The sequence below is a fragment of the Myotis daubentonii genome, chromosome X (genome assembly GCF_963259705.1).
Source record: "Myotis daubentonii chromosome X, mMyoDau2.1, whole genome shotgun sequence".
NCBI classification, from domain to species: Eukaryota; Metazoa; Chordata; class Mammalia; order Chiroptera; family Vespertilionidae; genus Myotis; species Myotis daubentonii.
In genome coordinates, this window is record NC_081861.1 from 92,576,176 (window position 1) to 92,708,125 (window position 131,950).

General features: G+C 42.2%; 1 protein-coding gene, 1 non-coding gene and 3 pseudogenes across 4 annotated transcripts; all 5 read right to left on the reverse strand.

The window, feature by feature from the left end:
• Positions 1-17,148: 17,148 nt before the first annotated feature.
• On the reverse strand, positions 17,149-18,122 carry LOC132224445 (protein FAM133B-like; annotated as a pseudogene).
• Positions 18,123-46,010: 27,888 nt separating this feature from the next.
• LOC132225474 (U2 spliceosomal RNA) lies at positions 46,011-46,153 on the reverse strand (annotated as a pseudogene).
• A 16,435-nt stretch (positions 46,154-62,588) lies between these two features.
• On the reverse strand, positions 62,589-112,633 carry YIPF6 (Yip1 domain family member 6). Of its 3 annotated transcripts, none has more exons than XM_059679592.1 (7): positions 112,322-112,619; positions 84,229-84,357; positions 83,167-83,245; positions 78,412-78,454; positions 70,305-70,430; positions 68,775-68,932; positions 62,589-66,653 (listed from the first exon to the last, which is right to left on the reverse strand). In XM_059679592.1, exons 1-7 carry the CDS (start codon positions 112,376-112,378, stop codon positions 66,538-66,540), a joined length of 708 nt encoding a protein of 235 aa, XP_059535575.1. In that variant the 5' UTR covers positions 112,379-112,619; the 3' UTR covers positions 62,589-66,537. The 3 variants fall into 3 exon arrangements, with proteins under 3 accessions (XP_059535575.1, XP_059535576.1, XP_059535577.1); XM_059679593.1 differs by having other exon boundaries at positions 112,288-112,423; XM_059679594.1 differs by lacking the exon at positions 84,229-84,357 and having other exon boundaries at positions 112,322-112,633.
• Positions 95,110-95,254, reverse strand: LOC132225305 (U4 spliceosomal RNA). The gene has a single exon (XR_009450835.1). It is a non-coding gene; the product is annotated as a U4 spliceosomal RNA (small nuclear RNA).
• Positions 112,634-116,452: 3,819 nt separating the features above from the next.
• LOC132223562 (thyroid hormone receptor-associated protein 3-like) lies at positions 116,453-121,173 on the reverse strand (annotated as a pseudogene).
• Between the last annotated feature and the right edge of the window lie 10,777 nt (positions 121,174-131,950).

Genomic DNA, 131,950 nt, shown 5'->3' on the forward strand with positions numbered 1-131,950 from the left:
GGAGCCAAGATAGTCTCTTCAATAAATGGTGTTGGGAAAATTGGACAGATATATGTAAGAAAATGAAACTAGACCACCAACTTACACCATACACAAAAATAAACTCAAAATGGATAAAGGACTTAAATGTACGACAGGAAACCATAAAAATTCTAGAAGAATCCAAAGGCAACAAAATCTCAGACATATGCCGAAGCAATTTCTTCACTGATACAGCTCCTAGGGCACTTGAAACTAAAGAAAAAATGAACAAATGGGACTACATCAAAATAAAAAGCTTCTGCACAGCAAAAGAAACCATCAACAAAACAACGAGAAAACCCACTGTGTGGGATAACATATTTGCCAATGACATATCTGATAAGGGCCTAATCTCCAAAATTTATAAGGAACTCATACAACTTAACAAAAGGAAGATAAACAATCCAATCAAAAAATGGGCAAAGGACCTAAATAGACACCTTTCAAAAGAGGACATTCAGAAAGCCAAGAGACATATGAAAACATGCTCAAAGTCACTAATCATCCGAGAGATGCAAATCAAAACAGCAATGAGGTACCATTTCACACCTGTCAGACTGGCTATCATCAACAAATCAACAAACGACAAGTGCTGGAGAGGATGTGGAGAAAAAGGAACACTTGTGCACTGCTGGTGGGAATGCAGACTGGTGCAGCCACTATGGAAGACAGTATGGAGTTTCCTTAAAAAACTGAAAATGGAACTCCCATTTGACCCTGTGATCCCACTTCTAGGAATATATCCCAAGAAACCGGAAACACCAATCAGAAAGGATATATGCACCCCTATGTTCATAGCAGCACAATTCACCATAGCTAAGATCTGGAAACAGCCTAAGTGCCCATCAGTAGATGAATGGATTAGAAAACTGTGGTACATCTACACGATGGAATACTATGCTGCTGTAAAAAGGAAGGAACTCGTACCATTTGCAACGTCATGGATGGAACTGGAGAGCATTATGCTAAGTGAAATAAGCCAGTCAATAAAGGAAAAATACCACATGATCTCACTCATTCATGGACAATAGAGACCATTATAAACTTTTGAACAATAATAGATACAGAGGCAGAGCTGCCTCAAACAGATTGTCAAACTGCAGCGGGAAGGCCGGGGAGGGTTGGGGGGCAGGAGGTAGGGGGGTAAGAGATCAACTAAAGGACTTGTATGCATGCATATAAGCATAACCAATGGACATAAGACACTGGGTGATAGGGGAGGCTAGGGGACTGTCTAGGGCGGGGGGATAAAATGGATACATATATAATACCCTTTGTAATACTTTAAGCAATAAAAATAAATAAATTAATTAATTAAAAAAAAACCCATAAGGCGAAACCTAAGATCTTACTGGGAAAGCAGGGGCAGGAAACCAAGAACATAACTGAACATACAAGAAATCCTAGTGTGTGTGTGTGTGTGTGTGTGTGTGTCTAAACTAAAAGAAAGCACACATTTTACATGTTGGTAATTACTAACAATGGGTTTGATACTACAGGCACACCTTGGAGATATTCTAGGTTCAGTTCCAGACCACCTCAATAAAGTGAGTACTGCAATAAAAAAAAAAAAAGAACACATTGGAAGAAATACACAGTAGATTAGGGGAAGATGAGGATTGGATCCGTGAATTAGAAGAAAGGGTAGAAAAAAATCACTCAATTAGAGAACCAGAAAGAAAAAATAATAATTAAATAACAGGAGGACAGCTTAAGGGAGCTGTGGGACAACATGAAATGTAACAATATTCACATAGTAGGTGTGCCAAAAGAGGCAGAAAGGGAGAAAGTAATAGAGGACTTGTTTGAAGAAATAATGGCAGAAAACTTCCCTAGCCTAGGAAAAAAGTCACACATGTTCAGGAGGCACAGAGAGTGCCATACAAGAAGAAGCCAAACAGCCCACACTCGGAAACATAATAAAAATGCCAAAAATTAGCCTTAGGACAGAAGATAGTGGCATGGGTAAATGCCTGTATTCGCTGCCTTCCACAACCACATCAAAATTACAACTAAATGTAGAACAACCATCATTCCGAACTGCTGGAAAGCTGGCTGAATGGAAGTTCTATACATAGAGAAGTAAATAAGAAAGCACACTGAGACTGGTAGGAGATGCGAAGGTGCAAAACAGGCTGGTCCGACACCCACGTGTGCCGCTTTTTTAATTGGGAGGGAGATTGTCTCTGCATAGAATGCCCAGAGGAACAAAGGGCCCCATCCCCACACCAGACCCCCATCCCGGGGTCCCAGAGTTGGGAAGAGAAGTCCCTACAGGCAGTAAGAACTACAAGCTATAAAAATCAGTGTGGATTGGGGCTCAGTGACACAGAGGCTGCTGGAGACCTAGCTTTTCCTCTTAAAAGCTGGGCACCACAAACTGAACTTACAAGGTCCCACTTGCTCTGAGCTCCAGCACCAGGACAAGGCTCTGGGGGACACAGACATGTAAGAGGAGGACTGAATGTCTGGCATCAGGGCAGGAACTCAGGGGCGGCTTTCTCCCAGAAAGAGGTGCTTGCAGGGATCATTGTCCCTATGTTGGGAACTCCATGGTGCAGGGCTGACTGGTAGCCATTTCTGTTTGCTCTGCCCAGGTGATTTCTTAAGACCCCACCTCATCCAATTTTCAACACCACCCAAGCTGTGTGCAGCAGCTTTTGCATATGAATGGCCTATTCTTACCCAGGGTAAAATCTCTCCAACAAGCTTTAACTGGATCAGGCAGCCCAAACCTACCAATAAAAGGCCCAAGACCTGGCAGCACCACCAGCTTGCCTTGCTTCATAGCTGGGCCTCATTTGAGCACTTCCAAGCCCAATAAAAGAGGAGGAATCTGCATATCTCTCTGTAGCAGGAGTGCTGGGTGGCCCCAGGCAGTGGCTGACTTTGCACCTCCCTGGAGACCCAAGAGCCAGTGTACCCAGTGGTCAGTGTCAGACCTTACCAGGTTACAACTCTATACATCCATAAGTGACACACTTAAGGGGCAGACTCAGTAAGCAACAAAGCCCCAGTGAAGCAAATCGTGCTCCATATAGGTGTCTCCTGCACAACAGCTCTCCCACTTTAGTCACAGATGGTCCTCACAGCCAGTTGGCCTAGAGGTCTATTCCTCCCAGTGACACCAACAGCAACCAAGTATCAACTACAACAAGACTGTGCTCACAGTACACAAAGGGGTGCACCTAGAGCTCCTAGCTCAAGTGACTAGGGAGACTGAGCTACTGGGCCCTATAGAATACCTACTACACAGGGCCACTCTATCAACTCAAGGAGACATAGCAGCTCTACCCAATACATAAAAACAAACACAGGGAAGCAGCCAAAATGCAGAAACAAGAAACATGTCACAAAGGAATAAATTGAAGAAAGCAAACTACTTGATATAGAGTTCAAAACCATAGTTATAAGGTTACTCAAGAATCTTCTAGAAGCCTCCAAAAAATGGAAAAAGACCAGTCAGAAATTAAGCATGCAATGACTGAAATAAAGAATAATATACAGGGATTCAACAGTACAGTAAAGGATTCTGAGAATCAAATCAACTATTTAAAATATGAGGAAACAAAAACAAACAAACACCCAAACAGAAGAGCAAAAAGTAAAAAGAATCCAAAATATAAAGACAGTGTAGGGAACCTCTGGGACAACGTCAAGCACACTAACATTCACATTATGAGGGTGGCATAAGAAGAGAGTGAGCAAAATATTGAAAACCTATTTGAAGAAATAATGACAGCAAACTTCTCCTACCTGGTGAAAAACATAGACTTACAAGTCCGGAAAGTATAGAGTCCCAAACGAGAGGAACCTAAAGAGGACCACACCAAGACACATCATAATTAAAATGCCAAGGGCTAAAGACAAAGAGAAAATCTTAAAAGCAGCAAGAGAAAAGCAGTTGTTAGTTACGAGGGAATGCCCATGCAACTCTCAGCTGATTTCTCAACAGAAGGTCTCAACTCCCAGCAGGTCAGAAAGGAGTGGCAAGAAATATTCAAAATGATGAATAGCAAGAACCTACAACCAAGATTACTCTACTTAGCAAAGCTATCATTTATAATTGAATGAAGGTCAGATAAAGAGCTTCATAGACAAGAAAAAGCTAAAGGAGTTCATCATCACCAAACCAGTATTATATGAAATGTTGAAGGGTATTCTTTAAGAAGAAAAAGAAGAAGAAAAAGAAAAAGATAAAAAATATGAACAACAAAATGGCAACTAATACATACCTATCAACAACTGAATTTAAAAATCAAAATAAATGAATAAGAAATTTAATGAACAGAATAAACTGGTGAATAAAATAGAATCAGAGGCATGGAAATTGAACAGACTGATGATTCTCAGAGGGAAGGGGGGTGGTGGTGGGAAGAGATTAAACAAAGATCTTATATGCATATTAGAGGCCCTGTGCAAGAAATTCATTCATGGGTAGGGCCCCTAGGCCTGGCCAGTGATCAGGGCCAATTGGGGCCTTCAGACTGCCAGCTGGGGCCTTCCTTTGTTCTGTGCCACCCCCTGGTGGACAGCGCACATCATAGTGTGCGAGCAAACTCCTATGGGGACAGTTTGCATATTAGGCTTTTATATATATAGATATACATTACCTATGGCACAGACAATAGTGTGGTGAAGGCCTGAGGTGGGAACTGTGTGTAGGGGGAATCTGGGGGTGGGGGGGAGGGACACCTACAATAATCTCAACAATAAAGATTTAAAAGACAATGTCATAGCCCTGACCAGGTAGCTCAATGTGTTAGAGCACTGTCCCAATATATCAGGAGTGAATGCATAAATAAGTGGAATAACAAATGATGTCTCTCCCTCTCTCCCTTCCTCTTTCTCTAAAATAAATAAAATTTAAAAATTTTTTAAAATTAAAGATGAAGAGAAAATCTTAAGGGCAGCAAGAGAAAAGCAAGCTGTCACCTACAAAAGAGCTCCCATAAGGCTGTCATCTGATTTCTCATAAGAAACTCTACAGGACAGAAGGGAATGCCATGAAGTACTCAAGGTAACGGAAAGCAAGGCTCTGAAACCAAGATTATTATAACCAGCAAGGCTATCATTCAAAATAGATGGTGAAATAAAGAGCTTTCCAGACCAAAAAAAAAAAAAAAAAAAAAAGGCTAAGGGAGTTCATCACCATGAAGCAAGCATTAAAAGAAATGCTAAAGGGACTGCTGTAATGAGAGGAAGAAATAGAGAGAGAAAACTAGGCATATAGAATTAAAGTAGCGATAAATAAGTACCTATCAATAATAACCTTAAATGTAAATGGATAAATGCTCCAATCAAAAGACATTGGGTAGCTGAATGAATACAAAAACATGACCCAACTATATGCGGTCTACAAGAGACCCACCTCAAAACAAAAGAGTCACACAGGATGAGAGTGAAGAGATGGAAAAGAATTTTTCCATGCAAATGGAAAACAAACAAAAAAAGCTGGGATAGCAATACTCATATCTGTCAAAATAGACTTCAAAATGAAGGAGGCCATCACAAAAGACAACAAAGGTCACTACATAATACTAAAGGGATTGATCCAACAAGAGGATATAACCCTGGTAAACATATATGCACACAATATAGGAGCACCTATATATATTGAAAAAAACTTCTAGAGGACTTTAAGGGAGAGATTTATAGCAATATAGTCATAGTAGGGGACTTTAACACACCACTGATTTTACTGGATAGATCATCCAGACAAAAATTTAACAAGGAAACAGTGACTCTAAAGGACACACTGGACCAGATAGATTTAATTGATATTTATAGAACATTTCACCTCAAAGCTGCAGAATATACATTCTTCTCAAGTGCACATGTGTAATTCACAAAATATAGACTACATGTTAGGATACAAAACAATTCTCTACAAGTTCAAGAAGATTGAAATCATATCAAGCATCTCAGATCACAGTGGAATGCAAGTAGAAATAACCTACGGTAAAAACACCCCAAAACATTCAAACACATGGAGGCTAAATAGCAAGTTATTAAACAATGAATGGCTTACCAATGAGACCAAGAAAGAAATAAAAAAAACTTCCTGGAAACAAATGAAAATGGACACCAATAATCCCAAATCTCTGGGACAGAGCAAAAGCAGTCCTGAGAGGGAAGTTCATAGCCCACTTCAAAAAAACAAGAAAAATTAATAATAAACTATTTAACCCTACGACTTAAAGAATTAGAAAGAGAGCAACAAGAAAAGACCATGTAACTAGAAGGAAGGAAATAATAAAGATTAGAGCAGAAATAAATAGCATAGAGCCATATACATATATCTACATTATAAAAGGCTAGGATCCATAACTTCCAAAATGACTGAACGGATGACCGAACACCAGGAAGTGCATGGAGCACCTCTAGGTCCCTCCCCACCACCCACCCACCCCCAGGATGCCATTGCTGGATGGCCAACAGGTAACCAAGGGGAACTGGGTTGGGTGGCACAGCGGAGCGGGACTGGGGACTGGTGAGCGGGCACAAGGCAAACATCCTGGTCCTTCTCCCAGCTGGCAGGCTCCAATCGGTCCTCAGTTTCTTCTGAAAGGAACGTGGTGCCTCCACTGCACAGCTTCCCAGGATGCAGACTCACCGCTATGAGAGGCTCCAGAGCAGAGACTTCAACAAAGACTTCAGCGCCTGCAGTGACCCTCAGTCTTCACTGCTTGGAGGTGGACAGAGAGCATCAGCTTTAAAGCACAAACACCCTGGGGGTGGGGGGAGTGGGGGGAAAACCTCCACCTCCTTACTCCACAGCTGCTTCTCTGTCTGCAAGAAACTGAGCATGCTCTCTTCCCTGTGGGATGGGCGGGGCCAGAGCCTGAGTTGAGTGGTTCTGTGATGGGGGAGGGGCCGAGCCAGGCGGCTGGGCCAGTGCAGGGATGGAGGGAGGGAGGGTGGGACAGGAGCAAGGGGCAGCCCCGGTTCCCTGCACCTCCTTTCACAGGCATAGCCCTTCCTGGTGTTATGACAAAAGGAGTTGTGTTTTTTCTAATTCTGTCCAGGTAAAGGAAACAAGTGTCTGTTGACTTCTGATCTTACTCTCCCAGCTGCCAGTTAAACCTTCTGGATTCTTCATATCCAACCTTCAAAGGATCCGAGGGGCAGGTTCAACCTTCGTTCCACAGTTGAGGAAACTGACCAATAAACACATGTGTCTCATGCCTCAGTGTCAACCCCTATGGAAATCTCCAGCTAATAACTCAGATTGTATATCTAAGGGTATATTTTCTTCTGTTTTCATGTTTAATTCAACCCCAGGAATCAAATAATACAATAAAGAATAAAATGAGTTCAGAGGGCTCAGCATTGTATTTCCAGGGCCCTTGGTCCCACACAAACTGCAGAGCACAGTTATCCTGAGATGAAAGAAAAGGAAAGAGAAATGTGAATGGTTTCCCAGCTCAATCACAGAGACATCGCATAGCCACATACTCAGGCCACGACATTAACTTAGGGGTGGAAAGGAAACAAAAGGAATAGAAGATGGAGCCATTTCAGATCAGATTCAAACCAAGTTAATGAGGCAGAAGAAACACTGGACGCCATGGAAAAATAAGATGAAATGGTCCAGTAGGGAGTGTCACACACCTCGCAGGGACAGCAACTGGGGCTCTGGACATGACAGGAGGAGGGAGGGGGCTGGGTGAGAGGAAGTGCATGGAAAGGCCTGGAAGTAGGAACAAGAGGGTGATATGTGGAAGGTGGGACCCACCAGGTGATGACAGGGGGCAAGCCTGCAGGAGATGGCCACATGCCCCCACCTCTGTTGAGGGGTGCATGCGTCTGTCCTGGGAGCTGCGGCTGATGGAGAGGGAGGCTATGGCTCTATATGGATTAGTTGCCAATGAGAGCCTCCCTGCAGCCACAGTACTTGGTGTTCTCAACACAGCAGGAGCATAGGATCATGTACACAACATCACAAAAGAAAAAGCATCCTATTCACAACTTATTCACAGACTTCTATTTCTGGTATCTATATTCCCAATGTGTCCACAAGTACATTTGGAAAAAGAAAAAAGATTTGTACGTGATATGACTGCATCTTTAGAAAACCCAAGTGATCACAAGCAGAGCACTTTTAACACCTACTGAGCCAAATACACTGATGAGCAAAAATAGACACAGATGCATGAACAGACTGTGGAACCTCAGAGGGAAGGTGGGGGAGGGTGGGTGGGAAGAGATCAACCAATGGCCTTATGTGCATATATGCATCACCCCTGAACACAGACAATGGGGTGGTGAGGGCCTGGGGAGGTAGTAGGCTGGAAAAGGTTAATCAGGGGAAAGGGGACCTATGTAAACCATTCAACAATAAAGATTTAATAAAAAGAGTAAAAAATAAAAGAAAAAAGTAAAAGAAAAGAAAATAAGAGCCAAGAATAACTGTACTGGCCAGGTGGCTCTGTTGGTTGGAGCTTCATCCTGTACATTGAAAGGTTGTGGGTTTGAACCTGTGTCAGGGTGTGTGCAGAAAGCCACTGAGCAAGTGGTGCTTGGAGGAGGGAGGGTCCTCAGACCTAAGCACAGTCCAGGCCTTGCCCATGATCCAAGGCCCGTCCTCTGCTGAGTGAGACTGGACCTCCCAGCTTCCTGTTGAGTCCCTGGTCTCTGAGTCATAGGGCCACTTCCCCATGTTCCCCAGAATGCACTCCTCAGTAACCATCTATACTAATAAAAGGGTAATATGCTAATTAGACCAGATGTCCCTCCAGACAAAGCCACGGTGGTGGGGGCTGAGGCAGAGGCAGTTAGGGGAGGTCCGCAGGGGAGGGCAATTAGGGGTGACCAGGCCAGCAGGAAGAGGTGGTTAGTGGTGATCAGGCAGGCAGGGGAGCAGTTAGGGGCATCAGTCAGGCAGGCAGAGTGGTTAGGGGTGATCAGGCAAGCAGTCAGGTGAGCGATTAGGAGCCAGCAGTCCCAGATTGCGAGGGGGATGTCCCAGATTGGAGAGGGTGCAGGTCGGGCTGTGGGACCCCCCCCCCCCACACCCATGCACGAATTTCATGCACCAGGCCTCTTAATATATATATATAAAGCCAAGAGCTGATTCTTTGAAAAGATAAACACGATTTATGAACCACTATCCAGACTCATCAAGAAACACGAGAGAGGACCCAAATAAATAAAATCAGAAATAAAAGCAGAGAAGTAACCACTGACAACACAGAAATACAAATGATTGTAAGAAAATACTATGAACAACTATATGCCCACAAGCTGGACAATGTGAATGAAATGGAAAATCCTAGAGCAATACAATCTCCAAAAGCTAAATCAGGAAGAATCAGAAAACACGAATAGATCAACAACAACTGATGAAATTATACATCAAATTATATTTCATATTCCCCATTATATAAAAGTGTAAAGTGAAAATGACTTATCATTTCAGATCAGGGTGTCCCAAAATTCACGCAAGAAGTAATTTTGATAGAAAACACAGGTTTATAATTAAAATTATAAATTTTTTGTTGATTTATAAAGTATACAGTATAGGGTTATGTATGGAATAGCAAACTGGAATATCTTGTTGCAATAGCGAGCACAATTAACTGTTATTGACTGAGCAGCCGCATTTTCAAAGCAGAATGGTCCGATGATGTCTCAAGCCCAAAATCCGCACCAAACAGTGACACGTTGTGGATGCATTTCTTTCTCAACAATCACTCGTGGATTTCTGAACCCCAAATGTGACAATTTTGTCGATTAACCAAGCCATCAAGATGAAAATGAGGCTCATCGCTGAACATGATTTTGTTCAAAAAATCAGCATCTACTTGTTGTTATTCCATAATCCATTCAATGAACTCTATTAGCTGTGCATGGTCAGTAGGCTTCAGTTCTTGAGTCGATTGAACTTTGTAAGCATGAAGATGCAAATCTTTCATGAGAATACGCTGTAGAGAGCTTCTCGAAATGTCCAATTCTTGACCATGGTGCCGAATTGATGTCCCTGGACTCTCAGCAACACTCTCACGAACTGCTTCGATGTGGCTGCTCAGGCAATAACAGTTAATGGTGCTCACTATCACGACATAATAATCCAGTTTGCAATTCCATACAGAACCTTATACTGTATACGTTATGAATCAATAAAAAATTTACAATTTTTAATTACAAACCTGTGTTGTCTATCAAAAGTACTTCTTGCATGAATTTTGGGACACCCTTTAATAAACAATTCAGCAGGAGATACGAAGCACAAAATCTTAGTAAAATGACACAGAAAGAGCAATAATTTAATTCTCACTTAAGTTTAACTTCTCATATTTTTATGAATATACAAAGACAAAGTTTTAAACATTGTATTTACTAAGATTCTGGCAAGAGCTTTATGTAACAAGACACAGCATACCAGGCCTGCCACTCAACTTGTATATGGTAAGTCTCAGCTTCAATATGAAGCAGTTACAAACAAAACCAACCAAAACAAACCAAACGTCTGCTTTTCACATGCTAAATATTTTGGCAAGAACACCATTAAATGCAGTAATGAATTTAAGATAGCAAGAATAAAAAGTTAATAAAAGCTAAACATTACACCCTAAATGAAAGGGCGAGGACTACGCCCTCCATCTTGCCCCAGGATAAGGGCTATGCCCTCCATCTTACCTTGGATCCTCCATTTTGGGGCAGCCATGTGCTCGGCAAGGCTTCTTCCCCAAAGCCCAAGCCTCTGCTAGCCACACCCAGGACTTCTTTAAACTAACCAATGACAATCAAGAGAAGTGTGCACCATAGATATGACCACATCCTGTGTACCAAGACACCAACTTGCGCCTGGCCAATCAGCAGGGCCCACAATCCTTTCTCCTCCCCTTACTCCAACCCCCTATAAAACCCCTCTTCCCACAGGGCTAGCTCTCTCTCTCTGCCACTTGGCTTGATGTTGTGTCGGTGAGTGTGGTCGGGAGCTGAGCTAGCTCGAATAAAGACTCTTTGCTTTTGCATCGGACTCAGCTGGCTCCCTGGTGGGCTTTTGGGCATCTTGAAATCTGGGCATAACATTTGGGGGCTCGCCGGGATCCCCAAGACCCTCGAGGGACCCCCGATCCAGAGAGTCTGACTGGCCACGGTAGGTGTCTGTGTGTTGTGTATTCTGTTCTGTGTGTTATATGTTCTGTCCTGTGTGAGCTCACTTCTGAAATTCTGTAGTGCCCGAAGGGGTCTAGGTGGATGCACTGCTGAAGGACCACGGGCGGGGAGAGTTGGAAGATGTTCCACTCCCCAGGAGGGATGCGTATACCCCTCACGAGGGATGTGTATTCCTCTCACGGATTTGAGATGAGGCGGGTCGCTCCCGCCAGTTTGGCATAAGGCCATCGTCTAGTTGCTTCCATGGAGTTGGAAGGCTGTATTTTCGGGCCCTTTTAGTTTTCTGTGTTTGTATGTTTTTTCTGTGGACTTACTGGACAGACGTTATGGGATGGACTCAGACTGATCCTTTGGGTATTGTGATTGATCATTTCAAGGAGATTGGGGGAGGCTTTAGAGCTCCCTCAGGAGTTGGAAAGTTGTTAAGAATTGAATGGATTGTTTAAACTCTGAATGAATGTCTGGTGAAAGTGTGCGAGTGTGAAGGGAGGGGGCCTGCCCTCTCCCCTCCTTTGTGTGGCTCCATGACTTCGGTCGGGCAGGCATCTGAGTGAGTATCTGTGAAAACAGGTCACCCCCTCCCCAAGTAAATGCGTCTGGGATATCTGTGTATGTGTAAAGAGAAAAGCTGGCTTAAAATGAAGGCGCGCATAGTCCGATTTTGGATAGAGTTTTGAGCTAGAGTCTCTTTGCAAATGTGTAGGATGGAGCCCAAGACTGATTATTTACCCAAAAGAAAAAAAAATGATGCTAGCTAGATTCTAGCAGAAGGATTTGCATTTCCATAATAAAGAACAGTTTTTAAATGCTAACGAAGGGTATTAAGGCTGGCTTCCCAAGGCAATTTCTAATAGAGGAAGGGCCTAGTCACTTCCCACCTGTAGCAAAATCTTAAAAGAAAGAATGTGGTCAATTTACATCTGAAAAGACCAGGTAGGCCAGAACCTGTTTTGCAAGGCTCAAATGTGGTTTTCCAGAGCCGCTTGAAAGTAAAAAGTAAAGTTTACTCTAATTTGCCTCATGAAAAATCTAGAGGACAAAATTAAATCTGTTGGTTGAGTATTGAGAAATGCTGAATATTTGACTTGCCAGCTAAAAGTTTAAGGTTCAGATTGAATTGGGAAAAATTGTATAATTGTGGTAACTAAATGCCTTTGCTTATTGGTCTGATTGAGAAGGGAGGATTGATTTTGTGACCTCAACTGAAGATTTTTGATGCAAGGACCAGTTTAAATTTAATTGATATTCTTTAAGATAATTATAAAAGGTATAAACAGCTAATAAGATTTCTGTTTGTCTACAATTACAGCCACATGACTTGCCGCTCCCCTGGGGGCCGCCATCTTGAAACAGCAAAGGCCCCTCCCTCTGATTTAGCAATGTCTCACTGAGGCAGGATGGAATTTCAGGGGTAAAGCTTTAAGACGGAGTTTTATGGGGCAGGAAGTGTGCTTGCCTCATGGATTTATTTAATATGTCAAAGTCTTTAAAAGAGACTAATAGCAGTAATCCAATTTCTAAAGTACAATTATTTCAGGTAGAAACTGTGGTTTAGATAACATGCCTAAGTTTAACCTAGGTTACCCAAGGACTCTAGATAATGTGTTTACCCAAAACTGTAATTTAGATTGCATGCTGTCTCTGCTTCTGTAAATTGCTTTTTTTGAAAACTAGGTTCCTCATTCTGAACCTTGGGGTGTGGTCAATATCTTTGTGATTTTTTTTGACTGCTTCTGTTCAGGGACTTGTTGTGATTCAAAGTTTTTAATGGGAAATGTTATCTGTCTTTATTGCTTAAATATATATATCTTTGTTGTTTAAAATTGTTTAGCTAGTAAAATTTAAAAATATTAATGTATTGCTAATTTGAGGCTATTTGTTCATGTAAATGTGGAAATCTGCGGAAGAAAAAAAAAACACCACACGCTTGATTTCTTTGAGGCTGAGTGCTCTGACCAATAGCAAAATGCCCTGAGCGGCCGCTGGGATCTTTCCCCAAGGGCGCTTGCTTTCTTTCAGAGGTGGAATCAGCCCGCCTAACTAGTAAACATCTCTTGTCTGTTTGTTTGCTGGGAACTTTGATTTGCTATGTGATATTCTGTGCTGGGTTGGGAATTTGGAATTCTGGGGTACATTTAAAAGGTATTTGTGGCTTTTCTAGTCTGATTGGGACATTTAAGGTTGGGGCTCACAGTTCCTCAGGGCAGAGATTTCATGGGCCCTTCCCCCTGCCTGTGCTGAATTAAATAATACAGGCCAGCCGAAACCGGTTTGGCTCAGTGGATAGAGCGTCGGCCTGTGGACTGAAGGGTCCCGGGTTCGATTCCAGTTGAGGGCATGTACCTGGGTTGCAGGCACATCCCCAGTGGGAAATGTGCAGGAGGCAGCTGATCGATGTTCCTCTCTCATTGATGTTTCTAACTCTCTATCTCTCTCCCTTCCTCTCTGTAAAAAATCAATAAAAATCAATATTTAAAAAATCAATATTTAAAAAAAAAAGAAAATAATACAGGCCAGTGTCATTTGGCTTGCTGGTTAAAGGAAGGCAACGGGCCCTAAAATCTGTAAAAATCGCTGGGAATAGAGCTGGTTAAATGTATTGAAAGGGTTTGATACCTGTTGCTGCTAGCAAAGGAGGGGCTGATATCCCTTTCTAGCACACTCCCTTGAAAGAAGCCTGGTTGCTGCTCTGCCACAAAGGGAACTGGTAGAAAGGCAAGAAAGCAGAGCCCTGTAACTAACAAACAGGGTTCACAAAAGGGCACTCTCTCTGGACCTAGAAGCCATCAGGACTTTGAAGTTCTCCAAGAGAGGAGGAATCTGACTCAGAGACTGGCCGAAACCTCGTTGGGTTGGGAGAACCGGAGGCTATGATAGGGTCCGACAACGGACCAGCCTTTATTCACAAGTAACGACCAGGGCTATTGGGGCAAATTGGAAATTCTTATAGGCCCCAGATCAGGGCAGATAGAAAGGAACCATGGAGACTGGCGGGGACTGGGTGGTTCTCCTACTGTATGCCCTTTACCGGGTAAGGAACTCCCCTTACACCCTGGGCTTTACTCCCTATGAAATCATGTTTGGCAGGCCACTGACTTTCTTGCTGAAATTGAAAATCAAGAACTCCAGAGGGCGCACGAGGACATTTGGCCGCGCCTCCGCGCCATCTATGAGACCAGCCCAACCCCCACTCCTCATCAGCACAGACCAGGAGATTGGGTCTACGTCAGAAGGCACCACCGGGAGACCCTCGAGCCACGTTGGAAGGGTCCCTACACTGTGGTGCTGACGACCCCCACCACTCTCAAGGTAGACGGCGTCACGACCTGGGTCCGTGATCCTGGAAGACTTCGTCACCAGATGGAGCGTCGATACCTTCGAGATCAATGCAACCGGCTCAAGCTCAAGCTATGGCATGCTTGACCTGCCTGATGCTGGTAACATTGCTAGCGATCACTCCTGCTACCGAGGGCCCCCACAATAATGCCTGCATCTTCATGGACATGGCTCCAAAGAGACAAGGACAATTTATAGGTAGGTCAAGAGTAGACTTTAGTAAGATTTGGCTGCCTGAAGCGGCCATGATGCCGATATTATGTTTCATTGTATTGATATGTTATATTGACCTTTAATTCTCTTGAAGTTTTAATGTATGTTGGCTATCCTGGAAGGGGACTGTGTGGGGTGAACCCCAAAAGTAAAGGGTGTCTAGCTGCCAAGAGGGCAGGTGCCCAACTGGGCAGGGAAGGGTGCCCATCAGGTTTTGGTCTCTGTTGAGAGACAGTTGACGGTTGGCAGCCTATATACTGTCTTGCATGCCTTCGTAACCATGCCCATGTCAGGGGTAGTACAAACCTCAACTGTAGAAAGCTGGGAAAGGCCTGTTTGGAATAGAAGGTCTGAGGCATGGTTATGCATAGAAAGAAGGTTTAATGCCAACAGTACTGTTTTGTTATAACTCCATGAAAAGGAATTGGCAAGAAAAATCAGAAAATCTTAGAGCAGATCAGTATGTTTTTCTCCTTATGTAATTCCTCCGAAATTTGGCAATGCTAAATAAGTCATGGCAATACATTTCTTTGCAAATATTCAATAAGACTGGTTCCTAATAGTGGTCTTATTAATGGAAAACTTTGACTGGAGTATCATGTTTTAAAGAGCCCTGTCTGAGCTCTAAAGACTTAAAGCCAGTAAAAATGCCACGAAGAAAGCCTGGTATCCTGCTTGGGAGCCCTGAAGATGGCTGGTGCTGGAGCGTCAGGCCCATGCCCTACCATCACTGGCGGTTGGTAAGAGTAGAAGGGGAGCAATAAAGATGCCTCTGCGTCCCTGCAGAACCCCCACACACTCTGGGCCACAACAAGTAGGAGGGCTACTGAGATGGGCCTTAAAGCCTGGAGTGTGGGCTCAGGTGGAGTTGCTACAGGTGAGGAATTCACCTAACTCAGCAGATACTGCAGGCAGGCTTGATGGCAGCTGGATGGCTTGGCTTCCTGGCCCTACGGGGCACATTAAGGTTCAACCATGAGATTCCAGCAAAGGTAGTCAGTTACCATTCTTGTTGTGTTTATGCAAACATCAGGCCAAATTGAATACAGTAGATAAATTAATCTTGATTTGGCTTTTTGATAGCAATGGAGGAATTTTAAGAAGAAAAATCCTATTCCAATAGAAGTTGTTAAAGCTATAATGGTTTCTTTCCCTTCCACTGGACCATTTGTTAAGCATATAGGGATAGTTCAGTTGATAGTTCTGAGTGCCCAGTACGGGCCTCTAGTAATGGTGGAATAGAAATGCAGTCCGTCTCATGATTGAGCCGGAAGTTCCAAGACAAAGGGGGGAATGAAAGTGCGAGGACTACGCCCTCCATCTTGCCCCAGGGTAAGGGCTATGCCCTCCATCTTACCTTGGATCCTCCATTTTTGGGCAGCCATGTGCTCAGCAAGGCTTCTTTCCTGAAGCCCAAGCCTCTGCTAGCCACACCCAGGACTTCTTTAAACTAACCAATGACAATCAAATGAAGTGCGCACCATAGATATGACCACATCCTGTGTACCAAGACACCGACTTGCGCCTGGCCAATCGACAGGGCCCACAGTCCTTTCTCCTCCCCTTACTCCAACCCCCTATAAAACCCCTCTTCCCACAGGGCTAGCTCTCTCTCTGCCACTTGGCTTGCTGTTGCGTCAGTGTGTGTGGTCGGGGAGCCGAGCTAGCTTGAATAAAGACTCTTTGCTTTTGCATCGGACTCGGCTGGCTCCCTGGTGGACTTTTGGGGATCTTAAAATCTGGGCATAACACTAAACAAAATTCATACAAAAAAAATAGCTATCACTGGTTAAATAAAAATTTCCTGACTGGTTAAAACTTAACAGTATAAAACATACAGTTTAGAATCTTTAGCTATTAAATTCAAAAAGTACCAGTGATTATTGGAAATGACTCCTTCCTAAAGCCAATGTGTAGTCAAAATTAATTCAAATATGACAACATATTCTAATGTTAAAAATCATTCAGTATTATTGAAGTGGAGGTAAACCCTAGAGCTTCTGGGGCTTTCTCATGATGCAAAAGGCTGTTGCTCTGGTTTACTCAAAGCAGCATATGACATACCCAGCTCTGACCTCCTCATGAAGCATGGTTACTATGTCTGTAATAATAGGATGTGTGAGGATAAAAGGCATGTTATTCTGCTAGCTAAAGAAATAGCAAACCACCCCCACCCTTAAAAGCTCCTTCCCCAAGTAAATAAAAGTATATAAGAGGAAAACTTAAAATACACTTATCTACAGAGTAAGAATTTTGAAATATCAATGTAATCCCTACTTCAAAAACATTAACTAAAGTTATCTGATCATTTCTGTTAGTATCTTAATGATGTATCCAGACTCAATTAATTTATCATTAGATACTTCTAGTCATAAATATTAACTTTATTCCCAAATATCAACTACTAGTACAACTGTAGTGTATTTATTATCTCCCAGAGTTATTAAACAATGGAAGAGAAAAAAGGCAGATGTTCAAGGAGCAGGCATCTGCTACAGCCCTTTCACACAGCGGCATCTGAGTGGCTACTGCACAATCCAGGAATAAGTCTAGAAACAACAAAGGTCATGCATTTTAGTAAATATGCCATTAATTTCACAGTTGAGATCTCCTCAGACATTGCACTTTCTTTAAAAGGGAATCCTGATTTTTCCTTTCACAGTGAATCAGGACTTGAACTAGCAGCCTTCTTTTTCTTTTTCTTACTGCGTCTTCTATGCTTCCTTTTCTTTTTTGTCTTTTCTGTTGCTTTTTCTCTGTCTTCACTGCTTTTATTCTTTTTTGCTTGTACCTCCTCAATATAATCTGACTCTGATAAAGACTCAGATGATAAATATCTTCAGGATACATCTTTGTCTTTTTGCTGAATCCTTTAATGTCCTCTTTTTTCTCACTTGCATCCTTTGACTTCTTTTTCTTTTTTAAACTATCTTTACTGTCTGATTCAGGCTCTGACATGGAGCTTTCAGTGCGTGAACAGTTCCTCTTTTTCCTTGTTTCCTATTATCATCTTCAAAATCTGAAGAACTGCTGGAAGAATCAGAACTTGATGAAGAAAAAGACAAACACCTACCAGATTTCTTCTTTTCTTTTTTCTTTCTCTGTCTTTTTTTTTTTTTACAAGCTCTCACTTCCACTTTATAATTTTTCCCTGTGTTTTTCTAGTTCTTTCTTCTAGTCCTCATTCACTTTTTTCTTCAAATTCAGCCAATGCCTTGAAGCCTTTCTTTTTCTTTTCTAATTGTTCTTTCACTTCTTCCCAGGTAGGTCTTGGTCGATTCAGATAATCTTAGATTGTTGGCCCTGAAGACTGGACTGGACCTTTTGATCTGGCCATTGCTATTGGATTCATATAGGCCATCTGGTTGTCCCGCTTCCCCATGGTGCTGGACTGAGTGCACAGTCAGATGCCAAGGGATACCAGGAGAGTGGAGTGGCTGAAGCAGGCCCATACCGGACCTTCTAATGACTCCTGAGGTGGGTCTCTAGTAGATAGCACAGGGAACAAGGCTAGTAGATCTCCCATGAAGGGGAGACACCAGTCAGGTTCACAGGAAGGTGGAGAGAATGGCCCCCATCCCAAAGCCACACCACTCAGTCATTGACACCTCCTGAGTCTGCCTAGATCTCTATACCCCTGCCCAGACAACTGACTCTACAGCAGAGCACAGGCTCCATAGGGTGGGGTGACAGGGTGTCCAGAAGGTGGGGCTGATGCCATAAGGAGGGGAGTGCTGCCACCCAAGAATGATAACATCTGTGGTATGGGAGAGAGACTTAGTGCAGGGGTTCTGGCGTCTGTCTCTTCAGCTCTCTCCCCAGAGCCACAAACCCCAGTCTGTCCTCACAGGACTCTATTCTGCTTTGCCCTCACTCTGCCAGAGCCCAGGGTGAGTGGATGCAAATTAGTTTTTGTGCTTTAGCCTTTTAAGAGGTATCCTGTATCTCTAGCAGACTCCTGTATCCTTAGCAGACAGAATCCTTGCTGATTTTCACAGCCAAATGATATATGGGTGCCTCTTCCAGGCTCTGATGCTCTGGGCTGGGGAGCCCAGCATGGGGTTGAGACCCCAGCTCCTCAGGGATAACATTTGCAGCTGACATATCCCTCTGGAATCTCATCTGCCACCCATGGGAGCAAGACCAGTCTTTTTTGTGTCTCTGCCCTTCCTACCAGTCTCAATGTGGCTTTTTCTGTAAATCCTTGGTTATAAGACTTCTGTTCAGCTGGTCTTCAGTTGGTTATTCAGGTTGATTGTTCTATGTTTTAGTTCTAATTCGTTTGATCCTGGGAGGAGGTGAATGTAACATCCATCTACTCTGCCAACATCTTGGATCCTCCCACTAATGAATATCTTTATCCCATTCATTTGAAGCAAGATATTATAAGCATCTCAACTTTCAGGGGAGGGAAATTAGGCTCTGCCTTTGAATGGAGAAGTAACAAAGAATTTGTGGTCATATTTCATAACTACCACAGTTCTTCTGTCCAAAAATTACTGATATTCCTCCTACATGCAAACTATACTCACCTTTCCCAAGAATCCTAACAGTCTTATCTAATTACAGAATCAGCTTTAAGTCCAGAATATCATCATTTATATCAGATTGAGGTATACTTGAGGCTCCCCAATTGTAGTTTCTTAAGTACAGTTCCTCTCAACTTGATGACCTGTGAACTAAAAATACAAATTATCTGCTCCTCAAATCCAACATAAAATGGTGAGAAAGCTCAGGATAACATCTACCTATATTTACTCCACACACACACACACACACACAAAAAAAAGAAACTGAAAGTGGGAGACACAACAGAGTCACTGCTTCATAAACAGTTTTGAAATTTACTTGGAAAACTATGTTCTTTAATTAAAACTCAGCCCTACTTCTACCTGAGAATAATTCTCCATGGCTCTTGGTCTTGTGCTCCACCCCGGCTCTTGGTTCCACCTTCCAGGTCATCGTTTCCTTTCCCATGAAAGATAATCTGTTTTCAACTGCATACATTTTCTCAGATTTATTCCTGCCAGTACAGTCTTTTCATTTTGTACTGTCTCTGTTCTCTCAGCCTAAGCTGAAAGTTTCTGAAAATACTTCTTAAGATTTTGTGAGGGTTTTGTGAATCTTATTGTTTACTGTATTGCACCAAATACCCCAATATATCTTTGAGCGAAGTCTTTCCTAACATCGGGCTTCTGCTGAAGCTCTTGAGGGAGGGTGCCCTTAAATTTCTTCGAAGTCTTATTGCTTTACTGAACAGCTCACTAAGACATTATATTGGATCTCTCTGAAGTCTTAACAAAATATTTTACAGTCATACCTTCTGCTGTATCTTTACACCATGCTTTCCTGAAGTACAGTGGATGTGATCTTTGCTCCAAAGCCATTTCTTAATTTTAGCATTATTTGCCATTTGGAGGATTAAAGAATCTTCAAAACTGGCACATTCAGACTTGTCTTTTATTAACAGTCCTTATTTTTAACTTACTTCTCTTCTTTTACTTCTACTACAAGCATCAAGTAGGAATCAGGCAGTATTTTCAACATTTTTGCTGGAAAGTTACCTTAGCTCAATCATTTATTTAACTGGCATACATTTTCTACTTTCCAAGTAATTTCAGGTGACAGTGTTGCTTAACTATCTGGCACTACCTAACAAGGGAACCCCTTCCTTCATTTTCCAATAACATATCTGTACTTCTATTTAAATTCTCCCTGGCAGTCTCCTCAAAGTGCAGACTTCTACTAGCAATATGTTCAAGAAATATTAGCCTTTCATGAACACTCTCCTCTAAGTCTTTCCAGTTTTTGCAAAACTGCCTGATTCTCTAACCACATTTTTGGATATTTGTTATGATGGCATCCAACTGTCAGCTAACAAAATCTTTATGACTAATCTATTACTGCACAATAAGTTACTCCAAAACCCAATGGCTTAAAATAAAAAAGCATTTATTATCTCATAATTTCTGTGGGTCAGGAATTTGGGAATGGCCTATCTGGTAACACTGGCTTATAGTCTTTCACATGGCTGTAGATAGGATATAAGCAAAGATTCAGTTATCTGAACGCTTGATTGACAATGGATGATCTTTTTGATCTGCAACTAACTTCCCTAAATATCTTAAATCAACAAATATAGATTTTAAAATCTTTGGAATTTTTTCATTTGCTAGTCGCCTCATCTGAAGACCATATGTTGCTTATTTTTTTCAGCATTTCTGAATGGATCCAGGTGGGGGCTCAAAAAAAGGGGACATGGCATGCCCTGGATAGTGTGACTCAGTTGGTTTGGCATTGTCCATTGCACCAGATGGTTGCTGATTCAATTCCTGGTCAGGGCACATGGCTGGATTGCAGGCTCCATCCCCAGTGGGGTGGCATGCAGGAGGCAGCTGATTGATGTTCCACATTCACATAGATGTTTCCCCCCTCCCTCCCTTTCCCTTCCTCTCTCTCTAAAAATCAATAAAGATATTTTGAAAAAAACGGGGTGGGGACATGGCAGAAAAGGGCAGGACCATATATTGGTCCAATAGGAACCCATTTCCTACAAAAAGTTACCAGCTGTTCACTTCTTAGACAACTGAGGATTTACATATCCTGGATATTTCAAATAAATGGAATCATAATATATTACTTTTTGCATCTAGCTTTTTTCATTTGCATGTTTTAAGGTTCATTCACATTATAGCATGTATCAGTACCTCATTCCTTTTTATGGCTGAATAATGTTACTGTTCATTTTACTTTGAGAGTCTTATTATATACTTACTAGAGGCCCATTGCACGAAGAGATTCATGAAATAGGCCTTCCTTCCCCTGGCTGCTGGCACCAGTTTTCCTCCAGCACCCGGAACCCAGGCCTTCGCTCCAGCTGCAGCGGAGAAGCGAAGCCTCTTCAGCCTTCAGTCTTCACTGCTCCACTGGAGCCTTCAGTCTTCGCTCCGAGCCTGCATATGCAAATTAACCTTCATTTTTGTTGGGTTAATTTGCATACTCTCCTGATTGGATGGTGAGTGTAGCAGAGGGACAGCCAATTTACATGTTTGTCTATTATTAGGTAAGATTCATGTATATCTCCATTTGTTTATCATTCATTCATACGCAAGCTATTACTCACACATTAATTTCATCCCCTTTTCTACCTAATGCTTTAATATATCTCCTCACCTCTCCCATTCTGGGGTTAGGGGTCTCAAACAGTGGAAAGAGCACAGGCTTCATAGTCACACGGACCTGGGGTCAAATTATGACTTTGTAAAAATTAAGAATTCTGGTAATCAATGAGATAACACTACATATGACTAGAATGGCTAAAATTATAAACAACAAGTTTATAAAATTAGAAATACCAAGGTTGGGCAGATGCCAGAAGAACCAAGATGGCAGCATAGGTGAATGCTGGTACTCACTGCCTCCCACAATCACATCAAAATTACAACTAAAATACAGTACAACCATCCTCCAGAACCACATGAAATCTGGCTGAATGGAAGTTCCTCAACTATAGAAATAAAGAAAGCACACTGAGACTGGTAGGAGAGGCAGAGGGGCTGAACTGGCTGGTTTGATACCCACGTGTGGCATTTTTTTTTAATTGGGAGGGATATCTCTGTTGCATAGGCCTCCTGTGAGAAGCAGGAGGTCCCGTCCCCACACAAGGTGTCCAACCCAGGGTTTCAGAGGTGGGAAGAAAAGTTCCTGAAACTTTGGGCTGTAAAAACCAGTGGGAACTGTGGCTGAGTGACTAGGAGGCTGTTGGAGCCCCAGGCAGTTTCTCTTAAAGGGCCGATGCACAAACTTAAATAGTCCTGCTTCCTCTAAGCTCCATTGTTGGGCAGCATAAGTGGGGAGACCAGAGATATACGGGAGGAACTGGATTATCTAGCATTAGGCAGCTTTTTCCCAGATGGGAGTGCTCGCAGGGGTCATTGTTTCTGTTCTGGGTACCTCCCCTGTTGCAGAACTGACTGGCAGCCATATCTGAATTTCCATCAGCATGGCCCACACTATTCATTCTGCCTTGGTGATTCCCTGAGACCCCACCACATACATTTTTCAGCCCTACCCAAGCTCTTTGCACTTGGATTTTCCATATGAATGGCCTGTCCTGGTTCAAGCTTCAGACTTTGCTAAAATCTCTCAAACAAGCAGAAGCTGCAGTCAGCATGCCCCAAACCTATCAATAAGAGGCCCAAGACCTGGTACTAGCAACCACCTGCCTTATTTCACAGCTCGGGCCTGCCTGGGCACCTCCAAGTCCAATACAAGTAGCAGCCATCTGCAGATCTCTCTGTAGCTCCTGCTGGGTGGCCCCAGGCAGTGTCTAACTTTGCACCTCCCAGGAGGCCTCAGGGCCAGTGCACCCAGTGGACACTTTACACCATACCAGATTACAATCCTACATATCCACAAGTGACATACTCAAGAGGTAGGGTCAGTGAGCACCAAAACCCACTGAAGCAAGTCTTGCTCTATAGGGGTGTTGCCTACATAGTAGCTCTTCCACTGTAGTTGCAAACTGGTCCTCACAGCCAATTTGCCTGGAAGCCAATTTTGCTCCCAGTAACACAACAACAATCAAGGCTGAACTACAACAAGACTGTGCACACAGACCACACATGGGTGTACCTAGAGTGCCCAGCTCAGGTGACAGGGGAGACTGAGCCACTGGGCCATACAGGACACCCACTATACAAGGCCATTCTACCAATTTCAGAAAACATAGCAGCTCCTTCTAATACATTTAAAAAAAAAAAACAACAACAACAGGGAAGCAGCCAAAATGCAGAGACAAAGAAAAATGTCACAAATGAGAGAAATGGAAGCAAGCAAACTACTACCAGTAAATACAGAGTTCAAAACAATGGTTATAAGGTTACTCAAGGATCTTAATGAGAACTTCAATGGGCTTAATGAGAGCTTCAAGGTACTTAGTAGACTTTCAAGAATCTTAGTGAGAATTTCAAATACATGAAAAAGGACCAGTCAGAACTTAAGCATACACTAACTGAAATAAAGAATAATTTACAGAGCTTTAACAGTACAGTAGAGGATGCCACAAATCAAATCAATGATTTGGAATATGAGAAAGCAAAAAAACACCCAATCAGAAGAGCAAAAAGAAAAAAAATAATGCAAAAATATGAAGATATAGTGTAAGGAGCCTATGGGACAACTTCAAGCATGCCAGAAGGAGAAGAGAGAGAGCAAGATATTAAAAACCTATTTGAAGAAATAATGACAGAAAATTTCTCCTACCTGGTAAAAGAAATAGAGTTACAAGTCCAGGAAGCACAGAGAGTCCCAAATGAGAGGAGCCGAAAGAAGACCACACCAAGACACATCATAATTAAAATGACAAGGGTTAAAGACAATGAGAGAATCTTAAAATCAGCAAGGGAAATGCAGTTAGTTACCTACAAGAGAGCACCCATACGACTGTCAGCTGATTTCTCAACAGAAACATTGTTGGCCAGAAGGGAGTGGCAAGAAATATTCAAAGTGATGAATAGAAAGGACCTACAGCCAAGATTACTTTATCTATCAAAGCTCTCATTTAGAATTAAAGGTCAGATAGAAAGCTTCACAGACAAGAAACCAATATTACACGAAATGTTGAAGGGTATTCTTTAAGAAGAGGAAGAAGAAGAAGGAGAAGAGATGGAGAAGAGGAGAAGGAGAAGGAGAAGGAGAAGGAGAAGGAGAAGGAGAAGGAGAAGGAGAAGGAGAAGGAGAAGGAGAAGGAGAAGGAGAAGGAGAAGGAGAAGGAGAAGGAGGAGATAAAAATGTGAACAATAAAATAGCAATAAATACATATCTATCAACAATTGAATCTAAAAATAAATGAACAAGAAATCTAATGAACAAAAACAATGAATAAAATAACATCAGTGGCATGGAAACATGGAACAGACATGAATCTCAGGGGGAAGTGGGGAGGGGGTGGGAAGAGTTTAACCAAAGATCTTTATATGCATTGCCTATGGACACAGACAATAGGGTAGTGAAGGCCTGAGATAGGGCTGGAACTGGGTGGAGGGGTCTATGAGGGGGAGGAACATCTGTAATACTCTCAACAATAAAGATTTCTTTTTAAAAAAAAAGATATACCAAGTTTGGGAAGGATGTGGAACAATGTAATGTATCTCTCAAATACTGCTGGTGGGATGTGAGGGCGATCTGGCTGCGACATCTGTCACCCCATTGATCGCCAGGGTTGGTTCGGCTGATCTGGCTGGCTAGGCGGGTGTCCCCCTCCTCCCTCACCGATCCATGTGCGTCCCTCCTGAAGCTGCGTGCTCGGTCGAGGAGGACGACCTTCCCCGCCCCCCGAGGAGAGGACCGGTCTTCGGTCAAGGGTATACGAGTGGCTGCGCTCCCCTGCTAGAACCTCCAAACAAGCTCTCAAATACTGCTGGTGGCAGTGTAAATTGATACAACCACTTGGGGAAACAATTAGGCAATTTTTTCTAAAATTCAATTTACACTTACCATGTAACTCAACAATTCTCTTCCTATGCATTTACCCAAGAGAAATGAAAGGAAAGCCCATAAAAAGATTTGAACAAGAAAGTTCATAGCTGCTTTATTCAAAATAGCCAAATGCTGGGAATAATTTTTTTTTTGAAAACAGGGAACTTTAGTATAAATAAGAGGTGCTGGGGACAGAAGGGCCCGAAGGGGCTTCCATAACTTAACACTTTTCAAAAGCACGAACACCAGCAGGGGAGACGGGGTTTGGGCCGGCAGGGGCAGGCCGCCCCTGCCCTGCCCAGACTGAGGAGCACACTGTGGAGCTGGGGCTTGTGGGCTGGGAGCTTCTCCCTCCCCCGCCCCAGGACCAGTCACATGCTGGGGACAGGATGAGGCTAACACTGATGTTTCAGTGGAAGGAAGGGGTCATTGTACTTGGCAGTGGGTGGGGACAAGGCTGAGGCCACATGAGCCACTACATCCCCCCAGGGTCTAGGCCAGTCTGGGGGGACTCTCTGACCCTCAGATTGTGCAGGGCGGGGGACCAGAGCAGTTCATCCGTCATGGTTAGTCTTGTTAAGAGGTTGATCCGTGAGGTCAGCGGAAGGGTGATGGCTGGGAGGCGAGGCGGGTCAGGGAACCCGGCATCCTGGGCCTCACACCACTGTGCCGCTCGGGGAGTTGCCTGGTTGGGAGGAGATGCCCGCCTTGCCCGGCCGGGCCCAGGTGCAGATGAGGCCCCCCTGGCAGGCGGTGATGTGGGAATAATTTTTGTTAGTCTGAATCCTCTGAGATGCAGGTGTCAAAATTGAGTTACATGTGCAAAAATGTATGAGGAAAAATCCTGTGAGAGAAAATGAGGTGGGAACTGAGGGAGAATGGGAGACCTATTGGACCATCATGCAGGTCTGATTCTGACTAAAGAAGCGAGGGAAGAAGACAAGTTAGGTCAGCGGTTCTCAACCTGTGGGTCACGACCCCTTTGAGAGTTGAACAACCCTTTCACAGGGGTCACCTAAGACCATCGGAAAACACATATATAATTACATATTGTTTTGTGATTAATCACTATGCTTTAATTATGTTCAATTTGTAACAATGAAGTTGGGGGTCACCACAACATGAGGAACTGTATTAAAGGGTCATGGCATTAGGAAGGTTGAGAACCATTGGGTTAGGTGGAAGCATCTTTGACTACAGTGCAGTTTTAAGAAAAGTTCAGTAAGGTTGTCTGGGAGTCATTAAACCAAAATCACCCAGCAGGGGAGTCCTGTCTTCCAGAAATGGGCCTGTTTTAGTATTACCATCACACATTCATTGCAGGGAAACCTTTGGGAAGTGTCGCTTTAGTGAAGAATTTTAGAGCACAGATGAAACACCCATTAACAGGAGAATAAAATGTGGGTTATTTATCAACAGACTAGTGGATTAGAAAACTGTGGTACATCTACACAATGGAATACTACACTGCTGTAAAAAAGAAGGAATTCTTACCATTTGCAACAGCATGGATGGAACTGAAGAGCATTATGCTAACCAAAATAAGCCAGTCAGAGAATGATAAATATCACATGATCTCACTCATTTGTGGAATATAATGAACAGAATAAACTGAGGAACAAAAATAGAACCAGAGACATAGAAGCATCAAACAGACTGTAAAACCTATGAGAGAAGGCAGGGGATGAGGGGTAAGAGATCAACCAAAGGACTTGTATGCATGCATATGAGCATAACCAATGGACACAGACAGTAGGGGGGGTAAGGGCTTGTGCTGGAGGGTGGGGGTGGCTGGGGAGAGGTCAATGGGGGGGAAATGAGACTTACCTAATACTTTAAACAATAAATACTTTAAATTAAAAAATGTGGGTTATTTATATTAATGCAATACTACTCAGCAATAAAAGGGAACACACTACAGATATGTGCAACAATAAGGACCAATCCACAAAACATGCCAAGTGAAAAATCAGACACAAAAGACCACATGAAATTCTACAATAGGAAAAACTAAAGTGGCAGAAAGCAGATCACTGATTGTCTGGGATCAGAGATGGGAGAAGATGAATTATAAAGGGACACAAAAGACCTTTTGGAAATGATGAAAATATTCAATATCCTATTACAATGATGATTATGTGACTGCATTTGTCAACTCAGCAGTCTGTATATTACTAAAATGAGTACTTTATTATATATAAATTAACTTTAAAATTTACTTAAGCAAAGAATTGTAATGGAAATTGCTTTGCTGCACTCAATATCCTGTCCCTCTTCTTCAGGAACAATACTCTTATTTGGGGGCCACAATTCACTGAGCTGAAACACTACATTCCTCAACCTCCCCTGCAGCTAGATATGCCCATGTGACTAAGCTCCTTAGCAAGCACAAATGCTATGTTGAACTTCTAAGGGGATAGCTTAAAGGGAGCTGACTGGTCTGGGAAAAAAACAACCTTTTGTCTTCCACTACTTCTAATTGCTACCTGGCATACAGATATAATGGATTGGACTCCAATAGCCATCTTAGAACATGAGGTAACTCTCAGGAAGGAAGTTCATAGTGAAGATGGTGGCACCAAGAAATTGGAGCTTAGGTGCCAGATGATGCCAGGGAATCACCATACCAGACCTTGACCTCTCACCTTTAGACAGTTATTTTTTTAATCCTCACTCAAGGATAGAGAGAGAGAGAGAGAGAGAGAGAGAGAGAGAGAGAGAGATCACTGTGTGAGAGAAACATCTATCGGTTGCCTCTAGTATGCACCCTGACTGGGGATTGAACCCACAAACTGGGTTAGAGATTCTGTTTTGTGGAACAGGGGGTCCTTGGGGGTGAGGAGATGGAGCCCAACATGCTGGGGCATCTGCATGCACGACTCTGGAGACCAGGTTCAGAGACACAGACCTAAGTTTATTGAGGAAGTACAGCCGTATATAAAGGGGTAAGCAGCCAATGCAATAGGGACACGCTTGCTATGTTATCCAATGGGCGTGAGGGTCGGGGCTAAGAGTAGGTGGCTCCTGGAGATTTTTCAGGTGGGCGTTGCCACTTCCTAGTGTGCCAAGGAAGTCTGTTCGCTGGCGTATACTCACAGAGTTGCTTCCTGAGATAGATCTCCTGAGCTCTTCCCACATCTCCCCCTTCCCTTTTTATAAGCGCCTGCTGGATGTGGATAATCATAGCTTGCTGTGCGTTTATTCTTTGGATCATGGAGTAAAAGCAATGAAACAAGCAAAATGTAAGGAGGCCTCCTGCTGCTAGGACGGCACATATGAATATGTTAGCAGGATTTAACCAGGAGGTTAGACGGCTGAGGGAATCACTTAAGAAACTAAACTCAATGGGTTTTACTCGGGTATTGTTGATTCTTAGGATTTCTCGCTGGAGCTGATAGGTGCTGTTTAGGAATGCCTGGCTGAATGGACCTTTAAGGAGATTTGCTAATTTTTTGCACTCCCAGGAGGCATTTCTCACTGGAATGGGCGTTACACAGATGGCACACATTAATAGGAATAATGTCCCTGCCGACGGATTGCCTTCCGGTGCCAGGCGTGTGGCTTGGTCCTGTAGATTCTTGATGTCTCCCCAGGTAATGTTGTGGGCCCGTCGGTGTCTTGGCCGTCTCCGCCGCCAGGGCTGGTTGTCCTCTATGCTCAGGTCCTCCATTTCCTCTACCGGGGGTGATGGTGATGGTGGTCTACCGTGCCAGGAGCCGGTCCATCCTTGCTGTTTCAAGGGACCTGGCATATATGGCATACGGTTCTTAATATGTTTGCTCACCTTCTTGGCGCTGTGTTTTAACCAAGGTCACCTCTCCGAGAAAGGTTGAATCCCCAAGTAGGGATTTTCCCCTGAAGTTAGGGAGGGAATAAAACCCCTCAACTAAGTGCCAGGCGGGTAATTAATCACTTTAACTACGAACAATCATGCTTAAGCTACATAATCTTTACTCCCTGGAATGGAGATAAGAAACGCCCTAACCTTTGTAATAGAGATTGACAGGATTAAAATGAACTGGTATAAATACAGATGTAACAAGACAGCAAGACACAGGGCTTGGAAGACAGGACCAAGAGAGACAGAGCCTAGGCACAGAACCTACACAGAACGTTCTCTAGAGACAGAAGAACTTCGCTGGAGAGAGCATGCCGGAGGATCCTGGAGAGGGACTGGCCTGGGAGCCTGGAGGCGGAGCCTGGCGAGAGAGCATGGCAAAAGATCCTGGACTGAACCTGACTGCGGAGATTGGCAGGAGAGCCTGACTGGAACCTGGTGACTGAACCTGACTGGAGTACCTGGACAGAACCTGGCTGGAGATCCTAAGCAGAACCTCTCTGGAGATCCAGACCAGAACTTGGCTGGAGATCCTGGCTAGAGATCCTGGCTAGGCTGCTGATCAACTGAACACTGTCTCCGTGTCCTTTCTTCTTCGCCGACTCCGTCCACACCTTTGGGGACCCCTGGACCTGCTGGGGTTGGACCCCGGCACTACGGCTCATCACTGGTGGTGCAGGGTTTGATGTTACGGGCAGGAATCCACGCGGGATTTTTCTCACCTTCTGGAAAAATACAAGCAAATCCTCTCCCTTGGGTTAAGAGTGAGTCAGGGCCCTTCCAAGCCCCGGTTAGTGGATCTCTCCACCGGACCAGAGGGAGAAGTGTTGGCATGTCTCTGAGACCTCCCCATTGTTTGAAAATGGGAGGAAGACCATCGGGGGCAAAATGAAAATAATTGAGGATTATGAGAGTCTGTAATAGTTGCTGTTGAGGTGTTAATCTTTGGTCTATATCTTTTCCCCCCTTTTTCTTTAGTAAGCTGGATTTTTAACTCTTTATTTTGTCTTTCTATTATGGCTTGCCCTTGTGTGTTGTATGGTATGCCAGTAACGTGCTTGATGTTATGTTTCGTGAGGAATTGCTGAAAAGCCTCGCTAGTGTAGCAGGGGCTGTTATCTGTTTTAATTTCCCAGGGGAAGCCTAATGTTTAAAATGCCCCATTAAGGGTTGCTATTGCATGGCGAGTCTTTTCACCTGTGTGAGCTTGAGCATACGTGGCCCCAGAGCAAGTGTCAATGATTACATGTACATATTTGAGCCTACTTAAGCTGAGAATATGGGTCACATATGCTTGCCATAAGGCATTGGGTTGGAGCCCCCTGGGGTTGACCCCTTGTGCCTGGAGGGGGCCTAAAGGCAATAGGGGGCTGCAGGTTTTGCATGCCCGTATGAGATGCTTGCAGCTAGAGAGGGTTAAATGAGGAAATAGCTTGTGCAAGCTAGCTGCCTCTATCTCTGGATTGTTTTTCCTCGTCTTCATGACTGGAGTATTGGTGATAATTCCTCTCTGTTGCAGGAATCTACATGGTCTTGGAGTTGTTTTCTGAAAATACACAAACGTATTCTCTACTAAAGGTTAATAAAGGAAACTTTACTTGGGGTTCTATTTATTTTTGCTTAAATGAATTTCCTTTGGCTTATTTTGATACCATGTATGATTTTTATGGGTGACTTGCTGTTAGCATTATAAATGAAAAAAATTTCTAAATGTAAATTAGTTACAGGATATTTTTCCTTACATGGTATTTTTCCACTATCCCCCCCTTTTTTATTTAATTATTAGAAGAATTTTTGGAAAATTTATAATGCAGTCTAGATAACTTTAAATTTTAATTTTTGTACAAAAATATGACTGCTTTAGGTTCATTGCATGTTAAGTAATTTTTCCATGAAATGAAAATTTTGGTTAATACTTCTTGAGCCAATTTTAAGTAATCTGAAAACTTGACTACTATTTTACTGTCAAATTTAATACTCTAATAACAGTCTTAGTTTACGCTGTAAATATTAGCGGATAGGATTATTTTGCATCCTTGAGAAGGCCCCGAGCACTCCTGTTGTTAGGCTGGATTTAGATATAGGGTAGCTGCTGTTAGCCAAGTCTCTGTTATCTGGATACTGATCTGGGCTGGGCATGGGAAATGGGAAGCAGCTATGGGGGTAGGAGACTTCCCTCAGAAGGGGCGAGTGTTTAAGCCCCTGCATAATTGGGGGGGGTGAGGATCTGTGCCCCACCTCTGTTGGCCCCCAAGTTCTCTTTTGAGGCCCCTCTGCAACTGTGCCTGTCTTAGGTCTGGCTAACTAGCCATCCTCCGGGGCCAAGCAGGGTGATATGAGGTTTAGTTCTGTCTCCTTGGTAGCCTATGTCCCTATGGCCTCCACGCCTAGTAACTGCCTTGGGATCCCCTAGCCTGCTGGCGGGGCCCCGGCATTGATCACATATCTTGGGGAACCCAGGTCCCAGGTTTTTTCTCCAGAGAGGGCCCAGCTCACGCCATTGGGCAAGAGAAAGATTTATGGTACTAGCCACTATGAGGCTTTAACCTTATCATATTGGAAGAGGGACCCCCTAGGCAAAAAGGCAAGAGGTCAATATAGAATGCTTATGTGCCTTCCCAGGGGGCCTTCCACACAGTGGAAGGGATTAAATCCTTTTATGTCCTTAAATTATTTTGCTGCCAAACATTTAAAGAATTAGTTTGTAAGCTTGTTTGGAATAAATGTATAATATGCTGTTGTAAAATATTAAAAACTATTAATGAGCTTTTGTTATTTTAAATTATATTAAAATTTTACTGCTGTATTTTAAGAAATATTAAACAAAATAACTGGCCTTGCCCCTTCCTAGAGGTAAAAACTCAAGATATATATTCATTAACTTTTACCTGATAAAGTTCTCCATGTGATTTCAAGCACTTTAAATTGGCTTTATTAAAAGATCCTTTAAGAAGAGAGAATAAACTTTTGAAAACATTTTAGGGCTCATGAAATGTCTCAAAGTCATTCCTTGGTTATAGTTTTGAAATCTAACTTGAAGGACCATTAAACATATATGTGTATATATGATTTAAAGATTACACATATTTTTTATAATTATTAAGAGATATCGATCAAATTAAAACTGATCTTTGTATAAGCTGGCAAGTTAAACATTCAGCATTTCTTTAGATTAATAAGAGCAGGTGCTTCCTTCCTTATGTAATTTTAAGTATATTGTATTAATCTAATTTAGTAATGGAAGGGTTAAAGAGAAGAAAACTGGACAGAGAAATTTGTTTTGCTTGCTAGTAGCTTGTGTCTTGAGTCCAGCATAGTTTAGATAAGTAAAAATTAACAAAGAATTCTCTCTCCCTGCTCTCCCTGCCAACGGCCCTTTTTTTTTTTTCTTCCTGCATTAACCATTTGGATATTGGGGATATTGTTGCAGATCCGGTGGCATTTGCTGCAGCTGTGGAGTTAACATTCACAGGAAAGAGTCCAGGGGTCTCCAGCCCTAAGGACTTCTTTGCTCTATCCTCCTGGCTACACATGGAGACAAACTTAAGTATAAAATTTTGTAATTATTGGGGCAAAAGTTAGAACAGCAAGAAAACTTTGAAGACAATTGAATTAGAGTCTAATATTCACAACTGTGTATTATAGTCTATTGAAACACATTTTTCCCCCTAAAAGTACTCTCATTTTTATATAAGAGCAAAATTAAGACCAATATGTTTATTGTATTAAGTCTAGTTACAATTTGGCCTGATTGTTTACATGAACAATAAGAATAGCCATTGATTATCTTAGGCTTTAAAAAATATGCTTTGCTGGAATCTCATGAGTGAGCTTTAATTAACCCCTCAGGGCAAAGAAGCTGAGCCACCTAGCTGACATGAGATTTGCCTATAATACCTGTAGACTTGCGTGAATTCCTCAAGTTCTTGAGAGGTCCAGAGATGTTTGGAGGTTCCCTTTTTGCCATCTCTCAGGAAAGCAACCTTCGTTCCTTACCTGGAAAGGCTGCCATGAACCACATAATCAAGCAAGGTACCAAGCTTTCTCCAAGGGGCCCTTATTGGCTTCTTAAGGCTTTCTGGTGACATCCAGAGCCAGGTGTGTCTCTTTCTTAGACATGACATTCTAGTCAAAGTCTTGGTTAATAAAACCACAATCAGAAACTGATCTTACTGAATTCATGCAAAGAAACATATTGCCATGACTCACTCATTAAGCATTGACAAATTCTGGAGTTATTAGGTAGGGAGAAAATATATAATTTACCAAATTGCTTTAAGAAAATAAGTTTCCTTATGTCTGAGAAACAAAAAGATTAAAAACCAGCAATACTCTCAGCAAAAGTTACAAAAACTATAATTATTTCCAGTTCATTCAGTCCCATAATCAATTTTTGTTTCTCCTGATTTTTTTGACAGTACTTCTATAAATCCAGATACTCTATAGCAGTGGTTCTCAACCTTCCTAATGCCACGACCCTTTAATACAGTTCCTCATGTTGTTGTGACCCCCAATTTCATTGTTACAAATTGAACATAATTAAAGCATAGTGATTAATCACAAAAACAATATGTAATTATATATGTGTTTTCTGATGGTCTTAGGCAACCCCTGTGAAAAGGTCATTCGACCCCCAAAGGGGTCGTGACCCACAGGTTGAGAACCACTGCTCTATAGAGTTCTAATAATTTTCATCCAGTTCAAAGGAGATGATCTGAAAATTTATTCTCAGAGATATGTAACTTAAAATAAGGTAGAGTTCTTTCCATGGATCCCCCAGAAGATGTAACATTCTTGCAAATGCATTATTTTTTAATTAATTCTTTATTGTTCAGATTATTACAGTTGTTCCTCTTTTTTTCCCCCATAGCTCCCCTCCACCCACTTCTCACCCCACACTCTGCCCTTACTCTCCCCCTCAATGTCCTCATCCATAGGTGTAAGATTTTTGTCCAGTCTCTTCCCGCACCTCCACACCCCTCCCCCCCCAAAATTGTCAGTCCACTCCCTTTCTATGCCCCTGATTCTATTATATTCACCAGTTTATTCTGTTCATCAGATTTTTTATTCACTTGATTTTTAGATTCACTTGTTGATAAATGTGTATTTGTTGTTCATAGTTTTTATCTTTACCTTTTTCTTCTTCTTCCTCTTCTTAAAGAATACCTTTCAGCATTTCATATAATCCTAGTTCTTATCTGTGAAGCTCTTTATCTGACCTTTAATTCTGAATGATAGCTTTGCTGAGTAAAGTAATCTTGGTTGTAGGTTCTTGCTATTCATCACTTTGAATATTTCTTGCCACTCCCTTCTCGCCTGCATAGTTTCTGCTGAGAAATCAGCTGACAGTCGTATGGGTAGGTAACTGACTGTTTCTCTCTTGCTGCTTTTAAGATTCTTTCTTTGGACTGGACAAAAATCATGCACCTATGGATGAGGACAGTGGGTGGGGAGTGAGGGAGGAGGGTGGGGTGGGAACTGGGTGAAGGGGAGTTATGGGGGGGAAACAGGAACAAATGTAATAATCTGAACAATAAAGATTTAATTTTTAAAAAAAGATTCTCTCTTGTCTTTTGCTCTTGGCATTTTAATTATGATGTGTCTTGGTGTGGTCCTCTTTGGATTCCTTTTGTTTGGGGTTCTCTGTGCTTCCTGGACTTGTAAGTCTATTTCTTTCACCAGGTAAGGGAAATTTTCTGTCATTATTTCTTCAAATTGGTTGTCAATATCTTGCTCTCTCTCTTCTTCTGGCACCCCCATAATTCGGATGTTGGTATGCTTGAAGTTGTCCCAGAGGCTCCTTACACTATCTTCATATTTTTGGATTCTTTCTTCATTTTGCTTTTCTGGTTGGGTGTTTTTTGCTTCTTCGTATTTCAAATCTTTGACTTGATTCTTGGGATCCTCTAGTCTGCTGTTGGATCTCTGTATATTATTCTTTATTTCAGTTAGTGTATACTTAATTTCTAGTTGGTCCTTTTTCATATCCTCAAGGGTCTCTCTAGATTTATCAGCGGTTTCTAGAAAATTCTTGAAAAACCTTATAACTGTGGTTTTTAACTCTATATCCAGTAGTTTGCTTTCATCCATTTCTGTCATTTCTGACCTGTTTCTTTGTCTCCGCATTTTGGCTGCTTCCCTATGTTGATAGAGTGGCTTTCTGTGCTATGTGTCCCATAGGGCCCAGTGGCTCAGCCTCCCCAATTACCTGAGGTGGACACCCATGGTGCACCCCTTTGTAGTCTGTGTGCACAGTCTTGTTGTAGTTAAGCCTTGATTGTTGTTGGTATCACTGGGAGGAATTGACCTCCAGGCCAATTAGCTGTGAGAATCAGCTGTGTCTATGGTGGGAGAACTTCTGTGCTGGAGACACCCTTATGGGAAAGACTTGCTTCAATGGGGCTTTGGTGCTCACTGAGTCTGCCCCCTGGATGTGTCCTTTATGGATCTGAGAGTTGTAATCTGGAAGGTCCCACTCTGACCACTGGGTACACTGGCTCTTGGATCTCTAAGGAGGTACTAATTTAGCCTCTTCATGAGGCTACCCAGCAGGAGCTATGGAGAGATCTGCAAATTCCTCTTCTTTGTTTGGGGTTTGGAGGTGCCCAGATGAGGCCCAGCTGTGAAGCAATGCAAGCAGCTGTGGGGCCTTGGACCTTCTTTTGGATGTTCTGGGTCTCTCTGAACCAGCTGTTGTTTGTTAGGTAATTTTAGATTGCAAAGGGCCAAGGCATTCATATGCAAAAGCCTCTACGCACAGCTTGGGTGGGGTGGGGGCTCAGGGACTCAACAGGGCAGAGCAAACAGCTATGGCTGATCCTCAGTCCTGCCCTAAGAGGCCCCGGGTCTCAGTGTCCTGGTAATCGCTGCAAGCACCTCTGAGAGAAAGCTGCCCTTGAGTTTTGCCGATGCCAGACAGTTTCTCCCCGTATGAGTCTGAGTCCCCAGAGAATTGCCCGGAATTGGAGTTCAGAGTAGTTAGGAGCTTATGACTCCCTCCCGATTCAAAAAGACAACCGCGTCTTCAGTTGCCAGCACTTTCTGTGAGCGCCTCCGTACCTCTGCACTTTACTTCCTCACCTCCTCTGAGGCTCAGTGTGCTTTTCTCTTTCTTTCTAGTTGTAGAATTTCCACTCAGCCAGCCTTTCTGTGGTTCTGGATGATGTCCGTTTTGTCTTTTAGTTCTATTTTTGAAGTGGTTGTGCGAGGCAGCAATTTCAGGTGTTTACCTATGCCGCCATCTTGGTTTTTCTTCTGCAAATGCATTATAACAAAACAGTGACTGTCACTAAATGACAAGAAGAAATTTAAAATGACATGGTTATGGATTTGATTATAATGCAATTGGCATGGGATTCCTGTCTTTCTGAAAAATACAATATTCCAGAATAACCATTAGAGTTAAAAATGAAAGTATATCAGAATATATAGACTCCTGGAGATTTTTACGTCTACTTTAATAATCCTATCTAATAAAGAGTTAATATGCTAATTGACCCTCACACTGTCGTAAAGACGGCGGCACCCACAGCCAATAAGAAGGGAATGTGCTAATTGACTGCCCTGTCCTCAAAGATGGCAGTGCCCACAGCCAATAAGGAGTAAATATGCTAATTTACTGCCCCACCCTCAAAGATGGAGGAGCAAACAGCCAATAAGGAGGGAATGTGCCGGGAGCCGGTCCATCCTTGCTGTTTCAATGGACCTGGCATATATAGCATACGGTTCTTAATATGTTTGCTCACCTTCTTGGCGTTGTGTTTTAACAAAGGTCACCTCTCTGAGAAAGGTTGAATCCCCAGGTAGGGATTTTCCCCTGAAGTTAGGGAGGGGATGAAACTCCTTAACTAAGTGCCAGGCGGGTAGTTAATCAATTTAACTACAAACAATCATGCTTAAGCTACATAATCTTTACTCCCTGGAATGGAGATAAGAAACGCCCTAACCTTTGTAATAGAAATTGACAGGATTAGAATCAACTGGTATACATACAGATGCAACAAGACAACAACAGACAGAATTCAGAACACAGAACCTACACAGAACGTTCTCTAGAGACAGAAGAACTTCGCTGGAGAGAACATGGCAAAAGATCCTGGACTGAACCTGACTACAGAAATTGGCAAGAGAACCTGACTAGAACCTGGTGACTGAGCCTGGCTGGAGAACCTGGACAGAACCTGGCTGGAGAACCTAGCGAGGGAACATGGCCACAGAACCTGGCTGGAGATCTGAAACAGAACCTCTCTGGAGATCCAGACCAGAACTTGGCTGGAGATCCTGGCTGGAGATCCTGGCTAGGCTGCTGATCAACTGAACACTGTCTCCATGCCCTTCCTTCTTCGCCGACTCCGTCTACGCCTTTGGGAACCCCTGGACCTGCTGGGGTTGGACCCCAGCAGGAATGTGCTAATTGACTGCCCCACCCTCAAATATGGCAGCACCCACAGCCAATAAGGAGGGAATATGCTAAGTGACTGCCACGCCCTCAAAGATGGCAGTGCCCACAGCCACAAGATGGTGATGCCCAGTTCCCTCAGCCCTGCCAGAGCAGCAGGCACATGGCAAGGCTCTATATACCTGCCTCCAGAGACTCCCAGTACCCTCAGCCCCCAGCCACCCAGGGCCAGCCCAAGGCACAGGCAAGCCTCGGATGGTGGCTGCCCAGCTGGCCAGGGCCAGCCCGAGGTGCAGACATTCCTCAGATGGTGGCTTTCCAGCCACCCAGGTCCACCAGAAGCTCAGGTAACCAGGGCCAGCCAAGGCTTGTGCTGCCGGCAGTGGCAGCAGCAGAGGTATGATGGGGTGTCGCCTTCCCCTGATTGCAAGGTCGCCTCCTGCCCCTGAGGGCTCCTGGACTGTGGGAGGAGGCAGGCTGGGCTGAGGGACAACCCCCTCCAGTGCATGAATTTTCATGCAGCAGGCCTCTAGTATCCATGTATCAATAGAATATAGTTATTATTATGAAATAGTATTAGACTATATATTCATTCAAAGTGATAAACAAAGGGGTATTAAAAACAAACATAGGCTAGCAAAACTTCAGTTCCCATGATTAAGAAGATGGCCTTTTTTATAAATTAATCAAGTCCCTGATTAATATAACATAATATATGAGCATTACAATAATTTATAGAACTTTTGCTTCATAGGCAAATAAAGGAAAGACTTTTCCCTTTTAACAGATTAGAAAAGGACTACACAAATTCTGTAATAGCTTACTTTAGATTAATTTATCTAATTAAATTTGTTATTCAGATTCCCTAAAATTTCTTTTAAGATTTCTCTTAACAACCCTTCTATAATTTTCACAAACCTTTCTACAACTTTCACATATCTTACAGATTCAGAAATAATTAGCTTTATAACTCAATTTATTCTTTCCCTTCAAAATGCATCTGCATACCTCATGCCTTCTATTACCAAAGCCATACAATTTCTTCCCAATTAGTTAGAATTCTTAACTCTTAGAAACCTTAATTTTTTTCTTTTTCTTTTTTATTATTATTATTATTATTTTGTCTACAGTTTTACATATGTCTCCTTTTTCCCCAATTGACACTCCCCCCCCAGTCATTCCTACCCCAGGCAAGCCCCCACTACCCTAGTGCCTGTGTCCATTGGTTATGCTAATATACATGCATACACGTCTTTTGATTGCTCTCTAACCTCCACCCCCTTCCCCTACCATTTATCTCTGGATCTATTCTTGTTCATCAAATTATGTTGGTCATTATATCTCACAAATGAGTGAGATCATGTGATATTTATCTTTCTCCAACTGGCTTATTTTGCTTAGTATAATGCTCTCCAGGTCGATCCATGCTGTTGCAAATGGTAAAAGTTCCTTTTTTTTTTTTTTTTATAGCGGCATAGTATTCCACTGTGTATATGTACTAGTTTTTTAATCGACTCATCTGCTGATGGGCACTTAGGCTGATTCCAAATCTTAGCTATGATAAATTGTGCTGCTATGAAAATAGGGGTGCATATATCCTTTCTGATTGGTGTTTCTGGTTTCTTGGGATATAGTCCTAGAAGTGGGATTACTGGGTCAAATGGGAGTTCCATTCTCAACTTTTTGAGGAAACTCCATACTGTTTTCCACAGTGGCTGCACCAGTCTGCAGTCCCACCAGCAGTGCAGGAGGGTTCCTTTTTCTCCACATCCTCACCAGCACTTGTTGTTTGTTGATATGTTGATGATAGCCATTCTGACAGCTGTGAGATGCTATCTCATTGTTGTTTTGATTTGCATCTCTTGGATGATTAGTGACTTTGAACATGTTTTCATGTCTCTTGGCCTTCTGTATAGCTTCTTTCGAAAAGTGTCTATTTAGATCCTTTGCCCATTTTTTTGAATGGTAGCTCGTATTTTTCTAAAAATATATCCATTTCATCTAGGTTGTCCATTTTTTTTGGAATAGATTTGTTCATAGTATTTGTTCATAATCGTTTATATTTCTGTGGGATCAGTTGTTACTTCACCTCTTTCATTTTTGATTTTGTTTATTTGGGTCCACTCTCTTTGCTTCTTCATGAGCTTGGCTAGAGGTTCACCAATCTTGTTTATCCTTTCAAAGAACCAGCTCTTGGTTTTGGTAATCTTTTTTATTGTTTTTTTTGGTCTCTATGTCATTTATGTCCCCTCTGATCTTTATTTCCTTCCTTCTGCTTACGCTGGACTTTTCTTGTTTCTCTCTTTCTAACTCCTTGAGTTGTAGGGTTAGATAATTCATTACCATTGTTTCTTGTTTTTCTTGAGGTAGGCCTGTAGAGCTACGAACTTACCTCTCAAGACTGCTTTCACTGTGTCCCATAGATTTTGGATTGTTATGTTTTCATTGTTGTTTGTTGCCATGATGCTTTTTTTTATTAGTTAAGGTATTACAAATGTGTCCTCATCCCCCCCATTAACCCCCAACCGCCCTCCAGCCCCCCCCCCCACCCCGCACACTCATGCTCCCATCCCACTGTTGTCCATGTCCATTGGTTTGGCTTATATACATGTATACAAGTCCTTCGGTTGATCTCATCCCCTTGCCCCCGCCCTCCCCTACTTTCCTTCTGGGGATTGATAGCCTAATCGCTGTTTCTCAGTCTTTGGGTCTGTCCCTTTTCATCAGTCTATGTTGTTCTCTATAATCCACAAATGAGTGAGATCATGTGGTATTTATCTTTCTCTGACTGGCTTATTTCACTTAGCATAATGCTCTCCAGTTCCATCCATGCTGTTGCAAAAGGCAAGAGTGACTTTTTTTTACCGCAGCATAGTATTCCATTGTGTATATGTACCACAGTTTTCTAATCCACTCATCGGCTGATGGGCACTTAGGCTGTTTCCAAATCTTAGCTATGGTGAATTGTGCTGCTATGAACATAGGGGTGCATATATCCTTTCTGATTGGCGTTTCTGGTTTCTTGGGATATATTCCTAGAAGTGGGATCACAGGGTCAAATGGGAGTTCCATTTTTAGTTTTCTGAGGTAGCGCCATACTGTTCTCCACAGTGGCTGCACCAGTCTGCAATTCCCACCAGCAGTGCAGAAGGGTTCCTTTTCCTCCACATCCTCTCCAACACTTGTTGTTTGTTGATTTGTTGATGATAGCTATTCTGACAGGTGTGAGATGATAACGCATTGTCGTTTTGATTTGCATCTCTCGTATAATTAGTGACTTTGAGCATGTTTTCATATGTCCTTCGGCCTTCTGTATGTCCTCTTTCGAAAAGTGTCTATCTAGGTCCGTTGCCCATATTTTTATTGGATTGTTTATCTTCCTTTTGTTAAGTTTCGTGAGATCCCTGTAAATGTTGGTAATTAAACCCTTATCGGTGGTATCATTGGCAAATATGTTCTCTCATGTAGTGGGTCTTCTTCTTGTTTTGTTGATGGTTTCCTTTGCTGTGCAAAAGCTTTTTATTTTGATGTAGTCCCATTTGTTTATTTTCTCTTTATTTTCCATTTCCCTAGGAGCATTATCAGAGAAGAAATTCCTTTGGCATATGTTTGTGATTTCGCTGCCTGTGGATTCATCTAGTATTTTTATGGTTTCCTGTCTTACGTTTAAGTCTTTTATCCATTTTGAGTTTATTTTTGTGTATGGTGTGAGTTGGTGGTCTAGTTTCATCTTTTTGCATGTATCTGTCCAATTTTCCCAACACCATTTATTGAAGAGACTCTCTTGACTCCATTGTATGCTCTTGCCTCCTTTGTCGAATATTAATTGGGCATAGTGGTTTGGGTCGATTTCTGGGGTCTCTATTCTATTCCATTGATCTATACATCTGTTCTTGTGCCAGTACCAAGCTGTTTTAAGAACAGTGGCTTTGTAATACATCTTGATATCTGGTATTGAGATCCCACCTACTTTGTTCTTTCTCAGGATTGCTGCAGCTATTCGGGGTCTTTTTTTATTCCAGATGAATTTTTGGAACGTTCGTTCTAGATTTGTGAAATATGCCGTTGGTAATTTAATGGGGATTGCATTGAATCTATAAATCGCTTTGGATAGTATGGACATTTTGACGATGTTGATTCTACCAATCCATGAACACGGTATATTCTTCCATCTGTTTATGTCTTCCTCTATCTCTTTTTTCAGTGTCCTGTAGTTTTTGGCATATAAGTCTTTTACCTCCTTAGTTAAGTTTATTCCTAGGTATTTTAATTTTTTTGGTGCAATGGTAGATGGGATTGCTTCTGTAGTTTCACTTTCTGTAAGTTCACTGCTGGTGTAAAGAAATGCCATGGATTTCTTAGCATTAATTTTGTATCCTGCTACATTGCCAAATTCATTTATTAAATCTAATAATTTTTTGATGGAGTCTTTAGGGTTCTGTATGTACAGTATCATGTCATCTGCAAATAAGGACAGTTTTACTTCTTCTTTTCCAATCGATGCCTTTTATTTTTTCTTCTTGTCTGATCACAATGGCTAGTACTTCCAGTACTATGTTGAACAGGAGTGGAGAGAGGGGGCATCCCTGTCTTGTTTCTGTTTTTAGGGGGAATGGTGTTAGTTTTTGCCCATTGAGTATGATGTTGGCTGTGGGTTTGTCATATATGGCTTTTATTATGTTGAGATATGATCCCTCAATTCCTATCTTGCTGAGAGTTTTTATCAAGAAAGGGTGTTGGATTTTGTCAAATGCTTTTTCCGCATCAATTGATATGACTATGTGGGTTTTTTTCTCTCAATTTGTTTATGTGATGTATCACATTTATTGATTTGTGGATATTGTACCATCCTTGCATCCCTGGGATAAATCCTACTTGGTCATGGTGTATGATCTTTTTGATGTACTGCTGGATCCAATTTGCTAGGATTTTGTTGAGGATTTTGGCATCTATGTTCATGAGGGATATTGGCCTATAATTCTCTTTCATTGAATTGTCTTTATCTGGTTTTGGGATTAGGGTGATGTTGGCTTCATAGAATGAGCTGGGAAGTGTTCCTTCCTCTTGGATCTTTTGACATAGTCTGAGGAGGATAGGTTTTAGGTCTTCCTTGAATGTTTGGTAAAACTCCCCTGTGAAGCTATCTGGCCCTCGGCTTTTGTTTGCTGTGCAGAAGCTTTTTATTTTGAGGTAGTCCCATTTGTTAATTTTCTCCCTAGGAGCTGTATCAGTGAAGAAATTGCTTCGGCATATGTCTGAGATTTTGTTGCCTTTGGATTCTTCTAGAATTTTTATGGTTTCCTGTCATACATTTAAGTCCTTTATCCATTTTGAATTTTTTTTGTGTGTGTATGGTGTAAGTTGGTAGTCTAGTTTCATTTTCTTGCATATATCTGTCCAGTTTTCCCAACACCATTTATTGAAGAGACCATCTTGGCTCCATTGTATGTTCTTGCCTCCTTTGTCAAATATTAATTGAGCATAAAAACTCCAAAGTTTTAAGTTACCAAAGACTTTACTATTTTTTTTCCTTTTACAGAGTGAGAGTGGCCCCCACTGCTGCTTCTGTAGCCTGCTGGAGGGCACTTCTGAAACTCCAGCCCTCCTAGGATTAAAACTTGGGTGGGGCAGGGGGGGTTAAGAAGGCTTTATTTCCCATATTTTTCTTTCTGGGTAGACTGTAACAACATGGAATCTTGCATATAAGGAGAGATCTTATTCTATTTCAAAACAGAAACAAAAAATTCCTAAAGTAAATAAATGCGTACTCTCAAAAGAAGGGGCTGGGACAATATAGCCTTAGAATCTTATCTCACACTAACCCAGCACAGCAAATGACCTTCAGTTTTGAGTGGCACAAACAGCAGAGGCAGAGGATTCCTTGTATTCATAAAATGGCAAAGAGTAAACTAAGTCCCCAGAAAATAAGAAAGCAAGCAAGGAACATCTGTAACCAAAGTTATATTACAGAAAGACAAGAACTCTCACTAGGTAAGCATTTCAGGCTACTGATGCTTTGAGAGGGAAAGCAAGGAGAGTCCCCCAAACTAAGAATTCTCAGCAGCTGCTGGGAATTTCCTGCAATCCCTGCCAAGGGTTCAGCCTGCCACAAGTAGCTGGGGGGCCCCAGAAAAGTGGGATGTGCCACTATCTTTAAACAAATTAAACCAAACAACACAGAGACACAAAACAACAATCAACAGACACTCTTATATACAACTAGAGGACCAGTGCATGGATTCGTGCACTGGTGGGGTCCTTCAGCGTGGCCTGCAAGGATCAGGCCGAAACCAGCTCTCTAACATCCCCCAAGGGGTCCCGGATTGCGAGAGGGTGTGGGCTGGGCCGAGGGATCCCACCTGTGCACAATTGGGGCCAGGGAAGGACCATGGGAGGGCTCCAGGGCATGTCTGGCTCATCTTGCCCAGTCCCAATCGGGGACCCCAGCAGCAAGCTAACCTACAGGTCGGAGCACCTGCCCCCCTGGTGGTCAGTGTGCAACATAGCGACTAGTCGAATGTTTGGACACTTAGCATATTAGGCTTTTATTATATACTAGTGGCCTGGTGCACAAAATTTGTGCACAGAGAGGGGGGTGTCCCTCAACCCAGCCTGCACCCTCTCCAATCTGGGACCCCTTGGGGGATGTCCCACAGGGATCGGGCCTAAACTGGTAGTCGGACATCCCTCTCACAATCCGGGACCACTGGCTCCTAACCGCTCACCTGCCTGCCTGCCTGATCGCCCCTAACTACTCTGCCTGCCAGCCTGCTCATCCCCAACTGCGCCCCTTGCCAGCCAAATCGCCTCCAACTGCCCTCCCCGCTGGCCTGTTCACCCCTAACTGCTCCCCCCTGCCAGTCTGCTTGGCCCCAACTTCCCCCTCACCTGCCAGCCTTATCACCCCCAACTGCCCCCCACTGCTGGCCTGCTCACCCCCAACTGCCCTCCCCGGCTGGCCTCATGGATCCCAACTGCCCTCCCCAGCTGGCCTCGTGGCCCCCAACTGCCCCCCCTGCTGGCCTGATCGCCCCCAACTGCCCCACCTTGCTGGCAAGCTTGCCCTAACTGCCCCCGCCACTGCTGGCCTGCTCACCCTCAACTGCCCTCCCCTCCTGGCCTGATCGCCCCTAACCGCCTCTGCCTTAGCCCCACCACCATGGATTTGTCTGGAAGGATATCCAGAAGGTCTCCCAGAAGGTCTCCCTGTCTAATTAGCATATTACCCTTTTATTAGTATAGACTAGAGGCCAGATGAACAAAATTCATGCAAGGGCCTTGGCGACAGGGGGCCTCTGCCGCCTCTGCCGCGGCCCCTGCCCACTGTGACTTTGTCCAGATAGAAGGATGTCTGGTCTAATCAGCATATTATGCTTTTATTATTATAGAGGATATTTACAAGTGTGCACAACAGACAGATAACCGTTTGTGGTTTACCAAGCACAGCCAGACAGAAATGCCTTGAGCCATGCTGGACCGTGTCTCAACCCTAAGCTAATCAGGCTCAGGTGTGGAGGCCAGGCAAGGACCGTGAGACGCCACTTGCAACCAGGAGCTGATTAGGCTCACACCAGATGGGGGGAGAGGGGAGGCAACAGACAACAGATGACCCTCGTTACAGAGTTATAGAATGCCCAATTCAACTTAGGTCTTAGTTGAAATGACAGGGATTGCTGAGCTGCAGCTGGGGCTCAAAACAGGAAAATTCCTGCCAGTGCTGCAAATAAAAGAGTACAAGCCTTAGCCCCAGGAACCTCCTCCCCCAGTTCAGGCAGCAAGCAAGATCCCCAGTACTCACCACAGAAGAGTCCCTGACTTGTCATCCCACCAGGGTCGCCAGAAAATGAAACTGGACAACCAATGGGTCCGGGCTGCCTGTCACTGCTTAAGCCAATTAAGCAGACATGGTTGAATCATATATGAGCGTTTATCCCAATAATGCCATTCTGCCTACTCTGAAAACTCAACATATTATCCATGTCTGTAGCTACCATTGCTGCCTGTAAGCTTCCCATTATTTTCTGGGTTTGATTTTTCCTTAATTCCTACCATGATATGTAATTGCTACTATAAAAATTATATTCTATTGAGAGCTAGTCTTAGGCATTTCTGAATCCTCAAAATCTAGCATAATGATCAACCAGCTTGAATATGTGAACATTTGATCATCCCTGCATCTACCACTCATTCTTCCCTTCCACCTCACAAGAGGGTTCTTGACTTTCTTTAAAGCTAAATCTACTGATCATATTCTGAATCACTGTCCTTTTCACCTCATTTGGAGAGTTGCTCCTTAAATAAACTCTTTTCCTTGACACCTATCTCTTTCTCATGAGCTCCTTCCTTTTTCATTCTTAAATATGCACATATCCACTGACCAAAAAGAGTGTTTTCTTTTCTTTCTTTCTTTTCTTTTTTTATTATTTTTTTTTTTGCATTAGGTTACAGCCCTTTTAACTTCTCTATGCTCTCATATTAAAGAGCAGTGGACCAGAAATGAATAAAACTCAGTTTTATCCTGGTTCCTTCCAATAAAGTTGGGTAAGTTACTTACCCTCTCTGGGCCTCAGGTTTTCATTGGTAAAATGAGCAATTATCTCAATAATTTCTTTCATCTCTGATGTACAGTGCCTGATAGAACTACAAATAAGGAACCAATACTCAGTGCCTCCATTTCTTAACAAATACTTTTGGAAAATTCTTTTTTACTACACTTGATCTTAGCCAAAAGGCCGAGAAGCAATGAGAAATTCTTTTTTAAATGGCCTTTATATCCAGTTACATACTGCTGCTATAATGCTGTATATCAAACGGCTGAAAGTTCAGTAGCTTAAAACAAGCATTTAATTATTTCTTGAGTCTGTAGGTTGGCAGTATAGGCTGGGTACAGCTGAGCAGTTCTAGGCTCATTTGTCTGACAGTCAAGTGGTGGTGGGCTAATCTAGGATGGCTCTGGCTGAGGTTACTAGGCTCCGTTCCTTGTCCAGCAGGCTAACTCAGGCTGTTCTCACAGAGATAGCTGAGAAATAAGAGACAAATGTAAACACAGAAAAGCTCAAGTTTCAATGTCAGAACTGGTACGTCATTACTTTTGCCATATTTTATTAGGCAAATCCAACCATAAGGCCCACCTAGAAAAAGGGGTGGGGGAATAGGTTCTGCCTTTTACTGAGAGGAACTCCAATCACATGGCAAGGAACAGGGTTTCAGAGAGTGGTAAAATATTGGGACCAATAATGCCTTATAGCCAAATACAGGTTCTCAATCCTTATTTTTCATGATACTCCCACACTCAGTATGTAATACATATTTACTATCCACTTTTAACTAATTCAACACATTTCCTGAACACCTACTTTGTGCAAGGCACACCACCTAGGCTTTCAGAGTATAGAAATTTCTGGAAGTGCATAGGCTTTGGATTTAAGACAGAGTTGTGTTCACATTCTAGCCCTGCCACTTATTGAATCCAAACTGCTTCCTCCTCTGTAAAAATGAGAGTAGCTACCCTAATAGGGATAGTGTAAGATGAAGAAAGCATGCAGAAATTCATGGCATATAATTTTTAGCTTCCTTCTTTCCTTCTCCTCATCTTTTCGGTTCCTTTTCATAGCACTGCCCTCTAGCAACTATGGTTTTCATCAAGATTGTTTGAAACATGCCGTGGTTGGTTTGGCTCAGTGGATGGAGCGTCAGCCTGTGGACTGAAAGGTTCCAGGTTCGAGTCCGGTCAGGGGCACATGCCTGGGTTGCAGGCTTGATCCCCAGTGTGGGGCATGCAGGAGGCGGCCAATCAATGATTCTCTCTCATCATTGATGTTTCTATCTCTCTCTTCCTCTCCATTCCTCTCTGAAATCAATAAAAATATATTTTAAAAAGGATTGTTTGAAACACAGTGTTCTCTCAATATATATCAGATCAGTAAAGCTCAAATTTAGATTTCTAGCTATAACTTCTACTACTCTCCCGACTCATATTTCCAGTTGTCTGTAGGATGTGACCACTTTTATAGCCAAAGTCAACTCCTGCACAACTGTGGGGAGCTGATATAGGGTTAAGCCTTGGACTGACCTGTTGGTAAAGTCACAAACAATTCCCAGCTTAGAGGGCACAGTCCTCTTAGCATAATTAGGTTTGACCTTATGAGGCTCTCTAGATCTTATCTGGGAAGCTAATGGGCTGAGGGAAGTGCAGGAAGTGACCAAAACAAGTGAAACTCACAAGAACTGTGTAACTATGGAAACCACTACCTTGTTTACCTCTGACTATAAAATAAAGGCTCAGCTTGCCTCAGGATCTTTTCTCTGTGGCCTCAGCCAGGCACAGGAAGGTCCACGGAGACTAAAGAGAGCTAGAGAGTTCTGAACGCTGTCTCCATGTAAAACATTCTTTGCCGACTCCATCCACACATTTGGGAAGCCCTGGACCTGATGGGGCTGGACCCCAGCATATGGCGCCTGGACAGGCCGAACAGGATTCCCCTAGGTAAGCCCTCCCCCATTGAGAACCCCCACACTCAGGATGGATAGGACTCCACCAGGGTTCTGCAGACCCCCCTACAGAGGATAAGTAGGGTAAGAAGGTGGATAGTACAGAACTTAGATTGAGAAGATATGCCATACTTAGTCTAAAGGAAAAAGACTCTGTACTGATCTTTTAACACATATGCTTGCTAGCAGAGGAGTTAAGGTTACTCCTAGTCAGATGGAACGTTTTATACAAGTGTGTCCATGCTTTTCTGAGGAAGGAAAGGTGCCAGAAAGGTAAATGTAGAGGCATGGGAGAAGGTAGGCCCAAGGAGCCTTATCCTTTTTTTATTATTATTGCTTAAAGTATTACAAAGGGTATTACATATGTGTTCTTTTTTTTCCCCCCACCCTTGACAGTCACCTAGCCTCCCCTATCCCCCAGTGTCTTATGTCCATTGGTTATGCTTATATGCATGCATACAAGTCCTTTGGTTGATCTCTTATCCCCCCCCCCCCCCCCGCTCCCCAACCCTCCCCGGCCTTCCCACTGCAGTTTGACAATCTGTTTGAGGCAGCTCTGCCTCTGTATCTATTATTGTTCAAAAGTTTATAATGGTCTCTATTATCCATGAATGAGTGAGATCATGTGGTATTTTTCCTTCATTGACTGGCTTATTTCACTTAGCATAATGCTCTCCAGTTCCATCCATGACGTTGCAAATGGTAAGAGTTCCTTCCTTTTTACAGGAGCATAGTATTCCATCGTGTAGGTGTACCACAGTTTTCAAATCCATTCATCTACTGATGGGCACTTTGGCTGTTTCCAGATCTTAGCTATGCTGCTATGAACATAGGGGTGCATATATCCTTTCTGATTGGTGTTTCTGGTTTCTTCGGATATATTCCTAGAAGTGGGATCACAGGGTCAAATGGGAGTTCCATTTGTAGGTTTTTGAGGAAACTCCATACTGTCTTCCATAGTGGCTGCACCAGTCTGCATTCCCACCAGCAGTGCACAAGTGTTCCTTTTTCTCCACATCCTCTCCAGCACTTGTCGTTTGTTGAATTGTTGATGATAGCCATTCTGACAGGTGTGAGATGGTACCTCATTGTTGTTTTGATTTGCATCTCTCGGATGATTAGTGACTTTGAGCATGTTTTCATATGTCTCTTGGCTTTCTGAATGTCCTTTTTTGAAAGCTGTCTATTTAGGTCCTTTGCCCATTTGTTGATTGGATTGTTTAACTTCCTTTTGTTAAGTTGTATGAGTTCCCTATAAATTTTGGAGATTAGGCCCTTATCAGATATGACATTGGCAAATATGTTTTCCCACACAGTGGGTATTCTCATTGTTTTGTTGATGGTTTCTTTTGCTGCGCAGAAGCTTTTTATTTTGATGTAATCCCATTTGTTCATTTTCTCTTTAGTTTCAAGTGCCCTAGGAGCTGTATCAGTGAAGAAATTGCTTCGGCATATGTCAGATTTTGTGGACTTTGGATTCTTATAGAATTTTTATGGTTTCCTGTCGTACATTTAAGTCCTTTATCCATTTTGAGTTTATTTTTGTGTATGGTGTAAGTTGGTGGTCTAGTTTCATTTTCTTGCATATATCTGTCCAATTTTCCCAACACCATTTATTGAAGAGACTATCTTGGCTCCATTGTATGTTCTTGCCTCCTTTGTCAAATACTGAGCCGAAACCAGTTTGGCTCAGTGGATGGAGCGTCCCAGGTTCGATTCCGGTCAAGGGCATGTACCTGGGTTGCAGGCATATCCCCAGTAGGAGGTGTGCAGGAGGCAGCTGATCGATGTTTCTCTCTCATCGATGTTTCTAATTCTCTATCTCTCTCCCTTCCTCTCTGTAAAAAATCAATAAAATATATTTTAAAAATATATATATTAATTGAGCATATTGGTTCGGGCCGATTTCTGGGCTCTCTATTCTATTCCATTGATCTATATGCCTGTTTCTGTGCCAGTACCAGGCAGTTTTGAGAACAGTGGCTCTGTAATACATCTTGATATCTGGTATTGAGATCCCACCTACTTTGTTCTTTTTCAGGATTGCTGCAGCTATTCGGGGTCTTTTTTTATTCCAGATGAATTTTTGGAGAGTTCGTTCTAGATCTCTGAAGTATGCCGTTGGTATTTAATGGGAAGTGCGTTGAATTTATAGATTGCTTTGGGTAGTATGGACAGTTTAATGATGTTGATTCTACCAATCCATGAACACGGTATGTTCTTCCATCTGTTTATGTCTTCCTCTATATCTTTTTTCAACGTCCTGTAGTTTTCTGAGTAGAGGTCTTTTACCTCCTTCGTTAAATTTATTCCTAGGTAGCTTAATTTTTTTGGTGCTATGGTAAATGGGATTGTTTTTATAATCTCTCTTTCTGAAAGTTCACTATTGGTGTATAGAAATGCCTCAGATTTCTTGGGGTTAATTTTGTATCCTACTACATTTCCAAATTCATGTATTAAGTCTAGTAGCTTTTTGATGGAGTCTCTAGGGTTTTGTATGTATAATATCATGTTGTCTGCAAATAAAGACACTTTTACTTCCTCTTTTCCAATTTGGATGCCTTTTATTTCTTCTACTTGCCGAATTGCAATGGCTAACACTTCCAATACTATGTTGAACAGGAGTGGTGAGAGGGGGCATCCCTGTCTTGTTCCTGTTCTTAGGGGAAATGGTGTTAGTTTTTGTCCATTGAGTATGATGTTGGCTGTGAGCCTGTCATATATGGCTTTTATTATGTTGAGGTATGATCCTTCTACTCCCGCCTTACTGAGAGTTTTTATCAAAAATGGGTGTTGAATTTTGTCAAATGCTTTTTCTGCATCAATTGATATGACTATGCGGTTTTTATCTCTCAATTTGTTTATGTGATGTATCACGTTTATTGATTTGCGGATATTGTACCATCCTTGCATCCCTGGGATAAATCCTACTTGGTCATGGTGTATGATCTTTCTGATGTACTGCTGGATCCGATTTGCTAAGATTTTTTTGAGGATTTTGGCATCTATGTTCAGGAGGGATGTTGGCCTGTAATTCTCTTTCATTGTGTTGTCTTTACCTGGTTTTGGTATTAGGGTGATGCTGGCTTCATAGAATGAGCTTGGAAGTGTTCCTTCCTCTTGAATTTTTTGTTGTAGTCTGTGTAGGATAGGTTTTAGTTCTTCCTTGAATGTTTGGTAAAACTCCCCTGTGAAGCCGTCTGGTCCTGGGCTTTTGTTTGCTGGAAGCTTTTTGATGACTGCTTCAATTTCTTCCATAGTTATTGGCCTGTTGAGATTTTTTCGATTCTTCCTGATTGAGTTTTGGAATGTTGTATTTTTCTAGGAATATGTCCATTTCTTCCAGGTTGTCTAGTTTGTTGGAATAGAGCTGTCCATAGTATTTTTTAACAATCATTTGTATTTCTGTGGGGTCTGTTGTTATTTCGCCTCTATCATTTCTGATTTTGTTTATTTGGGTCCTCCCTCTCTGGTTCTTGGTGAGTCTGGCTAGAGGTTTGTCAATCTTGTTTATCCTTTCAAAGAACCAGCTCTTGGTTTCATTGATTTTCTGTATTGTTTTTTTTTGGTCTCTATGTCATTTATTTCTGCTCTAATCTTTATTATCTCCTTCCTTCTGCTCACTCTGGGGTTTTCTTGTTGCTCTCTTTCTAATTCTTTGAGTTGTAGAGTTAGATGATTAACTACCATTTTTTCTTATTTTTTGAGACAGGCCTGTAGAGCTATAAACTTCCCTCTCAGGACTGCTTTCATTGTGTCCCAGAGGTTTGGGATTGTTGTGTTTTCATTGTCATTAGTTTCCAGGATGTTTTTAATTTCTTCTTTGATCTCATTGGTAACCCAATCAATATTTAATAGCATGCTATTCAGCTTCCAGGTGTTTGAGTATTTTGCGTTGTTTTTATTTTAGTTTATTTCTAACATTATGCCATCGTGGTCTGAGAAGATGCTTTTTATGATTTCAATCTTCTTGAATTTGGGGAGACTTTGCTTGTGACCTAATATATGGTCTATTTTTGAATATGTCACATGAGCACTTGAGTAGAATGTATATTCTGTGGCTTTGGGGTGAAGTGTTCTGAAGATGTCTATTAAGTCCATCTGATCTAGTGAGTCATTTAAGATTGCTGTTTCTTTGCTGATTGTTTCTCTAGAGGACTTATCAAGTGCTGTCAGTGGTGTATTAAAGTCCCCTACTATGATTGTATTGTTGTCGATCTCTCCTTTGATATCTTCCAGGAGTTTTTTTTTTTTATGAATTTGGGTGCTCCTGCATTGGGTGCATATATGTTTACCAGGGTTATATCTTCTTGTTGTATTGATCCCTTTAGTATTATGAAGTGGCCTTCCTTATCTCTTGTTATGGCCTTCACTTTGAGGTCTATTTTGCCCGATATAAGTATTGCTACCCCAGCTTTCTTTTCATTTCCATTTGCCTGAAAGATATTTTTCCATCCTTTCACTTTCAGTCCGTGTGAGTCCCTTCTAATGAGGTGGGTCTCTTGTAGACAGCAGATGTATAGGTCATGTTTTTTTATCCATTCAGCCACTCGATATCTTTTGGTTGGAGCATTTAGTCCGTTTACATTTAAAGTTATTATTGAAAGGTACTTGTTTGTAGCCATTTCTTTTTTGTGTGGCTGTTTTCTTTCTGAGCTTTTTATTTCCTCTTTTTACACCAGTCCCTTTTGCATTTCTTGCATTGAGGGCTTGGTGGTGATAAACTCCCTTAGCCCTTGCTGGATAGAGTATTCTTGGATTCAGTCCTTTGCTTTGCATGACTTTGTAAATTTCCGTCCATTCTTTTCTGGCCTGATGTGTTTCTGTTGAGAAATCATTTGATAATCTAATGGGAGATCCCTTGTATGTAACTTTCCGTCTCTCTCTTGCAGCCTGTAAGATTCTCTCTTTGTCCTGAACATTTGCCATGGTAATTATGATGTGTCTTGGTTTGGGTCCTTTCGGGTTCACCTTGTTTGGGACTCTCTGGGCTTGTGTGACTTTTTTCTTCCCCACCTCAGGGAAGTTTTCTGATATTATTTCTTCGAATAGGTTTTCTAATCCTTGTTCATCTTTCTGTTGTTCTGGCACCCCTATTATTCGTATGTTGTTTCATTTCATGTTGTCCCAAAGCTCCCTTAGGCTCTCCTCTTGTCTTTTAATTTTTTTCTCCAATTGCAGTACATTTTGGGTGTGTTTTCCTTCCTTGTCTTCTAATTCACTAATTCGGTCCTCCACTTCTCCTAGTCTACTGTTGATACTTTCAATGGTGTTTTTATTGCAGCTATATCTCTCTTCATTTCTTCTTGGGTCTTACTTAAGTTGTTGATTTTTTTCATCTGTTTCTTCTAGCTTCTTCCATATGTTATTGATTTTTTCATCTGTTTCTTCTTGCTTCTTGCATAGGTAGTTGACTTTTTCATCTGTTTCTTCTAGCTTCTTCCATATGTTATTGATTTTTTCATCTGTTGCTTCTTGCTTCTTGCAGAGGTTGTCGATTTTTTCCTCCATCCGATTTATGCACTCTAGGACCCTTATTCTGAATTCTTTTTCTGTCATGTTGCATGCCTTTGTATTACTTAGCTGCTTTTCTGGAGATTCCTCCTTCTCTTTCCTTTGGGGGTTTCTTTGTCTCACTGACATATCTAGACGTTGAGTCGTTCAGTAGCTGCTCCCTGGGTGGCAGTGGCTCCTTGGGCTGTGGTTGCTCCTCGGGCAGTTGCGGTAGCAGCAGCTCCTCTGGTGGGTGCTCTTCACAGGTGTGGTGGCTCTTTTGCCTCGTGGGGGGAGGCTTCACGTACAACTGATGTTCCTCAGACAGAGGGTGTGGTGCTCAGGAGGCTGCTGTTGCTTGGATCTGCCGCATTGATTTAAAGGCACAAAATACAACACAACAAGGCACCACGTACCAGGCACTAAACACAAATATATTCACGATATTAATAACCCCAAATAAAGGTGACCACCTGAATTAAGAGAATTACGGGATAAGGAAGAAAGAAGAGAAAAAGATAAAAGAGAAAAAAGAAAAGAAAAGATAAGTAGGGAAGAAAAAAAAGGACTGCAAAAATGAAATTGGCAAAATGGAGGGGGAAAGAAAAGAGAAAAAAAAGAGACAAAAAAAAAGAAGAGCGAAAAGAGAGAATGAAGTAGAAGAGGGGAAGAGGCTATGTATATGAGGAGAAAACTCCTATAGAACTGCCACTAATCCCAACAAATTCCAGCAACAGCTCCCTGGAGATGAATGCAAACTAGAAACAACCAATAATATCAAGACAGGCAAGGGAAAACAGAAGCACAAAAATAACCGGGGGGTGGGGCGGGGTGGAGGGAGGGGAAAAATCAGCAGAAAAAAAGAAAAAGAAAAAGAAAAACAGCCTCACAACCAGTCCTAAAAAACACACACACACACACAGACACAGAAGAAACAAACAACAACAAAAAAAACCCCAATATACTCAACAATCAAGCAAACAGCAACAAAACAATAGAAAGATAAAAGAAAAAAATTTGGATAGTGAAGAAAGATAAGGGATATGTGTATAAGGATTTAGAGCAGTGGGTTGGAAATAGGATATATAAGTAGGGTGAAATTTTGACAGGAGGTAAACAGAAGGAATAGGGAAAATCTAAAGCAGGAATAGGGTTAGAGAAACAGGACAACAAAAGGGGAAAAGTGAGGGAGAGGGTTTTAGCATAGAGGTAAAATTGAGGTAGGGAAAATTGATGCTAAAGGAATGATGAAAATAGAATAGAGAACACTAATCCCAAAATAAAATAAAGAGAAAACAAAATGGTAAAATGGTAGCAGTAATAATACTGGTTAAAAATAAAAATGTAGTAATTAAAAGGGAAAAATCAGGTGATGGAAAAAGAAGAAAAAAAATGGTTTCTTAGTTAAAACTGGAAAAAAAGAAAAAAGAAGAAAAATAATTGCAGTAGTGAAGGTCCTTTGGTTCTTCTACTCGTCAGTCTGGCTCGCCTTAGTCCTGTCAGGTGTTCAGGAGAGTGTTGAATTTCCCTGCGATACACTGTTCCTCCGTGTTGTAAACCACAGTCCTGATTTTAAAGCAGGCCGTATTTGTTTCCCAGACTGCCTTAATTTGTATTTAGCTAAGAGTCAGTTTGTGGCTCAGCCTCTGGGTGGCAGTGTTTTTGGGTTGGCCTCTGAGGCTATAGGGCCTCTCTGTCCAATAGCTTGGGTTTATCGTCTCTAGTGCACTTAAAACTGGTGTGGGGAAGTCCACTGCCCAGAGCTGGTTCCTTAATAGTTACCCGCTCTGTCTTGTTGCTGGGATTGAAAATCCCTCTATAGGCCAGACCCTGTTAACTCCCAGACACTGATCAGATTATTTTAATCCTTGATCTTGTTCAGGGTGGAATCTGGGTGTGGCTGTGCTCCTTGCCTGGGGGCTAGGTGGAGGAGTCCCACCCTCTGGAGAGAATGGCTGCCCAGATCCTGGGCCCAGGGGTGTCTCAGCACTCAATTCGCTGCCACCTCTCCCGCCCCCCCCCCTCCTCAGTCTCTCCCCAGATTCCATTCATCCACACCTTCTCCCTCTCTTCAGCACAGGTGAGTGTCTGTATCCCAAATGTCTTATGAACAGGATTCAGTGAAAACAAACAAACGCCGGCCGTGGATATGGGGAAGGCTGAATTTCTGTAAGCTCCTCTCTTACTGGCAGTGCATGGTCTGGTCAGCTCTTCAGGCTGCCCCCTTTAGGCTCAGTCCTCCGTGATCACAGAACCCAGATCTCAAATCCCCTGGCACCAGGAATCCCTCAGATCTCCTTTCCCCAGTCAGGGGCTGTGCCTGTCCCAAGGGATGCGGCTGTCTGCCACGCAGTCTCCCTCCGACCCTCTGGGCTCAGAGGTCTGGCAAACTTTCCTGCCCAAATCCCTGTGTGTTTTTTTGTTTTGTTTTGTTTTGTTTTGTTTACCTTTCCAGGGGAGTTCTGCCCTTCCCGGCTGCAAACCGTCTCACCAGCTGAGTAATTTCTCCAATTCAGGGTGGGTGTTATTAGTTTCAGCTGCTCACTCCATTTGCTCCGGGACACGACCTGGGACGCGTCTGCCTATATCGCCGCCATCTTCCGTCGAGCCTTATCCTTAACCCCACTGCAGCCTTTCCACCCGGGAAAGTGCAGGATTGGCAAACTCTCTCTGGGGTGATAGATCAGGACTCAGGTAATAGCGGAAAGCGCCAATCCTACTCTTAAAATGGATACAAGAGAGCTTTTGGGGTTTTTCTTTTTAATGCCTGTTTTGGATTGAGTAAGTGGATTTTACTTAGTTTTAACATATCAAAGTTAGCTCTTAACACAAAAGGAAAAACTAACAGTTTGACTCAAAGTTGGGATTTTGTTTTGAGATGCTGAGGCTCGGGGGTGGAGCCAATTCATGGTTAGAAATGTGAAGCTGCGGCTTTTTGGGTTGAAGTGGGAAGTTATGAATACAGAGGAATATATATGGTCAGAATTCCATCAATATAAACCTTTTCTATAAAAACAAAAATGGGGGAGAATAATGTTATATGTTAGATTTTTTGGAAATACAATGCAGAGGGTTGTACAGCAGCCAAAAGGCCTCGGGCCTCCTGTGCAATAGCCTCTGCCAACTCAGCCTGGTAGAAGGATACACAAACCAGACAAGAGTTTTACCAGATCTAGTAATGATGTGGGGAAGAGGTTGTGTTTTGTATCTTTCCAGAAGGAGCAGCCTCTACCTCCATCCTGGGGACCGTCATCCCTGGGAAGCCGAGTTAGCACACCTGACCAGTGCCCGTCTGCAGCAGATGTGCAGCCCTGAGCTGGAACCACCTGTCTATTGGAAAGATCACATGTGCCTCCTTTTTGTCTGTCCATGTGTCCCAGCTTTGCCCCACATCTCTTTTCCTTTTTCCTTTTTTTAAAATCTGACTACTTGTTTGCTGGTTCTTTGGCCTTTCTCCTTCTCTCCTGAACACAGCCTTTTCTAGAATCTCCCTACTCTACTGTTCCAGGAAGGGCACCTCCCTTTTCTGCCATGACTGGGAGTGTCTGGTATATGCCCCATATGTGGAGTTGTCTTGTACCAAGAGCCTGACATCCTGGGCTGAGAAAGCCCTGTCCCGGGCCCACAAGTGTTGCCTGAGTTCTCTGTTCTTGCTGAGGTCATGGTGGCTGGTACCATAGATCTGTCTCTCGCCCAATGGCGTGAGCTGGGCCCTCCCTGGAGAAGAAACCTGGGTTTCCCAAGATATGTGACCAGAGCCAGGGCCCCGCCAGCAGGCGAGGGGAACCCAAGGCATGTGCTGGGCGTGGAGGCCACAGGGGCATAGGCTACCAAGGAGACAGAACTGAACCTCACATCACCCTGCTTGGCCCCGGAGGATGGCTGGTTAGCCAGAGACGGGTAAGATTCCTCAGGGAGGAACAACCTAAGACAGGCACAGTCACAGAGGGGCCGGCAGGAGAGAACTTGGGGGTCAACAGAGGTGGGGCACAGATCCTCACCCCCCCAACTATGCAGGGGCTTGAACACTTGCCCCTTCTGAGGGAGGTCTCCTGCCCCCATGGTTGCTTCCCACTTCCCATGCCCAGCTCAGATCAGGACCCAGGTAAAGACAGAGACTGGCTGACAGCAGCTGCCCTCTCACTACAACAGGACTTGTTTCCCATTTCTACCTTGGACCACAGGGAAAGGGGCAGCTGAAGGAAAGGGCTGTGTAAGGATGCTGCCTTCTTCCCTTCCTTCTCCCTCTTTTTTCTAAACACTTCCATGCCTTGTAGTTCTTTTTCTTTCTCTTCTTTTTCTCTCTACTACCCTCCATCTCCATCTCATCCTCCTCCTTCCCAGTATCATCCATATCAGCTGACCCAGAGGGCACAGCTGACTCCTCCCCGGACACCAACACCACCATCAAACGCAGCCCTGATGGACCCTTTGATCCAGCCGTACTACGCGCTGACACTTTGGGAAGCCCATTGCCAGTAACACCGCCTGCTAGCCAGATCAACAAGGACAACCAAACCACCGACTTGGGGTCAGCTGAAGAAGTTAACAACTGAGGCCCAGCAGATGGTAGAAAGGTAAGAAGTGGAAGCTACTCTCTCAGCCAAGTCAGAGGACTCTGAGTAAATCGGCAAAAGAAACTTTCATTTGGTAGAAAAATGTTACTGTGGTTTGATTTCTCACTTATTGCTGTTTTGCACTGCCATTGTTTTATTATTCTTACTAGTTTTAAAAATGTTATGTTTAAGTTTTCAAATGTTTTGGGTTTTGCATTGGCATTGTTTTGTTATTGTTTTAATAGCCAGAGTTTTGTTCTCGATGCTTAAGTTTGATGTTTTAAGTTTTACTGTCATTATGGTAGCTTAAAAACTCTCACTATAGTAGCTTAAAAAATAAAAGAAGGGTGAGATGTAGGGAGCTGATATAGGGTTAAGTCTCGAACTGACCTGTTGGTAAAGTCACAAACAATTCCCAGCTTAGAGGGCACAGTCCTCTTAGCATAATTAGGTTTGACCTTATGAGGCTCTCTAGATCTTATCTGGGAAGCTACTGAGCTGAGGGAAGTGCAGGAAGTGACCAAAACAAGTGAAACTCACAAGAACTGTGTAACTATGGAAACCACTACCTTGTTTACCTCTGACTATAAAATAAAGGCTCAGCTTGCCTCAGGATCTTTTCTCTGTGGCTTCAGCCAGGCACAGGAAGATCCACAGAGACTAAAGAGAGCTAGACAGTTCTGAACGCTGTCTCCGTGTAAAACATTCTTTGCCAACTCCGTCCACACCTTTGGGAACCCCTGGACTGCTGGGGCTGGACCCCGGCAGTAGGATGTGACCACTTTTATAGCCAAAGTCTGCTCCTGCACAACCATTATCAGAAACACACTATTCTTCGAGGCCCACCAGTTAGAAATTACTGAGTAGCCAGATTATTATGACCACCTGATGTTTATAGGCAATTTAGCTATAATTTCATGCTGAAGTTGCTAGAGGGCCAGAACATTATAAATAGGGAAGCAGGTTGTTTACCAAGACAGAAGTGATTTTTTTCTGAAGATATGGGTAAACAATGCAATTTAACAGCCTTTGAATGTGGGCTATATATTATTATGAGTGGCCAGATTATTATGAGCACCTGACATTTGTAGGCAAATTAGCCGTGCACTGCATCGTATGGGATATGGAAGCCAAAGGCCTGTTCGAACACCTTTGCTGTTTGCAGTTATCAAGATAAAATGTCTCCAATCCACACAGGAACACAAGGATTGGACAGTCGAGCATTGGAAAAAAGTCATGTGGCCGGATGAATCACGTTTCTAGTTGCATCATGCAGATGGCAGAGTGAGAATTTGGTGGAAACAGTATGAAACCATGCACTCCACATGCATGAGTACAACCCTTCAAGCTGGTGGGGGCCATGTTATGGTTTGGGGCATGTTTTCCTGGCATGATTTGGGCCCTTTAATTTGTGTGGAACAATGTCTGAATAGCACAACATACCTAAGTATCATTGCTGATCAAGTTCATCCTATCATGTTGATGGCATATCCCAATGCAGATGGCTTCTTCCAACAAGACAATGCGTCATGCCATGGTGCTTGTATTGTGCAGGAGTGGTTTCAAGAACATGAGGGAGACTTTACCTTGCTTAGGTGGCCCCCACAATCACCAGATCTCAATCCAATTGAGCATTTGTGGGACAAAGTTAAAAGAGCCATCAGGCAGCAGGTTCCACAACCATCAAATCTCACAGAACTGGACAGTGCTATTCATCAGGCATGGTGTCAGATTCCTCACATCACCTTTCAACATCTCGTGGAGTCAATGCCAAGAAGAATCGCCACATTATTGAAGGCAGAAGGTGGCCCAACAAAGTACTGATGGGGTGGTCATAATAATCTGGCCACTCACTTTCAAATATATCCCACGTTCAAAGGCTGTTAAATCGTGTTGTTTACCCAGATCTTCAGAAAGAAATCACTTCTACTGTTGTGGTAAACAACCTGCTTCCCTATGTATAATGGTCTGGCCCTCTAGCCATTTCAGTGCAAAATTATAGCTAATTTGCCTACAAACGTCAGGTGGTCACAATAATCTGGCCACTCAGTGTATATTGTCACTCCTTTCTTCCTGCTAGCCTCCTCCCAATCCAGTTTCTCAACACATTCTCATTTATTCCTTTGAATTCACTTTCATCAAGATATTCATCTGCTCCAGAACTTTTGAATACATCCTAAACTACCACAATAAGACCTAACTCGCAATTTCCTAGATTTCAATACCCACCCTCAATAATTTGGTCTCGTCCAACTAACTATATTTTCCTAATTCAGATGAATTCATGGCAATATATGAGTTATTAGAAAAGGCTTATAACAATACAAAGACTACTTTCCAATTGTGTTGAGACTGGTTTTGTAAGCCAATGCATATTTAATCACTACTCTAAGCCTATTTTCTTAATTAGCTATAAAATAAGCTTAGAAACTGTACCTACCTCACAAAGTGAAATATAAAAAGGCAGCTAGAAAAATGTCACAAAGCATTGTGGTTATGTACAGGACAATGTGCCACAATCTCCCACGTGTACACAGAGAGCTTTACAGACTTGTTCATATGTCTTTGCCACCTGGAATGCCCTTCCTCCTCTCCTCTTGGATGCAGATCTCCCCATATTTCAAAAACAAGCTCCTGTTCTTACTGATCGCTCTGATATTTTATGTGGTACCACAAACAAGAACCACGATATATTCCAACTTTTATGTGTGCAGAGGGGTAGGGAATTTGAGTTCTTCAAGTAGATTGTAAACTGAGGTCAGGAACAGGTATAGCCTGCAGCAGAAAGCTGGAAACCCGGTTTATCACCACATTCTTAAGCTGCCTTATTGACTTCACTTAGTTTCCTTAAAGTGTGTAGGTATGATTTTAATTTGACAAAAAACTGGAATATAGGAAAACGACCATGGAGTCACAAAACCTTAGTATGAATTCTGGTTGGACCACTTACTATGTGACTTTGGGCAGTTTATTTCGCCTCCCTGAGTTTCCAGATCCCTCCGCTTCAAGAAAATACCACCAACCTACTTTTGCTACTGTGATTGAGGTTGTTTATAAAACTGCCAATATAGTGCCTGGCATATATTATTTTCTCAGTAAATATGACTTCCCTTTCTAATTTGCTGTGCAATCCTACACAGCCATCAATACTGTCTGACAATATGTGTGAAAACAGCAAATCCTCAAATTTTTTAAGGTTATTATTATTGCTACTTTTTAAAAAATCCTCACCCGAGGATATTTTTCCATTGATTTTCGGAGAGTGGAAGAGGAAGGGAAAGACAGAGAGAAATATCAGTGTAGGAGAAACACATGGATTGGTTGCCTCCTGCATGTGCCCCAACCAGGGCCCAGGCAGGGAAGGAGCCTGCAACCGAAGTATGTACCCTTGACTGGAATTGAAACCGGGACTCTTCGGTCTGCAGGCCAATGCTCTATCCACTGAGCAAAACTGGCTAGGTATAAACCCTCAATTTTGCGGATCACAATATAACAGACTTCAGATTTAACGGACAAAATTTCTGGTCTGTATGTCATATGTGAAAATTAACATGCTGTTACTTTAAAAATGCTTTTAAACAAGATTTGCTTATAAATTAACAGGCTTGTTATTAATTCACTGTTACTTTAAACAAATTTTAGTGAATAGGCCATATGTTGAGAAAAACACAATAGTAATATTACATATCTACAACTATAGCCTGCATATTTAAATCCAAGAGTCACTACTCATAAACAATGCTCGGCAGAAGATTAGTATGCGATCACACTGCATCTTGAGGTAACTGGTTCTGTTGTCTGTTGTGTGACTTTCTGCAGTTGCTGGCCAGATGTTCCTACATGTGCTAAGCCAAACCCCAGCCATGTGCATTTGTTTCCTGGAGGTGACTGGTGAATGTATGCATTTACTAGACCTATTTAGTATAAACTTAAAATTACAGTAATACGTATAGAAAACCTCTGTGAAATTAAACTTTTCATGCAGAATTTTAATTACACAAACATGTCTACATAAGTAAAAACAGGTAAACTAATTTTTTGATTTTTTAACATAATGTATTCAGAAAACCTACTTTATTATATAACAGACTTTTAGCTTTAACGGACACCTTCTCACCCCAAATAGTCTGTTATATAGAGGTTTTACTTATGCTGCAAATATCTTTATGCCTTTTAGCATAAGAACAGGGAAACACAAAGTCTCCTTTTCCAGTGTTTTTTATTTGCATATTTAACATTCACAAATAATTTTACAGATTTATTCTTTTTACAGATTCATTATTTATGGGCAAGATCAGGATTAAAGTGGAGCACTGAATGGTTCCAAAAAATTACCAGCAGGGATGGCACGGAGTACAAAGGCTCAGAAAGAGAGAACAGAGCAAACAAGAGCAGTGTGTGCCCACTTCCTACCAGGCCACAGGAACACTGATTTCATTAAGGCAAAGCCTTTACTGTTATTTCTTTTCCCCTTCTAGTTTAACTCAAATAAAAAGGCATTCTATTCTCACACTACTGCTCTCTGAGGTCTTAATATAACTGGTACTATAAGCAACTAGATGTATCCTTTGACTATAAATGCCTGAACAGACAGTGAAATTTTGATGTATTAACCATCCCTCTGGGAGAATTTAAAAAAAAAAAAAGCAGAGTTGTTTTATCCTTAAGATTTTCAAAGAAAAAGGGGAGGGGTATATGTGTGTGGTCATGGTGAAAGTTGAGGGGAGATGAAAAGGGTTCAAGGAGGGAAAAAGGTGGCAAACCTAACACTTCCCATGTACAACTTTCCTTGTGTTTTTCTCAGAGGCTGTTAATATAATATTCTATCATATTGAAGAAAAAAAAAGATTGAGAGTTGTCTACCTTTAGTCAGTTGTAGGATGTAATGGTTAGTAACAGAGAACTTACCCTGGGGAAGGAGTATATTCATTTCATATACATAACAATGAAATTCAAAATTGTGCCCCACTATGTTCTCATCTAATCTGTTTTTTTTTTTCTGTTTTAAATCAATATACTTAACCTTTCTGTGCCTCAATTTTCTACTTGTAAAAGGAGAATTGTAGTTCTTTATGTTGAGGATTAGAGATGCATGAAAAGTACTTAAGAATAATGCCTGGCCAAATCAACAGAGATAGAAAGCAGACTGGTGGTTGCCAGAAACTTGGGAGAAGGGGAACGGGGAGTAACTGCTACTGGATATGCATTTGTGTGTGTGTGTGTGTAGTGATGAAAAAGTTCTAAAATGAGAGTGGTGATAGATGCAATTGTATAAACACACTGAAAAAAATCACTGACTTGTACATTACTTTAAAAGGATGAATTTTATGGTTAAGGGATCTCAATAAAGCTATAAAATTTTTTTTAAAAAAATAGAATAGTGCCTGGCACACAGTAAGTGCCCAATAAATGTTAGCTATTAGTAGTAACACTATTGTCATTATTATGCCTAAGTAAATCCCTCAAAATTCTTTATTTTTAATAAAAGCCCACAGAATCTAAAAAAGTATTTCTAATTTACATACATGGATTAACATTCACACATTTATTTCTATCTAAATTGCCTCTGAAATTAACAGTATGAGAATCACAATTTCACTATTTGTCTGTAATCAAACAGCTGCATGCAACGGACATCTGATCACATCATGATAGGCTTAAATTCCAATGACTAGATGTTATACAAAATTTTGAAATGACCGGAGATTTTCATTCATCTCCAGGAGTAAACAGGAAGCCCAGGAAATAGAATATGTAAAGGACATAATTAAGTCTTCATATACAGGCTTGCTAGCCTTCCAATATCATTTTAGGGGGTACTTTATAAAAAGACAATTGTAGTCAACAGCAAAATGCTTCCAGTCCCATGTCCTATGACTCCACCTTGTCCAACAACAGAAAACCCCCACCACAATGAAAAGACCCAATGCAACCCATGTAATAAGCCTTATAAGAGATAAAAGTCTTGACAATTAATGACTGACTTTTAAGACTATACTGCATATTCAAATATGTTTGCATCAATTGAGTTTTTATAATTTGAACAGTGATTAAATCAGTTTTAACCATTCCTATTGCTAAAGAATATAACAATGAGTCTCTATCTCAGAAGTAGGAGCAAGTGATAAGCCATGATGATAGAAACGATGCTCACACACTGTAATTTCCTCTGAAGTATGAAACTTCCCAATTCCTGGAACAGGGTTGCCTTTGTTGGAGTCTCCTTCCCTTCCAGTTCTCCTTTCTATAATTAGACATGTGCCTTTGCAGCCAATCAGTGAAAGCTGTTGAGGGTTACAACTTCCAGATACTCAGGACTTTTGTCACAGAAACCAATGCACTTTTTGCATGTAAGAAAATATTTATACCCTCAAACTGACTACTCATTTTCAGAAAGATAATTACATTTCCATTTTACCCACCTTCATTTAATCCAAGTAAACCCTTTGCTAAGTCATCCAAGAGCAACAGATTAATACACAGAACTGCCTTCACACCTACTATGTATAACCCTCTTCCATATGTACACACACAAATTCCTCACAGAGTTGTGGCCTTAAGAATTTCTCACCACATATTTAGCCTGAGTAAAATTTGGTAAATATTTAATTTCCTTTTGAGAAGCAGGTTTTTTCTTTAATTTTACATTATAATCACTGAGGCACATTATAAAACAACTTTGGAACAGAGATCTTTTTAGTGGCAGTTAGAAAATTTCAGACAATGGATATGGCTGATAATTTAGGACTAATTTCAAAATTAGGTCCAGTTTCAAAATATTGACTTTACCTAACTAAAGCATTGGCTTAGTCCTCGCATATGATTTATTTTAAAATTTACAAGGGAATCTGAAATAAATACAAATATACTAGTATAACCAAAAAAAATTTGGCCAAGGCTGGGACAGAGGGGGCCAACTTTGTAATGCTTTTGTAGTTGAATATCATTTTAAGAATCTAACTGTCGAAGTATTGTTCCCCTGGTTAATCTGAGGATGGAGAATATGTTTTTAAAATCATATATCTCTGTTTAGGTAGTCTTTAAATACAAAATGAATAAATATTTAAATTCTATGCTAAAGAAATAATGTGGAATAAGAAATTCCTGTCTTTCTAAGTAATTGTATATTTACAATAAATGTTTTCTGCCTGACACCTAGACTTTGTCTATTAAGAGTTCTTCAGTGTGCAATTTATAGAAGGCAGCAGCTCATATTACATTGAAGGAGCCCCATTTAGCTTAGAATCAGTCTGCTCCAGACACTCTACTCCCTGAAAAGCCTTCACATTTGTATGCATAAATAGCTGAGAATACATGTAAGTGCACATGTCTAAGGAGAGCTAATTTGCTTTACAAATAAAGTCCAGAACCAATAAATTGCTATTCCCCAACCCCGAAATCAAATCTAATGAAAAGGTGGCAGCTGTAAAGCCAACTCATCCTACATTACGCTTTAATGTAGGCCGTACTACACAGGATAATGAAGAATTCCTTATAGCTATGCTGTATTCAAACTTCCTCATTCTACCTTTAGGAGAAGGTGCCCACATATACCTTAGGGACCCACCAATCTATATTTCGGAGGTGTTCTACTTGGATTAATTCAAGCATTGGACCACCAAGAGCTTCAGTCAAAGGAACATTACACGTTGCTAATATCTTAGCTTGCATATTCAGAGCTAGGGTGTAAGATTAAAACTAGACCCAAGCTGGTGTTGCTCAGTGGTTAAGCATCAACCTATGAACCAGGAGATCAAGGTTCAATTCCTGGTCAGGGCACATGACTGGATTGTGGGCTCGATCCCCACTAGGGGGCATGCAGGATGCAGGCAATCAGTGATTCTCTCTCATCACTGATTTTTTTTCTTTCTCCCTCTCCCTTATTCTCTGAAATCAATAAAAACATATTTTTAAAAAAGATTAAAACTAGGGTGTCACTGAAGTGCTGTTAAGCAGGGCAGTAAGGTGATACAGAAAGATTAAAATAAGCTAATTTTTGTCTTTTGCTTTTATTTAAAGCAACAGGTGCAGAATTTTCTATGATCAAAACCTGAATACAGGTTAATGCATGTTTTCTTCTCCCATATCTATGAACCCCATCTATCATTGTCTTTTTAAACTTAAGAGAGAAATAAAAGAAAATGGATATAGATTTATTTATTTTAATAAGTCATAAGACAATGTGTTTAAGAGCTACACCTAAACTAGTATTCTCAAAATTGAAAATACAGTTACCAAATCTATTCAACTTGCAGGAGGTATCCATGTGCTTTCCAAGTCATTGGTAGTCACCCAAATGGACCACAGTGTCCGCTACCATGCCTTAAGAAGACATTATACTATGTGTACTATGCACATGTATTTTAAAGAAATAGAGAAAAGTAGATAAAAAGAACAGCCTTTCAAACATCAGTTCCTTACATAAGTGGTGACAGTGCTTATGGCTCCCTTGTAATCTTTTCACATAGCCAGTTACAAAATACCTCTAAAATTAGACAAAATAAAGCCAGAGGCAAAGTTCCATGGGGAATTACATTGTTCAGATGAGCTTTCAATTCACTGGTTTTTAATTTCCATTTCCTGATTTACTAAGGAGTAAAGGTGAGGATCATCCAACTGATGACAAAATAGAATAAGAAAACAGGATAAACGGCAAGGGCTTTGCGGTTTGGAGGCTGGCTGTCAGCAAGAAAAGCTGTAGAGGCTGAAGAAAATAAAACAAAACAAAAAAGAATATTGAATACAATGACATTGTCATAACTACTAACATTTACTAACTTTAATGTGCACAGCATAGTCTGGAATAGAGTTATACTATAAGTTTACTTATATTTGCAAATCAGAGAAAAAGGCATTCTGCCGCACAGTTTTCCTCACAGCTGAGGGCTGCTTGTTTCAAGTACCAAAGCTTTGAAAGTTTTCAACATTTCAGATGGAAACCCTTCCAAAAGGGGTCTCTTACTGTTTTCTGAGAAATCATTAAACTGTGCTGAATAGGCTTACAATAATGTGCAAGTTTTTTCGCTACTATGGCAAATGGCCTTATACTGCTGGGTCTTTTGAGTAATTGTTCTTCTTATTAAGTTAGCTCTTTTAGATGCCATCCCTCTTGTCCACCAGGAAAAACCTAATTATCAATGATCACCCTGCAAAGAAATCTTTCCTGAACAACCAGCTGGTATCCTGCCAGCTCAGGTAAAACTGCCCACTTCCCTCCTCTGTGTCCCTTCTGTGCCTACACAGATTTCCATCTCCCACCTGAAACACTTTATTGTCTTTAAGTATTTATATGTCTAGCTTATCCACTGGACTGTGAACTCTGAAGATAGAGGCCATGCCTAGCACAGTGCCTAACACTTAATTTGTGCTTTATAAACATTTGCTGAATTAAAGAATGAATGCTTCTAAAATTCTACTTTCTGAACTGCTGTGGGCCTGGATACTGGATAATTAAGCTGTTCAGAACTACATGTATGATAAATTATCAGACTCTAAGTGAGGAAACCTGGGCCTTTCCCATAGGTAAAGCACCCAAGCTTAATATACAGTCTTTGGAATATCAATTCTGGCACTCTCAGACTTTTATTTTTTATCACTTCTTGGCTTTTAACCATGTTCCAAGCAAAGAGATATTACTGCACTTAAAATATTAGGTAGTCTGTTTATCTCATTTAATAAGAGGCCAGGGAACACTTCTAGTGTAAAGTAGAATTTTAAGAGAATTTTAGGAATGCTAAAACAATCAGCACATAGCATTCATTGCCACTGCTATAGATTCTTTCTTCCTAATCTTTAGCAGAATTTTCTATTGAAGCAGGAAAGTACTATATAATGATACTTAACAACTTATACTAGGAGGTAGTAAAGTTCTAAAATGTGATCTGCTTGGGTTTGAAATAGAGAAAAGGTGATTCATCTATTCAGTAATTATATGTCCTAAGGCAAGTTATTTCACCTCTCTGAGTCTGTTCCTCATCTATAAAAATAGGACTACTAACAATAGTTTTTATTTATTAGGGTCGTTGTGAGGGATAAATGAGATAATACATACAAATCACTTACAATAGTGCTTAATCTATGATTAACAATATGTAAATGCTAGATATTATTTTTATTTTGATTAATTTGTCAGGAAAAGACCCAGCATTTCTCAAGTCACCTATGCCTCCTATATATACCAGGACTGAGCTAGGTCTACTGTAATCTCCTTTTCCAACCCTATGTAATATTTAAGGATTAGAAAAAAAAAGGTGTAACTCTGCCTGGCTGATGTATCTTAGTGGTTGAGCATTGACCTATGAACCAGGAGGTCACAGTTGGATTCCCAGTCAGGGCACATGCCTAGGTTGTGGGCTTGATTCCCAGTAGCGGGCATGCAGGTGGCAGCCAATCAATGATTCTCTCTCATCATTGATGTTTCTCTCTCTCTCTCCCTCTCTGAAATCAATAAAAATATATTTTTTTAAAAAGTGTGACTCCTACATCTTAGAAGTCCAGATACCCAACTCAGATAAGATGGATATCATATCTATCAATGCCCATTTAAAACAGAGGGTTCTATGGACAACATAGGCAAGAATCATATTACTCACATGTTAGTTAGGAGTTACACTGCTTTTCATCTGGTCTTTATCTCTAACACATGCTTTTGTCTGCTCTGCTATTGTAAAGATAAGTACATTCTGACTCCTGTGACAGGCAACCAATCAATGTGTCTCTCTCGCATTGATGTTTCTCTCTCTCTGTTTCTTCCATTCTCGCTAAAATTCTATGGAAAAATATCCTCGGGTTAACAAAACAAGAAAAAAGATAAGTACATTCTTACCTACTATAGACCAGGCAAACATCATGATCACCACAAAAAGCCGAACTATGAAGTTTATTGGTCCTGGCTTGGCCAAAAGTACCAGCCGGCAAACCAGCAATGCCACTGTCAAGGGAAGTATACAATAACCCAGCACACAGAGGCTCTGAAAAAAAGATCTAAAAAACAACACACACCCATAAAAATCATAAATATAGTATCATGATAGTTATTACACAGATTTCTACATAATACCTATACCCTAACATTGACTTTATGAGGCTAGGCCTCTGCATTACCATATGCTTTAATTTTTGTCTCCATACTCTTCCTTCTCTCCTTTTAAACTCCTTAAGAGTCAACCATCTAGGACAGTGGCCGGCAAACTGCGGCTCGCAAGCCACATGCGGCTCTTTGGCCACTTGAGTGTGGCTCTTCCACAAAATACCATGTGCGGGCACGCATGTACAGTGCAATTGAAACTTTGTGGCCCATGCACAGAAGTCGGTATTTTGTGGAAGAGCCACACTCAAGTGGCCAAAGAGCCGCATGTAGCTTTCGAGCTGCAGTTTGCTGACCACTGATCTAGGATATCAGATGATCTACTCTAATTCCTAAAGACCTCTTTCTCCCAATGAACCTCTAAGACAGTTCTTAATCTTTTCTAGTTTATAGACCTATTTGAGAGTTTCTTGAAAGCTATGGACCAAAGATACAAATTATGAACAAGAAATATGCATCTATCAACAAGTGAATCTAAGAATCAAGTGAATAAATAATCTGATGAACAGAATGAACTGGTGATTATAATAGAATCAGGGACATAGAAAGGGAATGGACTGACTATTCTTGGGGGGGAAAGGGGTGTGGGAGATGCAGGAAGAGACTGGACAAAAATCGTGCACCTATGGATGAGGACAGTGGGTGGGGAGTGAGGGCGGAGGGTGGGGTGGGAACTGGAAGGAGGGGAGTTATGGGGGGAAAAAAAGAGGAACAAATGTAATAATCTGAACAATAAAGATTTAATAAAAAAAAAGAAAGCTATGGACCATCTGTTCCCCAAAATGGACATAATCTTCTAACACAAAAATTCTGCCTATGATTTTAGAGCTGGAGAGAGCATTTAAAGCTTATCAAAGGACTCTGGATAATTTAAGATAATTTAACTCAACCAAGTTATCTCTGTTCAGTGGTTTTAAGAGAACATTCTCTTTATTCCTCATTTATTTTTATTTTTATTTTCAAAAATTACCTAACTAGCCCAGCCAGTGAAGCTCACTGGTTGAGCATCAGCCTATGAACCAGGAGGTCTCGGTTCAATTCCTGGTCAGGGTACCTGCCCAGGTTGTGGGCTCAATTCCCAATAGGGGGCATGCAGGAGGCAGCCAATCAATGATTCTCTCTCATCACTGATGTTCCTTTATCTTTCTTCCTCTCCCTATCTCTATGAAATCAATAAAAAAAAAATATTACCTAACTAGCCAGGCTCCCTTAAAAATCTCAGATATGCTACCTAGCAAATAAGAAAGGATGGATTTTAATAATACTCACATGTTTCCTCCAAGAAGTTTTGAGTTGAGGGTGATGGTAACTGCACCAAACCAGATAATGACAAACACTTCCGCAAACTGGGGCCCTCCATCATTTTCACTATCTGCAGAGCCTCTTTGAAGCATTCTGTGACAAAAGAAACATGGCATGAGAATGTCTACTCTTTTACTTACAGCAATAAAGGCATGGGTTCTCAAAGTTTGAATCAGGGAACTGCCCTACACCTCACCTGAAGATCTGTAAAATGTAGGCTGTGTGAAAGGAAAATTCCAGAAGGATTTGTTAAGCCTCTATTTTTTCCAATTCCAAATGCCTCAGGAGTACAAGGAATATTCCATTTGGCTTTGTTGGAATGTTTAAAAGGATCACCAAAGGCCTTTTTTGGGTAAGCAGAGGTTATAAACTGAAAAGTCAAATGTGGCTCACAGACGTGCTTGAAATGCTTTTAAATTCAAGTTGACATTATTTTAAAATTGAGAGGTTTCACATAAAAATAATGTATTTCTAAGGTTTTTGTTTATTTGTTTGTTTGTTTGTTTGTTTTATTAATGTAAGAGAGAGAAGAAGGGGGAAGAGGAAGGGAGATTTGTTGTTCCACTTATCTATGCATTCATTGGTTGATTCTTGTATGTGTCCTCACTGGGGATCAAACCTGCAAGCTTGGAATATTGGGACGATGCTCTAACCAACCGAACTATATGACCAGGGCCTATTTCTGGGTTTTCTTGAAAAATCAGAAGAGTTTCTAACATGGAGCTGGCATCCTACATGACAACAATCAGGTGCAGTTGGCATAGCAGTAGGTTCCACAAAGGGCTTCCAGTCACCAATTCACAATGCATGCATTCAACTTACTTCTCTAGCCCTTAGACACCTTTGAATTTGTAATCCTTGGGTTAAGGTTTCAGTTCTGACATTTAAAAATGAAAAGTCTATAAACCTATTTAGTTGTTGATTTTTTTTAAATAAAAATATACAGATTATTACTAAATGACTGCTTTCAAATTGAGTAGTTGAACAGTCACTTAAATATCCTTTCTTTATCTAAGAATTTTACAGATGTAAACTGTCTTGAATTTTGGACTTAGAACACTTGGACTTGGTGTTCATTTTTTAAGAAAAATAGTAAGTAACATCAAGTTCATGACCTCTTCTTATTATATGGTATAGAGAAGTCACACAGTAAGGCTTGCCCTGCTATGCTGTTTGCCAGTAAAGGCTTTTATATTCTGTGGTCATGCATACTCCATTCTGAGTCCTAACAATCTGATGCAAAGAATGCCAGCACTCATGATCACGTGTTGCCTGAAATCCCTATTGCTTCATCATGGTAAATGAAAAAAACATGAACTAGCCTGGAAAACAAAAGAGCCAGATATTGATTCTAGTTCTGTTACTAGGTATGTAAACTAGAGAACATTACGATGTCTTGGGGCTCCAGTTTTCTTCTCTGCAAATAAGGAGTTAAATGACATAATCTCTAAGGTTAATCTTTGAAAACTAAAAAAAGTATATGCCCAGAGCTTCTAATATAAACCCTTCCATCAACACACTGAATTATTTCCTTGTTATGGTTATTAAAAACATAAAAAACAGCACTTTATGTTATGACCTAAATTAGCATATGCTTGACACATTAAAAAAATGGGTAGAGAAGCCAGTAAGAAACTTGTTGAATTTAGAATCATAAAAGGTTAGGCCTTGAAAGGACCCTTAACCATATCCTTTTACAGATAAATAAGAGAAAACCCAGAAAGGTTCGGTGGGAAGAGATGTGCAATATTCACAGAGGTAGAGAATGGACAGTCGAGGAAACCTAAGGTAAATCCCAAGTTTAGCACTGATTATGTGATCTTGGTTCATCCTCACTCTCCATGAACCTAAGTTTGTTGAAAAAGGAAAATCACATTCACCTCTTGTTATAAGAGAAGGCAAAATAAGAGAAGGCATTTAAAAGTTTTCTGGGGAAAATCATTATAAAATTTTGGTTACTAATAGCCCAAAGTCACTTTGCTGACAGCAGTCAGGATGAGATTCAAGAACTGAATCCTAATACATTATTTTTTCCACTCTACCAATTGTTATAGTCCCCTCTCCAATGGAAATTTGCTCTCCTTCTCCCTGAGGCTCCCTGTATATAAAATGCATATGGACAGCATCACACTTGGAAATGTGATCTTGCTCTGAACTCTACCACTTCTCTGTAATAAATTCTCATACATATCTTAGTAAGATTTAAAAAGAATTACATTTGCAAATAAATAGTGCTTAAACCTATAGATATTTAATTCACTTAATGATAGGAAAGTGTATACGAGTAAATAAATATTTGTTGATCAGAATACCTAAAACAGGCTAAGAAATCATTGGGAAATGGAGATAGACATAATTTTTACATTTTTTATTCCATCACTCTTTGAACTGATCTGGAAAGCTACCTGACTTTTTAATTTATTTATTTTTATTTTTATTTTATTTTATTTTTTGCTACCTGACTTTTTAGATTTTTTTTTCAGTTAACAATGCCTGAGTTAGGACGGAAACTTTATTTTTTTTTTTAATTTCTTTATTGATTAAAGTATTACATATGTGTCCTCATCCCCCATTACCCCCCCCAACCACCCCTACTCATGCCCTCACCCCCCCCCACCCCCCCGCCGTTGTCTGTGTCCATTGGTTAGGCTTATATGCATTCGTATAAGTCCTTTGGTTGATCTCTTCCCCTTACCTCCACCCTCCCCTACTTTCCCTCTGGGGATTGATAGTCTGATCGCTGTTTCTCTGTCTCTGGATCTGTTTTTGTTTTTCAGTTTATGTTGTTCATTATATTCCATAAATGAGTGAGATCATGTGATATTTATCTTTCTCTGGCTGGCTTATTTCACTTAGCATAATGCTCTCCAGTACCATCTATGCTGTTGCAAATTGCAAGAATTCCTTATTTTTAATGCCGCGTAGTAGTCCATTGTGTAGATGTATCAGTTTTTTAATCCACTCATCTGCTGATGGGCACTTAGGCTGTTTCCAAATCTTAGCTATGGTGAACTGTGCTGCTATGAACATAGGGGTGCATATATATCCTTTCTGATTAGTGTTTCTAGCTTCTTAGGATATATTCCTAGAAGTGAGATCACTGGGTCAAATGGGAGTTCCATTTTTAGTTTTTTGAGGAAACTCCATACTGTTCTCCACAGTGGCTGCACCAATCTGCATTCCCACCAGCAGTGCACGAGGGTGTGGCCAGCTGGAAAACGGCCCTCAGCCCCTCATGAAGGCTGGCCAGGCACCCCAAGGGGGGCCCCAGCCTGAAGGGGCTGTGGCCAGCCTGCAAACAGCCATCAGCCACTCACCCAGGCTGGCCAGGCATCCTAGTAGGACCCCCCTTCCCTAAAGGGGGTGTGGCCAGCCTGAAAATGGCCTTCAGTCCCTCAACCAGGCTGGCCAGACACTCCAGTGGGGACCCCCACCCTGAAAGGGGTGTGGCCAGTCTGAAAAGAGCCCTCAGCCCCTCACCCAGGCTGGCCAGGCACCCCAATGGGACCCCCACCCTGATCCGGGACACCATTCAGGGAAAACCAGCCGGCCCCCACCCATGCACCAGGCCTCTATCCTATATAATAAAAGGGTAATATGCAAATTGACCCTAACAGCAGAGCGACTGGGAATCACTGGTCACTATGACACACACTCACCACCAGGGGGCAGACGCTCAATGCAGGATCTGCCCTCTGGTGGTCAGTGTGCTCCCACAGGGGGAGCTCTGCTCAGCCACAAGCCAGGCTGACGGCTGCCAGTACAGCAGTGGTGGTGGGAGCCTCTCCCGCCTCCTCAGCAGTGCTAAGGATGTTCCACTGCAGCTTAGGCCTGCTCCCCACTGGCAAGTGGACATCCCCCGAGGGCTCCCGGGCTGCCAGAAGGATGTCTGACTGCCAGCTTAGGCCCAATCCCCCGGGGAGCAGGCCTAGGCCAGCAGGTGGTCATCCCCCGAGGTGTCCCAGACTGCGAGAGGGCACAGGCCAGGCTGAGGGACCCTCCCAAGTGCACAAATTTTTGTGCACCGGGCCTCTAGTATCTAATATTATGCAATTGTGATCTGAGAAGACGCTTGGTATGATTTCAATCCTCTTGAATTTGGGGAGACTTTGCTTGTGACCCAATAGGTGGTCTATTTTTGAAAATGTCCCATGTGCATTTGAGAAGAACGTACATTCGTGGTTTGGGGTGAAATGTTCTAAAGATGTCAATTAAGTCCATCTGATCTAGTGAGTCATTTAGGATTGGTATTTCTTTGCTGAATTTTTGTCTAGGTGCAGCGGTTCTCAACCTGTGGGTCGCAAACAATGAAAATACATTCTGCATATCAGATATTTACATTACGATTCATAACAGTAGCAAAATTACAGTTATGAAGTAGCAAGGAAAATGATTTTATGGTTGAGGGTCACCACAACATGAGGAACTGTACTAAAGGGTTGCGGCATTAGGAAGGTTGAGAACCACTGGTAGAGGATTTATCCAGTGATGTCAGTGGTGTATTCAAATCCCATACTATGGTTGCATTGTTGTCGATCTCTCCCTTGATATCTTCCAGGAGTTTTTTTATGTATTTGGATGCTCCTGAATTGGGTACATATATGTTTATCAGGGTTATATCCTCTTGTATCGATCCCTTTAATATTATGAAGTGGCCTTCCTTATCTTTTATTATGGCCTTCACTTTGAGGTCTATTTTGTCAGATATAAGTATTGCTACCCCAGCTTTTTTTTTCATTTCCATTTGCCTGAAAGATATTTTTCCATCCCTTCACTTTCAGTCTGTGTGAGTCCCTTGTTCTGAGGTGGGTCTCTTGTAGACAGCATATCTATGGCTTTTTGTTTGTTTGTTTTATCCATTCAGCCACTTGATGTCTTTTGATTGGAGCATTTAGTTTGTTTATGTTTAAAGTTATTATTGAAAGGTACTTGTTTGTAGCCATTTCTATTTTTTGTGCTTGTGTTCTTTCTTAAATGTTTATTTCTTCTTTTTACAGCATTCCCTTTAGCACTTCTTGCATTGCTGGCTTGGTAGTGATAAACCCCTTTAGCCTCTTTTTGTCTGCGAAGCTCCTGATTTCCGCTTTAATTTTGATTGATAGTCTTGCTGGATAGAGTTTTCTTGGATTTAGTCCTTTGCTTTGCATCACTTTGTATACCTCCTTCCATTCCCTTCTAGCTTCTTCTATTGAGAAATCATTTGATAATCTGATGGGGGGGGGGGGGGCGGGATCCTTTGTAGGTAACTCTCTGTCTCTCTCTTGCAGCCTTTAGCACATTGTTTGCGGGTAGTTTTTATCGTGCACTAACAGGTGGCACGGGCCATTTTTGCTAATTTTCTGCGCAAATGGCAACGTTCAGTAAAATTATGATAACTTTAGTTTACGTATTTATACGTTACCCACATTCTACTGCTAGTCTATAAAAAACGTATCCCACGTCTATAAAATACGTGTCCCACGCTCTACTACCAGTCAATATAAAACGTATAAATACGTTTCCTGCATACAATGTGTTAAGATTCTCTCTTTGTCGTTAACATTTGCCATTGTAATTATGGCATGTCTGGGGTCTTTTGGGATTCATCTTGCTTGCGAGCCTCTGTACTTGTGTAACTTTTTTCTTCCCCATATCAGGGAAGTTTTCTGTCCTTATTTCTTCAAATAAATTTTCTAATCCTTGCTGCTCTTCTTGTCCTTCTGGCAGCCCTATTATACATATTTTAGTTCATTTTGTGTTGTCCCAAAACTCCCTTAGGCTCTCCTGCTTTTTAATTTTTTTCTCCAGTTGATGTTCAGATTGGGCTTGTTTCTGTACTTTATCTTCTAACTCACTAATTCAGTCCTCTGCTTCTTCTAGTCTACCGTTGAAACCTTCCATGGTCTTTTTGATTGTAGCTATATCACTTTTCATTTTTTCCTGATTTTTGCATAGGTTTTTGATTTTCTCATCCATCCTGTGTATGAACTGTATGACCATTACGCTGAATTCTTTTTCTGTCATGTTGCATGTTTCCGTTTCACTTATTTCCTTTCTTGGTGATTCCTCTTTTTCTTTCCTCTGGGGACTGTTTTGTTGTCTCTCCATTCTAACTATCACCAGAAGGTTCAAATGTTGAGTTGCAGGGGCCTGGGCCGTGTGCAGTGGGAGCTTCGCAACCCCCAAGTGTCACTGAAGAGCTCTGACACGAAAACACGTGGCTGCCATGGGTTGGTGGGAGCCACACTTGCCCAGGATCAGAGTCACAGGTGCTTAGTGTGGCCTCGTGTGCACACCTAGAATCTGGAACCCTGCCTGCGCCATGCTGAAACAGAGACTGCTGGTGTGTGCCAAAAATCAGAGTGCCCTAGCGCTTATCAGGAGTCAGAGACCGCCTGAGTCTGCACGGAGAATTGAGTATCAGAGTCTCTGTTGCTTGTTGCGGTCTTGCGCCAAGCACCAGGGCCCCTGTGTGTGCATGCGCCAAGAATTAGAGTTGTGGCTATTAGTGTGAATGCACTGGGAATCAGGGATCCCAGGCACGCGCAATGAGAAACACAGTCAAGTCACTGGTGCTCAGTGCTGCCTCTTGCGTGGAGAATCTGGGTCCTCAGTCTGCCTGGGGGACCAGGTTGCACAGTTGCACTGTGTCAGCAGGAGGTCCACTCATGCCCTGCGGGAAACAGCCTTCCATGTGTGCTTGCCCTGAATCAAAGTCAGGAGGTACTGCCGCCCATTGTGGGTGTGGGGTCTGGTCACGTGGATGTGCACTGCGGGGAAACAAACTCCCTGTGTCCGTGCACCCAGGCTCAAATTCAGTGCTGCCTCCCTGTGTGGGCATGGCATCTCATTGCGGGAAACAAACTCCCCAAGTTCGAGTGCTCAGGTTCAAATTCAGCACAGCCTCCCTGCTTGGGTGTAGTGTCTGGTCACGGGAAACAAATTCCCCAAGTTCGTGCCCCCAGGCTCAAATTCAGCTCTGCCTCCCTGCGTGAGCACAGGGTCTGGTCATGGGGTCTGGTCATGGAAAACAAACTCCCCCAGATCGCACACCTCGGCTCAAATTCAGCGCAGCCTCCCTGCTTGGGCGTGGAGTCTGGTAGCAGGAAACAAACTCCCGAGTTCGCGCCCCCAGGCTCAAATTTAGCGCTGTCTCCCTGCATTGTTGTGGGATTTGGTCAGAGAAAACAAACTCCCCCAGATTGTGCACCTAGGCTCAAATTCAGTGTTGTCTCCTGCGTAGGTGCAGGATCTGGTTGCGGAAAACAAACTCCCCCAGATCGCACACCTAGGCTCAAATTCAGTGCAGCCGACCTGCTTGGGCACAAGGTCTAGTCACAGAAAACAAACTCCCCGAGTTTGCACCCCCAGGTTCAAATTCAGCACAGCCTCCCTGCCTGGGCGGGGATTCTGGTCAGGGGAAACAAACTTCCCGTGTCTGCACACCCAGGCTCAAATTCAGGTAGAGCCGCCACTACTGTGTGTTTGTGCGGAGAGGGTCTGGCAGTTCCTATGCCACTACCGCGGGGCTGGTGGGGAGGGAGATTGGCTCTGTGACTCACAGAAATCTGCGGCCAGGGTGCCTGGGGTCTTGGTGTCCGTGGGTTTGCAGCTGTGGTCGCAGGTCTTTTACCCGAGTGGCTGTAGGGTCCCGGTTTGTGACTGAGACCAGATTGGGTAGTGGCGAGGCTAGGATCCTAGTCTCAAGCAGGTCTGTTCTTCAAGATGGCGCGGTCTCTGTGCTGGCGGTGTCCTCCCCGGAGTGTTTCCGGTGGCGGGGGTTTCGCCATCTAAGACTGCCGGGTTTGGCAGCCCCTTGGAAGATCTGTAGGATCTAGCTGTCCCTAGCTCCCATTCACACACACCACACACATCCACACACTCCTCTATCACTCCCTCACTCTCTCACACACTCTCCCTCCCTACCTTCTTGCCAGTCACCAACTTTTTCTGACTTTTTAGACTTAAATACATAAGGAGTACAATATGTCATAGAAGTCATAAATAAAATATTCAGTCAAAATTCCCCTCAATTTTAAAATTCTACCAAAAAGTTTATTCCAACTCAAATGACAAAGGAAATATGTATACTTACAGTGCGAGTGTCACACAAAGGACCAAGGGGCCCCATAAGTCCCCTACAAGGCAAGAAAAGAAAGAAGATTGTTAAGAAACAACCATGCAGTATTTTCTATCTTTATTCCAATATCTACCTCTCCCACTCTTGGAATTCAGATATCAATGCTCTGTCTGTCTGCCCAAGCCTTCCCTTCTCTCTTACCCCTTTATTTGCCTTCCCTGCTCCCCAATTCTGAATGTCCTTCTTTATAGATCCTTTAAGTTTTATTTCATATCCCATAATTTACCCCTCTCCCCACCAAGTCACATTCCAACATGCCATAAAGACCAATGAATGAGAAGTACACCATCTTGCACCCTCAGAAAGAAGACTAGACTCAAATAATTTCACCAATCTGAGACTACATTAGACAAGGCAAGTATAATCAGGCCCATCTCACAAATATGAAAAGTAAAGCTGAAAAGCAAGTCACTTTCCCAAGTTTATATCAACAGTTAGGTATAGAGGTGGGACCAGAACCAAGGTCTTTTGATTCCTACTATGAAGTTCTTTCCACTCTGCCACACTGCTTCCCTTTTATAATTATTACATTGAACTAAAATGGAATTGCTGTTGTTATAGGTGAAAAATCAGGTCAATATTGGTAATTTTATAAAGTTAAACTTGCTTTAAAATGTTATTTCTTTACTGATTTTAGAGAGAGGGGGAGAGAGAAACATCGATTTGTTGTTCCACTTATTTATGCATTTATTGGTTAATTCTTGTATGTGCCCTGACAGGGGATCAAACCCTCAACCTTGGCATATCCAGACAATGCTCCAAAAAGCTGAACTACCCAACCAGGGCTATAAGGGTAAACTTTAACAAATAACATGAAAGCTTTTTGAAAACTATAAAAGGTTCTGCCAACATCAGGTCTAACCACAGTAGTTCTCAATCAATAGTGATTGGTGATTAATATTCCAACAGTTCAATAATATGCAGCTTAGAGCACAATTACCTTCTTTACATATATATCTTTATATAAAAGAATACTACACTTATCAACTGAAAAACTGATTTCAAGTACAATTGACATTAATAAACTGGCTTTTTAATGCACTGGAAATTTTTGTAATTTGTAAAAAATCTGCAATGATATTTTTAAATGTATTTTTTTATCCCCGCCTGAGCATATTTTTATTGATTTTGTGAGAGAGAGAAAGAGAGAGTCAGAGAAACATCAACCAGTTGCCTCCTGTGTGCACCGGACTGGAGATCAAACCGGCAACCTGAGTATGTGTCCTGACTGGGAATCCAACCTGCAATGTTTCGGGGTACAGGATGATGCTCCAACCAATTGAGCCACCTGGTCAGGGCTCTGTAACAGTATTTTAAAACTATTTTCTTATTGTTGTAATACACACACACACACACACACACTCTGAGTGGCCAGATTATTATGACCGGACAGATTATTATGACCACCCCATCAGTACTTCGTTGGGCCACCTTTTGCCTTCAATACTGCGGCGATTCTTCTTGGCATTGACTCCACGAGATGGTTGAAAGGTGATGCAAGGAATCTGACATCATGCCTGATGAATAGCACTGTCCAGTTCTGTGAGATTTGATGGTTGTGGAACCAGCTGCCTGATGGCTCTTTTAACTTTGTCCCACAAATGCTCAATTGGATTGAGATCTGGTGATTGTGGGGGCCACCTAAGCAAGGTAAAGTCTCCCTCATGTTCTTGAAACCACTCCTGCACAATACGAGCACCGTGGCATGGTGCATTGTCTTGGTGGAAGAAGCCATCTGCATTGGGATATGCCATCAACACGATAGGATGAACTTGATCAGCAACGATACTTAGGTATGTTGTGCTATTCAGACGTTTATAATGATCTGGCCCTCTAGCAACTTCAGCAGGAAATTATAGCTAATTTGCCTACAAACATCAGGTGGTCATAATAATCTGGCCACTTAGTGTATATATCACAAAATTCACCATTTTAGTCACTTTTAAGTGTACAGGCATTGAATACATTCATTGTTATGCAACAATCACCACCATCTATCTCCAGAAATTTTTCATCTTCCCAAACTGAAACTCCAACCCATCTATACTAATAAAAGCCTAGGTGGTCCTCGCGCCCTCGCACGTGATATTGACACAAGATGGCCGCCACAAGATGGCCACATGCACAGCGGAGGCGGGGCCCAGTGGCCACTCCGCACAGTGAGGCCTGGGGGTCCCGTGACTCCATACAGCACAGAGGAGACCAGTCCCGGTGTCTCTGCCGCCTCACGCGGAGGCGGGTTGCGGCAGGGGAGGGCAGTTGTGGGCCATTGGGCTGGCAGGGGAAGGCAGTTGGGGGCAATCGGGCCAGCAGGGGAGCAGTTAGGCATGAATCAGGCTGGCAGGGGAGTGGTTAGGGGGCAATCAGGCTGGCAGGCAGAAGTGGTTAGGGGCAATCAGGCAGGCAGGCAGGCAAGCGGTTAGGAGCCGGCAGTCCCGGATTGTGAGAGGGATGTCCGACTGCCGGTTTAGGCCCGATCCCACAGGGACCCCAGATTGGAGAGGGTGCAGGCTGGGCTGAGGGACACCCCACCCCACCCCACCCGTGCACAATTTTGTGCACTGGGCCTCTAGTTAAACAACAACTCCCCACTCTCCCCTCAGCCCTTGGCAACTATCACTTTACTTTCTGTCTCTATCAACTTGACTACTCTAGATACCTCTTATGAGTGGAATCATAGAATATATGTCCTTTTTTATCTGGCATATTTCACATAGCATCATGTCTTTAAGGTTTATCCATGTTGTAGCATGTGTCAGAATTTCACTCCTTTTTAAGGGTAATATTCTATCCATTTATGATAAATATTATGGTGTATATGCCACATTTTGTCTCTCCATCCATCGACAAATGTCTAAGACAGCGGTAGCCAACCGGTGGTCCGCAGACCACTGGTGGTCCATGAGGTCCGAAAGGTTGGCGACCGCTGGTCTAAGATGCTTCCACCTTTTAGCTATTGTGAACACTGCTGCTATGAACATGGGTGTACAAATATCTGTTCAAATCCCTGCTTTCAATTCTTTTGAGTGTACAACCAGAAGTGGAATTGTTGGAATTATTCTATGGTTTATTTTTTGAGGAACCACCATACTGTTTTCCATAGTGGCTGCACCATTTTACACTCCCACCAGCAACAGCAACATACAGGGGTTTCAATTTCTCCACATCCTCAACACCACTTGTTATTTTCTGTTTCTTTGAATGATAACAGCCATCCTAAGGGGTGTGAAGTGGTATCTTATTGTGTTGTTGGTTGGTTGTTGTTTTTTTAGATTATTTTTTAAGTTGTGAATTTTTTCCTTGTTACTTTGCCAACAGCTATAACAGGACAGAGCAGAAGTGCAAATTCTGACCATGATTGCTCACCCTTTGTGCCAGCCTAACTGTCTATCCCCACAAGGTTTAAGGATGGACCTCAACATATGACATAAGCTAATATTCATAATTAATCAGCAAACTAACACACTGGTTCTGTATTGTGAGAAGCAACCTCGCTTTGAACTGAACCAAAGCAGCATTTCAAAGGATCTTCACATCTGGGATCATAGTGGTAGATTGGAAAAGGCGCTGAACTTGAAAATTGGATTCTAATCCTGCCTGTGTGATCTTGACAAGCCACTCAGCTTCTCTGAGACTCATTTCCTTAATCTGTAAAACACAAATAATAACTCCTCCTTCACAAGGTTGTTGTAAGGATTAAAAAAGATAATGTGTGTTGAGGGAACAGAAAGGCACTAGAATAATAGCTGGCATTTATGGAGTGCCTATTAAATGCCAGATGCTGTGCAAGGAGGTTGATATGCACTATCATCTCTAACACTTACCAGCCAGGTAGATGCTATTATCTCCACTTTAACAGAGGAAGAAACTTCAGCTCAGCAAAGTTAACTGTCTTTTCCAAGATCACACAGCTAGTAGTGCGACCACTATTTAAACCAAGATTTGTCCATGTTCTTTCCACTATAAACCAATGGTAGCAAATCATCTGTCAGCTCCAGCCCACAGTGCACTATGTTGGAAACAATGCTGACACTGCATCCAGTGTTCACCCAGAGTGATGGCACATTGCCACACAGTTGACATCCCTAAAATACAGCTGAAATGCTATCAAAAATAGAAGGTACACTCATGTACAACATAATTGTTACTATTCTCAAACAACTAATTCAAGTTTTCTGATAAAGGTTACTAAGAAAACCAAGAATATTTGATAAGAACAGAAAAAGTTCTAACAATTTGAAGAATTCTAAATAACAGCATAATTTATTGCAAATATTGATAGAAATCTTGAACAAAGAAAGCAGTCATCAGGTTGATATTCCTAAAAATAGAAATGTCAATAAAGGTACTATTAATTTGTTAACCCTTAATGGGTATTAGCTATTTTTCTAATTTCACAATTGAACATTTTGCCTTTTCCTTAGGGATTGTTAGCTCTTTGGTTGAACAAAGTCCCTATGTGTTCACAGCTTCCGGAAATACTTTTTACAGTGTCAATTATAGCAGGTGAGGATATAGTGTATATTTATTGGTGAGGGCAATCTCTGAAATTCCATTCTAAATTTTTAATTTCTTCCAAAAATTTCATTAATATACTTATTCATATTGCAAAATGATGTCAGTTTTTTCTACTACAGAGCCTGTGCCTTATAAAGTACTTATGATAAGGTATGATGAGAAGCAGCAAATCCTTAAAAACCTCATACTTACAATCTCTCAAGAGAGTATTACTTTTCCTTGGGTACAAAACATGCATGAATTTTTTCCCAACAGCTTTTAGATCACGCATCTGAAAGACATACACAACTATTATATTGTGAGAACCAAGGTTGCCAGGCAGCCCCCTAACTTAATTTGCTAAAATCTCCTTTATTTCAATCTTCTGGGAGGCCTTTGTTAAATTTTAGAGCTAAAATTCCAGTTCAGCCCTTTCACCATACAAATCAGAGGCAGGTTTTTTTCTATTAACTCCTTAAGCTAACATCTAACTCTTTACCATATCCACCAGTTCTGTTTTGACTTTTAAAACTCTGTAAAAGAGAAATATAGCCCTCCTAATACATTACTTATAGAAACTAAAATCTGTTCTCTAAAACATAACATCTGGCTTTCAATTTATACATGATGAAATCCCAAGGGCCAATTAGCCTGCTCCCTAGCCACCATATTCTCCACAATATATAAAATAAATTAATTTTCAACATTCCCAATTTAACTGGCAAATAAATCCTAGAAGCTATATTAACTAAAAATCAAGACATTTGAGAAAGGGTATGGTAATATAACCTCTCAAAATATAGTTGAGATAACTCCATCCTAAATTTTCACCTAGAAATTTCCTCATATCATTAATAATTCTGTGTAAACATGATTTTTAATGGTTGTTTAGCATTCTACCACATAGGTGTAACATAACTTAACCTATTCTTCAACTTTCCCATATTATAAAGAATGCTGTAATGAACATCTTTGCATATTAATATTTTTCAGTATTTTTAAACAATAGCTTCCTATTTAAAAAGTTTTCTTTATACTATATCTGGAGAGGCAGAATGATCAGCATAAAAAATATTTGGAAATTTTAAGATTCTTAATACACTTTATAGCCAAACTGTCCAGAAAGCCTGTACCAAATAATTCTCGAGGAGAGAATCTTAAATTTCAATAAATAAAATATACTGAAGATCAAATGAACCAAAGATAAATATTACAAAGAGTTATTATTTAGTTCCCTGACATTGAACAGAAATTCTCTTAACTAGTCTAACTTACAATGGTATGCTGAACTGATTCATTTAATGTGGAGCTGTCGAATTCCCGAATGCGAGATCTCATAGGAATGGTGATTTCTCCTTCCACAGGGATGTCTTGTGAGATAGATATATCTGAAAGGCCTGCAAACTGATAAGAGTTAGAAAAAAACGTTAAAAGCCCGTCATTAACTGTGGCATTCCTCCAAGATATCACCATTTCCTAGAGAGTAGGGACTATGTCTTTTTGTAGGGTTTTATAGAGTAAAAGCTCAACAGACAAACAATGTAGTTACCTAAAATCTCAAATGTTTATTCCTTTTAATTAAAAGGAGATGGCATATAATGGAACAAATTATAATGCAACTGAAATAGACACTTCTTGCCCTCAAATATTTGGTTTATCCCAAGCATGAAATCTTCACAGGACACAAGCTAGCAAGACCACAGGGCTATTGGTGACCTTTCGGCAATCATATTTTAGCACAGCCACAATTCTGTTGCACTTCTACTCCTTAGTGGCCTCTGCTGGCAAAAATGGAGCATCATGTGAAGCCAAAGGGTAATTGAGAAGAACAGGGAAATAGCAAAATACATCCTGATCTACACCTCCCCCCCCCTTTTTTTTCTGGGATATCATGTGGGTGTTTTTTTTAATGACTAGTTAAATCATTATTGTTGAGATTATTACATTTGTTCCTCTTTTTTCTCCCCATAACTCCCCTCCACCCAGTTCCCACCCCACCCTCCTCCCTCACTCCCCATCCACAGTCCTTATCCACAGGTGCACAATTTTTGTCCAGTCTCTTCCCGCATCCCCCTCATCCCTTTCCCCCACAAGAATAGCCAGTCCACTCCCTTTCTATGCCCCTTATTCTATTATAATCACCAGTTCATTCTGTTCATCAGATTATTCACTTGATTTTCAGATTCATTTGTTGATAGATGTGTATTTGTTGTTCATAATTTGTACCTTTACCTTTTTCTTCTTCTTCCTCTTCTTAAAGGATACCTTTCAGCATTTCATATAATACCGGTTTGGTGGGGATGAACTCCTTTAGCTTTTCCTTATGTGTGAAGCTCTTTATCTGACCTTCAATTCTGAATGATAGCTTTGCTGGATAAAGTAATCTTGGTTGTAGGTTCTTGGCATTTATCACTTTGAATATTTCTTGCCACTCCCTTCTGGCCTGCAAAGTTTCTGTTGAGAAATCAGCTGACATTCGTATGGGTACTCCCTTGTAGGTAACTGACTGTCTTTCTCTTGCTGCTTTTAAGATTCTCTCTTTGTCTTTTGCTCTTGGCATTTTAATTATGATGTGTCTTGGTGTGGTCCTCTTTGGATTCCTTTTGTTTGGGGTTCTCTGTGCTTCCTGGACTTGTAAGTCTATTTCTTTCACCAGGTGGGGGAAGTTTTCTGTCATTATTTCTTCAAATAGGTTTTCAATATCTTGCTCTCTCTCTTCTTCTGGCACCCCTATAATTCGGATGTTGGTACGCTTGAAGCTGTCCCAGAGGCTCCTTACACTATCTTCGTATTTTTGGATTCTTTTTTCATTTTGCTTTTCTGGTTGGGTGTTTTTTGCTTCTTCGTATTTCAAATCGTTGACTTGATTCTTGCAATCCTCTAGTCTGCTGTTGGGAGTCTGTATAATATTCTTTATTTCAGTCAGTGTATACTTAATTTCTAGTTGGTCCTTTATCACAACCTCGAGGGTCTCATTAGATTTCTTGTAGATCTCATTAAGTTTATCGGCAGTTTCTAGAAAATTCTTGAAAAACCTTAAAAGTGAGGTTTTGAACTCTATATCCAGTAGTTTGCTTTCCTCCATTTCTGTCATTTGTGTCCTTTTTCTTTGTCTCTGCATTTTTTTATGCTTCCCTGTGTTGATAAAGTGGTTTTCTGTGCTAAGTGTCCTCTAGGGCCCAGTGGTTCAGCCTCCCCAATTACCTGAGGAGGACACTCTTGGTGCACCCCATTGTGGGCTTTGTGCACAGTCTTGTTGTAGTTAAGCCTTCATTGTTGTAGTTATCACTGGGAGGAATTGACCTCCAGGCCAATTGGCTGTGAGAATCAGCTGTGTCTGCAGTGGGAGAACTTCTGTGCTGGAGACACCCCTCTGGGGCAGGACTTGCTTCAATGGGGCTTTGGTGCTCACTGAATCTGCCCGCTGAGTGTGTCCTTTATGGCTCCATGGAGCTGTAAACTGGATGGTCCCACTCTGACCTCTGGGTTTCCTGGCTCCTGGATCTCTAGGGAGGTGCTAATCTAGCCTTTGCCTGAGGCTATCCAGCAAAAGCCTCCCTGCAGGGCTTGGGCAGGGTGGGTCCCACAGGATCAACAGGGCGGGGCTAGCAGTTATGGCTGCTCTCAGTGTTGCCCTCAGAGGCTCTGCTTCTCAGTGTCCCAGTAATCGCTGCAAGCCCCTTGGAGAGAAAGCTGCCCTCGAGTTCCAACCGATGCCAGACAGTCCCGCTTCTCCCGTATGAGTCTGGGTCCCTAGAGACTCGCCCAGAACTGGAACTCAGAGCCTGAGACTCCCTCCCGATTGAAAACGACAACCGCACCCTCAGCCGCCAGCCTGCTCCTCATGCACCTCCGCACCTTTGTATTTTACTTCCGTACTGCACCTCCTCTGAGTCTCGGTATGCTTTTCGCTTTCCTTCTAGTTGTAGAATTTCCACTCAGCCAGCCTTCCTGTGGTTCTGGATGCTGTCCATTCCGTCCTTTAGTGGTATTTTTGAAGTGGTTGTTTGAGGCAGCAAACTCCGGTGTTTACCTATGCCACCATCTTGGTTTCTCTCCGGGTTTTTTTTGTTTTTTTTTTTTTAAGTTTATCTTTATTGTTGAAAGTATTACAGATGTCCTCTTTTTATTGCCCGTTGACCCACTCCACCCCACCACACTCCCCAGGCCTTCACCGCACTATTGTCTGTGTCCATGGGTTACAAACATAAGTTCCTTGGTTAATCTCATCCCGTCTCCTCTTCCTTCTGAGATTCATCAATCTGTTGCATGCTGCAATGTCTGTGGATCTATTTTGTTCATCAGATTATTTTGTTCATTATATTCCACATATAAATGAGATCATATGATATTTGTCTTTCTGTTACTGGCTTATTTCCCTTAGTATAATACTCTCCAGGTCCCTCCATGCTGTCTCAAAGGGTAAGACATCCTTATTTTTTTACAGCGGCATCCACCTTGATCTACACTCTTTTTACCAGGTTACCTGGCAACCAAAGATCAAGTAATATTTCCAAAGTGAACTGCAAATTTGCAAACCTTTAAACTCTTATGGTCGTCTGCCAAAATTGATTATTGTGACTGAAACTCTGGAATCTTCAAATCACTAAGAAAACAGAAGCAGTCCCTTCTTATATGGTTTTTGGCCCAATGGGCACAATATTTTTCTGGGCAACAGTTGTATGTTTATAAAATTCAAGTGTACTGAAATTTTAAGAAAAATAAGGTTGTTCAAAGAACTTATAAAAAGCAACTTCTCAATCATACTCTCAAGAAAAATACAAATTAAAACTTCTTGAAATTAAAATCTCCACTTCACCCACCTGGTGTGGCTTAGTGGTTGAGACTCGATTTATGAACCAGGAGGTTCAATTCCAGGTCAGGGCACATGCCTGTTTGCAGGCTCGATCCCCAGTAGGGGTCTTTCAGGAGGCAACCAATCAATGATTCTCTCTCATCATTGATGTTTCTATCTCTCGCTCCCTCTCCCTCCCTCTCTGAAATGAAATATATATATATATATATATATATATATATATATATATATATATATATATATATATATGTATAGTTAAATCTCCACCTGTTAGACTGGCAAAATCCTAAAGTTTCACAACATACTCTACAGAGTAAAGAACACTCACACATTTCTGTGGGGATGCAAAATGGTACTATACTCTATTGAAAATAAATCTGGCAATATGTCACAAGTGTATATGAATCACTTATAAACTAAGCAATGCTACTTTTAGAGGAGTCTAAAGATAAAATGGCAAAAAAATACAAACAGACATACACAAGGCTATTCATCACAACACTATTTGTAAAAGCAAAAAACTTGAGAATAACCAAATGCTCATCACAGAGAACTAGTTGAATCAAGTATGGTATGTCCATATAATGGAGCACTGTGCAGCCATAAGAAAAAATGAGAATAATGTCTCTAAAGAACTATTGTGAAGTATTAAATAAAAAAAACAATGTGGAGTAAAGTTTGTATACTGTATATGCTACCATTTATCTAAGAAAAAGGGGACAACAAACACACATATCTGAATGTTATCTTTTAAATGTAAGAAATAATCATATGTAATGTAAGAAATAAATTATGATTTTTGTTTTAATGAGGCTGCCTACTGACAAAAGGAGAAAATAAGGTTGAGGAGACGGAGAGAAGTAAAGCTTCTCTGAATACATATTGTTCTGTATATACTAGAGGCCTGGTGCATGAAATTCGTGCACAGGTAGGGTCCCTAGGCCTGGTCGGTGATCACGGCTGATCGGGGCCTTCTGGCTGCTGGCCAAGGCCTCCCTTCCCTGGCTGCTGGCTGCTGGCTGGGGCCTTCCTTCCACAGCTGCTGGCTGCCGGCCAGGGCCTTCCTTTGTTCCACGCCACCCACTGGTGGTGAGCACATGTCATAGCAAGTGGTCGAACTCCCAAGGGGACAATTTGCATATTAGGCTTTTATATAGAGAGACTTGAAATCATACAAATAGTTCACATGATTATGAAACAAAATTTAAATTTAAAAGCAATCCCTTAAAACTGAAAGAAAATTTGAACAAATGAACCTACTGTATGTCAAATAAAATACACAACCACACAGAAAGCAATTATTTCAACTGACTTTACAACACTGCAATTTGACTTCTGATTAGGATGTAGAAAGCTGGAAAGAGCATCCCTCCCACCAGAACAATGAGAAAAAAAGTAGATAAATGACAAAATTTTAACTTTCCTTGAACCCATCAGAGAGCTGAAGTTATAGGGCTACCAAATAGCCTACCAAATGAAATCTAAGGAAAGACAGGTGCTTCCAAGAAGAGATTGGACATGAGTACTAGCTCATCTGTAGCAAAGCACAAAGACAGCAAAACTCCTGACTAGATTGACTTAACTCCCATAGTAACAATATAGCAGAAAACTTATATCATTTCCAGGGTGTCTCTACTGATCTTTACATGATGCCCAGCATTCAATAAAAAATTATCCCCACAAACATACACTCCCATCCACACACACAAAACCTACTGTGACAAAACAAAGCAATCAATAAAATCAGACTGAGATGACCCAAATGTTGTCATTAGCAGAAAAAAATACTTTTAAATAACTGTAATTAGTATGTTAAAAGCACTAGTAAAGCTCTGGCCAGTGTGGCTCAGTTGGTTGGCATCATCCTGTGCACTGAAAATTTGCTGGTTCAATTCCTGGTAGGGCATATGCCTGGGTTAAGGGCTCATCCCCAATAGGGGGCATGCAGGAGGCAGCCAATTGATGTTTCACTCTCACATTGATGTTTATCTCCTCTCCCTCTCTCTTGTTCTCTATCTAGAAATCAATAAATTAACATATTAAATTTTTAAAAAGCACTAGTAAAAAGGTGTATGTACAAACTATGATTAATTTCTGCAGAGATGGAAACTGTAAAGGTCAAAGGGTAATGCTAGAAATAAATAAACAGTAACAGATGAAGAATGCCTTTAATAGCCTTTATCAGTAGACTCAACAGAGCCAAAGAAAGAAATCAGTGATAGGACAGCCACAATTATCCACACTAAAACAGAGAGAGAAGAGTTTAAAAAGAAAACATATATAGGACACAAGTATATAAATACTAGAAGCTTGATGCACAAAATTCATGCAAGAGTAGGCCTTCCTTCCCCTGGCTGCCGGCACTGGCTTCCCTCCGGCACCCAGAACCCGGACTTCCCTCTGGCTGCCGGCAGGCACCCGGGACTCGGCTTCCCTCTCAGCCCTGGCTTCATCCAGAAGGTCGTCTGGAAGGATGTCCAGTCTAATTAGCATATTATGCTTTTATTATTATATTTATGTGATTTATAAATTAAGATATGTAAAATCATTATGTTGTACATCTTAAATGTAAACAATGTTATATGTCAATTATATGTTAAAACTGGAGAAAGAAACAAAAAAATACAGCATCCAAGAGCTGTGGATCAATATTAAGTGGTCTAATATGTATATAATGGGAATCCCCAAAAAAGAGAGAGATAATGGGTCTGAAGAAATATTTGAAAAGATAACAGCTAAAAATAATAGAAGACATCAAATGACAGACCCAAGCCCAGAGAACCCCAATCAAGAGAAATACCTAGACAGCTGTTGGGGGGAAGTGGGGTTGAAGGGGCTGGAAGAAGTGGAAGGATTGGGGGGGAAAAAGAGAGAAGAAAAATGCATGAACACAGATAACAATGTGGTGATTGCTTGTGGAGGGAGGGGGAAGAGGGTATAGTGGGGATAAATGGTGATGGACAGAGACTTGACTTGGGGGTGGTGATCACACAATACAGTATACAGATAATGTGTTGTAGAATTGTGCACTTGAAACCTGTATAATTTTGTTAATCTGTCATCCCAATAAATTCAATAAAAAGCAAAAAAAAAAAAAAAAAAAAAGAGAGAGAGAGACAGAGAACTGCTTATGGACAAAACAAAATGGAAAAAATCCACCAACCTAGGCACAAACTACTGAAAACCAAAGATAAAAAGGAAAATCTTGAGAAAGGGAAAAAGAAAGACACTGCACTCATAGGAGCAAAGATTAGTAACATACATCTCACCCAAAACTACACAAGCCAGAAGACAATGGAGATACATGTAGAGTGCTAAAAGAATAAAACTGTCAACCCACAATTCCAAACCCAACAAAAATAGCTATGAAAAATGAAGATGAAATAAGGACTTTTATTCATACAATCAAGAGCTGAGACAATCATTACAAGAAATGTTAAAGGAAGTTCTTCAGGAAGGACTATGCGGTCAGAAGGAAACTTGGATTTACACAAGGAAATCAAGATTCTCCAGAAGTGGTGAAAATAAAGGTAAATATAAAAATATTTTTCTGATTAATTATTCTAAAAAATGATTACCTAAAGTAGGAGACACAAAACTTTTTCTGTAAAGGGCCCAATTACCAAACAGTAAATATTTTAAGCTTTGAAAGCCATATGATTTTTGTTGCAACTACTCAACTCTGCTGCTATAGCACGAAAGGAGTCAAAGACAATACATAAACCGGTGTGGCTGTGTTCCAATAAAATATTATTTATAAAAATAGGTGGTGGGCCATATTTCAAATTATAAAAATATAACATTTAAAGATAATTGGAGAGGATAAAGCAAGATGGTGGCATAGGTAAACACCGGAGTTTGCTGCCTCGAACAACCACTTCAAAAATACAACTGAAAGACAGAACGGCCATCATCCAGAATAAACTGATGAACAAAATAGATCCACAGACATTGCAGCATGCAACAGATTGATGAATCTCAGAAGGAAGAGGAGACGGGAAGAGATTAACCAAGGAACTTATGTTTGTAACCCATGGACACAGACAATAGTGCGGTGAAGGCCTGGGGAGTGTGGTGGGGTGGAGTGGGTCAACGGGCAATAAAAAGAGGACATCTGTAATACTTTCAACCATCTTGGTTTCTCTCCGGGTTTTTTTTGTTTTTTTTTTAAGTTTATCTTTATTGTTTTTTTTTTTTTTAATTTAGTAATAAAATTAAAAAAAAAAACAAAAAAACAATAAAGATAAACTTAAAAAAAAACAAAAAAAACCCGGAGAGAAACCAAGATGGCGGCATAGGTAAACACCGGAGTTTGCTGCCTCAAACAACCACTTCAAAAATACCACTAAAGGACGGAATGGACAGCATCCAGAACCACAGGAAGGCTGGCTGAGTGGAAATTCTACAACTAGAAGGAAAGAGAAAAGCATACCGAGACTCAGAGGAGGTGCAGTACGGAAGTAAAATACAAAGGTGCGGAGGTGCATGAGGAGCAGGCTGGCGGCTGAGGGTGCGGTTGTTGTTTTCAATCGGGAGGGAGTCTCAGGCTCTGAGTTCCAGTTCCGGGCGAGTCTCTAGGGACCCAGACTCATACGGGACAAGCGGGACTGTCTGGCATCGGTTGGAACTCGAGGGCAGCTTTCTCTCCGAGGGGCTTGCAGCGATTACTGGGACACTGAGAAGCAGAGCCTCTGAGGGCAACACTGAGAGCAGCCATAACTGCTAGCCCCGCCCTGTTGATCCTGTGGGACCCACCCTGCCCAAGCCCTGCAGGGAGGCTTTTGCTGGATAGCCTCAGGCAAAGGCTAGATTAGCACCTCCCTAGAGATCCAGGAGCCAGGAAACCCAGAGGTCAGAGTGGGACCATCCAGTTTACAGCTCCATGGAGCCATAAAGGACACACTCAGCGGGCAGATTCAGTGAGCATCAAAGCCCCATTGAAGCAAGTCCTGCCCCAGAGGGGTGTCTCCAGCACAGAAGTTCTCCCACTGCAGACACAGCTGATTCTCACAGCCAATTGGCCTGGAGGTCAATTCCTCCCAGTGATAACTACAACAATGAAGGCTTAACTACAACAAGACTGTGCACAAAGCCCACAATGGGGTGCACCAAGAGTGTCCTCCTCAGGTAATTGGGGAGGCTGAACCACTGGGCCCTAGAGGACACTTAGCACAGAAAACCACTTTATCAACACAGGGAAGCATAAAAAAATGCGGAGACAAAGAAAAAGGACACAAATGACAGAAATGGAGGAAAGCAAACTACTGGATATAGAGTTCAAAACCTCACTTTTAAGGTTTTTCAAGAATTTTCTAGAAACTGCCGATAAACTTAATGAGATCTACAAGAAATCTAATGAGACCCTCGAGGTTGTGATAAAGGACCAACTAGAAATTAAGTATACACTGACTGAAATAAAGAATATTATACAGACTCCCAACAGCAGACTAGAGGATTGCAAGAATCAAGTCAACGATTTGAAATACGAAGAAGCAAAAAACACCCAACCAGAAAAGCAAAATGAAAAAAGAATCCAAAAATACGAAGATAGTGTAAGGAGCCTCTGGGACAGCTTCAAGCGTACCAACATCCGAATTATAGGGGTGCCAGAAGAAGAGAGAGAGCAAGATATTGAAAACCTATTTGAAGAAATAATGACAGAAAACTTCCCCCACCTGGTGAAAGAAATAGACTTACAAGTCCAGGAAGCGCAGAGAACCCCAAACAAAAGGAATCCAAAGAGGACCACACCAAGACACATCATAATTAAAATGCCAAGAGCAAAAGACAAAGAGAGAATCCTAAAAGCAGCAAGAGAAAGACAGTCAGTTACCTACAAGGGAGTACCCATACGAATCTCAGCTGATTTCTCAACAGAAACTTTGCAGGCCAGAAGGGAGTGGCAAGAAATATTCAAAGTGATGAATGCCAAGAACCTACAACCAAGATTACTTTATCCAGCAAAGCTATCATTCAGAATTGAAGGTCAGATAAAGAGCTTCACACATAAGAAAAAGCTAAAGGAGTTCATCCCCACCAAACCGGTATTATATGAAATGCTGAAAGGTATCCTTTAAGAAGAGGAAGAAGAAGAAAAAGGTAAAGGTACAAATTATGAACAACAAATACACATCTATCAACAAATGAATCTGAAAATCAAGTGAATAATCTGATGAACAGAATGAACTGGTGATTATAATAGAATAAGGGGCATAGAAAGGGAGTGGACTGGCTATTCTTGGGGGGGAAAGGGATGAGGGGGATGCGGGAAGAGACTGGACAAAAATTGTGCACCTATGGATAAGGACAGTGTGGGGAGGGGTGAGGGCAGAGGGCGGGGTGGGAACCGGGTTGAGGGGAGCTATGGGGGAAGAAAAGAGAAACAACTGTAATAATCTGAACAATAAAGATTTAATTATTTTTTTAAAAAAAGGATAAAAAATTAAAAAAAAATAAAGATAATTGGAAATTTGAACACTGACAATGTTCAAATTGGCAATGTGACAAGATATTTAATATAAGGGAAGTGTTAATTTTTTAGATATACTAAACGATATTGTGGTTATGTTCTTTAAAACAGAATTATCTTTAAGAGATATGTATTAAATATTTACTAATGTAACAATGCCCAAGATTTGCTTCAAAATAGTACAGAAGGCTCCCTGGCCGGTGTAGCTCAATTGGTTGGAGCATTGTCCCGTACACCAAAAGGCGGCAGGTTCAATTCTCAGTCAGGGCCCATACCTAGTTTGTGGCTTTGATCCCCAGTCAGGGTGCATACAGAAGGCAACCGATTGATGTTTTTTCTCTCACATCTACGTTTCTCTTTCCCCCTCCCCTCACTTCTTCTGAAAAAATCAATTTAAAACATAGTATAGAAGGGAGGTGAATCGGATATAGAAGAAAGAAGATTGCCATAAATTGATAATTATTGAAGGTATGTACATCAGGGTCCATTTTACCATTCTACTTTTGTATATGTCTGAAATTTTTCTTAATAAAAAGTTTAAAAACAAACAATCCTAATTTAAGGTATCATCTAAGTTCTTTTTTATTCTTGCCCTACTCCCCCAACCAGAATGAACCTAAAATAATAAAGCCTCCAGATCTTAAGAGTTTACAGGACATATGTGGATAGAGGACTACACTACACATATCACAAGGATACAATGGGCCATATACAGAAAGTGGAGAATTCAACAAGACAAATGACTGAATTTAAACAAATTATTTAAAAGAGAAGAACACACATATTAAAAGAGACTTAAGAGACACTAACCAAATGCAATTTGTTGACCTTGTTTGAATCCTGATTTGGACACACTGTAAAAGCACATTTGTTTTTTTAAAAAAATTGAGAGATGAACATAGATTAGATGACAATAAGGAATAATAATAGTTGGGTTTTTGTTTGTTTGTTTCTATTAGCAATAATCGCGCCTCGGATAAACTTCATTGGCTACGATACTGCCACTGTGCAAAGCAATGGGGTTTTTGTTTTTGTTGTTGCTAATCCTCACCTGAGGATATTTTTCCTATTAATTTTTTTTAGAGAGAATGAAAGGCAGGGGGAGAGACAGAGAGAGAGAAACATCGACGTGATTGAGATACATAGATTGACTGCCTCCTGCACACACCCCAACCAGGGCTGGGGATCAAGCCTACAACCCAAGCACCTGTGCTTGACTAGATTTGAACCTGCCACCCTTAAGTATGAGGGCCAGTGCTCCAATCACTGAGTTAAACCAGCCAGGGCAAGGAATTCTTAGTTTTGTTACGTGTGATAAGAATGAAAACAAAGCGAGGTGGGGGGGGGGGGGGGGGGAGTCCGTACCTGGAGGAGGAGGAGGAGGAGGAGAAAAGTCCCTACCTGTTAGAGAAACATACTAAAGTATTTGCCGGTTAAGTGATAAGTCTGGGATTTGTTTTAAAACATTCAGAAATGATCATGAGAGGAATCCGAGATGGTGGCCGACGGGACAGCAGGTTGCAAGATAGTATGTGAGTGAGAGCGAAAGGAGAGTGTGTGGAAGTGCGGGGAGTGTCTGTATTTGTGAGGGACAATTATTTTCCACAGGACTGTTGGGGACTGGTGGAACTGCTCCCCTGGCTGGGTAGCCTCTACTACTGTTGAAATCTCTCCCAGAGCGGCTGGCCCTGCCACAGAGAACACGCTATCTTGAAGAGGAGAGCTGCTGTGATTGTAAACCCAGCCTTATCTTCAACCAGGGAGATCTCAGATACCTCCCAGGGCCCTAAAACCACAACGCCCAGGGACCAGCTGCCTCAGATGCGAACCCAAAAACACCGAGACTCCAGCCTCCCTGGCCGAGGGTGCCTAAAAAGTTTGTCCAGGGGGAGACAAAATGGCAGTGCAATAGATGGACATGTGCCGAGGCTTGTCCCAGAGCAGATAGAACGAGCAACTAAATCGAATAACATCCACCCCAAATTGGTGAAGTAGTCACAGCTGGTGAGACAATTTGCAGCCGGGAAGGGCAGAGGACACCTGGAGAATGGTAAAATCAGTGATCTGGGCTGGGGAGAACTGCGAGACCTCCAAGCCCAGATGGTCAGAGAGAAACCGCACTGCTCTGAGGCAACATCCCTTGGATCAGGCACAGTGTCTGAGAGTGGAAAGGAGGTCCGCAGGACTACGGGTGGAAGAGGATTCTAGATCTGGGTACACAGTTACAACAGACTAATCCCAGAGGGGGCATTCAGGACGGCTGCCCAGACCACACGGTGCCAGGAGGAGAGAGGCTCGCAGAAGCACAATTCTTTCCCCTCTTTGTGGTCTTTGGTTTTCTTCGCTGAAACATAGGACCTTTCGGATACTGACATTCACCCATGGCTGAAGTGAAGGAGGAGGTGCAGACTTGTGGAGTCTGGGGAGAGGCTGGGGTGAGGAGAAGGCCCGGGAGAGGTGGCCTCAAGTCTGGCGCTGAGTCATACCTGACGTGGGGGACCTAGGTAACCATTTTCTCCTGAAGAGATAGCCCCTTCCTGCAGTTTCCAGACAACCAATACAGCCACACGCAGACTATGCCCTCAGTGGTACAAAGGATAAAGAAAAAAATCTGAATAGTCCCTGAGAGTCCACAGGGACTGGCCTAAAGGGAGGCCTTCTGTCCCAGCAACAGGAAACTGAGAAACCACAGACCATACAGAAGAGTTGGATCTTAAACCAGCCAAAGGAATGACACTTCACTTTTTTGTTTTTATTTTATTATTTTGTTATCTCTATTTTTCTTTTCCTTTTTTCATTTGTTTCTTTGTTTTATATTTCTTTTCACATTATTTTTCTATCATTCTAATTTATTTTATTTTATTCTATTTTTTAATCAATTTTTTAAAATTTATTATTATTATTCTCTATTTCTTCTTATCCACTCATACTCTTTCCACTTCCTCTATACTGAACTAAGGTCCTCCCCATATTCATCCAATTCTTAACCTTACTTTCTGTATATAAGATTCTGCCCCCACCCTCTTTACTGGGAATTTAGTGTTTGTATATTATGGTTTACCTGTTTGTTCTCTGGTGTTTTCTCCAAATATATATATATCCACCCCAAATTGGTGAAGTAGTCACAGCTGGTGAGACAATTTGCAGCCCGGAAGGGCAGAGGACATATATATTCTTTTTTTCCTTTTTCTTCTTTTTCTTTTCTCTCATACAATTTTTTTCTCTCTTTGATATCATTTGTGCTCTCTTTTCTCTCCCCTAATTCTCTTTTCTCTAGTGGTCACTTATATTGGGGTTATTGGTATCATGAATACATTCATGTTTTATTCCCATTGTGTTGTGTCTTGTCGAGGTGAATTTCATCCTGTTTGGCCAATGTGCTAGAGCAGTGGTTCTCAACCTTCTGGCCCTTTAAATACAGTTCCTCATGTTGTGACCCAACCATAAAATTATTTTCGTTGCTACTTCATAACTGTAATGTTGCTACTGTTATGAATCGTCATGTAAATATCTGATATACAGGATGGTCTTAAACGACCCCTGTGAAAGGGTCGTTCGACCGCCAAAGGGGTCGCAACCCACAGGTTGAGAACCGCTGTGCGAGAGAGCAAGCCACATAACCAACACCTGGAAAGGAGACTCCATCCACAAATGGGATAATTACACTCCAGACCTAACTACAGAGGCAGGAAGAAGGCAGCAGTGAGGAAGAGAGCGTGAATGAGTGAGGGAGCAAAAGAGAAGTGTGCGGTCGTGGGTGTGTGTGTGTGTGTGTGTGTGTGTGTGTGTGTGTGACTGAGGTACAGTTAGATCCTGCAGGACCTTTGGGGGCAGGCTAACCAGGCTTGCCTAACTAGGAAGCCTCTGCTACTATTGCAAACAGTCCTGGAGAGGCTGGCTCTTTGTCAGAGGCCTCGCCTTTTTGAAGGGGAGAGCTGCTGTGACTGGGAGCTCAGTCACACCTCCACCCAGGGTGCTCTCAGATAACATCCAGGACTCTACAGTCACCCCCGCAAGGGACCTGCTACCTCGGGTGCAGTCCCACAGTCCCTCAACAAACAAGAAAAAATTTTAGTAAAAACCAGAAAAAATGGTAGTAAATCATCTAACTCTACAACTTAAAGAATTAGAAAGAGAGCTACAAGAAAAGCCCAGAGCAGAAGGAAGGAGATAATAAAGACCAGAGCAGAAATAAATGACATAGAGATCAAAACTACAATACAAAAGATCAATGAAACCAAGAGCTGGTTCTTTGAAAGCATAAACAAGATCGATGGACCTCTAGCCAGGCTCACCAAGAAGCAAAGAAAAAGGACCCAAATAAACAAAATCAGAAATAAAAGAGGCAAAATAACAACAGACCCCACAGAAATACAAAGGATTCTTAAAAAATACTATGACCAACTCTACTCCAACAAACTAGACAACCTGGAGTAATGGACATATTCCTAGAAAAATATAACCTTTCAAAATTCAATCAGGAAGAATCTAAAAATCTCAATAGGCTGATGACTATGGCAGAAGAAGAAATCATCAAAAAGCTCCCAGCAATCAAAAGCCTGGGGCCAGATGGCTTAACAGGGGAGTTTTACCAAACATTCAAGGAAGAACTAAAACTTATCCTCCCCAGACTTTTCCAAAAAATTCAAGAGGAAGGAACATTTCCAAGCTCATTCTATGAAGCCAGCATTACCCTAATACCAAAACCAGATAAAGACAACACAATGACAGAGAACTACAGGCCAATATCCCTCATGAACACAGAAGACAAAATCCTCAACAAAATTCAAGCAAATCAGATCCAGCATTACATCAAAAAGATCATACATTATGAACAAGTAGGATTTATCTCGGGGATGCAAGGATGGTATAATATCCACAAATCAATAAATGTGATACATCACATAAACGAACTGAGAGATAAAAATCACATAGTCATATCAATTGATGCAGAAAAAGCATTTGACAAAATCCAACACCTTTTCTTGATAAAAACCCTCAGCAAAATGGGAATAGAGGGATCATACCTCAATATAATAAAAGCCTTATATGACAAACCTACAGCCAACATCATACTCAATGGGCAAAAACTAAAACCATTTCACCTAAGAACAGAAATGAGAGATGCCCACTTTCACCACTCCTGTTTACATAGTTCTGGAAGTGCTAGCCATAGCAATTAGACAAGAAGAAGAAATAAAAAGGTATCCAAATTGGAAAAGAAGGCACAAAATTGTCATAATTTGCGATGACATGATACTGTACATACAGAACCCTAAAGACTCCATCAAAAAATTATTAGACTTAATAAATGAATTCGACAATGTAGCAGGATACAAAATTAAAGCCAATAAATCTATGGCATTTCTATACACCAATAGTGAAGTTACAGAAAGAGAGACTAAAAAAAACAATCCCATTTACAATCGCACCAAAAATATTAAGATACCTAGGAGTAAACTTAACTAAGGACATAAAAGCCCTGTACTTGGACAACTACAGGACACTGAAAAAAGAGATAGAGGAAGACATAAACAGATGGAAGAACAAACCATGTTGAGAATAAAACAAAAGAAAATGGAGAGAACCAAGATGGCGGCATAGGTTAACGCCGGAGTTTGCTGCTTTGAACAACTACTTCAAAAGTGAAACCAAAAAACGGAAGGGACATCACCCAGAACCACAGGAACGCTGGCTGAGTGGAAGTCCTACAACTAGGAGGAAAGAGAAACGCATACGGACACTCAGAGGAGGCGCAGTGCTGAAGTCAAATTCTGAGGTGCGGAGTGCGTGGAGCGGGCTGGCGGCAGAGGGCGCGGTTGGCGTTTTCAATCGGGAGGGAGTCGCAGACTCTGAGCACCAGATCCGGGCGAGTCTTTAGGGACCCAGACTCAAACGGGAGAAGCGGGACTGTCTGGCTTCGGTCAGAGCGAGTGCAGCTTTCTCTCCGAGCTTTGCAGCGGGTGCTGGGACTCAGAGAGGCAGAGCCCCTTGGGACAGGACTGAGAGCCGCCATAACTGCTCTCTCCGACCCACCCTGTTGATCCTGTGCGACCCGCCCCGCCCAAGCCCTGCACAGAGGCATTTGCCGGATAGCCTCAGGCAAAGGCTAGATTAGCACCTCCCTAGAGGACAGAAGTTCTCTCACTGCTGACACAGCTGATTCTCATAGCCACTTGGCCTGGAGGTCAAACCCTCCCTGGAATTAGCTACAACAATCAAGATTTATCTATAAGACTGCGAACAAAGACCACTAGGGGGTGCACCAAGGAAGCATAAAAAATGCGGAGACAAAGAAACAGGACAAAATTGTCAATGGAAGAAATAGAGTTCAGAACCACACTTTTAAGGTCTCTCAAGAACTGTTTAGAAGCTGCCGATAAACTTAATGAGATCTACACGAAAACTAATAAGACCCTCGATCTTATATTGGGGAACCAACTAGAAATTAAGCACACACGGACTGAAATAACGAATATTATACAGACGCCCGACAGCAGACCAGAGGAGCGCAAGAATCAAGTCAATGATTTGAAATGCGAGGAAGCAAAAAACATCCAACCGGAAAAGCAAAATGAAAAAAGAATCCAAAAATGCGAGGATAGTGTAAGGAGCCTCTGGGACAGCGTCAAGCGTACCAACATCAGAATTATAGGGGTGCCAGAAGATGAGAGAGAGCAAGATATTGAAAACCTATTTGAAGAAATAATGACAGAAAACTTCCCCCACCTGGTGAAAGAAATGGACTTACAGGTCCAAGAAGCTCAGAGAACCCCAAACAAAAGGAATCCAAAGAGGACCACACCAAGACACATCATAATTAAAATGCCAAGAGCAAAAGATAAAGAGAGAATCTTAAAAACAGCAAGAGAAAGAAACTCAGTTACCTACAAGGGAATACCCATACGACTGTCAGCTGACTTCTCAACAGAAACTTTGCAGGCCAGAAGGGAGTGGCAAGAAATATTCAAAGTGATGAATGCCAAGAACCTACAACCAAGATTACTTTATCCAGCAAAGCTATCATTCAGAATTGAAGATCAGATAAAGAGCTTCACAGATAAGGAAAAGCTAAAGGAGTTCATCACCACCAAACCAGGATTATATGAAATGCTGAAAGGTATCCTTTAAGAAGAGGAAGAGGAAGAAAAAGGTAAAGATACAAATTATGAACAACAAATATGCATCTATCAACAAGTGAATCTAAGAATCAAGTGAATAAATAATCTGATGAACAGAATGAACTGTTGATTATAATAGAATCAGGGACATAGAAAGGGAATGGACTGACTATTCTTGGGGGGGAAAGGGGTGTGGGAGATGTGGGAAGAAACTGGACAAAAATCGTGCACCTATGGATGAGGACAGTGGGTGGGGAGTGAGGGCGGAGGGTGGGGCGGGAACTGGGAGGAGGGGAGTTATGGGGGGGAAAAAAAAGGAACAAATGTAATAATCTGAACAATAAAGATTTAATTAAAAAAAAAATAAATAAAAAAAAAAAAGAACAAACCATGTTCATGGATTGGTAGAATCAACATCATTAAAATGCCCATACTACCCAAAGCAATCTATAGATTCAATGCACTCCCCATAAAAATACCAACAGCATATTTCACAGACCTAGAATAAACTCTCCAAAAGTTCATCTGGAATTAAAAGAAAAAAAAAAAAGACCCTGAATAGCCACAGCAATCCTGAGAAAGAAAAACAAAGTAGGAGGGATCTCAATACCAGATATCAACCTATATTACCAAGCCACGATTCTCAAAACTGCCTGGTACTGGCACAAGAGCAGACATATAAACCAATGGAACAGAACAGAGAACCCAGAAATCGACCCAAACCATTATATTCAATTAGCATTTGACAAAGGAGGCAAGGGTATACACCGAAGTCAAGACAGTCTCTTCAATAAATAGTGCTGGGAAAATTTGGTCAGATACATGCAAAAAAATTAAACTAGATCACCAACTTATACCATACACAAAATTAAACTCAAAATGGATAAAGGACTTAAATGTAAGATGGGAAACCATAAAAATTCTACAAGACTCCTTAGGCAGCAAATATCAGACATATGTCATAGCAATATCTTTACAGACACAGCTCCTAGGGCAATGGAGACTAAGGAGAAAATAAACAAATGGGACATTATCAAAATAAAAAGATTCTGCACAGCAAAAGAAACCATCAACAAAACAACAAGAAAGCCCACTGCTTGGGAGAACATATTTGCCAATGCTATTTCAGATAAGGGTTTAATCTCCAAAATTTACAGAGAACTCATACAACTTAACAAAAGGAAGATAAATGATCCAATCAAAAATGGGCAAAGGACCTAAAGTAGACACTCTATGTAAGAGACATAAAGAAGGCTGAGAGACATATGAAAACATGCTCAAAGTCACTAATCATCTGAGAGATGCAAATCAAAACAACAATGAGGTACCATCTCACACCTGTCAGAATGGCCATCATCAACAAACCAACAAAGAACAATTACTGTCAAGGATGTGGAGAAAAAGGAACACTCATGCACTGCTGGTGGAAATGCAGGCTGGTGCATGCACTGTGAAGAACAGTATGGAGTTTCCTCAAAACACTAAAAATGGAACTCCCATTTGACCCAGTGACCCCACTTCTAGGAATATATCCCAAGAAACCAGAAACACCAATCAGAAAGGGTATATGCACCCCTATGTTCATAGCAGCACAATTCACCATAGCTAAGATTTGGAATCAGCCTAAGTGCCCATCAGCAGATGAGTGAATGAAAAAACAGTGGTACAGGAAACTAAGATGGCGGCATAGATAAACACCGGGAAATTGCCGCCACCCACAACAATTGAAAAATACCGCAAAGGACAGAGCGGACATCATCCAGAACAACAGGAAGGCTGGCTGAGTGTAAATTCTACAACTAGAAGGAAAGAAAAGCACACTGAGAGCCAGAGGAGCTGCGGAGGTGAAGTGCAGAGGTACGGTGGCTCGCGCGCGCGCGGAAAGGGGGTGGCACCTGAGGACGCGGCTGTCTTTTTGAATCACAAACTCATGACTGCTCTGAACCTCGGTTCCGGGAAGTCTCTGGGGACCCAGGACTCATACGGGGAGAAGCTGGACTGTCGGGCAGCGGGCGAACTTGAGGGCGGCTTTCCCTCAGAGGTGCTTGCAGCAATTATAGGGTCACTGAGACGCGCGACTCCTTAGGGCTGGCTGAGAATCAGCCATAGCTGCTTGCTCCGCCCTTTGATTCCCTGAGACCCCGCCCCACCCAGGCTGCGGCAGAGGCTTTTGCATGTGAATGTACCTAACTGCAGCCGAGCCAGGCAGACCCGGAACTTCCAAGAGAAGGCCCAAGGCCCCACAGCGGCTTGCATTGCTTCACAGCTGAGCCTCTTCGTGGCTTCTGCTGTGTGGCCTCAGGCAGAGGCTGAATTAGCACCTCCTTAGAGCCACTATACCCAGTGGTCAGAGGGGGGCCATCCAGATTGCAACTCCTCAGATCCATAAGGGACACACTCAGGGAGCAGACTCAGTGAGCACCAAAGCCCCACTGAAGCAAGTCTTGCCCCAGAAGGGTGTCTTCAGCACAGAAGTTCTCCCACTTCAGACACAGCTGATTCTCACAGCCAATTGGCCTGGAGGTCAATTCCTCCCAGTGATCCTACAACAACCAAGGCACCAAGAGTGCACCAAGAGTGTCCACCTCAGGTAACTGGGGAGGCTGAGCCACTGGGCCCTACAGGACACCTGGCACGCAGGGCCACTCTATCAACACAGGGAAGCAGCCAAAATGCGGAGACAAAGAAACAGGTCACAAATGGCAGAAATGGAGGAAAGCAAACGACTGGATATAGAGTTCAAGGCCACATTTATAAGGTTTTTCAAGAATTTTATGGAAACTGCCAATAAATTTAATGAATCCCTCAGTAAGTATAGTGAGACCATGGAGGACATGAAAAAGGACCAACTAGAAATTAAGCATACACTGACTGAAATAAAGAATAATTTACAGAGATCCAACAGCAGACAAGAGGATCCCAAGAATCAAGTCAAAGATTTGAAATACAAAGAAACAAAAAATACCCAACCGAAAAAGAAAAAAGAAAAGAGATTCCAAAAATATGAAGATAGTGTAAGGAACCTCTGGGACAACTTCAAGCGTACCAACATCAGAATTATAGGGGTACCAGAAGGAGAGAGAGAGCAAGATATTGAAAACCTTTTTGAAGAAATAATGACAGAAAACTTCCCCTACCTGGTGAAAGAAATGGACTTACAAGTCCAGGAAGCGCAGAGAACCCCAAACAAAAGGAATCCAAAGAGGACCACACCAAGACACATCATAATTAAAATGCCAAGAGCAAAAGACAAAGAGAGAATCTTAAAAGCAGCAAGAGAAAGACAGTCAGTTACCTACAAGGGAGTACCCATACGACTGATTTCTCAACAGAAACCATGCAGGCCAGAAGAGAGTGGCAAGAAATATTCAAAGTGATGAATAGCAAGAACCTGCAACCAAGATTACTTTATCCAGCAAAGCTATCATTCAGAATAGAAGGTCAGATAAAGAGCTTCACGGATGAGAAAAAGCTAAAGGAGTTCATCACCACCAATCCAGCATTATATGAAATGCTGAAAGGTATTCTTTAAGAAGAGGAAGAAGAAAAAGGAACTCTTACCATTTGCCACAGCATGGATGGAACTGGAGAGCGGATAAATACCACAGGATCTCACTCATTTGTGGAATATAATGAACAACATAAACTGATGAACAAGGACTGATCCAGAGACGGAGAGGCATTGATTGGACTGTCGGGCCTTGGAGGGAAGGTAGGGGAGGGTAGGGGTAAGGGGGAAAGATCAACCAAAGGACTTATATGCAAGCATATAGGCCTAACCAATGGACATGGACAACGGGGGAGGGGGGGTGAGGGCATGAGCGGGGGGGGGGGGGGTAGAGGGTAACGTGGGGACAAGGACACATATGTAATATCTTAATCAATAAAAAATATATCAAAAAAAATAAATAAATACATATTTTGAAAAAAAACAAAAAAAAACAGTGGTACATCTACACAATGGAATATTACGCGGCAGTAAAAAAGAAGCAATTCTTACCATTTGCAACAGCATGGATGGTACTGGAAAGGATTATGCTAAGTGAAATAAGCCAGTCAGAGAAAGATAAATATCACATGATCTCACTCATTTATGGAATATAATGCACAACATAAACTGAAAAACAAAAACAGATCCAGAGACAGAGAAGCATCGATCAGACCATCAAACCTCAGAGGGGAGTTAAGGGAGGGTTAGGGTAAGGGGGAGAGATCAACAAAAGGACTTGTATGCATGCATATAAGCCTAACCAATGGATACAGACACCAGGGGGTTGAGGGCATGAGAGGGGGTTGAGGCGGCATTGGGGGGATAAGGATACATATGTAACACCTTAATTAATAAAGAAAAAAAAGAAATACTAAAAAAAACACACCAAAAAACTGTGCTACATCTCCACAATGGAATACTACACCATTATAAAAAAGAAGGAATTTTTACCATTTTCAATAATATGGATGGAACTGGAGAGCATTAGGCTAAGTGAAATAAGCCAGTCAGAGAAAGATAAATATCACATGATCTCACTCATATGTGGGATATAATGATCAACATAATTTGATGAACAAAAATAGATCCAGAGTCAAATGGCAGGGGAGGTGCGGGCGGTTAGGGAGCCACCAAAGGACTTGTATGCATGCATATTAGCATAACCAATGAACACAGAAACTGGGTTGGTTGGGCTTGCCCAGATTGGGAATAGCTGGGGGCGGGGGTCAATCGGGGAAAAAGGACACATAAGTAAAACTTTAGACAATTAAAAAAAAAAGAAATGATCATGAAAGATTGAAGAACCATTACAGATTGAAGGAAACTACAGAAAAAAAGAAAAGAAAAAAAACTAAAAGCATTGTGAATCCTGGGTAAGATCCTGGAACAAAAAAAAAGGACATTAGTAGAAAAACTTTAAAATTTGAGTAAGTTCTGGAGCTAATAGTGTTGTAACAATATTAATTTCTTAGTTTTGATATTGTTCTGTGGTTATACACAAAGTTAACATTAGAGGAAGCTGGTACGGGGTAAATAAAAACTCTTACATTTCTGCAACTTTTCTGCATGTCCAAAATTAGTTCAAAATAAAAATCTTAAAACAGTACTACAGAAAAAAATATGACGGGGAGATAGATGAAATAAAAACAGTGAATGTTGCCCCACCTGTGTGACTCAGGGATTGAGTGTAGACCTATGAACTAGGAAGTCAAGATTCAATTCAGGGTCAGGGCACATGCCCAGGTTTCAGGCTTCATCCCCAGTAGGGGGTGTGCAGGAGGCACCAATTGATTCTCTCATTATTGATGTTTCTATCTCTCCTTCTCCCTTCCTCTCTAAAAGTCAATAAACATTTTTTTAAAAAAATAGCTGAATGTTGATAGGTACATGGGTTCATTATACTTTATTTAATTATATTAAAGCTTCAGTAATAAAGTTTAATAACATATCACTTCCTTATTTCTGCCACTCCTTCAATGTACTCTCCTTCCTCTCCCCAAACTGCTCTTCACTCTCTCACTCAATCGTTTGTAAGCTGCCACTGGCTTTTCCACAACTTTAATGACACTGTTCTCTAATAGTGACCTCATAAACAAGAAATAAAGGATCCTTTCTTAGTTTCACCCTCTTTGAATATTCTGCAACCCTTAATGGTAAACCACCCCCTTTTTGAACCCATATTCTCTCTTCACTACTATACTACCTTTTCAAGTTCCAGAATTGCTTGTTTTGAGTTTTCTTGATGCCTGCTAATGCTAGGGAGGCAGGGCAGGGCAGTGCAGAAGGAATGGTCTTTGAAGAGAAACAGGGCTCTTCCCTCACCTGGAAACACTGCTATAAGAATTATATAACACCTGCATAACATCTAACACATTATCAATGTTCAACATACTGTATTTTATTGTATTTGGAGAGTTTTGCTTAAGAGTGCAGGCTCCTGGAGCCAGAAAGTCTGGGTTCAAATCCCAGCTCCACCATTTACTATCTGTGTGACACTGAGATTCCTTAACCTCTCTGTACCTCAATTTCCTCATTTATAAAACTGAAATAATGCCCTAACCCAGTGGTCAGCAAACTCATTAGTCAACAGAGCCAAATATCAACAGTATTTCTTCAAAATAGGCTCGCCAAGGCTGAAAACTGACTTCTGCGCACGGGCCACAAAGTTTCAATCGCACTGTATGTGCGCCCACACGTGGTATTTTGTGGAAGAGCCACACTCAAGGAGCCAAAAAGCCGCATGTGGCTCGAGAGCCACAGTTTGCCAACCACGGCCCTAACCGGTTTGGCTCAGTGGATAGAGCCCTGGCCTGCGGACTGAAAGGTCCCAGGTTGGATTTTGGTCAAGGGCATGTGTCTTGGTTGCGGGCACATCAACAGTAGGAGGTGTGCAGGAGGCAGCTGATCAATGTTTCTCACTCTCTATCCCTCTCCCTTCCTCTCTGTAAAAAAATCAATAAAATGTATTTTAAAAAAACTAAAATAATGATGCCATCATCACAGGGTTGTTGTGAGAAAGAAATGTATTAATACATGTAAAGCACTCAACAGAATCACAACTGGGGATAGATAAAAGTTAGCTCAAGTTCGAGATTCCCAGAGAGTCATTTCCAGTTTTGTCACTGTTATATAATAAAAAATTTGGCTAGCCTTTGTGTCCTGTACCTGGGAAGTAGCCTCTAAACCCTTGGAATTTCCAAAATGATAGTATTTTTGTTATTCATGGTAGGCCCCTAGATGGTTTATGCTAATAAGATGACTCAGTATGGGGACTAACCAATCCAGAAAGACCAAACACAGGTTTAGAGGGTTGGGGCTTTGAATGTATCATAAACCTGGTCCCTGGCGAAGGGAGGAGCCAATAATCCAATCAATCATGCCTACATAATGAAACCCTAATAAAAACTCTAGATACATTGGTGAGCTTCCGTGGTGGGCAATATTCTGCACGTTGTCACACTTTGATGTATCAGCAGGATAACAGGGTCCTGACTGCCCAGGGAGAAGACAAGGAAGCTTTGTGTTAAGGGCCCTCCGAGACCTCACCCTATGCATCTCTCTCTTTTGCTGGTTGAACTGTATCCTTTCACTAAAATAAATCTGTAATTTTAAATATAGTGCTTTCCTGAGTTCTGTGAGTCATTCCAGTGAATTATGGAGCTTGAGGGGATCAAGGGAACCCTGAATTTATAGCCAGTAGGTCAGAAGTGAGGATCGTCCTGGGAACATCTGAAGCTGTGGCTGGTGTCTAAAGTGAGGACAGTCTTGTGACTACTGGTTTCAGAAGTCACTTCAGTCACTAAAGTGCAATGTGATTCTCACCCTATCCTCCACCCAAACCCTTCCTCAATAACTCTTCCCAAGAGAATCAGTGACATTGTTCCTTGAGCTGAGCCAGGATTTATGGTTGTCCAGACCCAGGTAAGACAAACAGGATTTGCAGGCCCTCAGTGGATCCTACTCCCTGATCTCCCTTCAGTGGGAATGAAAGGTGGCTTGGACCCCATGTCCTTCCCCTTACCCCCTTTACCCCTGTGCAGGCAGGCTCATGCACAGTATGTGCATGCATGCGCAGAAACACACATGATCACTTTGCAGTCTGGCCTGGGCCAGTAAGGATAGCAGGTAGAGGCAGGGCCAAAAACATATAGTAAAGGCAGGGGCTGAAGCTTTTAGAAAGTGGCTGGGAGCAAATGGATTATACTAAGGCAGTGGTTCTCAACCTTCTGGCCCTTTAAATACAGTTCCTCATGTTGTGACCCAACCATAAAATTATTTTCGTTGCTACTTCATAACTGTAATGTTGCTACTGTTATGAATCGTAATGTAAATATCTGATATGCAGGATGGTCTTAGGCGACCCCTGTGAAAGGGTCGTTCGACCGCCAAAGGGGTCGCGACCCACAGGTTGAGAACCGCTGTACTAAGGACTAAAATCCTGGAGAGAGAAAGGAATCAACAAGGATGGGAATGGGGGCAGCATCAAGCAGGAACCAGCTCAGTCCAAGAGGCTTGATTCCAAGAACTGGGGAGGGGATGGTCAGTGGCATGGTCTCTACTCAGCCCCTTCACCTGGGACCAGCTTCCTTACAGACCCCAAGCTACAGCAATTATTATAGCTCTTTTTCCTGCTCCCTAAATATACAGGTAAGAGATAGGCATTAACCAAGATTCTGTCTTTCCAACTCTATTCAGATGACTCATAAATTAACATCTCTAGCCTAGAGCTCTTCTTAGTCCTGAAGTTCAGGTTTTAGAGACCAACTGCCTGCTGGATATTTACTGGATAGCCTGCCAATATCTCAAACTAAACATGTATAGAAGTGAATTAATCAACTTTTAGGGTCCTCCTCCTCCTCCTATCCTCCCATATGCACACTGTCTTGCTTTTCAAAATGTTATTGGGAACAGGAGCAGCAGCAGCAGCACCATCACCTGGGAGCTTTTAGAAATGCAGAATCTCAGGCCTCATCCTGGACCTACTGAATCAGAATCCACAATTTAACATGATTCCCCAGATGATTGCTATGCACACTAAAGTTTGCACAACTGATCTATCTAAAACACTCCCTCCTAAGCACTGAAAATCCTCAAGGATTCTGCAACAGTTCTGCTGGTCTCCTAGTTTCCAGAAATTCCCCATGGTAACTCTTCCTCTATTATGTTGTCAAATTCATGATTTTAAACCGTTTCCTCCTCAAAAGCTTCCAATGGCTTCTCACTGCCTATTAAACCTCCCACCTTAGTAGTCAATAAGAAATAATACTTACTGCATGCTTATTATGTGCCAAGTACTAGACCGAGTGTTTTACATGTGTTAACTCATTTAATTCACCTAAAACCCCTATTACCTAAGTATTACTGTATCTCCATTTTACAGATGGGAAACTGAGGCATGGAGGGGGTTGGAAATTTCCCCAATATCCCACAGCTAGTTAAATGACTGAGCTTAGAATCACACCTAGGCAATTTGACCCCAGAGCTCACATTCCTAACCACTGTTCCATACTGCCTCTCTAATTCAGTAGTCTTATCTTTTAGGGCTTGCCTCCTAATACTTGCCTGTGCTTCAGCCAAAGTGATCTTTCTGTTTTTCTAGAAGTACATTAGTTCTTTCCAACCTCTGTACCTTTGCAATAAGAGTATGTGTAGTACTACTGGAAATCACCTGGGCTTCAGAAGCACCTAGGTTCAAATTTCAGGCCTGACCACTAACTGCTGGTGAGACCCTAGGAAAATTGTCAAACCTCTCTGAATCCCATCTCATCTGCAAGTAAAACACAGTTTTTAAAAACCATCTAATTGAAATGGTTGCTGTGAAGTTTAGAAAATATGCAGAGGATGTTTAGCACAATCTTGGCATGTAGCGGGTACTCAATCACTGGTAACTATTATGGAATTTCAAATCTTATCCATCCTTTGAGGCCCACTCAAATGTAACTTCATCTTGTAGCTTGCTTCATCACCCCATCTAGACATGATAGTATCTTCTTTTAAATTTTGTTAATATTTTCTGCCTTATTTTAATATCGTACATTTGTCTTATCCCTACAAATTAGAATATAAGCACCAAAAGAGAAGGCCATTTGCAACTAGCACAGTGCACCATAGGAGCTGAATAAACATTACTGAATATGTTCTAGGCCTAATATGTTCAAGTGGATTGGATACTGAGTAATGAGTAACCAGAACCACAATTAATTGTAGTTTAAATTAAAGAAAGGAACTAAAAACAGCTAGACACCTGTAACTATGTCACCCCAGGCAATATGTGTATATTAGTTCATTTAGTATTCTAATTGTACAAAGAGTTACTATCCTCATTTTCCAAATGAGGAAATGAGTTCAGAGTGATTTCCTCGAGGTCACAAATGTTCCATGAGAACTTGGACCTACTCACTCTCTTTGATTGCTGTATTCCCAGTGTCTAAGAGTGTCTGGAACATAGTAGATATTCAATAAATATCTGTTGAATGAATGAAGATATGAACAACTAAAGCTAGTAAGCAGGACTAGAATGAATTTCACCTGACTCCCAGTGCAGTCCTCTACTATGTTGCCAATTTAAAACAGAGGTATTGGGATGTACCATTTATTGAGCAACTGCTGTGTAACTAAACATTGTTTGAGAGATAACTGAACCTATTTAGGATAAGGGACCAAAGGGCAGAATGTTGACTTAATTACACTCCTCAGTTCATGGCAGTGACTGTATTAGACACTTTACATAAATTATGTCATTTCATCTTCCTAAAAATTATTTGAGGTACATATTTTTTTATCTCCATTTTACAGATAAAGAAATGCTCCCTATGAAATGACTAGCCAAAATTCACACAAGCAGCAGGGTGGGTGATTCCAGTCCAGTAAGTTTAACTCCAAACGCTGTGTTATTAAATACCTGTCCCGGCTTTGGGCTTGTAGGTGCGATAAAAATACTGTCCCCTGTTCAAACATCCCCAGGAGCGAAAGAGTGTCAAAAACAGGACTGCACGGAGCTGCGACCGGGATGGCAGGAATTAAACCAAGACTGTTTGGGTCACCGAACAAATCAATAACCAAGTTACCACGCTGCAATCTCTCATTAACCCTAGAATGCTGCTACTCTAACACGGACTAGCGGCAGGTCTTGCTAAAATTAGGAGACAGACAGCAGAAGCAAAGATACTTAAGAAATCAGCTAAAGCTCCGCATTTAACACAATGTAGGTGTCAAGGACAAGCCTTGAGAGTATGGGAAGGGGACGTGAATGGGAGTTTCACAAGAAGACTTGGAAAGAACAAGGCGGGCAGGGAGCGAAGCGGTTAGTTAGCCCAAGAACAGGTGCAGTGTTGGGACTGGCAACGGGTACTGGAAGGGCCTGCGGGGAGAAAGGGGTTCCGGCTCTCTCAGGCCACGAGCCCGTCACCCGACTTCATTAAGGGACACTCTGCCTCACCCTCGGTCCCTTCGGTCGCAGATCCCCAGCTCACCAGGGGCCTGGACGATGTTGTACCCGGCTCTCCAGGAGACTCTGCCGCCTCCGCCATCTTTGCCCTCCTGCTCCCCGGTCGCTCCCACAGGCCTTTGCGGAACCTAAGACGTGGAAGCCGCAACTCGTCAGCGCGTCGTCGCGCGACAGCCGCGTCACCAAGAGGGCCTGGCACCGGGTGTTGAGGAGAGGTTCCTGACTCTTCGTTCGCTTCTTCGGGGCCACGGGGCCCACCAGACAGGTTAACCCTTCCACACTCAAGCCCGATTCTCAAATCGCTCCCTGGGTCTCGGGACCTGGGCTGCGTTCCCTCTCCCGGCACACAACCCGGCCACCGCTCTCAGGAATAGGCTCAGCGCCGCCCCTCAGCACAGCACCTCACCGAACAAGCCTGCCCCGCCCAGCCGCAAAAACAAACAAACAAACAAAAAAAAACGGCGTTTCCTGCCTCCTGAACTAAGGGACTAAGCCCTCCGTGACCTACTGCTCCCGTTGCTGTTGTCCCTGCCCTGCCAATTCCCTGCGCTTCTCATCCCGCTCCTCCCACATCCTCGAATTTTATAAACTTGTATACTGGCTCCACACCGACCTCCAAGATTACTTTTCTCCCTCACCCACTTTAAGGAGAGGGGGGAACTTCTCTATAGACATTGGCCAAAAACTTAACCCCACTACAACTTCTAAAGTTGCTAAGCGATTTGGGGCAAGTACTTAATATGTTCAAGGCCTAAAAGAGGGTGATTATTGTAAGAATAACTTTTTAAAACCCTGCATGTCCCAACCTCATCACGGTTTTTTCTAATGTTTCTGACTCCAATTCACCTCAACGCCAGGCTAAAATGTTGCAGTACATTCAGTGTACTGCCTTTTGGGGATGTGAATACCAGTTTTCAGCTCTTAAAAACAGAGTAGGAGGTGGGTGTGAAATAAAGTACTTTATATTTTTGGATAGGCAATGCAGGGAAACCCCCAAGTAGTAAATTTATGGAGAAAGAATCTGGAAAGTGGTTTAGGATGAAGTTCTTAAACTAATGGAAATGTTTTGTTCAAATATTATAATTCTCCTTCCAACCAAGAAATTTTCAGTACTTGTGCCAATATTGATGGCAGTGATATTAAAGTTTAGACCAGTAGATATGATACCTTTTTAAGTTACAATAGAATATTATGTACAATGTCCCAGAGTCAGCCTCCTACACCCATTCTACCCCTACCACAACACCCTGGCCCTGAATGCCACCCCCACACCCTTCCTGATTTTCACCACTTAGCAGACTACCAAGTCCCTTCCTACTTCCTTGGAGCCATTGATAACCTCTTCCATTTCCTTGCCAATCTCCAAAATTAGTTATCTCTCCCTAGCTGAAAGCCCCAACTTGTGCCACCTAACCTCATCCCTTGGCCTCTTTGCCACTCTTTTCTAGATGGCCTTGAGGCTGGGTGAAGAAAAGAACAGGCCATAAAACAATAGTTGAGGTAGTCCGTATACAGGTTACATAGGCATTGTTTCAGACTAAAAATGCCACTTTTCCTCCTTTAACTAATAGGGTACAGTTTGGGTGTGAGATAATATACTATGAAGAAAGAACTCTGGATGGAAGGTTGTGAAGGAAGGAGGTGACATAGGGCTGAGCTGCCAATATAGGAATTATTTTATGTTTGCAGTTGCATATATATGTCACAGAATTGCCAGACTAACTCAGTATTCTTCAATACACTTACAGTTACTACCCTCTGTTAGGCTATGAATGTTTATAGTATAGCAAGACTCTCATGATTTACCCAGAATTACTTAGAAACATTGTAAGTGATGGAATTGGGATTAACATTTAGGCCAATATGTATAGAGAACTTTACTAGTTCTAAATTATATGATAATATAATGTACAGCTCCATGTAAATAACTGGAAAATATTGACAAAACAAGCAGTTTCCTAGAAAAATAATCGAAGTTCATTCAAAAAGGAAGTAGGGAATTTAATGAAGACAATTTTTGAAGAAAAAATTTGAAATATATAAAAGCAATATACAGAACAGTTTGTATGGTATGCTATCCATAGGGAAGAGAATATATAGGGGTGGACCCCTGAACCAAGACGTCACTGATTTGTTTCCCAGTCAGGGCACATGCCTAGGTTTCTGGCTTGATCCCCAGTAGGAGGTACACAAGAGGCAGCTGATTGATGTTATCTCATTGATGTTTCTATCTATCCCTCTCCCTTTCCTCTCTAAAATCAATAAGAACATATTTTTTTAATTGCCAAAGATCTATCCTCCCCTCCCATTCCCAAAGGGCTGGATAGTTTCACAGGCCATTTATTCAAGTCTTTAAAGAACAGATAATCCCTACCCTGTACAAATTTTTACAGAGAGAGGAAAAGGGAAAATTTATAAGTCTAGGGTCCCGGTGTAAAGATGGTATCAAACCTGACAAACACAGTATTAAAAATTAGAACTATATATCAGTCTCACTTATTAATGTAATTACAAACATCTTAAACTGTTAACAAATCAAATCTGACAAAATAATAATACCCCATAATCAAGTAGAGTTTTTCCCAGAAATATAAAGTTTGTTCAGAAGCTGGATGTATAGTGATGATAACTGATCATTTCAACAGGTCAAAGAAAAAAAAAACACATCATTTCCATACTGAAAATTCAACTCCATTCCTGAAAATAAATACATTAATAAAATAGGAAGAAAAGGATATGTTTGGGCCCAAGACTGGCTGGTCCAAAATATCCCACAGTGGCATATTGATTACTTTGAATTAAAGTTAGTTGACCAACAGCCAGTGACCCTCCCTTGTATCCTTCAATGAAGGAAATAAACCTCCCCTGTGAAAGGTGTCCTTCCTGCACCTAGAAGACACCCCTATTGCTAGAGTGTACTCAGAGCCAAAAAGTCTGTATAATTAACTCTTATTTCCTCTTTTCTAATTTACTTTGTTTAAATTTCTCATTAATAAATACCTAAACCCTGCTTAGATTCCTTTCCAGTGAGCACTAATTTTCTTTGTCCTATCAATTTCTCACAAATTTATTGTCTTTTTATCTAAAAAGTATAAAAAGGTGCCTGGTCTATCATTTCTTTGGGCCTCATTTTATGATCTGAGCATTGTGTTATGATTCTTTAGGTATTAAGTTGTTTTTTTTTCTCCTGTTAATCTTGTCTTGTGTCAATTTTATTTTATTACTAATCCAGCCATAAGAACTAAAGAAGGGCCCTAACTGATTTGGCTCAATGGATAGAGCATCGGCCTGGGGACTGAAGGGTCCCAGGTTTGATTCTGATCAAGGGCATGTACCTTGGTTGCAGGCACATAACCAATAGGGAGTGTGAAGGAGGCAGCTGATCGATGTTTCTCATTGATGTTTCTAACTCTCTATCCCTCTCCCTTCCTCTCTGTAAGAAATCAATAAAATATATTTTAAAAAAGAACTAAAGAAGGCTTACACCAAACCAGCTGTTGCCCTTAAAACCCCTCCTCAGCCCCCACCTTAGGTTCTGCCTTTACAGTTCACCCAGATTAGGTCCTGATGGACTGGTTTCGATGTCAGTCAGCGTCCAAAACTCTGCCTCCTAGGCAGCCATTGGCTCCTGGCACTTCACCCAGATTAGATTCTGATTGGTCGGTTTCTATGCCAGTCAGCATCTCCGGACCTATCTCTGGGCTTGATCAAAGAGGCAGGGCTTATTAGCAGCCCCCCCCCCCCCCCCCCCACGGAGGCCCTGAGAGAAACAGAGGCAACTGTTGGGGAAGCCCAGAGAGAAAGAGAGAGGCAACAGCTGATCAACTGCTGCCACAGAGGCTGCAGATCAGACCCTGCCTCTCTCTCTGCAGGCCTCTCTCCGGGCCTGATCCACAGCCCCCTTGGCAGTCAGTGCTGGGTCGCTGCACCAGCACTGGCTGCAGTCAGTGCTGCATCACCAGGCAACCCAGCACTGACTTCCCGTGTTAGGTCGAGCCTTTGCTCGTTAGGAACAATGGCTCTTTATATAGAGAGAGATAATGGCTAGCCATTAAGACTCCCTTAATAAAATGAAAGGACAGACATTAAAACAAAAATTAAAGTCCACTCAGACCCCTTACTATGTACCTTCAGACATTTGCAGATAATATAAAATTCAGGACATTAGAAGTACAATTATTTTGTACCTAAAGGGAGGAAATTTGAAACAGCAATTACCTTAAACTCCTAGAAGGGGGAAAAAAACCCTTTCACATTTCCTCTCTCCCTTGAAGTTATAAATTTTACCATGTCTTTAAAATGTAAACACCTCAGGAGGTAACGTCCCACAATTTCCTGAGACTGAACAATGAACTCAACCAGGAAAACCTGAACCCACAGAAAATTAAGGAGAAAAAGAGTTCTTTAAAAAAACTACAGCCCTGGCCGGATTGCTCAGTCGGTTGGAGTGTCTTTGCCATATTCCAAGGTTGAGGGTTTGATCCCTGGTCATGGCACATACAAGAATCAACCCATGAATGAATGAATGGGTAGAACAACATATTCATGTTTCTCTCTCTCTAAAAATCCATTTGTAAAAAAATACAAACTGCTAGAAAGGCTTCATCACCAAGAATCTAATCCAGTTTCCTTAAAATCTTCCCAGTTCCCTTATTTGTCAGGGACAAATGCAAATCTTAAGTCTCCTCCACAAATAATAAAAAGCCTTAGTTAACCATCTGAGCAGATAAACTTATTCTAACTTATTTATAAACTAGAGGCCTGATGCACAAAATTCGTGCAAGAATAAGCCTTCCTTCCACCGGCTTCCCTCTGGCATCTGGAACCCGGGCTTCCCTCTGGCTGCCAGCAGGCACCCAGGACCCGAGCTTCCCTCACAGCCCCAGCTTCGTCCGGAAGGTTATCCAGTCTAATTAGCATATTATGCTTTTATTATTATAGATTAATGAATTTTGCTAATATTATTGTAGTTGTTTCATGGCTAAAACAAGCTATCATATATACACTGAGTGGCCAGATTTTTATGAACACCTGACATTTGTAGGCAAATTAGCCGTGCACTGCATCCTATGAGATATGGAAGCCAAAGGCCTGTTCAAACACCTTTGCTGTCTGCAGTTACCAAGATAAAACGTCTCCAATTCACACAGGAACACAAGGATTGGACAGTCAAGCATTAGAAAAAAGTCATGTGGTCCGATGAATCATGTTTCCAGTTGCATCATGCAGATGGCAGAGTGAGAATTTGGCGGAAACAGCATGAAAGCATGCACCCCACATGCATGAGTACAACCCTTCAAGCTGGTGGGGGCAGTGTTATGGTTTGGGGCATGTTTTCCTGGCATGATTTGGGCCCTTTAATTTGTGTGGAACAATGTCTGAATAGCACAACATACCTAAGTATCGTTGCTGATCAAGTTCATCCTATCATGTTGATGGCATATCCCAAATGCAGATGGCTTCTTCCAACAAGACAATGCGCTATGCCACGGTGCTCGTATTGTGCAGGAGTGGTTTCAAGAACATGAGGGAGACTTTACCTTGCTTAGGTGGCCCCCACAATCACCAGATCTCAATCCAATTGAGCATTTGTGGGATGAAGTTAAAAGAGTCATCAGGCAGCTGGTTCCACAACCAAGAATCTCACAGAACTGGACAGTGCTATTCATCAGGCATGGAGTCAGATTCCTCGCATCACCTTTCAACATCTCGTGGAGTCAATGCCAAGAAGAATTGCCGCAGTATTGAAGGCAAAAGGTGGCCCAACGAAGTACTGATGGGTGGTCATAATAATCTGGCCACTCATGTTCAAATATATCCCACGTTCAAAGGCTGTTAAATCGCATTGTTTACCCATATCTTCAGAAAAAAATCACTTCTACTGTTGTGGTAAACAACCTGCTTCCTTATTTATAATGGGAATTTAAATTCTGGCCCTCTAGCCATTTCAGTGCGAAATTATAGCTAATTTGCCTACAAACGTCAGGTGGTCATAATAATCTGGCCACTCAGTATATATATAATTTCTAAAGCTGGTTTATAAAGACCTCTATTTAATTGGCTTAAAGGAATTAAGTGCTTATATAAATTAAGAAATAATAAAAACTAACCCTAATGTTTTTCAAGTTCACATGATCTAGAAAAATATTTTATATTGAAGCTAATTTAACTTGTTTTAATTTTAAAACTTCAATGTTTATTCACATGCTTTGTTTTCTCTCTTAAGAATCAAATTGTCCAAATTATTTTTTAAAAATATATTTTATTGATTTTTTACAGAGAGGAAGGGAGAGAGATAGAGAGTCAGAAACATCGATGAGAGAGAAACATCGACCAGCTGCCTCCTGCACATCCCCCACCGGGGATGTGCCCGCAACCCAGGTACATGCCCTTGACCGGAATCGAACCTGGGACCCTTCAGTCCGCAGGCCGACGCTCTATCCACTGAGCCAAACCAGTTTTGGCAAATTGTCCAAATTAAATCTTTCTGCTAATGTTACTACATATGCTGGAAAAAAAAAAAAGAAGAAGAAAGAGGAGGGCTTTAAAAGCCAGGAAAAGGGAGAAGAAATTAAAAATCATCAAATTAGTCCTCTTAATTCCAAATGATATTAAATTAAGAACAAAACTGGTTTCTAAGAGGGAACAAACCAAAATCCAAGTATTGCTCTCCCCTCCCTACCCCGGATCCCACCACACATACCAACAACAAATGAGTAACACAGCTAAAGCCCAAATGTGCTGTGTTCTGCTCAAGAGCTGGGCCTGACCCCAGGCTCCAAGGCCGGCCGCCTCTTCCAGTGAGACACTGCGCCAGGGATGCTTTCAGCTATAGTAGGAATCCTCGTGGCTGGTGGGGGGTGGGGAGATTTTCAGAATCTTCTTGGGGCTCCTCTCTTTAGTTCTCCACCAGCCATCTTCCCAGCCCCTCTCTCCCCAGGGTAGGGGCTCCTGTCCTCTGCTCAGTGCTCTATCCCACTCTCGTCATCTTCATTCTCCCCTTCTTCTTTTTCTTTTTTTTTTTTTTACATTTTTATTACGCTCTTATGTATTTATTTTCTTAATCCTCACCCAAGGATATTTTTCCATTGATTTTTAAAGAGAGTGGAAGGGCGGGGGAGAGACACAGAGAGAGAAACATCGCTGTAAGAGAGACACATGGATTGGTTGCCTCCTGCATGCGCCCTGACCAGGGCCAGGCATTGAGCCTGCAGCTGTGGTATGTGCCCTTAACCAGAATTGAACCTGGGACCCTTCAGTCCGAGGGCCGATGCTCTATCCACTGACCCAAACTGGCTAAGGCTAAAATTTGATTTCAGAGAGGAAGAGGGAGAGAGATAGAAGCATCAATGATGAAACTCATTGATTGGCTTCCTCTTATGCCCCCTATTGGGGATGGAGCCCGCAACCAGGGCATGTGCCCTGACTGGGAATTGAACCAGGACCTCTTGGTTCATAGGTCAATGTTCAAGCACTGAGCTGGGCATGGCTTTTTTGTTGTTGTTAATCCTCACATGAGAATACTATTTTCCTTTTTTTTTTTTTTTTTTTTAGAGAGAGAGAGAGAGAGAATGGAAGTGAGGGGAAGAGACAGAGAGAGAGAAACATTGATGTGAGAGAGACAGACCAGGGCAGGGATCGAGCCTGCAACTAAGGTACATGCCCTTGACTGGAATCAAACCCAAGACCCTTCAGTCCATGGGCCCATGCTCTAACCACAGAGCCAAACCAGCTAGGGCTCATGGTCCCCAGTCCTCATTTGTCAAAGCCCATGGTCCTCTCCTCTCTCTCCTCCGTTTCTTCAGTGTACTCCTCCACTTTGTAGGAGTGGGATGACTGGAAGAAGATGATGACCTGGACTGGTCTTGTGCTCTCTGGTGCTTCTGCTTCTTTGATCCTTTATAGGTTTTCTTAGCTGATCTTTCCCTGGAGTGTCTTGAGTCAGGAGAATCCACTGATTCTCTTGATTTACCTTGATCTCTCTCCTCATAATTTTTATGACGTTCAATATCAAGGTGGAGATCAACAGGATCATCTTTATATTTTCCCTCAGCCTTGTAGCCAGGTTCCCCGGGACTTTTCATTTCATCATGAGCCAACCCATGTTTTCTGAATGTGTTGGGATAAATGTCTATCCTCCTGTGTACCTATGGGCTTTTCTTGTTCTTAGCTGTCTCCTGCTGAGTTCCTCTCTTTAGGTATTTAGTGAAGCGTTCATGCAATGTCATTCCTGAGGATCCAAAGTGATGCTCTTTAACGTGGTGAACAACGGTTACTATGTGCTGGGTAAGCAATGCCAAGGGGCTCCGCTGAGACTGGGGTGACTGTGTGCTGGAAAATGGAACTAAATTCCTGTTTCTTTTTGTTGCTATGAACTAGAGCCTGACAAAGCTTGCATTCCTGAGACAATATGCCATTGGGTCTTGCAAGGTCCTTATCAAAAGAGTACATCTGGACATTAACCCGGGCCTCTCAAGTAATAGAGAAGGAAGACTTCCCTGTGGAAAAGTCTCCTTTGACTCATAGCTTCTCCCAGATCTCAGAGGTCTTTCTTGGGGGAGGTGATGAGCTTTTCTTCTGGACTGCTTTGTAAGCAGTCATTTGGAAATTCTTTTCAGGCACAAACCCTCTGTGCCCACTTTCGGTTCTCTTGAGCCCTCCCTGATCCTCCTCTTTGGATCTCTCTGAGAAAGACTCCTCCTCCAGCTCCTTCATTTTCCATTGCTTTTCCTTCCCTGGAGGTGCATACACCAGGCCCTGACATTTGTCTCCTCCTGTTTTTTTGTTTGCTCCTGCTATGACTTTCGACATAAATTTGGATTCATCATCAAACTCATATTCCTTCCTTCCTTTAGCTCTGTCCTTATTTTTTTCATTTTATTTTTTAATGTATTCTTATTGATTTCAGAGAGGAAGGGAGAGGGAGAGAGAGAGAGAGAGAAACATCAATGATGAGAGAAAATCATTGATCGGCTGCCTCCTGTACTCCCTCACTGTGGATCAAGCCCACAACCCAGGCATGTGCCCTGACCAGGAATCAAACAGTGACCTTCTGGTTTATAGGTTGATGCTCAACCACTGAGCCAGTACGGCTGGGCTACACTATCCTATCTAATAAAAGAGAAACATGGTAATTGGCGTACGACGATACCCTTTTCATTGGCTAATCAGGGCTATATGCAAATTAACTGCCAACTATGATTGGCAGTTAACTGCCAACTAAGATTGGCAGTTAACTGCCAACAAGATGGTGGTTAATTTGCATATGTAGGCACAATGCAGGGAGGCGAAAGGGAAAGCAGGAAGAAGCCCCCTGCCACTGACAGTGATTGGAAACCCAGGGGGGAGCTAAGAGCTGGGGGGCAGGGCAAAGGTGGCCCTGGGGCCGCCTTTGCCCTGCCCCCCAGCCATGATCAGAGAATCAGGCGCCTTTGCCGCCCTGGCCAGTGATAGCAGGAAGTAGGGGTGGAGCCAGCGATGGGAGCTGGGCACGGTGGAAGCTGGCAGTCCCAGGAGCTAGGGGTCCCTTGCCTGGGCCTAAAGCGGAGCCCACGATCGCGGGGCCGCTGCAGCTGCGGGTCCCTGCTGCCCGGGCCAGACGCCTCAGCTAGAGGCGTTAGGCCTGGGCAGGGGCGGAGCCTGCAACCGCGGGGAGCTGGGGGTCCCCTGCCTAGGCCTGACACCTCTGCCGGAGGCCTCAGGCATGGTCAAGGGGCCGATCCGGTGATTGGTGATCGGAGCCGGTGATGAGGGTCAACTCCTCTGGCCGAGGCATCAGGCCTGGGCGGGGGGCTGAGCCGGGGATTGGGGGGATATGATGGTCCTCTTGCCCAGGCCTGAAGCCTGGGTCAGAGGCGTCAGGCTTGGGCGGGGGGTGGAGCAAGCGATCAGAGGGAGATGGGGGTCCCCTGCCCAGGCATGATTCCTGGGCCAGAGGCCTCAGGCCTGAGCGGGGGCCAGAGCCAGTGATCGGGGGGAGATGGGGGTCCCCTGTCCAAGCCTGACACCTCTGGTGGAGGCGTCAGGCCTGGGCAAGGGGCCGATCAGGCGATCGGAGGGTGATGGGGGTCTACGCCTCTGGCCGAGGCATCAGGCCTGGACAAGGGGCCGATCCTGCGATTGGAGGGTGATGGGGGTCAACGCCTGAGGGCTCCCAGTATGTGAGAGGGGGCAGGCTGGGCTGAGGGACACTCCCCTCCCCCCACACACCCAGTGCACGAATTTCGTGCACCGGGCCCCTAGTTTTATATAAGACACTTGAGCATATGGATTTTGGCATCTGTGGGGGTTCCTGGAAGCAATCCCTTGTGGATACCAAGGGATGAATGTAGTTAAGTTTTGGGGAAATCAAAAGTTATATGTGGATTTTTGACAGCATAGGGTGGGGGTGGGTTGGTGTCCCTAACCCCCACGTTGTTTAAGGGTGAACTGTATTTCTAAAAATTATGAAATGTATTCATAAATTTACCAGTAAAGGACAGTTCCTGATTGTTTACTTCTTAGTTTTCACTAGAAATTAAAGGGTTCTAAGGCTTAAAAATTCTACTATAGGTAATTAAAGGTACTAAAATGATAAGGGAAAAAACTTTGTATGATAAGATGTGTTTTTTTTTCTTTAAATACATTTTTATTGATTTTAGAGAGGAAGGAAGAGGGAGAGAGAGGGAGAGAAACATTGATGATAGAGAAACATGAATCAGCTGCTTCCTGCATGCCCCCTACTGGGGATGGAGCCTGCAACCCAGGCATCTCCCCTGACAGGTATCAAACCATGACCTTTTGGTGGCAGAGACAATGCCCAACAAACTGAGCCACACAAGCCAGGGCAATAAGATGTGTTTTTTAGGCTAAGAAAAGATGTAAAGTATGGAGATGCATTTTATTAAGCAAAGTGAAAATGATTTTTGTCCTAAATAAAGTTGGTCATTTCTGAATAGGTAAAGAACAAGGAACAAACTAAAATGGACCCAGAAAGTTATAAAATGTTTATTTCAAAGGAATCTTGAAAAATAAATTTTATGTATTATTAAGCTGGATAAGATTAAATAAAGTTGTTTTAGGGGTTTTTAAATAAACTTTTATATCAATAATGTACTTAAATAAAATGAAAACTTAATTCTCTTTCATCTGCTAAAAGGACTATTAATCCTGATAAAATATTCTGAGCAGTTTTCTGCCTAGAAAGCAAAGATTTTGTGTCTTACTGTGCTTCACACTGTCTTCATCAGATTTTTGATTGAGTCTTCTTACCTCAACTGTCTAACTTTCTCTAATTGCCTATGAAGTCATTGTGACCATGAATAAATGGTTAACTATATATATTGTTTCATGATAGCCTATAATCCTATTTGACCAACTGTTTTTAAAACCTTTTAATATTTTTTAGAAACTTCCCAACATCAGTTTCTAAATGAAGTTGTATTGACCTAAAAATAACTGGAGTTTTCCAAAGGACCCTTAGAACACCTCAAAGATTTATTCTCTCTCCTGAAAAGAGAGATATCAAGCTAATTCAACTTATTTAATATGTTAAACTACATGGGAAGCATTGTCAAAAAAGGAATAATACTAAGCCTTCTTTATGTTATGTCTATGTAGGTATCTAAATTTCCTAAAATTATATAAAATTCCTAAAACTCTGATAAGTCTTGGTATAATGTTATAAGTCATAATTCTAGTCACTATATTAAAATGTGCATTACAGAAATAACCAAATTTCCTTGTCAATTGCATTGTAATCAGATCTTTAACTATGCCATCTTAAGTCTTTTGTCATTTATAGGCAGTTATTGTTATATTCTGATGCTTATTTACAAAAGTGCTTCATCTTCAATGAGACTCATAAAAAGAACTCTGAACACAGATTTCTGACAACTTTACGATCATAAAACTAAACTGGATATAATTTACAGAACTCTAAGGAAAAACTGGATTCATAAAACTGCTACTATATAAATATGCTTTAGGAGTCTGTCATACTGTTGGTACAATTTGGAAACCCCAGACATTCTTAACTTTTGCAGGTACTCCTATTGCTAATGGACATGTAATTGCTGTTCTATTACAAGCTATTCACTTCCCTTGTAAAATTGCCATTGTTCTTCAGCCCACACTAAGGAAACTGATACTCTATCTTTAGGAAATGACAGGGCTGACAAAGCTGCTAAATATGCAGCTCAAAATGGACCTCCCTTATCCTTTCTCTACACAATTTTTAAACCTGCCTTTATCCTCACTAATATTATTAACTACCAGGCAAATGGCCCACAGTCTAGAAAAGAAAAATGGATACAAAAGGGTGCCAAATGCTTATCCTATCTAATAATAGAGAAACATGGTAATTAACCATAACTTTGCTACCCTTCCCTTTGGCTAATCAGCGAGATATGCAAATTAACCGCCAACCAAGATGGCGGCTGGCAGCCAGGCAGCTGAAGTGAACAGGAGGCTTGCTTGCTCCAGTGATGGAGGAAGCCAAGGTTCCCCGCCTGCCGCTGCCGGCCTCTGAGCTTGCACTCTAAGTAACTATGTTGCAATTATAGAAGTTAAACAATCCTCGGAAACCTGCTTTCAGCCGTCAGAGCTGGAGCGAGCAGGACCGCAACAGTGTTACAATTATAGAACCCAAACAAACCAGATACCTGCTTTCAGCAGCCGAGGTCTCAGAGCTGGAGCCAAGCCTCAGAGCTAAAGCCAGCTCTCAGCTCCAGTGACAGCCATAGAAGGTAAATAAATCCCAGAATAAAGGAAAAAAAAGAAAAAAAGGAGACGGCTCTCAGCCCCTCACCCAGACTGGCCAGGCACACCAGTGGGGACCCCCACTCTGAAGGGGGTGTGACCAGTTGGAAACAGCCATCATCCCCTCATCCAGGCTGGCCAGGCACCCAAGCGGGACCCCCACCCTGATCCAGGACACCCTTCAGGGCAAACCAGCCAGCCCCCACCTGTGCACCAGGCCTCTATCCTATATAGTAAAAGGGTAATATGCCTCCCAGCACCGGGATCAGTGGAGCCACGAGGCCTCCCGAACCCAGGATCAGCAGAGCCGCAAGGCCTCCTGAACCTGGGATCAGCGGAGCCATGAGGCCTCCCGGCACTGGGATCAGCAGAGCCTCCCAGCACTGGGACAAGTGGAGCAGTGAGGCCTCACTGCCCCGGTGTCAAGCAAAGCCTCGAGGCCTCCTGGTCCCTGGAGCAGAGTGACAGGGGGCAGCGCCCAAACCCCCTGATTGCCCTGCAGCTCTGTGTGTGACAGGGGGCGGGGCCACAACCTCCCTATCCGCCCTGCTCTGTTCGTGACAGGGGAAGGCGCCCCAACCCCCTGATCGGCCCTGCTCTATGCCTGATAGGGGGGAGCTCCCCAAACCCCTGATAGGCCCTGCTCTGTGTGTGACGGGGTGGAGCCGCAACCTCCCCATCGGCCCTTCCCTGAGTGTGACGGGGGGGGGGGGGAGTGCCCCAACCCCCTGATTGGCCCTGCTCTGTGTGTGACAAGGGACGGCGCCCCAACTCCCCTATCGGCCCTACTCTGTGTGTGACAGGGGGAAGCTCCCCAACCCCCTGATCGGCCCTGCTCTGTGCATGACAGAGGGTGGCGCCGCAACCTCCCCATGGACCCTGCCTTGAGTGTGACAGGGGGCGGCGCCCCAACCCCCCAATTGGCCCTACCCTGAGCATGACTGGGGGTGGCATCGCAACCTCCTGATCCACCCTGCTCTGTGCATGACAGGGGGCGGCACCCCAACTCCCCAATCGGCCCTGCTCTGAGCCCGACCAGGGGCTGCACCTAGGGACTGGGCCTGCCCTCTGCCACCTGGAAGTGGGCCTAAGCCAGCAGGTCGTTATCTCCTGAGGGGTCCCAGACTGTGAGAGGGCACAAGTGGGGCTGAGGGACACCCCCCCCACTAGTGCACAAACTTTTGTGCACCAGGCCTCTAGTCTATAATAATAAAAGTGTAATGTGCTAATTAGACCAGACAGCCAAATGACCTTCTGGACATCATTCCAGACGTCCTTCCAGATGAAGCCATGGTGGTGGAGGCCAAGGCAGAGGCCATTAGGGACAATCAGGCAGGCAGGTGAGTGGTTAGGGCCCATCAGGCAGGCAGGCAGAGGGGTTAGGGGCAATCAGGAAGGCAGGCGAGTGGTAAGAGGTGATCAAGCAGGCAGGCAAGCAGTTAGGGGTGATCAGACAGGCAGAGGTGGTCAGGGGCAATCAGGCAGGCAGAGGTGGTCAGGGTGATCAGGCAGGCAGGTGAGTGGTTAGGGGTGATGAGGCAGGCAGGTGTGTGGTTAAAGGTGATCAGGCAGGCAGGTAGAGGTGGTCATGGGTGATCACACAGGCAAGCAAGCAGTTAGGGGTGATGAGGCAGGCAAGCAGTTAGGAATGATCAGCCAGGCAGGTGAGTGGTTAGGGGAAATCAGGCAGGCAAAGTGGTTAGGGGCAATGAGGCAGGCAGGCAAGCAGGTGAGCAGTTAGAAGCCAGCGGTCCCAGATTGTGAGAGGGATGTCTGACTGTGGGATCAGGCCCAAACCAGCAGTAGGACATCCCTTGAAGGGTCCCGGATTGCAAGAGGGTGCAGACTAGGCTGAGAAGACCCCCCCCTCCCCAGCCCTGTGCATGAATTTCGTGCACCAGGCCTCTAGTTAGATTATATATTGGGCCAAATGGACATCCTAGAGCTCCTTTTCTTTTGACTTTTCAGTTTATACTTATATCCCACCAATTGGGACATAAGTGTAGATGGGGGAGAGTTAAGGAACCAAAAGACAATTAGTTGGTTATTACCTGCATGTTTAGTGGGTGGACTGAATGCTACCTGACCAGATATGCTTATGGCACAACAGTGGTAACAAAACTAATAATTGGGATTATTACATTTTGGCATTTCTTTCTGGATTAAATCAGAACAAGGAACTCATTTCACAGCAGAGATTTACCACCTACTTGCAGAAACTCTGGGATAGGCATTATAATTTCATACTCCATACCATCCTTAATTATCAGGGCAAATGAAAATTAAAAGTCTAGACATAAAAAGGACTTTAGGAAAGATCTCTGTCAATAGACCAAATTTAAATGGCCAGAAGCCTTTGCCTTTAGCCCTTATAAAGATCAAAAAACTCCAAATCAGAGACATGGATTAATCCTTTTCAAAATAGTATTTGGACACTAATACCTATGGGCATGTCTAAACCTTCCATTCCTAGATTAAATGAACTTTTTGGGGCCTTAAGTGAACAATTTGATGCTATGACTAGCTATATACCAAAACTAACTAGTATACTTGAAGCATATTGCCAACAGATAAAAGAGACATGGCCTCCACCAACTGACTTGCCATCCCTTTCGACTATGAGACTGGGTGTACATCAAGGTCTTTAGGAGAAAACACATGCTGTCACCTTACTGGGAAAGACCTTATGAGGTACTATTAATATCCTACACTGCCATCAAAATAAAAGAATATGCCGAGTATAAACCAGATAATTTTATGTCAGTTTACCTAAGTCTGGCTTGTTAACTAATCAATCTGATTTTTGATTATGTCAACATTTCAATAATGCAAAGAAAGAGCCTAAACTAGTCTTTGTTTCTGCCAATGTAAACACCTGGTGGATTAAGTACAGAAGATGGGTGAATGACCAAGTATGGTATATACAAAAAGGCAGACATTACTGTGCCTCCACTTCTGGTGAGTGATTTGAGCTTGAGAAAACTCAATAGAGACTGAAGGACTGTCCCTTACCAAGATAAAGACAATAAATGAAAATGTTTCCATTTACATTAAAAACAAACATGATACTGGACTTTTCCTGGGTGACAAACTAGTTGGATTCCACAGGTGGCCTTTTCAAATCTGCTAAGCAAATTGTGACTCTACCATTGCCCTTTTTGGCACAAGTATCTGCCAAATTGCCAAATGTTTTGGATGGCTTGCAAGCCAACCTTGTGCAACTTGTTGCAACAGATCCACTGATTAAGCTGCCTGATACTATAGATTATATGTAGTTGGGCCAAAAATCTGGACCTACTTTGCCAGGCAACAGAATCAAGCTTTATGGCTGCCAAATCCAAACTATAAGACTTCTATTAATCTATTTTGCAATCTGTTTTGAATCACAGATTGATAGAATCGATGAATACTGGCATGGCTCAGTGGTTGAGCATTGACCTATGAATTAGGAGGTCATCGTTCAATTCCCAGTGTAGGGCCTATAGGAGGCAGCCTATCAATGATTCTCTCTCTTCATTGATGTTTCTATCTCTCTCTCCCTCTCCCTGCCTCTCTGAAATCAATAAAAATATATATATTTTTAAAAATACTGATGTAAATAATGAAATACTGGAAATGGCAGATTCTATTTGAACCTTGTCTGTAAACCACACTTGTCTTTTTATTTTATGTGACAACAAACTATATACTTTTCCCAACTAAGTGGGAAAATGAGATGGACTCAGATACTGGATCCTTTTGTCACAATACACTTCTCCATAAATATTACACAAATTACAAATTTTGGCTCCCTTGTTCATAAAGCTGTGTGACATAAACATGCCAGTAGAGAAATCAGAAAAAACAACAACAACACATTTGTGTACCACAGCTCCAAGTTCTTTTCAATTGAGAATCTTCCTCAGCTTTGAAGATTATAAATTAGAAAAGGCAATCTTAAAGCTCTCCATGGTAATTAAACAAGGGTTCAACACCACTGTGCAAACTTTAGGGATGCTCCAGTCAGAAGTTAAGAGCTTAGCCTCTGTGATGCTTCAAAATTGTAGTACCAGAGGGAAAGGGAAGTCGGGGGAGGTAGAAGAGGGTAAAGAAGGGATAAATGATGATAGAAGGAGACTTGACTTGGGGTGGTGAACATACAATGTAATATACAGGTGATGTATTATAGAATTGTACACCTGAAACCTATATAATTTTATTAACCAATGTCACCTCAATAAATTCAATAAAAACAGCAAAACAAGCCCTGGTCGGGTAGCTCAGTTGGTTAGAGTATTATCCTGATACACCAACGTTGTGGGTTTGATCCCCAGTCAGGGCTCATACAAGAATCACCTAATGAATGTATAACTAAGTGGAACAACAAATCGATGCTTCTCTGCCTCTCTCCCTTCTGATTTCTTTCTCTCAAATCAATAAAAAGAAATCATCATGCCTTCCATACACTTACTGCCCAACAAGAAGGAGATTATGCAATCATCAGTGAATAATGTTAATTTTATAAAAGCCAAACTGGACAAATAGTACCTAATTTAAAAGATGTGATTAATATTTTCCATCAGATAAATGAAGGAAAGACATTGTATCGTACTGACATATTCCCAGGAATGGGGGACTGCTTTAATGGGGTTTAGGGAAATGTGCTCTGATTTGTTCTTTTCTGTTTGTTCATCCTCATTCTAATATATGTTTTTTTTAATTAAATCTTTATTGTTCATATTCTTACATTTGTTCCTCTTTTTCCCCCCATAACTCCCCTCCTCCCAGTTCCCACCTCACCCTCCGCCCTCACTCCCCACCCACTGTCATCATCCATAGGTGCACGATTTTTGTCCAGTCTCTTCCCACATCTCCCACACCCCTTCTCCCCCCCCCCAAGAATAGTCAGTCCATTCCCTTTCTATGTCCCTGATTCTATTATAATCACCAGTTCATTCTGTTCATCAGATGATTTATTCACTTGATTCTTAGATTCACTTGTTGATAGATGTGTATTTGTTGTTCATAATTTTTATCTTTACCTTTTTCTTCTTCTTCATCTTCTTAAAGGATACCTTTCAGCATTTCATATAATACTGGTTTGGTGGTGATAAACTCCTTTAGCTTCTCTTATCTGTGAAGCTCTTTATCTGACCTTCAATTCTGAATGATAGCTTTGCTGGATAAAGTAATCTTGGTTGTAGGTTCTTGACATTCATCACTGAATATTTCTTGCCACTCCCTTCTGGCCTGCAAAGTTTTTGTTGAGAAATCAGCTGACATCCGTATGGGTACTCCCTTGTAGGTAACTGAGTTTCTTTCTCTTGCTGCTTTTAAGATTCTCTCTTTGTCTTTAGCTCTTGGCATTTTAATTATGATGTGTCTTGGTGTGGTCCTCTTTGGATTCCTTTTGTTTGAGGTTCTCTGCGCTTCCTGGACTTGTAAGTCTATTTCTTTCACCAGGTAGGGGAAGTTTTCTGTCATTATTTCTTCAAATAGGTTTTCAATATCTTGCTCTCTCTCTTCTTCTGGCACCCCTATAATTCGGATGTTGGTACACTTGAAGCTGTCCCAGAGGCTTCTTACACTATCTTCATATTTTTGGATTCTTTTTTCATTTTGCTTTTCTGGTTGGGTGTTTTTTGCTTCTTCATATTTCAAATCATTGACTTGATTCTTGCAATCCTCTAGTCTGCTGTTGGGAGTCTGTATAATATTCTTTATTTCAGTCAGTGTATACTTAATTTCTAGTTGGTCCTTTATCACAACCTCGAGGGTCTCATTAGATTTCTTGTAGATCTCATTAATTTTATCAGTAGTTTCTAGAAAATTCTTGAAAAACCTTAAAAGTCTGGTATTGAACTCTATATCCAGTAGTTTGCTTTCCTCCATTTCTGTCATTTGTGTCCTTTTTCTTTGTCTCCACATTTTTTATGCTTCCCTGTGTTGATAAAGTGGTTTTCTGTGCTGAGTGTCCTCTAGGGCCCAGTGGTTCAGCCTCCCCAATTACCTGAGGAGGACACTCTTGGTGCACCCCCTTGTGGGCTTTGTGCACAGTCTTGTTGTAGTTAAGCCTTCATTGTTGTAGTTATCACTGGGAGGAATTGACCTCCAGGCCAATTGGCTGTGAGAATCAGCTGTGTCTGCAGTGGGAGAACTTCTGTGCTGGAGACACCCCTCTGGGGCAGGACTTGCTTCAATGGGGCTTTGGTGCTCACTGAGTCTTCCCCCTGAGTGTGTCCTTTATGGTTCCATGGAGCTGTAAACTGGATGGTCCCACTCTGACCTCTGGGTTTCCTGGCTCCTGGATCTCTAGAGAGGTGCTAATCTAGCCTTTGCCTGAGGCTATCCAGCAAAAGCCTCCCTACAGGGCTTGGGAGGGGCGGGTCCCAAGGGATCAACAGGGCGGGCGGAGAGAGCAGTTATGGCTGCTCTCAGTGTTGCCCTCAGAGGCTCTGCTTCTCAGTGTCCCGGTAATCGCTGCAAGCCCCTCAGAGAGAAAGCTGCCCTCGAGTTCCGACTGATGCCAGACAGTCCCGCTTCTCCCGTATGAGTCTGGGTCCCTAGAGAGTCGCCCGGAAGTGGAGCTCAGAGCCTGAGACTCCCTCCCGATTGAAAACGACAACGGCACCCTCAGCCACCATCCCGCTCTGCATACACCTCTGCACCTTAGTATTTTACTTCCACACTGCACCTCCTCCGAGTCTCGGTATGCTTTTCTCTTTCCTTCTAGTTGTAGAATTGCCACTCAGCCAGCCTTCCTGTGGTTCTGGATGATGTCTGTTCTGTCTTTTAGTGGTATTTTTGAAGTGGTTGTTTGAGGCAGCAAACTCCGGTGTTTACTTATGCCGCCATCTTGGTTTCTCCCAGAAGATCAATTTTTAATAAGGGGTATAAAGAAAGGAAGGAAAAACACTAAAACAGGGACAGGAGAAGA

Coding starts and splice junctions, on each gene's coding strand:
- YIPF6 (XM_059679592.1), bottom strand. CDS start 112,378: ATGGCGGAGGCGGCAGAGTCTCCTGGAGAGCCGGGTACAACATCGTCC. Junction 78,455..83,166: donor TAATACTCTCTTGAGAGATT/GTAAGTATGAGG, acceptor CTTGCCTTGTAG/GGGACTTATGGGGCCCCTTG. Junction 70,431..78,411: donor CTTTGTGTGACACTCGCACT/GTAAGTATACAT, acceptor CTTTTGTCACAG/AATGCTTCAAAGAGGCTCTG.